Source organism: Passer domesticus, chromosome 4 (genome assembly GCF_036417665.1).
Source record: "Passer domesticus isolate bPasDom1 chromosome 4, bPasDom1.hap1, whole genome shotgun sequence".
Lineage (NCBI taxonomy): Eukaryota > Metazoa > Chordata > Aves > Passeriformes > Passeridae > Passer > Passer domesticus.
Genome location: NC_087477.1, coordinates 4,184,062 through 4,321,873, shown reverse-complemented (window position 1 = coordinate 4,321,873; position 137,812 = coordinate 4,184,062). Strand labels below are relative to the sequence as shown.

Below are 137,812 nucleotides of genomic sequence, written 5' to 3'. Positions count from 1 at the left end.
GGAACTTGGGACCCTTAACCCAGGACTCAGGTATGAATCAGATTTTTGTAAGGGAGCCAGGATCCCTTTCTCTCTGGGAGCGGCTTTTAATGAGTGTCAGAGAGAGGTTTGTCCACAGGGAGAGAATGCAGGAGCACCACCATAGAATGCGTTGGAAGACCCTGGAGGAAGGGATCCAACAGTTAAGGGAAGTGGCAGTATTAGAGGTACTCTTTGGGAGGGATGGACAACATAATAATGACCCCGACAAGGTCAGGTGCACAGGGCAAATGCTGTGGAGTCTGGCAAATCTGGGGCCATCTCAGTACACCACTTTCATTGCAACAATTGATGCTGACACTAACCGAGAGACAGTGGGCTCTGTTGCCAACAAACTTAGGAATTATGAGAGTATGATTAATGGCCCAATGCAGGCTCATATCTCAGCTGTGATTAAGGAGTTCAAAGAAGAGATGAGGGAGGAAATGAGGAAGGTTAATGCAGCACCCGTATGAGTCACAGGCCCCAAAGTCAGAGCCCAACATTCCCCAGCTAGAGAGAGAGGGTACACCCCAAGGGCTAATCTGTGGTTCTTCCTGCGTGACCACGGGGAAGACATGGGGAGGTGGGATGGGAAACCCACTTCTGTCCTGGCAGCACGGGTCTGTCAACTCAAGGAGGGAAACTCTAACCAGGGGAGTTCCACCAAGGTGAAGGTAGCCTCAACCTCCCATGACCAAGCTTTTGGGTACGATCTGTCAGATCCCCTTGAAGGGACCTCTAGTATGTATACCCAGGAGAGGAATAATAACCAGTGTTAGAGGGGCCCTGCCTCTAGCCAGGGAGAGGCACGGGAAAACCGGATCTTCTGGACAGTGTGGATCCGATGGCCTGGCACATCAGAGCCACAAAAATACGATGCCCTAGTTGATACTGGTGCGCAGTGTACCCTGATACCATCGGGACATGTGGGGGCAGAGCCTGTTTCTATTGCTGGTGTGACAGGGGGATCACAGCAATTGACCCTGGTGGAAGCCGAGGTGAGCCTGACTGGGAAGGAGTGGCAGAAACATCCTATAGTGACTGGCCCAGAGGCCCCGTGTATTCTGGGCATAGACTTCCTCCGGAACGGCTATTACAAAGACCCAAAGGGACTCAGGTGGGCTTTTGGCATAGCTGCTGTAGAGGCAGGGGACATTAAGCAATTGAACACCTTGCCTGGACTGTCAGAAAACCCGTCTGCAGTAGGACTCCTGAGGGTGGAAGAGCAACTCGTGCCAATTGCGACCTCGACAGTGCACCGCCGGCAGTATCGGACGGATCGAGATGCCGTGATCCCCATCCACAGAATGATTCGTGAGCTGGAGAGCCAAGGGGTGGTCAGCAAAACCCACTCACCATTCAACAGCCCCATCTGGCCTGTGCGCAAATCTGACGGAGAATGGAGATTGACTGTGGACTATCGTGCCTTGAATGAAGTGACTCCACCGCTGAGCGCCGCTGTACCGGATATGCTGGAACTCCAGTACGAGCTGGAGTCCAAGGCAGCGAAGTGGTATGCCACTATTGATATTGCTAATGCGTTTTTCTCCATTCCTCTGGCAGCAGAATGCAGGCCTCAGTTTGCTTTCACCTGGAGGGGCGTGCAGTACACCTGGAACCGACTGCCCCAGGGGTGGAAACACAGTCCCACTATCTGCCATGGACTGATCCAGACTGCACTAGAAAAGGGTGAGGCTCCAGAACACCTGCAGTACATCGATGACATCATTGTGTGGGGGAACACAGCGGCAGAAGTGTTTGAGAAAGGTAAGAGGATCATCCAGATACTGCTAGAATCTGGCTTTGCCATCAAGAAGAGCAAAGTCAAGGGACCTGCCCGAGAAATCCAGTTCCTGGGAGTGAAATGGCAAGACGGACGGCGCCAGATTCCCACTGAGGTCATCAACAAGATCACCGCTATGTCCCCACCAACCAGCAAGAAGGAAACACAAGCTTTCCTAGGTGCCATAGGTTTTTGGAGGATGCACATTCCCGAGTATAGCCAGATTGTGAGCCCTCTTTACCTGGTTACCCGCAAAAAGAACAATTTCCACTGGGGCCCTGAGCAGCAACAAGCCTTCACCCAGATCAAGCAGGAGATCGCTCATGCTGTAGCCCTTGGCCCAGTCAGAACGGGACCAGAAGTCAAAAATGTGCTCTACTCTGCAGCCGGGAACAATGGTTTGTTCCTGGAGCCTTTGGCAGAAGGTGCCTGGTGAGACTCAAGGTCGACCATTGGGATTCTGGAGCCGAAGTTTCAAAGGGTCCGAAGCCAACTACACCCCAACAGAGAAGGAAATCTTGGCTGCCTATGAAGGAGTTCAAGCCGCCTCAGAGGTGATTGGCACGGAAGCACAACTCCTCCTGGCAGCCCGACTACCAGTGCTGGGGTGGATGTTCAAAGGAAAGGTTCCTACTACCCACCACGCCACCGACGCCACATGGAGCAAATGGATTGCCCTCATCACCCAGCGCGCCCGTATTGGAAACCTGAATCGCCCTGGGATTTTAGAGATAATTACAAACTGGCCAGAAGGTGAAAACTTTAGTCTCACTGACAATGAGGAGCAGGTACAAGCGACAAGAGCTGAAGAAGCTCCACCCTATAACCAACTACCAGCAGAGGAAACACGTTACGCTCTTTTCACTGACGGTTCTTGTCGCATCGTAGGGATGAACCGGAAGTGGAAAGCAGCCGTATGGAGCCCCACACGACAGGTTGCACAAGCTACCGAAGGAGAAGGTGGATCGAGCCAACTTGCTGAACTCAAGGCCGTTCAGCTGGCCCTGGACATTGCTGAAAGGGAGAGGTGGCCAAAGCTCTACCTTTATACTGATTCATGGATGGTAGCCAATGCTCTGTGGGGCTGGCTGGGAAGGTGGAGAAAAGCCAACTGGCAACGTAAAGGAAAACCAATCTGGGCTGCTGATATATGGAAAGACATTGCCTCTCGGGTGGAGAAACTAACGGTGAAAGTCCGTCATGTAGATGCCCATGTCCCCAAAAGTCGGGCTAATGAGGAACACCGAAACAACGAGCAGGTAGATCAGGCAGCGAGAATAGAAGTGTCAAAGATAGACTTAGATTGGCACCATAAGGGGGAGTTGTTCCTGGCTCGATGGGCTCACGATGCCTCAGGTCATCAGGGCAGAGATGCCACCTACAAGTGGGCACGAGACCGAGGGGTGGATCTAACCATGGACAGTATTTCTCAGGTTATCCACGACTGTGAGACATGTGCTGCCATCAAACAGGCCAAGCGGGTGAAGCCCCTGTAGTATGGGGGGCGGTGGTCCAAGTACAAGTATGGGGAGGCCTGGCAGATTGACTACATCACACTGCCCCAGACATGCCAAGGCAAGCGCTACGTGCTGACCATGGTGGAAGCCACCACTGGATGGCTAGAGACCTACCCTGTACCTCATGCCACTGCCCGGAACACCATCTTAGGCCTGGAAAAGCAAGTGCTATGGAGACATGGCACACCTGAAAGGATTGAATCTGACAACGGCACCCATTTCAAGAACGGCCTTATCAACACCTGGGCCAGAGAACATGGTATCGAATGGATATATCATATCCCCTATCATGCTCCAGCTGCTGGCAAAGTTGAACGGTGCAACGGACTCCTTAAGACTACCCTGAAGGCACTTGGTGGGGGAACATTTAGAATCTGGGAAAATAACCTGGCAAAAGCAACCTGGATGGTCAACACCCGAGGGTCCATCAATCGAGCTGGCCCTGCCCAGTCTGAACCCTTGCACACAATAGATGGAGATAAAGTCCCTGTGGTACATATGAAGGGTATTTTAGGGAAAACTGTCTGGATTAATCCCACCTCAGGCAGAGACAAACCCATCCGTGGGATTGTTTTTGCTCAAGGACCTGGTTACACTTGGTGGGTAATGCAGAAAGATGGGGAAACCCGTTGTGTACCACAGGGAAACCTGGTCTTAAGTGAAAACTGAGTATAAGATTTCATTGTGACACAGATGGAAATAGAATAAGGGGTGGATAATGTCCTGGCTTGTAAAATAAGCATGTATTCTATTTTTGCCATCTGTTGGGGGTTAGGCAGTTTTTCTTATCTCTTTCAAGAACAATGACACTGCCTGGAAGATAATCTCCTGCTAATGGGCTATTGAATTACTCACTGTGGCTGGTAAGATTAGTTACATCATCCCATTGGGAGATGCTCCACCCAGAGGGAGGAGCCAAGCATCCCTGCCACCATAAAACAAGCATTTCTGAGACCACAGACAGCCTTCTTCGCTGGATTTCCCAGAGGAATCAGGAACCAAGGCCCAGCTGCTCCTTCGCCGCATTTTCAGAAAGGATCTACACCCTTCTGCAGATCGCCGCTCCAGGAGGAGCAGCCACCATCTGGCTGGACTACTATCAACACCCTGACTTCTCAGGGTGTCAGGTTTTTCTCACTCTGCCAGTGGTTTTTTGCTTGTGCTAAATTACATTGTTATTTAGGTTTTTTTCTTCCTAGTAAAAAACTGTTATTCCCATATCTTTGCCTGAGAGCCCTTTTAATTCTGAAATTGTGATAATTCGGAAGGAGGGGGTTTACCTTTTCCATTTCACAGAAGGCTTTTTGCCTTCCTTCACAGACTCCTGTCTTTTCAAACCAAGACATATGGTCAGTTTCCATGGCAACCATAACCAGCCCCCTGTTGCTATGGTCAGTTTCCATGGCAACCAACCCCAGCCCCCTGTTGCTATGGTCACTTTCCATGGCAACCATCCCTAGTCCACTGTTACTATGGTCAGATTCCAAGGCAACCATCATCAGCTACCGTTGCTATGGTCAGTTTCCATGGCAACCATCACCACCCCCCAGTTGCTATGGTCAGTTTCCATAGCAATCATCCCCACCCCCCTGTTGCTATGGTCAGTTTCCATGGCAACCATTCCCAGCACCCCGTTGCTATGGTCAGTTTCCATGGCAGCCATCCCCAGCCCACAGTTGCTATGGTCCGTTTCCATGGCAACCATCGCCACCCCCCGTTGCTATTGTCGGTTTCCATGGCTAGCATCACCAGCCCCTTCTTGCTATGGATAGTTTCCATACCAACCATCCCCAGCCTCGCGTTGCTATGGTCGGTTTCCATGACAACCATCCTCAGCCCACTGTTGCTGTGGTCAGTATCCATGGCAACCATCCCTAGCTCCCTGTTGCTATGGTCAGTTTCCAAGGAAAACGTCTCCAGCCCTCCCTTGCTATGGTCGGTTTCCATGGCAACAATCGTGAGCCCCCTGTTGCTATGGTCTATTTCCATGGCAGCCATCCCCAGCCCCCTGTTGCTATGGTCAGTTTCCATGGTAACCATCAACACCCCCCAGCTGCGATGGTCAGTTTCCATGGCAACAACCCCAGCCCCGTGTTGATATGGTCGGTTTCCACAGCAACCATCAATACCCCCCAGTTGCTGTGATCAATTTCCATGGCAACAACCCCAGCCCACTCTTACTATGGTCAGTTTCCACGGCAATTATCACCAGCCCCCAGTTGCTATGGCCAGTTTCCATGACAACCATCCCCAGCACCTTGTTACTATGCCAGGTTCCATGGCAACCATCACCAGCCCCCCGTTGCTATGGTCAGTTTCCATGGCAACCATCCCCAGCCCCCAGTTGCCATAGTCACTTTCCATGGCAACCATTCCCAGCCCCTTGTTCCTATGGTCAGTTTCCATGGCAACCAACCCCAGCCCCCTGTTGCTATGGTCAGTTTCCATGGCAAACATTACCAGCCCCCTGTTGCTATGGTCAGTTTCCATGGCAACCATCCCCAACCCATTGTTGCTATGTCAGGTTCCATGGCAACTATCACAGCCCCCGTTGCAAAGGTCAGTTTCCATGGCAACCATCAGCAGCACACTGTTGCTATGATCAGTTTCCGTGGCAACCATCCCCAGCCCCCGGTTGCCATGGTCACTTTCCATGGCAACCATCACCAGCCCCTTGTTGCTATGATCAGTTTCCATAGACACCATCCCCAGCCCCCCTTGCTATGGTCGGTTTCCATGGCAGCCATCCCCACCCCATGTTGCTATGGTCAGTTTCCATGACAACCATCCCCACCTCCGGTTGCTATGGTCAGTTTCCATAGCAACCATCCCCCCCCGTTGCTATGGTCAGTTTCCATCGCAACCATCACCAGCATGCCTGTTGCTATGCTCGGTTTCCATGGCAACCATACCCAGCACCCCGTTGCTATGGTCAGTTTCCATGGTAACCACCCGCAGCCCACTGTTGCTATGGTCACTTTCCATGGTAACCATCCCCCGCCCCTTGTTGCTATGATCAGTTTCCATGGCAGCCATCCCCAGCCCACTGTTGCTACGGTTAGTTTCCATGGCAGCCATCCCCAGCCCACTGTGGCTATGGTTAGTTTCCATGGCAACTATCACCATCCCCCTGTTTCTATGGTCGGTATCCATGGCAGCCATCCCCAACCCCCTGTTGCTATGGTCAGTTTCCATGGCAACCATCCCCAGCTCCCGTTTCTATGGTCCGTTTCCATGGAAACCATCCCCAGCCCCCTGTTGCTATGGTCCGTTTCCATGGCAACCATCGCCTCCCCCCGTTGCTATTGTCGGTTTCCATGGCTACCATCACCAGCCCCTTCTTGCTATGGGTAGTTTCCATACCAACCATCCCCAGCCTCTCGTTGCTATGGTCGGTTTCCATGACAACCATCCTCAGCCCACTGTTGCTATGGTCAGTATCCATGGCAACCATCCCTAGCTCCCTGTTGCTATGGTCAGTTTCCAAGGAAAACCTCTCCAGCCCTCCGTTGCTATGGTCGGTTTCCATGGCAACAATCGTGAGCCCCCTGTTGCTATGGTCAGTTTCCATGGCAACCATCAACAGCCCCCAGTTGCGATGGTCAGTTTCCATGGCAACCATCACCAGCCCCCTGTTGATATGGTCGGTTTCCACGGCAACCATCAACACCCCCCAGTTGCTGTGATCAATTTCCATGGCAACAACCCCAGCCCACTCTTGCTATGGTCAGTTTCCACGGCAATTATCACCAGACCCCAGTTGCTATGGCCAGTTTCCATGGCAACCCTCCCCAGCCCCTTGTTACTATGTCAGGATCCATGGCAACCATCCCCAGTCCCCCGTTGCTATGGTCACTTTCCATGGCAACCATCACCAGACCCCAGTTGCTATGGTCGGTTTGCAAGGAAAACATCACCAGCCCCCTGTTGCTATGGTCAGTTTCCGTGGCAACCATGCCCAGCCCCCGGTTGCCATGGTCACTTTCCATGGCTACCATCACCAGCCCCTTGTTGCTATGGTCAGTTTCCATGACAACCCTCCCCACCCACTGTTGCTATGGACAGTTTCCACAGCAATCATCACCAGACATATGTTGCTATGGTCAGTTTCCATAGCAACCATCCCCCCCCGTTGCTATGGTCAGTTTCCATCGCAACCATCACCAGCCCGCCTGTTGCTATGGTCAGTTTCCATGGCAAGCATCTCCAGACCCCTGTTGCTATGATGAGTTCCCATGGCAACCATCTCTCGACTCCTGTTGCTATGATTAGTTTCCATGGCAACCATCACCAGACCCCTGTTGATATGGTCAGTTTCCACGGCGAGCCTCACCAGCCGCCCGTTGCTATGGTCAGTTTTCATAGCAACCATCAACACCCCCCAGTTGCTATGATTAATTTCCATGGCAACCACCCCAGCCCCCTCTTTTTGTGATCACTTTCCATGGCAACCATCACCAGCCCACTGTTGCTATGGTCGGTTTCCATGGCAACCATCCCCAGCACCCTGTTGCTGTGGTCGCTTTCCATGGCTACCATCACCAGACCCCTGTTGCTATGGTCAGTTTCCATGGCAACCATCACCAGCCCCCTGTTGCTATGGTCAGTTCCCAAGGAAAACATCACTAGGCCCCTCTTGCTATGGTCAGTTTCCAAGGCAACTATCCCCAGCTGCCTGTTGCTATGATTAGTTTCCACGGCAACCATCACCAGCCCCCTGTTGGTATGGTCCGTTTCCATGGCAACCATCAACACACCCCAGTTGCTATGATCAATTTACATGGCAACAACCCCCAGCCCACTCTTGCTGTGGTCAGCTTCCACGGCAATTATTACCAGCCCCCTGTTGCTATGGCCAGTTTCCATGGCAACCATCCCCAGCCCCTTGTTACTATGCCAGGTTCCATGGCAACCATCACCAGCCCCCCGTTGCTATGGTCAGTTTCCATGGCAACCATCCCCAGCCCCCAGTTGCCATAGTCACTTTCCATGGCAACCATTCCCAGCCCCTTGTTCCTATGGTCCGTTTCCATGGTAACCATCCCCAGCCCCCTATTGCTATGGTCAGTTTCCAAGGAAAACATCACCAGCCCCCTGGTGCTATGCTCAGTTTCCATGGCAACCATCCCCAGCACCCTGTTGCTATGGTCAGTTTCCATGGTAACCACCCGCAGCCCACTGCTGCTATGGTCACTTTCCATGGCAACCATCCCCCGCCCCTTGTTGCTATGGTCAGTTTCCATGGCAGCCATCCCCAGCCCACTGTTGCTATGGTCAGTTTCCATGGCAACCATCCCCAGCTCCCGATTCTATGGTCGGTTTCCATGGCAACCATCCCCAGCCCCCTGTTGCTATGGTCCGTTTCCATGGCAACCATCCCCAGCCCCCTGTTGCTATGGTCAGTTTCCATGGCAGCCATCACCAGCCCCATGTTGATATGGTCAGTTTCCACGGCAATCATCACCTGACACCTGTTGCTATGGTCAGCTTCCATAGCAACCATCCCCCCGCCCGTTGCTCTGGTCAGTTTCCATCGCAACCATTCACCAGGCCGCCCGGTGCTATGGTCAGTTTCCATAGCAACCATCCCCCCGCCCGTTGCTCTGGTCAGTTTCCATCGCAACCATTCACCAGCCCGCCCGGTGCTATGGTCAGTTTCCACGGACACCATCCCTCCGCCCGTTGCTCTGGTCAGTTTCCATGGCAACCATCACCAGCTCCCCGTTGCTATGATCAGTTTCCATGGCAACCATCCCCAGCTCCCCGTTGATATGGTCGGTTTCCATAGCAACCATCCCCAGCCCCTATTGCTATGGTCAGTTTCCATGGCAACCATCACCAGCCTCCTGTTGCTATGGTCAGTATCCATGGCAGCGACCCCCAGCCCCCGGTTGCTATGGTCTATTTCCATGGCAACTATCACCAGCCCCCAGTTGCTATGGTCAGTTTCCATGGCAACCATCAAGGCCCCCCAGTTGGTATGATCAATTTCCATAGCAACCACCCCCAGCCCCCTCTTGTTGTGGTCAGTTTCCATGGCAACCAACCCCATACCCCTGTGGCTAAGGTCGGTTTCCATGGCAGCCATCACCAGCCCCCCGTTGCTATGGTAAATTTCCATGGAAACCATCCCTAGCCCCCTGTTGCAATGGTCGGTTTCCAGGGCAGCCATCACCAGCCCCCAGTTGCTATGGTCAGTTTCCGTGGCAACCATCCCCAACCCCCTCTTGCAATGGTCATTTTTCATAGCAACCATACCCAGCCCCCTATTGCTATGGTCGGTTTCTAAAGCTACCATCTCCAGCCCCCTGTTGCTATGGTCGGTTTCCCTGGCAACCATCAGCAGCTCCAATTACTATGGTCGTTTTCCATGGCGGCCATCACCAGCCACCTGTTGCTATGGTCGGTTTCCAAGGAAAACGTCACCAGACCCCTGTTGCTATGGTCAGATTTCATGGCAACCATCCCCAGCCTCTTGTTGCTATGTCAGGTTCCATGGCAACCATCCCCAGCCCCCCGTTGCTATGGTTAGTTTCCATTGCAGCCATCCCCAGCCCCTAGTTTCTATGGTCGGTTTCCAAGGCAACCATCCCCAGTCCCCTGTTGCTATGGTTGCTTTCCATGGCAACCATCCCCAGCCCCCCGTTGCTATGGTCGGTATACAAGGAAAACATCACCAGCCCCCTGTTGCTATGGTCAGTTTCCATGGCAACCATCCCCAGCTCCCCGTTGCTATGGTCAGTTTCCATCGCAGCCATACCCAGCCCATTGATTCTGTGGTCGGTTTCCATGGCAACCATCCCCAGCTCCCCATTCCTATGGTCCGTTTCCACGTCGACCACCATTAGTACCCCGTTGCCATGGTAAATCTCCATGGCAACCATCCCCAGCCCACTGATGCTATGGTCAGTTTCTATGGCAGACATCAAAAGCCCCTTGTTCCTATGGTCCGTTTCCTTGGCAGCGATCCATAGCCCCCCGTTGCTATGGTCAGTTTCCATGGCAATCATCCCCAGCCCCCTGTTGTTATGGTCTGTTTCCGTGGCTACCATCACCAGCCCCCTGTTGCTATGATCGGTTACCATGGTAACCATCCCTAGCTCCCTGTTGCTATGGTCAGTTTTCCAGGAAAACATCACCAGCTCCCTGTTCCTATGGTCAGTTTTCAGAGCAACCATCACCTGCCCCCTGTTGATATGGTCTGTTTCCACGGCAACCATCCCCAGCAGCCCGTTGCTATGGTCAGTTTTCATGGCACACATCACCAGCCCACAGTTGCTATGGTCAGTTTCCATAGCAACCATCACCAGCCCCGCGTTGCTATGGTCGGTTTCCATGGCAAGCATCCCAAGCTCCCCGTTGCTATGATCAGTTTCCATGGCAGCCATCCCTAGCCCCCTCTTGCTATGGTCAGTTTCCAAGGAAAACATCACCAGCCCCTTCTTGCTATGGTCAGTTTCCATGGCAACCATCCCCAGCACCCTGTTGCTATGGTCAGATCCCAAGGAAAACATCACTAGCCCCCTCTTGCAATGGTCAATTTCCATGGCAAACATCCCCAGCCCCCCGTTGCTGTGGTCAGTTTCCACGGCAACCATCACCAGCCCCCTCTTGCTATGGTCCGTTTCCATGGCAACCATCAACACCCCCCAGTTGCTATGATCAATTTACATGGCCACAACCCCCAGCCCCCTCTTGTGGTGGTCAGATTCCATGGCAATCATCCCCAGCCCCCTCTTGCTATGGTCAGTTTCCAAGGAAAACATCTCCAGCCCCCTGTTGCAATGGACAGTTTTCATATCAACCATCACCAGCCCCCCGTTGCTATGGTCAGTTTCCATGGCAACCATCCCCAGCCCCCCGTAGCTATGGTCAGTTTCCACGGCAGCCATCACCAGACCACTGATGCTCTGGTCAGCTTCCATGGCAACCATCCCCACCTCCCCGTTTCTATGGTCAGTTTCCACGTCGACCACCATTAGTACCCCGTTGCTATGGTAAACCTCCATGGTAACCATCCCCAGCCCACTGTTGCTATGGTCAGTTTGCATGGCAGCCATCAAAAGCCCCTTGTTCCTATGGTCAGTTTCCTTGGCAGCGATCCACAGCCCCCTGTTGCTATGGTCAGTTTCCATGGCAATCATCCCCAGCCCCCTGTTGTTATGGTCGGTTTCCGTGGCTACCATCACCAGCCCCCTGTTGCTATGGTCAGTTTCCAAGGAAAACGTCTCCAGCCCCCTGTTGCTATGGTCAGTTTTCATGGCAACCATCCCCAGCCTCTTGTTGCTATGGTCGGTTTCCATGACAACCATCCCCAGCCCGCCTTTGCTATTGTCAGCTTTCATGGCAGACATCACCGGCATACTGTTGCTATGGCAAGTATCCATGGCAACCATCCCTAGCTCCCTGTTCCTATGGTCAGTTTTCCAGGAAAACTTCACCAGCCCCCTGTTGCTATGGTCAGTTTTCATAGCAACCATCCCCAGCACCCCATTGCTATGGTCAGTTTCCATGGCAAACATCACCAGCCCTCTTTGCTATGGTCAGTTTCCATGGCAGCCATCCCCAGCCCCCTCTTGCTATGGTCAGTTTCCAAGGAAAACGTCACCAGCCCCCAGTTGCTATGGTCAATTTCCACGGCAACAATCAGCAGCCACCTGTTGCTGTGGTCACTTCCCAATGAAAACATCACTAGCCCCCTCTTGCTATGGTCAGTTTCCATGGCAACCATCCCCAGCCGCCTGTTGCTATGATTAATTTCCACGGCAACCATCACCAGCCCCCTGTTGATACGGTCCGTTTCCATGGCAAGCATCAACACCCCCCAGTTGCTATGATCAATTTACATGGCAACAATCCCCAGCCCACTCTTGCTATGGTCAGTTTCAAAGGAAAACATCTCCAGCCCCCTGTTGCAATGGTCAGTTTTCATAGCAACCATCACCAGCCCCCTGATGCTATGGCCAGTTTCCATGGCAACCATCCCCAGCCCCCAGTTGCCATAGTCACTTTCCATGGCAACCATTCCCAGCCCCTTGTTCCTATGGTCAGTTTCCATGGCAACCATCCCCACCTGCCTGTTGCTATGGTCCGTTTCCAAGGAAAACATCACCAGCTCCCTGCTGCTATGCTCGATTTCCATGGCAGCCATCACCAGCCCCATGTTGCTATGGTCAGTTTCCACGACAATCATCAGCAGACACCTGTTGCTATGGTCAGTTTCCATAGCAATCATCCCCACCCCCCAGATGCTATAGTCAGTTTCCATGGCAACCATCACCATTCCCCGTTGCTATGGTCAGTTTCCATGGTAACCATCCGCAGCCCACTGTTGCTATGGTCACTTTCCATGGCAACCATCCCCCGCCCCTTGTTGCTATGATCAGTTTCCATGGCAGCCATCCCCAGCCCACTGTTGCTATGGTCACTTTCCATGGCAACCATCGCCACCCCCCGTTTCTATGGTCGGTTTCCATGGAAACCATCCCCAGCCCCTGTTGCTATGGTCGGTTTTCATGGCAACCATCCCCAGCCCCCCGTTGCTATGGTCGGTTTTCACGTCAGTCATCACCAGACCACTGTTGCTATGGTCAGTTTCCATGGCAACCATCCCCAGCTCCCCATTGCTATGGTCGGTTTCCATGGCAGCCATCACCAGCCCCATGTTGCTACGGTCGGTTTCCATGGCAACCATTCCCAGCTCCCCGTTCCTATGGTCAGTTTCCACGGCGACCACCATTAGTACCCTGTTGCTATGGTAAATCTCCATGGCAGCCATCCCCAGCCCACTGTTGCTATGGTCAATTTCCATGGCAGCCATCCCCAGCCCACTGTTGCTATGGTCAATTTCCATGGCAACCATCACCCGCCCCCTCTTGCTATGGTCAGTTTCCAAGGAAAACATCTCCAGCCCCCTGTTGCAATGGACAGTTTTCATATCAAACATCACCAGCCCCCTGTTACTATTGTCTGTTTCCATGGCAACCATCCCCAGCCCCCAGTTGCTATGGTCAGTTTCCAAGGCAGCCATCACCAGACCACTGATGCTCTGGTCAGTTTCCATGGCAACCTTCCCCAGCTCCCCATTGCTATGGTCAGTTTCCACGTCGACCACCATTAGTACCCCGTTGCTATGGTAAATCTCCATGGCAACCATCCCCAGCCCACTGTTGCTATGGTCAGTTTCCATGGCAGCCATCAAAAGCCCCTTGTTCCTATGGTCAGTTTCCTTGGCAGCGATCCTCAGCCCCCCGTTGCTATGGTCAGTTTCTATGGCAACCATCCCCAGCCCCCAGTTGCTATGGTCAGTTTCCATGGCAATTATCACCAGCCCGCCAGTTGCTATGCTCAGTTTCCATGGCAACCATCCCCAGCACCCCGTTGCTATGGTCAGTTTCCATGGTAACCATCTGCAGCCCACTGTTGCTATGATCACTTTCCATGGCAACCATCCCCCGCCCCTTGTTGCTATGATCAGTTTCCATGGCAGCCATCCCCAGCCCCCTGTTGCTATCGCCAGTTTCCATGGCAACCATCCCCAGCTCCCGATTCTATGGTCGGTTTCCATGGCAACCATCCCCAGCCCCCTGTTGCTATGGTCCGTTTCCATGGCAACCATCCCCACCCCCCATTGCTATTCTCGGTTTCCATGTCTACCATCACCAGCCCCTCCTTGCTATGGATAGTTTCCATGGTAACCATCCCCAGCTTCTCGTTGCTATGGTCAATTTCTATGGCTACCATCACAAACCCCCTGTTGCAATGGTCAGTTTTCATAGCAACCATACCCAGCCCCCTGTTGCTATGGTCAGTTTCCATGGCAAGCATCACCAGGTCTCGTTACTATGGTCGGTTTCCAAGGAAAACGTCACCAGACCCCTGTTGCTATGGTCAGTTTCCATAGCAACCATCACCAGCCCCCGGTTGCCGTGGTCACTTTCCATGGACCCCACCCGCAGCCCCCTGTTGCTATGGTCAGTTTCCATGGCAACCATCCCCAGCCCACTGTTGCTATGGTCGGTTTTTATGGCAGCCATCACCAGCCCCATGTTGCTATGCTCAATTTCCATGGCAACCACGCCCAGCGCCCTCTTGCTATGGTCAGTTTCTATGGCAACCATCACAAATCCCCTATTGCTATGGTCAGTTTCCATGGAAACCATCACCAGCCTCCTGTTGCTATGCTCAGTTTCCATGGCCACCATCTCCAGCCCCCCGTTGCTATGGTCGGTTTCCATGGCAACCATCCCCAGACCTTTTTTGCTATGGTCAGTTTCCATAGCAACCATCCCCAGCCCCCAGTTACTATGGTCTGTTTCCATGGCAACCACCCCCAGCCCCCTCTGGTTGGGGTCAGATTCCATGGCAATCATCCCCAGCCCCCCGTTGCTATGGTCAGTTTCCATGGACACCATCCCCAGCCCCCCTTGCTATGGTCAGTTTCCATGGCAATCATCACCAGACACCTGTTGCTAGGTCAGTTTACATCGCAACCATCACCAGCTTGCCGGTTGCCATGGTCAGTTTCCATGGCAACCATCCCCAGCCCTTTGTTGCTATGGTCAGTTTCCATAGCAACCATACCAGCTCCTATTACTATGGTCAGTTTCCATGGCAACCATCCCCAGCCCCCTGTTGCTATGGTCAGTATCCATGGCAGCGACCCCCAGCCCCAAGTTGCTATGGTCTGTTTCCATGGCAACTATCACCCGCCCCCAGTTGCTATGGTCTGTTTCCATGGCAACCATCAACGCCCCCAAGTTGCTATGATCAATTTCCAAGGCAACCACCACCAGCCCCCTCTTGTTGTGGTCAGTTTCCATGGCAACAAACCCCATACCCCTGTTGCTATGGTCGGTTTCCATGGCAGCCATCCCCGGCCCCCCGTTGCTATGGTAAATTTCCATGGAAACCATCCCCAGCCCCCTGTTGCAATGGTCGGATTCCAGGGCAGCCATCACCAACCGCCAGTTGCTATGGTCAGTTTCCGTGGCAACCATCCCCAGCCCCCTGTTGCTGTGGTCAGTTTCTATGGCTACCATCTCCAGCCCCCTGTTACAATGGTCGGATTCCAGGGCAGCCATCACCAGCCCCCAGTTGCTATGGTCAGTTTCCATCGCAACTATCACGAGCCCGCCAGTTGCTATGGTCAGTTTCCATGGCAACCATCACCAGCTCCCTTTGCTATGGTCGGTTTCCATTGCAACCATCACCAGCCCCATGTTGCTATGGTCGGTTTCCATGGCGACCACAATTTGCCCACCGTTGCTATGGTCCGTTTAGATAGCAACCATCCCCAGACCCCCGTCGGTATGGTCGGTTTCCATGATAACCATCCTCAGACCCCCTGTTGCTATGGTCACTTTCCATGGCAACCACCAAAACCCCGCAGTTGCTACGGCCTGTTTCCATGGCAACCATCCCTAGCTCTCTGCTGCTATGATCGGTTTCCATGGCAACCATCCCCAGCCCCCTGTTGCTATGGTGTGTTTCCATGGCAGCCATCCCCAGCCCCTTGTTCCTATGGTCAGTTTCCATGGCAACCATCCCTAGCCCTGCGTTGGTATGGTCGGTTTCCATGGCAAGCATCCCAAGCTCCCCGTTGCTATGGTCAGTTTTCATGGCAACCATCCCCAGCTCCCCATTGCCATGGTCGGTTTCCATGGCAGCCATCACCAGCCCCATGTTGCTACGGTCGGTTTCCATGGCAACCATTCCCGGCCCCCTGTTTCTATGGTCAGTTTCCATGGCAACCATCAACACCCCCCAGTGGCTATGATCAATTTCCATAGCAACAACCCCCAGCCCCCTGTTGCGATGGTCGGTATCCATTGCAGCCATCCCCAGCCCCCGGTTGCCATGGTCGCTTTCCATGGCAACCATCCCCAGCACCTTGTTGCTATGGTCTGTTTCCATGGAAGCCGTCCCCAGACCATTATTGCTATGGTCAGCTTCCATGGCAACCATCACCTGCCCCCTCTTGCTGTTGTCAGTTTCCATGGCAACCATCCCCAGCTCCCGTTGCTATGGTCAGTTTCCATGGCAACCATCACCAGCCCCTTGTTGCTGTGGTCAGTTTCCGTGGCAACCATCCCCAGCCCCTTGTTGCTGTGGTCAGTTTCCATGGCAACCATCCCCAGCCTCCCGTTGCTATGTCAGGTTTCCATGGCAACCATCCCAAGCTCCCCGTTGCTATGATCAATTTCCATGGCAACCATCCCCAGCCCCCTCTTGCTATGGTCAGTTTCCAAGGAAAACATCTCCAGCCCCCTGTTGCTATTGTCAGTTTCCACGGCAGCCATCCCCAACCCCCTGTTGGCATGGTCAGTTTCCAAGGAAAACGTCTCCAGCCCCTTGTTGCTATGGTCAGTTTTCATGGCAACCATATCCAGCCTCTTGTTGCTATGGTCGGTTTCCATGACAACCATCCCCAGCCCCTCGTTGCTGTGGTCAGCTTTCATGGCAGACATCACCAGCATACTGTTGCTATGGTCAGTATCCATGGCAACCATCCCTAGCTCCCTGTTGCTATGGTCAGTTTCCAAGGAAAACATCACCGGCCCCCTGTTGCTATGTGTGAGAGTCTGTCCGAAACTTCCCTCATTTTTTGCCTCTCGATCGTCATGAAAGCCAAGACCACCGGAGAAAGGGAAAGATCCTGTTCTGAAAATCCAGGTCTGTCTGGTCCACCAAGCCAGATTATTGCCTACGGGTGTGTTTGCTCAACTCATGGAACACTGCACCCAAGAAGGGGCAGTGTGCTCTCCTTCGCCTGCATCACCTAGCAACGCTAGTGCTGGAATTTCTCCACCCTTCTGACTTGGCTGGACTTTCTCTCTGGAATGACCTTCCTGGAGGTCGCCACAAAAGGACCCTCCACTCACCGTACATCAACCACCGTGACAGATGGACTGAGATGGGAGAAGGTTCTCCCCTCAAGGACTGAGACGTGCGACCCCTACATGGAAAAGCTCCCCTCTTTTGCCAAAAGGACTAAGACTGAAATCCCCACCGTAGGGTGAAGGAAGGCGTGTGTGGGGACCGGAGCAAGTTTTGCAAGCGACCACTGGACCGAGAAGACAATGGTTCCTGCCTACGACATCTGCTGCTGACAACGCCTGCTCCTGATGGACTACTGATGGACTCCTTGTACCCTTTATCAATAGACTATTTTGAAATGGGTCCCCTTCCCCCTTTTCAAAAGGACTATAAAAAAGGTTAGACCTGACTGATACCTTTGAGATCTCCCCTGACGTGAAGACGACAGGCCTCTTCGTCGACCGGACTTCGAGGGACTTTGTCATCCGCACGTCTGGTAGCTATATACCTCCTTGCCCTCTCTCTCTCTTCTTTTTCTTTTCCTTATTCTTTTCCCTTTCTTCTTTCCCCCTTTCTCTAACACATCTTTGCTATGGCTATTTAATAAAAGTACATGTATTTTGATTTTACTGCAAATCCCCTTGTCGTGTCAGTTTTTGCACCCTGAGATCAGTGAAAAAAGAACCTCCACGAATCACGTCCTTAGGACGGATCGTGTCAGCAAGTCACGGGCTGTGCCAAGTTCTGCGTGGAGAACGATCACGTGTGACTCGTTTGCCTCTGGTACACTCTCCTTTTAGTGTTGTTATTACCGTTTGTGTTCTTTTTTCACTGCTCTTTCTAGTAAATTGTTCTTATCTCAACCCGTGATCTTTACCTATTTGTGCTCTTCTCTCCATCCTGCCACAGGGAAAGTGGTGGGGAAGTCAGTGAGGGGCACGTGCTCTGAGGGGTATCAGTGTGAGCACTCAACTAGGGAATACCATTCCTACACTGCAACAATGTGGAAAACTCAGTTTCCTAAGGTACTTTCCTTGGCTAGTCCTACAGGAAAATCAGCCTGCTGAAAAGCAACTGCTGTCATTGAACTGAAAGCCATTCTAGGTGACACCTGTTTTAAAGCACAGATTTAATAAAGTTACACAAGCAGCAAAAATTAAATATTGCCAAATCGTCTTTATAATAATATTTTAAATTATTTTAAAATCCAAGATGGGAGAAACTCCTGTGAATTTTTCCAATGCCACAGTGGCAAATAATACAAAGAATGTAAAGCAAATTACAACTGAATATTTTCAGCCCCTAAAAAAAAGTTAAGCAAAACAGCAGAAAGAGCTACATTTCAGCTGCATTTCCAAAGCAGATGGTTGATTTTAATGCTTAAGGCTACAGAAGGGGAAATGAGAGAATCTGTGTGTTGAAAAAAAAAAAAACAAACCATAATGGAACTGTGCACATGCATTCTGCTCCTCCTTGAAACGGGAATTGTCATATTCAAAATATCACTGAAAGTTGAGGCCAAAATTTCAAGCGACTTGATGTCAATCAGCTGTGTTGAATCTTTGAAGAGGGCATTGCTGGTCTGGCTTCACAGGCACCTGAATGAATTATGAACAGAAAATCTGTGTGTTCCAAATTATACTTTCTTGGATAAGTCAGATTTTCCAAAGATTCAACAAACAGGTTTGGGTTTGGTTTATTTTCTCCCTCTAAAAAGAGCTAAAAGAGTTCATGCACTCGCTTAGTCAGGTCAAGGTCCTGAAGGGTCACTCAGCCAGTATTGAGGTCACAGACAGCGGATTCCAGAAAGATGTCCTTGATTTTCAGACTTTTCACAGACAAAATACCAAGAAAGAAAAAATTGAAATCAATTGAATTCAGACTGCTTTGCTCTCCATGAAACCACAAACCCACACTCTACCCTTCTCATCAATACAAACACAGAAACACTGGCAGCCTTGGTTGGCAGAAGATGGAAAACTGTCATTTCCAGACACTCACTGAGAGCAGGCAATGTGAAAGCCCCGCCCTGGGTTTCACAGCCACTCCCCTCCTGTGCCCATCCCTTCAGGGCAGGCCCAGCATCAGGACGAGCTGTGGGAAGAGCTGGTGACAGTGGCAGGTCCCTCTGCCCAGGGCAGAAGGCACAGCACCTCTGCTCCTGGCTGGAACAGGGGCTGTTTGCCCAGCTAGACCTGGTGTCCCAAAAAGAGGAGGGGCCCTGGCCCCAGGGCTCTCCCCAGCCCTGCAAGAGGCCAAGCCACCAGCAGCTCTAGCAGGGCTCTTGCAACTCTTTACTCAAGGAAAAGGAAATCAATTGGTATTTCCCTCACACACTCCCTAGACACTGGTTTCTCTCCCTCCTAATGCCCTTCCCCTTCCCCTTGTGCCCCCCGTGGGTGACACTCCTGTGCTGGGGGCACAGCCAAGGGCCCCTGCAGTCGAGGGCCATGGCAGCAGTGCTGCCTCTTCCACAGGAAATCCTGCTGCAGCTGCCACACCTGCAGCATATCAGATGCCAAAGGCAGAGCAGGCAGCAGGAGCATCTGCTCTCTCACAGGACCATGCCCTCAATCTTCCTATCCAAACATCTGGATACACAGTGACTCCACAGCCCGAGGTAATCCAATCGGGGACACTCCCCTCTGATGTTCCAGCCCAGAAGGTAGAACTAATTTCAGTCACCCGAGCTTTGGAACTGAGTAGAGCAAAATGAGTTAACATTTGAACTGATTCATTATACACTTTTGGAGTGCTACGGGTACATGGGATTTCTGGAAAGAAAGGGACCTTTTGACCTCTCAAGGCACATCAATCAAAAATGGAAAAGAAATCTTGGACACACTTGAAAGTATCCAGAAACCAGAGGAAGTTGCCATCAGGCAGTGCAGAGCACACCAAGTGGATAGGACCAAATTTGAATTGGGGAAACATTTAGCCAACGAGGCTGCAGAAAAAGACATGTTAGAAAACAAAGCTTTATCTTTAATACCCTTGCCAGAGATACCTCTCCCAGTAGAAAAAACAGAGTATAATGCTAGGGACTGTCAATTAAGTGAAACTGTAGAAGCGTGATTTGATCCACAAGGCTAGGCACTTATCCCAGCTGGGCAAAGAGTAGTCCCAGAATCACTCCTCTGCGAAAAAATGGATTGCAAACACAAAGCTACTCATTGGAGTATTGAAAAACTCTTGAAACATTTGCAAAAATCTGTAATTGGGTCTGAAATGGCTCAGATTGTACAATCAAGACTCCAAAAGTGTATAGTTTGTAAAAGAGACAACTGTAGCACAGCTTGCAATGTAGTGCTAAGAGCCATAAAATCTGGAGATGTTCCAAGGGAATAATGCCTGATGGATTTCATTGAATTTCTCAGAAAATGGGGGTATCAATCCCTCCTACATCTGGTGGATACCTTTTCTGGGTGGCCAGAAGACTTCCCTTGTCATACCAACCAATCTAGGGAAGTGGCTAAAATACTGTTGAATCAAATAATACCTAGATTTGGGGTACCTTTGGGAATGTCATAGATAGAGGTTCCCACTTTCTTGCAGAAGGGGTACAAGAGGTTAGGAAAGCCTTGGGAATAGCTTGGGATCTTCATGCTCCTTACAGGCCCCAAGCTAGTGGCAAAGGAGAGAGAATGAATTACACAATCCAATTGAACTTGGGTAGAATACGTCAGGAAATCTCCTTGACATGGTTCCAAGCCTTACCCATGGCTCTGCTTTGAATCAGGATTCAGACATGGGGCACCAGCAAAATCTGGCCCTGTAAGCTGCTGTATGGTTGACCCTACCAAGTACCACACATTTCAGGAAACACACACATATAAGGAGAGGTTGATTTGAATAATTACCTCATTTCTCTCAGCAAAACTTTACAGGACTTACAGCGAGCAGTGGCGATCTCCAGACCAACAGGACTGGACATAGCAGTGAACAAGTTCCAACCAAGAGCTTGGGTGTACTTGAAAGGCTGGGGAAACTGCTCTGCTACAGCCAAAGCAGGACCTTCCCGAGTTCTGCAGACAATATTGCTGCATTGAAACAGACAGGGTAAAATTGGGGGTACACTGTGAGCAAGGGTGCTCACAGTGTACCGGAATCAAAAGAGCCAAAGCCTCTTAGCTCAAGAAAACATGTATTTGGGATTTGAAGAAATCCTTGTAAAAATCTTTGCACTTTGTAACATCAGCTGAGCCTGCCCCCAGCCTGGCTGATGGGACCCTGTCAGCAAAGGAAGTGCAGGAAGCCTGGAGAGGAGGCAGCGGTGCTTGAGGAGGCTCTGTGCCCTGCCAGCTCAGCACAGGACTGGGAATCCAACCACCTGACTCCTGCACTCCGTGGGAGCATTCCCTTCCTGGCCAGGCTGCGCTGAAGCCGTGCTGTGCCTGGCGCTGTCCCTGTCCCTGGCGCTGTGCGTGCCGCACGGACAGTCCCGTTTGTGGCTCCGCACTGCCCGAGGCTCTCCCCCCTCACACAGGGCCCCGCCCCGGGCGCCCCCTGGCGGCTGCCCGGCCCCGCCCGCCCCGCGCAGGCGCGCTCCCTGCCCATGGCGCCGCCCAGCGGCAGCCGCCCCTCCCTGCAGGCCCGGGCCGGGCTCGGGCCCTGCTGCTCGTCCTGGCCCTCGGCTCCCTTCTTTCCAGAGAGAGGAAGGCTCCAAAGGAAGCGTTTCCAGCTGTGGCCCTCTGCTTTACTCTGTGGGGCCGAACGTCTCCCCTGAAGGTGGCCCTGGTGCGTCCATGAGTGCTGGTGCGGGAAAAGGCCCCTTCCTTCTGCCGCCAGCCGTCATCAGTGGCTCAAAAGCAGCACCCAGCTCTGGAAGGAGAAACAGCCCGTGGCACAGTGGTGCCATCCCTGCCCAGACGGGGCTTTCTGCCACAGCAGCAGCAGCAGCAGCAGGGCTTGCCTTGGCTTCACCTGGAAAGCCAGAAGCCTCTGTAAGTCAGCAGGTTGCCAGGCTGCATCAGCTCCTGGTGGGGATGAATCCTGCTAGCTCTGACCATTTCCAAAAGGTTATAAAGGCAGCAGTACAGACATACATGCAGAGCAACCAGCATCCCATAAATGTGTAAAACTGTGTGGGTTTTGTGGCATTCTTAGGGCTGTCATGCTGACGGTGCCTCCTGCACAGCTTGTGTGCCATGCCATTGCTGGGCCAGCCTTGTCCCCAAGCTGTCACCCCCAGACTCGTTCTCTGGCTGCTGTTGCATCTCAAAGCACGATTGCCCAATTGCTGAGTTCCAGCTCTCAGGCTGGAGCACCAACCCGTGCTGTTGCATGTGAACGAATGGTCTGTGTCCACTTCATTGTGCTGGCAGAAGCCACTTTTGCTGAGACATAGGACATAGAAAGTAGAGGAAAAAATCAGTTGGGAGCTCTTGTATCAAAAATCAAGGTGACTGTGACATTGTGGAGAGGGAGAGAGAATGATGCATCTGACTCCACCTTATCAGAAAGCTAATTAATTACTTTGTTATAACATACTATATACATTGCATCTAAACTGAATCTGCCACACACTCACCCTTGCTCACAGCTGCACAGAACTGCATCCACTCTGATTCTCTCGTGACTGTCTCGTGACAGTCCCAACACACACATTCTCGTGGCCCTGATAGGCCAAGGGAACAAAACATCCTCACTTTGGGTAAACAATCTCCATATTGCATTCTACTTTGGCACAACACAGTCATAAGGATTGTCTTTTCTCTTTCTCTGATGTTCAGAAAATGTGAAACCCGGAAATATTCCTGGGAAGAATTGTGCCTTGCTTTTCTCTGTGAAGAGAATATGGCAACACTCTTGGGCTGGGCGCAGGCTGCTGGAGCTTTCTGTTGCTTTCCTTTGAGGAAACAGCAGTGTTTTGTGAATGGTGGGCAGAAAACGGTATGCCTGGCTCTGGGGAATGTTTTGTAAGCAGTGCATGTTTGAAACTATTCCCTGATCTCTAGCCTGGAGGAAATTAGGGTCACCCAGCAACATCTTAAAGCTTCAGGATTATGACACCAGTAAGGCACAAATGTGGGGTGTGCAGATCCACAGGCATTCTTCATCTAATCAGACATTTCTTGAGAATTGTCCTGACTTCCAGTGTGACATGGAGACGGAATTTGCATCAGGACAATATGCAGCCTCCCAGCTGTCACATGTGGTGTCTGACCAGCTGCTCTCTCCACTCCACTTGCTGGGCTCATGCCAGAGGTGGTCCTGGGGCTGGGAAACACCTGGACTTGTGTAGAGCCCTTCCAAAATGCTGCCATGGCTGCAAGAGCAGGCAAACAGCAAAAGCCCAGATCTTTCTCCGTTCTTTTTAGTTTTTAACTGAGACCTGGTGGTTTTTCCAGGCACTTTCTGTTTGTGCTCAGGAAGGTATTTTTAGGAGGGAGGAAAAAAAATTGGTTTCAAGGGCAGAGGAGAGGAGGGGGAAGGAAGCTTCTGAACTTTGGAAAGCTTGTGGTTGCTCTGTTTTCCTGAGCCTGCCTTGCTAAGGTGTGCCCACCAGCTGAGCTATTTGGTCTCTGCCTCATAACTCCTTTTTAGGTGGGACTTTCCCATTTTGGTGGTTTTCCTCCCCCCACCAGCTTCTACATTGTCCCACATTGGGATTTAAGGTTCTTTTCCTTCCTTCTGTGTGTCCATTGGAGTCAGATCCCTGTGACTGCCAGATGCATACTGCAGGGAAGCTGCCAGAAGTGAGGCACAGGCCCCAAAGGCTTCTTTGAGGTGCTGTAATTGTGCAGCAGCAGTGTGCTGTGTGTGCAGCAGGTTGGTTACTTGGCTTTTCCCCCCCACTTAGGTGTCATTCTTCCTTCAGCAAGCCCTACAGTTTGCTGGTTGATGTTAGCCATGCAGCAAATGGGTGGGAATGACAGGCATTCCAGCTGAGTGAACTCTCCAGGATATTAGCAAAGCACAATTTCATCCACAGCATATAAGCAAATGTTCTTGGTTTTAATCAGAAGCACTGCTGGGCAAAAGGGCACATTGCCTTTGGCTTCCTCACATGCTGGCTCTTTCTGAGTGTTCAGCTTGGCATACAGGGTGAATGGGCTTGGTGCCTGTTCTGTGTTACTCTGGGATCCTTTGAGCTGTGGGTATGGATTGCAAGGGGGTTTTGTGCTGCTTTGGGGCAGAGGAGAACTTTCTGGGCTTTTCTGTTGTGTTAGCTGTAGGGAAGGTTTGGTTGCCTTGCATGAACTCACAGAGCAAGCCAGAGCAGCTGCTATTGTGATGTCAGCAGAGGGCTGCCACGTCACAGCGTTGTCACCAGGAGGTTTTCCTGGTGCCCACAAGGCCTCAGCGTCCAGAGCAGCTCTTGGCGTGCTCCTTGCAGGAGGATCACCTCGTCTGAGCTGTTCTCAGATTACGGCCGGTGTTCCTTTTGTCTCTGTATTTTCTTGCACAGTCCTTGGACTGGTGCAAGTGTCCTGTTTTTACCCTTTTTACTTGCACAGTCTCAGGACTTGTGCAAGTGTCCTGTTTTACCCCTTTTTTACTTGCACAGTCTCAGGACTCGTGCAAGTGTCCTTTTTTTCCCCTTTTTACTTGCACAGTCTCAGGACTTGTGCAAGTGTCCTGTTTTTCCCCTTTTTACTTGCACAGTCCCAGGACTTGTGCAAGTGGGGTTTTTTTCCATTTTTGTTTCCTGGCCTACGGACTCGAGCAGCCCTGCTCAAAGGATGGAGCGAGTCCGTAGAGCAGTCAGCAGCGCCTTTTCATTGGCGGCTTCTCGGAAAGCTTTTCTTCGTTTGGCTGGTAAATAGAAGTTTTTTTTCCCTTTGGGGCAGCACGTTGGGACACAAATGGCATAAAGATGCCATATGTTTGGTAAAGCTCCTGTCAAGAGCTTCAGCTGGAGAAGGGGGTGTCTCTTGCCCAGCAGGGTGTAGGAACCTCCAAAATGCAGACTGGGAGAGCCTTGCATGCATCCTTCTAAAAACTGTGCAGGTCTCTGCAGAACTGAGGAAAAGCATCTTTGGATTGCATTCAGTACTTAAAGGATGTGCCAGTCTAACTGGACCCCCTCTGTGTGCTCCAAGAGCCATTGGCTCTGCGCTGCAGGGCAAACTGCCGAGCACTTTGTGTGTGCTCCTGAAGCCCAGAGCTGGGCCTGTGCTGTGTCCCAACAGAACTGCAAGTGCTGAGAGGGGTTTGGTGGAAGCTTTTGTAGGGAATTGTTTACAGCAACTGTGTGGGACATGCTTCATGCAATTTACAAAACAAAAAAACAAGTCCAGGAAAGAGAGGAGAAAAAAGCTGCTTTAGCTGTAGGCTGGACAATGAGCTCCAATGTAGGCACTGCCTGCTAAGGAACAATTTGCATCTTCACAGCCAAGTTTCTAGTTCCTTAGTGGCAAAGCTGAGCAAAAGGTAGACACAGCCTAGGGTATTGGCCTGCAGTCTTGCTTGCTGTGTTAAAGAAGTGCTGCTCCTGGAGGGATGTTGTGAAAGGAGAATGCTTTCTGCTTGGGGGGACTTGTTCTGTGGGATTCCTCAGCACAAAGAGTTTTCTAACAGCACCTGGTTCATTTTCCCTTGCCCCCGGCAGCTCGCCTCAGAGGTGGAAGGAGTCCAGCGCGCGCTTCAGTGAGTGGGACGGGCACCCTTGACATTCCTGGTGTCTGAGGAGTGTGGAGAAAGCTGTGGGCTTGGCCTGTTGCAGTAGAGTGCCAGCCTGGCAAGCTGAAAGAAAGGCCACATCAGCGCCTGTATGAACACTACCAGAAGGATTCCATCCCTTTCCTCCTTTTCCACTGAAGAGGTTTTAACTAATGGAAGTCAAGCTTTGCAGGCAGGAGGCTGCATGCTGATTGTAGCCAGCCTGAAATATCTCCTGCAGAAACATGCACAATCCTGTCTAAACATTAGCCTTATCAGCCCTTTTTAATTGAGTTTTAATGCCTGAGCATCTCACTTTTACCCAAATTCATGACTTGTGCTTAGGACAGCTGGGAATAGAGCTCAGGAGAAATCAGGCTCTAAATGACAGGTTACTCCCTGTCCCTCACACTGCTGCCTGTCTGCAGAGCACCACAGCAGCAGCAGAACCTCCTCTGGCTCGCTCTCTTCCTCCAGAGGCTAAAGGGGACACAAAGGACAACAAACCTCCAGGCGTTGTCAGTCCAGGGCCTGAGCATCCTACAGCAATCAGTGGCAGCTTTGGTTGGTTGAGTGCAAAGCTTTGGGGCAGTGCAGAGCTGCAAGTTTCTGAGCAGACAGCCCTTGCCCTTTGAGGCTGAGGATGCTGTGGGCTGGAGTCCTGCCATGAGCTCGCACTTCAGCCCAGCCACTGACCCATGAGAAATGGCATCTGAAAATTGACATGCAGGCATCATTTTCCTGGCATTCTCACAGGGACTGTGAACTTCCCTTGGTGTCAGAGAAGCGGTAGCATGATGTCCTTTAGTGCTACTGGTGTGGAAGTCAGCCCCTCTGTGCACAGAGTCTGTGCAGGCTCCCTGCTGTCAGCAGAGAGAGGTCCCCAGGTGCAGTTCACAGCCTTGTGGGGTGCCGAGGAGCCGCTGTTGCCTGCAGGGACCCACCCCTCTCCACGCCCTATCTAGGTAGCTACAGGCACTGCTTCCACTGCCTCCTTAACTTTGACATGACCCAAGTGTGTTGAAAAGACTCCTGAGCAGCTCTGCATGGCAGAGACAAAATGTCTGTGAAGCGCTGGAATGCAGTTCCTGTTGGCTGCTCTTGAAGGCCTGAAATCCTGAGGGGAAGCCAGTTGAGCAGAGCTGAGCAGAGAAATGTTCCCTGCTTCTATTCAGACACTTCCAGAGCAACTCCAGGGTTAGTTGGGACATAAACACCACATCAATACCACATAAACAGCCCCACACAACAGCTTTTGTCTTCAGGAGGGCTGCTGCTTGCTGCTTCTAGCAGCTCTCAGGAGCCAACTTCCCTGCTCCTGATTGCTTGTTTGTGCTTTTTCCCTGCCTATTCCTTGCAGGTCCCGCGAGGAGAGGATCTTGCCAGTCAGGACTCCTGGGCCCAGACAGGAAAGGCGGAGCGGCAGGAGAGCACGGACAGATTTCACGGTGCCCAGGAGTTCAGGTGTGTGTTGAGCTTTCTCGCTTTCTCTGAGCAGGGGTGGGCATTGCTGGGCTTTAGGAGGCCCAGTGTCAAAGAACAAATTTGGCTTTCTCATTGTTGACTTGCTCAGCACAGATGAGGGAAGGCAGCCCAGGGCAGGTCTGGCTGCTGAGCAACCTAGAGCACAGCTGCTTTCTGGGACTCACTCCTTAAACCCTGACAAAAAGCATTCCTAACTAGACCAGAGTAAAAGCAAGGGAGGGTCAGGCTGGGCTTAAGGAGAGCACAGCATTGACCTGCAAAGGCAGTCATGCAGCAGAACAAGTGTCTCAGAGAGCTTGGGCAGATTCCAGCCCTAGACATTCCAAAGCCCCAGCTGGATGGGGCCTTGAGCAGCCTGTCCAGATGCTGACCCCAAGTGCTTGGAACTGAAGACTGGGCTAGAGGCTTCCTGGGATCTCTGCCAGCCTAACCATCCTTTGATAATTGGATTGGAAAATCGTCCCCACCTCCTGCCCAAGCTATGGCTTGCAGGCTCTTTCCTTGTTTCACTAGTGAAAGCAAGAGTAATTGTGGCAGTACTCATCTAGACTTAGCAAGCATGTCTTAGCCAAAGAAGAACTTTTACAAGTCCAGTATCCACTGTAATCAGAAAGGAGTGTAAGAGCTAGCAGGCAGGAAGCTGTTACGCTGAGAGTACCTGAGCTTTCTGGAAGTGTTCTGTGGCTTCTGGAAGCTTGTTTGACTTCCTCAGCGGTGACTCCTTCACCTGCAGGAACAACAAAGAGAGATGCTGGTCTAGGGAGGGAATTGCAGCATTCTCTTGAGGTGGAAGTAGAGGGCTGTTGGAAGCCCCTGAGACTGCCTTGTGTGGGACATGGTATGCAGTCCTGGTCTTGCAAGGAGACTGTGTTGCAATTAAAGGCTTGTTTGTCTGTCTGCTTGCCGTAGGTGGAAGGAGTTGGCTGCATTTGAGAGAAAGCGCCACTCCTCACTAGAGAGGGTGTCTGAAGTGGCAGCACCGACAGCGGAGGAATGGCAGCCTCAGAGGGATCTGCTGAAGGAAGCGGTTCCTCTGGCAGTGCCAAAGGTACGCTCACCTTGTTCCTAGGCAGCACTTGTGGGAGAGGGATTTGTCCTAGCAAGACTCCCCCGAATGCTGCTTCTGGCAGTAAGCCAAGACCGAGCCTGTGTTGTTGTTGTTGTTGTTCCTCTTGAAAAATGGTGCCCCCCCACTGCCAGGTTTTCCGCCGGCAGCGGCCAGCCCACAGGGGCCTGGAGAAGCTGCTGCAGGAGTTCTCCCGCCAAGGGCACACCCTGTCCCAGGTGTGCAGAGAGAAGGCGGTGCTGGCGCAAGAGAACGCTGCCCTGGAAGCCCGACTGGCAGCCACGGAGCGGGACCTGCGAGGCCTTTCAGAGCAGCTGGCAGAGGCCAGGTAAAGGCAGGGAGGAGACCCTGGGTGGGACATTACTGAAGGTCTGTAGTTACAAAGGTGGTGAGCATTATGCCAGGATTTACTGCCTGCTGTGTGCTCTCCAGATGTTTCTTGGGCAGAGAAGCAAAGAGATACAAGCAAAAAGGGAAGGATACTGTGATGTGAATATTACTTTTCTGCCAGCTCAAGCTCTCAAAGCTTTTTTTGGGTGCCTGCTTGGGACCCCTTGCACATTCCTGTGACTAGTGCAAAGCAAGCCAACTTGGCACTCAGTTGAGGACCAGGGACACTGTGCAGATGTTTGCTGAATCCAGAAGTTTCCCTCTGGTTTTGCTTTCTCCTTCAGTGCATCTGACCATCAATCTTTTCTTGCCAAGTTGTTTGACACGGGGTTTTTGGAATTCAAGGCTCTTAGATGTGAATGATGTGAGTAGGACGCTGATACTTCAGGTGAAGCTGGAGGGTCATGCTGAAAATCTTGAGAGCCTGCAGAGCTGACTCTTGTGAAGGATGGTGCAGAACCTAGAACTACTTACAAACAGCAGCAGCAGCAGAAGGGAAAGGTCTTGTGACTTCTTGACTGTGTCTGGGGATTCTTGCTGAGCACTGATTCTTAACCACTTGTCCAGTCACCTCTGTAACCTGTCAAGGATCTTTTTGGCTGATCCTTCTTCCTTTTTAAAGAGTGCCCAGATATTTGGGCACTGCTGGCTTAGTTAGCCAAAAATAAAGGTAGCAAGTGGTCTTGTTCATCCAATTCCAGTAATTTAATTGGCCGGATATCTGTCCCTCCTCCTAGAGAGTTCTTGTGCAGATAGAAACCTACTTCTGGTTTCCTACTCATGCTGCTAGAAGCCAGAGGTTTTGCTATATGGTTTGGTGAATTCCTTTAGTCCCTTTTACTTAGAGAGTGCCTGGCCAACAAAGTACCTATACGTCCACTATGAATGGCATGAAGCATTGAGGAGTCAGCCAGGAGAGCCCTGTTCTGTCCTGCACCTGCGGAGTGACTTGGAAGTGCTGATGAGATCAGGGCTGTGAGCAGAGGCTGGGCTTTTGTCCCTTTGCAGATACTTGGTGGGCACACCCGTGTGTGATAGGTCAGGCAACAGCAATTTCAGCTTTGGTTGCTGAGACCAAACTGAGCTGGGCTAGGTCATGAGGAAAGGCTGCCCAGTCACCTGGAGGGGCCTGCTTTGCTATGTAAAGTGGCAAGATAGTCCTGCTGTATCTGAGTTTCCATGCAAGCCATTTTGTGTACTAAGGTGTAGGGATCTTAAAGCACATCTTACTGGAGAAGCTGCCCCTGTGTGCCAGGAGCAATTGCTCTTCATCTTCACGCCTTGTAGGTCAGAGAAGGAGAGCCTGCAAAGCAGCCTGCTGGAGGCTGAGCAGCACATATGGGAGCTGGAGATGGCCAGGAGCCCTGTGGAAGCCCAAGTGCACAGGGCCAGGCAGGCCAAGGAGGCGATACTGGGTGAGAGCCTGGTGCGCTTTGTTTCTGCTGGTGGCCCTGCCCCGTGCAGTGGCTGCGAAGGCAGCTCTGTGCCCAGGGCTTCTGAGCAGTGAAGCAGCTGAGGGCAGGTCCCTCCTTGCCTGAAACTGGAAGGGCTTAAGGCCAGCAGATTGCTCTGCTTGTGGAGTGTCTGACTGCTGCCGTGTGTCATGTTTGCAGAGGATGTGAGGGGCCTTCGTTGTGAGCTGCTGGCTGTAAGAGCTCTCAGCCAGCAGCAATGTGAAGACATGGCTGAACAGCTCCGCTGGGCACAAGAACAGTGCTGCAAGGCTCTGAGACTCTGGCAATCTGCCCAGGAAGAGGAAAAAAGGAACCTCATGCAAAAACTGGTAAGAAACAAGAGGCCTCTGAAGATTTCAGGCAGGTTTGGTGGGCTGGGTCAGCAGAAGAGCAGCCTGAGTATGTGACATGGCCACAAGCATCTGCTGTAGGCCAGACGTTGCTGGGCCAGGCAGCAGGGGCCTTCAAGGGCTCATACTTGAAGGCCTGTGAAGAGCCAGAGGACAATGCTGGGACAGTATATGCAGCCACAGGTTGAGGATGGGCATCAGCCAAGTTCCCCAGGAGGCTGGGTGGTCGCCACCCAAAGCATGGCAGCGAAGGGGCAGGATCTTCCCCACAGCCTTGTGCCATGCAGCAGGCGGCTGCTGACCTTGCTGCCAACTGCAGTCCCAGCAACTGGGTTCCTTGCTTTCTGTCCTCCCATGGTGGACAGATGTCTTTGGGCCTGAATCATACGCAAGAGGCCCCGTGCTGCTGGTATTTCAGCTGGTGGCCTGCCTTGTGACTGGATCATGGAGGCGCTGGCCTCATCCTCATCCTGCAGTCCATGTGCAGCTCTTCCTTGATCAAAGGGCAGGGGGAATGTGAGCACAGAGCCTCTGAGAACAGGCAGAAATGCTGAGGAGAGAGGGGCTAGAAAACAGGCAGCCATGAGAGCAGGGAAGGAAGGTGGCATCTCCTTCCTTCCACCTGCTGACACTCCCTCTACATTTTGGGTTAGAACAGCATTGCTGGAGGGCACAAAGTCATGACTCGTGCACTTTCCAGGTGGGGGGGTTGTTGGAGGGATGAAGCTTCCATTTCTCTCTATGGGGAGCATTGCTTGGACTTCATCAGGAATTGTCTGTTCCCCTGATCAGGAGAGACAACTGGAAGAGCAGCATGTGGAGGCACGGAAGCAGCTGGAGGAACGGGCAAACTTCCTGGCAGAGGTAGAGAGGGAGCAGGAGAAAAGGCTGCTTGAGATGAAGGGGGAAATTGGCATCATGCAAGCTGAAGAAGAAAAGCTACTAAGCAGAGGCAGTCAAGAGGCACAGAGTGTGGAAAGAGAGTTTGTGTGCTGTTTTGGACTCCTCTGGGCTCCCTATGGGCACTGCTTCCCTGGGCACTGTCTGTCTGGGTGGCATTGTCTCTTAGCTGGCCCCACAGAAATACGAGCATGAGAACAAAATGCTTTTGGAAAGCGAGAGCACATCAGTCTTGGTTGCCACACAAGTGGAGTGTGGGAAGTTTAAAGCCATCTTCTCTTCCTTTGTGGGCAGGTGCTGCAGGAAGAGCAGCGTCAGAAGGCTTGTGTCATCCACAAGGTGTACCAGCTGCAGAGAGAGCTGAAGCAAAGTGAGCAGCTGAGGCAGAAGCTGAATGAGCAGTGGCAGAATGAGCAGGTGAGCCTGAGTAGGCAGGCAGCAGAGGGAAGGGCAGTGATGGGGGCAGGAACTGGAGATCTGAGGAAAGGGGAGGCAAGGACTACTGCCCGCACTGGAAGCACAGAGCCTGGCAGGCTCCAGTGCTGAGCAGCAGGAAGAAGAGCTGGGATGGAAGGGTTAGAGCTGGGTAAAGAAGCAGAAAGAAGTGGCTGAATAGAAGTGCTTTTGAGACTGGAAAAGAGGAAACGTGAGTGTGATGGCAGGTGCCAGTAAGATTTCTCTTGATGGAATATCAAGGTCATGCTGCAGGCTGAGCTGCAGGAAGCTGAGAGAAAGATGAGGGCAATGGAGAAGAGGCACCAAGAGGAAATGGAAAGGATGCACAAGGTCCTGCTGCAGTACAGGCTGGCTGAAGAAAAGCAGGTGAGTGAAAGAGCAGGAGGCACTGCAGTCATGCAACAAGTGGTCTCTGCCCTTGCTGCCTTTCCCCTGCAGAGCAGCAGTGGATGGGGGCAATGTCTCTGACCGCTGTGCTCTGTGGGCTCCATGGCAGCTGGACAGAAGGACACTTCCTGGGCTGCTGAATCTCAGCTGCTGCCCTGGGCAGCAGGGCAAGTGCTTTGGCCAGTGGGCCAGCAATCCTGTGAATGTATTTCTGCTGGCCTCTTAGTGCTCCCTTTGTTTTTTGAGGGGTTTGTTCAGGTAAGCATGGTGACCCACACAGATTCTGAGCAAGTTGTCCCTGTCCATGGTGACTGCAGTCCTCAGAACGGGCTGAAGTGTAAAGTTGCTCTTTCCCTTTCACACTCTCCTCTACGGCTGGCTGTGACAAGCTGTAGTCTCTGACTGCTTGTGTGGGTTTGACTTGAGGAGGAAGAGTTGACAGCTCAGCTTGCAGCCTAACACCAGTGCTGTTCCTAAGGGCTTGCCTTTGAAATGCTCTGTCTGGGGCATCTCTGCCAAGCACCTTTCTGACACAAACAAATTTCTTGTCCCAGGTGGACGCAGGATCTGCCATCGAAGCTGCTGGTGCAGCAGCATCCTGCCAAGAAGCCTCCTCTCCACAGCCTGAAAACCAGAGCATGAGCAGCTCGGCCCGCTCAAGCCAGGAGAGAGAGAAGCAGTTCCTGAAGCTGCTGAGTACGTCCTGGGGATTTCTTGTGTGACCGAGCAGTGTTTTATGGGGTGTGTGTGCCTCAGCATGGGCTGGAGCACATGTTCCTCCTGCCTTTGGTGTCAGACAGACATTGTGGATCTCTACAGAAGCCAGTGTTGTGCTTGGGGGCAGCCAGACAGCACTTTGAGGCGTTCCTTTTGCCTTTGAGGGCAGCTGGGAGTGGGTGGGCTTTGCCTGAGCTTCCCTGTGCAGTGAAGACAAGAGCAGGGATTGTTTTGCAAGCAGCAGAAGGCTGCAACCCAGCCAATGACTCCGTGAAGGTGTGTGTGCTAGTCTGGCCAAACTGATGAGAACACTTGGCTTCCTGGATTCCCTTTAGACTCCTGACCTGTCATTGGAGACAAAATTTTGTCATTGGAGACAAAATACTTCCCAGAACTTGATTGTCTGTGGGGCTGGTTTAATGCTGGTGTTGTTTTTATAACTGTTAGTACTTCTACTGTTCCTTCTTCAGTTTGGGCTTGATAAGAATTCTACATTTTGGTTAGCCTGACCTTCTGGATGAGAACATCAGTTGATAGCACAAATAAGAGAGGAAGAGGTCTTTTCAATGTGCCCTAAAAGCTAAAATTCTTAGAACAATCCCGAGGTATCAGAGAAGAAGAGTTGTTTTCAAAGTGCCCCAAAAGATGAAAACCACCACACTTTTTTTGACAATCCCTGTTTGATATTTTAGTTGTATGCCTAGGAAGATGCATCAAAGAGACACATCCATGTGGCATTTCCAGATAGAACTGCCCTGCAGGCAATTCTCAGGAGGAAGCCTGCAGCCCCTCTGCTGCATGTTCCTCCAGTACCAGGCACTTTGTCACTGCTAATGCCCAGCTGATAAACACTCTTGGAATACTAAGCATTGGCCTCAATCCCTGCACAGATTCCTGCACTCGAGGAAAGCACACCAAGGCCTTGGTGACTCTGCAGTAGAGCTGAGTTGCTTCTTACAACTAGTAAGGGCTGCCAGTGCAGTGCTGTCAGAGACTAACGGGTCAGGCACAGAGCAGAGCCCAGTTTACTCAGTGTCTGCCATCAGCTGTTGGGACAAAAGGTGGATTGATTGACTCCTCCGTGGGTCTGAAGAGAAAGACAACCATGTTCTGTCTTGAGTGGGGTCAACAGCTTGTAACAGAGCTGGGTGTGCCTCTGGCTTCTTGACAGTGGCTGTCAGTGGCCGTTCGTGGGCTTTGCCAAGCTTTTTGTCATACCTGCCCTGCCACTGACAGCTGCTGTGCCTGCAGGGGCTGGAGACTTCCTCAGCTGTGGGGTTACAGCTGCCGCCCCGTTGCTGCAGCTTTGCCTGGGCTGGTGAGAGGATCAGCATCTCCTTTGTGCAGGTGTCTGTGTCACGGCAGCGCCTGAGGAGCGGCGCTGTCCTTGTGACCCGTCTGGGCTGTGCCCTTTGGGAAGATGGGGCACGTGGGTGCTGTTCAAGGGGCTGAGTCCAGTGCCAGTGGCTGCTGCAGCCCGGGCTGAAGACCAGCACTTGTAGTTCTTCACTGAATGAGGAACAGGCAAAGTGGTCTTCAGAACTTAGCCTGCTCCTAAATGAAAAGGGTTCTAATTCTTAGAGCCATTGTTCTTGGATGTAGCATGAGCTGCTGTTCTCTGAAAATGTCAAGGCATTCTTTAGGCAAACTGCTGAGAGGAAGGGAACATCCCCTCCTCTCCTGGAATTCACTTTGCAATATTCTTTCTGGTCTGCAAAAAGCAGATGTTGATAAAAATTCATCCCAGATCCCAGGGTGCATTGAATCTTTGGAAGTATGTAATCTTGTGCTGAATCTCCCAAGAGAGTGTTTCTTCCCAAGAAAATGAAGGCTGCTGATTTTTCAGCCCTCCTTCCCATTTGTAGATGACAGCCGCTTGCCTTGGTGCCTGTTCTCTTCTGGTCTCTGTCTGCTCTGATGGTTTTTCCATGGGCTTAGTTTCCCCTCAAGGCAACCCTGCAAAGGAGTGTGGGAGAATCAGACTCTGTGCAGAGCTGCCTGTCTTGCTGGGGCTGCTGTTGTTGTTGTTCTTGTTGATGTTATCGTTAGCCAAAAGACCACAAATTGCTCAGAGCCCCAGAGAGTGGAGCTGGGTTTCAGATCTCCTGCAAGCTCAATCTCTCTGTTTTGAACTTTGCTTCTTGCATTTTGTTTCTTTCAGGGTGTGTGGTGAGTGTGGAAGATCCAGAAAAGAAGTACACTGGATGGGAACATCTTGGCAGTGGGTGAGTGCAGCCACGGGCCACAGAACCACGGGCCAGGAATTTTGGTGGTGCAATAGCATGTGGGAAGTCAGGCAAGCTGCAAGCATCTTGAGAGCCTGGCTCCAGATTGTCCCTGTCTCACTACTGAGGCAGTACAAGGCATCATCAAAGATAACTGGATGCTGACAATGTCTTGGCTGCCTCAAGGAGCAGGACCTGGAAGCCCTCCTGTCCCTCCAAGATGGGGCACCAGTTTGCCTATTTTCCCAGGAGACATGGTTTTGTATGATTCAAAGTAATATGGCCACACTCATGAAGGAAGGAAAAGCTGAGAGAGCAGGTTTTGTGTGTTGTTTCCCACCAGACAGCTGTCAGATAACAGCTCTCAGTAGCATTCCTTAGTAGTATTTTTCTGGAAACAATATTCAGTGGTCAGGAAAATAAGAAAGGCTGTATGGCATTGCCTGAGTTTGGCAGGTAGGATGAAAAGAGAGCAGTGAGAAGGCCCAGCAGCACTGTGTGTTTCATTGCCTGGAAAGGCACGTCACAGGCACAGACACAAGAAGGAAAAGGCAAAGAAAACCCCCCAACATGCATAAGCTAGTGTGTCCATTGGAGATTTCTAGCAGCCCTTTTTCTTCCTGTGGGAGCCAGCTTTTCTCTTGGACACTCTGCATGGCAGAGGGCTGCTGGGCTGCTGTGCCTTGGCTGAAGAGTAGACAAAGCCCAGTGTTTTAGAGACACTGCAGGCAGCAGAGAGCTCCTGCCTGGGGTGCCTTTTGCTCCTCAGCACTGAACAACTTCTCTGCTCTTGCCACTGTTCTGATTCTAGGGGCTTTGGAGCTGTTTATAAGGCCTTCGACACTGCCACAGGACAAGCGGTGAGTGCCCATGCAGATCTTGCAGTTCTTGAGTGCTTTCCCCTGTGATGTGATCTGTGGCCAGAGCTTTGGCCTGCCTGTCTTTGCTGCAGAGGCTGTTCTGCAGAAGCAGTCTGTCTAGAGGCAGGCTGCAAAATGCATTTGGGACAGACTTTGTCCTTCCTACCTACCTGAATGAATGCAAGGATGGCCGTGGTGTCTTTCAGAGGACACGCTAGCTTGGACTTACTGGATAAATATGCATAGATTAGCTGATGGCAAGGGCCATCATTCCAGCCCAATTCCTCTTAAGCCCAGGATCAGACACAGATATTTTGTTTTCTATCACGTGATTCAGTTGGAAAATACAATGCAAGCCCTTCAGAAAGAGAGATCTTGTCTGGAGCACAGTTTTGCCTTTCAGTCCTAGGGAACCTAGTTCACATACACACACACCTACACACACACACACAGAGAGAGACACGTGCACAGATGAATGAGAAGAAGTTGATGAAGAGCCTTAAATAATACAACCTTGTGTTGATCCTGTGTTCCACTAGAGAGATGCTCTCTGTTCTGACCAGGCATGGTGGTGTCTTGGAGAGTCTTGCTGCTCTTTGGGGCTAGAAGTTCCAAGTCCTGAATTCTTCTTTTTGACTCTCAGGAAATACATTCCATCTTCCTTAATAGTAAGGAATTAAAGAAGGTAGTTCCTTATCCAGCTGCAGAGCTGTGCTCAGGAACTGCACTTGGAGGGAGGTTTCGGAGGCGTCCGAAAGCCCTGAGCCCTGTACTTAGAACCTGGGGCACATCCATAGTGTACCACAGAAAGGGGTATTCATTTTTAAACCCATTCAATAATTTCAAGTCTAAAGATTGTTCTTCAAAGTTGCAAAAGCCAAACTGAAGAAGTGAGGATGTGCTGGGATTGTAACTTTACCTTGAGTCGCTTTGCAGTTCTTTTTTGACAGCATTTTCCCCATCATGTTTGTATGTGTTTACTCTGGCACACAATTGAATTGGCAGCCATCTCTTCACAGGAGAAAAATTACTTTTGGCTTCCAAAGCGTGTGTAAATGATAATAGTAGTGCTAAACAAAGTCTGTTTGAGAAGCCTGCGAGTGCAGAGGGTGGTGTTAGCGCTTTGTGGTTGATGGTTTAGAGTCCCTTTTTTCCGAGGTGACAAGGCATCCAGGCCCATGAGTGCCAGAGAAAGAGGCTCTGGTCATGTCTGTCCCTAAGAGCTTTTGATGTCATTGTAGGTGGCTGTAAAGGAACTTTATCTCCAGCACCAGGGCTGTGAGGGAATATTAAAAGAAATCCTGCTCATGAGAGAAAATAAGAACGCCAATATTGTCAGCTACTTAGAAAGGTAAGTAGTTCTGGTGATTTTCTGGGAACGTTCATTTCCATACTTGCAAGGCAAAGATTTAAAAGCTCTTTAGCCACTGGCAGAAAATGGATCTTTCAATGAACATCAATCCACTCCTGCACCAGGCATGGGAGGAGTTTGCATTCTGTCCCCATGAATGCTTCCTGACATAAACAGCTTGAAGATTGATCTCAGAAACGTGGCTCTCTTACTAAGCCAGCAGCCTGTATGTTCACTTGCTGCATGTGGTTTTGCTGGTTTGGGGCGTGATTTTTTCTAAGTGTTGGAGGAGAAAACATGCCAGAGATTATGTACCTTGTGCTGTTCCCACTATTTTCCATAGCCTTGCATGCCAAAAGACTAGGCTAGGAGACACATAATTTGCCAGGTCTGAAATTGTTTTCCTGTTTGTGACTGTCCTTTCTGCAAGGTTTTCCAAAGGGTGTTGGCAGTGCTGCACACCCACTTGCCTTTAGTAAAAGCTGTGAAAACTGTGTCTCCTTGCTGCTGGAGGGAATGGTGCAATTTGTGTCTGAAGATGATGAAGCAGCTGCTGGGATGTGCCCACTTCCAGATTTATCTTTTTCCTCACTAAACCTCCTTTTTCCCCTGCTTGCCACCTAAGCCGTCTCCTTTTCCATGGATGTGCCTTCCTCCTTTAGGTGGCACAGATGGCAGGCACTGGCTAGCCTAGGTGGAGTGTGTCTTCATTTGATTCCATCTTCATTTACCAGTGACCTGGAAAGAAAACTCAGCTGTAGTCTTTTCTTCCCCACAGCAATTTAGCTGTGCACGTTCAGCTCCACGCTGTTGCTTTCCTCTTGCAGCTACCTTGTGGATGAGGCTGTCCTGCTGGTGTTGGAATATATGGATGGAGGCTCCTTAGCTGATGTGGTCACCGTGAGAAGGATGGCTGTAGGACACATAGCAACAGTGTGTCGGGAGGTAAGGGGTCCTGCTTGTGCTTGGGATGGCTTGGACAAGGCTAGTCCTTTGAAAGCACTGCAAAGTGAGTGATTCCATGTTCAGAGCTTTCTTTCTGTGTTGCTCTTCTGCTTCAGAGAAGAAAGAGCATCTGGACTGAAGTGCCTGCCAGTGTCCCTGCCCTTCCTGTACTCTGTTCTTCACTCTTATCCACCATCATTGAACTCTCTGTCTCTTTTTCCTTTTTATTTTCTGTTCTGCACTTTGCCTCCCCAAGCCTTTGCCCAGAGCCTTTCTGCACTGCCTTCTTTGCCTGTAAGTGCAAAGGTGCTGCTGTGAGAGATTTAAACCAGAGGCCAAGCCAAAGAGAGACTCATCTGTCACAGGTCTCCACTCCAAAGGATGGCACGGCACCCAGCATGGTGCTTGCTGCTGCAAACTGACAAAAGAGCTACTTCCAAGTCTGCTGTCGAGGCAGCCGTAGAACCCTTGTCCTCCAGTCTCCCACCCGACAGTGATCCCCTTGGTATCCAAGGCAGGGACGTTTTCCTCTTTTGGCAAACCATTGTTTGTCGTCCGGACGGGGAGAGCGCATCCGCTGCAGCAGCGCTCATTCTGACTGGCTTTGCAGGGGACAGTCTGGAGCAACGACTGACTGATGCTTCCCCCTCCAAAGCTAATATGCCTTCCCTTGGAAAGATCCTGCTCTCCTAGTGCTGCAGCAGCAAGCTCTTCCTCCTGCCAGCACTCACTGCTCCTTGGAGATCTGTGAATCTTCAGGAGCAGCCTCCTTTTGCATGTGATGAAATCAGATCAGGCTAACTCTTGGCCTCCTCTTTCTTTTTCCCCTGGCAGTGCCTGCAAGGCCTGGCTTTCCTTCATGCCAAGCAGGTGATCCACAGAGACATCAAAAGCGACAACATCCTTCTGGGCCGGGATGGCTCCGTCAAGCTGGGTGGGTATTCCTGCTCAGGCGCAGCGCTGCGGGGAGGCGGTGTGGGGCTGCTTTGGAGAGGTGCCGGGTGCCAGCAGTGGCTGCTGAGAGTGCAGGGAGCGCTGCGCAAGCCCAGGCCGCAGCTGGAAGGTGCTGAGTGGTCTAGAGAGCAACCAGGTATCCAGAGTAACTTTGGTTTGTGTGTGTTCCTTCCAAAGGGAGAGAGTTACAGTGTAAACGTTCAGGGCAATGAGGAAAAGCCAAGGTTTTGTGGGAATCCTGGGCGGGTTGTTACCTGTACAATTGCCCATGTCCTTGGCTGCAGCCCTGAGGAAGGAGAGCCCAGCTGCTTTTCTAGGTCCATTAAGCACTGCGTTCTGGGACTGAGAGTGAGAAGCCCTTTTCCTTTGTTTCCTACTTGAAGCAGTGTTTGTTTTCCTCCTCAGCTGATTTTGGCCTCTGTGCTGTGCTCAGCCCTGGGCACAGGAAATGGAGGTCGATGGTCGGGACCACTTACTGGATGGCACCCGAGGTGGTGAGAAGAGAGCCTTACGGCCCCAAAGTGGACACCTGGTCCCTTGGCATTGTGGGGATAGAAATGGCCACAGGAGAGGCTCCTTATATGCAGGAGACCAGTGTCAAGGTAAGGTGCAAATGTGCTCAGATAGCCGTGTCCTTCTGCTCTCAGTCCATTAGAGAAAATCCCATTCCCACAGCTTGAAGTGCTTCCAGCAAGGGCCACTTCAAAAAAGGTCTCTGGGGCTCACATCAGCCGTCAAGGCAAGACCTGGTGCTGGAATAGCTGGGTCTGCACTGGGGCCTTTTTTCCTTTGGGAGACAAGGCTCATCTCTAAGCATCTGCTGGGCAAGAAATTGCCACTGCAGACTGGAGTTTTAAAGATGGGGTCTAGGTGAGCCCTGAAGGATATGGAAGAATCACGTAGAGTCTCATGTTTCCTTTTGCTTCAGGCCAGCTACCTGATAGGCAAGCAAGGGGTTCCAAATCTGCAGCAGCTCAGGCTACCCCCTGGCTTGTGTGAATTTCTGGGCTGCTGCCTGCAGATGGATGTGGACAGGCGAGGCTCTGCCAAGGAACTTCTGCAGGTACAAGGCAAAGCGGCTGCAGGCCAAACAGCTGTTCCCTGCCAGGGTTTGCTCCTTGGCCAAACTCCAGGGAATCAGATGGGCCCCCCACAGAGTAATCTCCACTCTGGGTGCTTTTCAAATGAAAACCAAGTAGGATCTTGACTGCTTGAGGTTAGAAGGGACCAGTGAAAGTCATCTAGCCCAGAACTCCAGCCACTGGCAAGGACATCTTCAAGTAGATCAGGTTGTTCAGAGGCCCATCCAAGCGGAGCTTGAATGTTGCTGGTTTGGGGCTCCTCCCAGCTCTCTGGGCAGCCTGTGCCAGTGTTCCAGCACTCTCCTCACAAACAGTTTCTTCCTCAGAGCCAATCTGAATTGAGTGTCTTTTAGCTTAAAGCCGTTCCCCCTTGTCCTCTTGCAATTGGCCCTGCTAAAAGAAATGTCCCCAACTTTCCTAGAAGCCCCTGAAACTATTGAAAAGTCTCCTTGGGGCTTGCTCTTCTCCAGGATAAAGAGGCACAAGGCTCCCAGCCCTTCCTCAGAGGAGAGCTCCCACCTTCTGGTCATTTCTGTGTCCCTCTTTTGCTCTCAGGTGCTGTATTCAGGTTTGCCTGGTAGCAAAGGAACTGAAGTATTGCAATGCTGGGGATGGGGGCTTGAGGAACACAATGAAAGCAGTCCCTGCCAAACGGTTTTAGATTGGTCTGTGGGAATGGGGGAGCTGGGTTGGAGCTCACTGTGAGCATCCGAGGGCACCCAGCTTGTCCCGCCTGGCCCACCCTTGGAGGTTTCTGCCAGCCAAACAGGCACAGCTGTGCAGGATTTGTGCCAGCCCCATGTGCTGCCTGGCCCCATCAAGTAGATGAGAATGGCTGTGGCTTTGCTGCCAGGTTTGGTGGCAGACAAGGAGCTGGTGACCAGGCCACTTCCTTGGCTGTGCCTGCTGTGAAGGAAGATGCCAGCCAGCACAGGAGGGAGTGGGGCGTGCTGAGGCAGACACTGCTCTTCCTGCAAGTCAGAGCTGAGCACATCTGCACCCTGCTGCTTGTGTCCTTGCTCCTGGCTTGCTGCTGAAAACCTGAATGTCCAGCTTAGCTGAGATCAACACGTGGGATCAACATTTTTCAGAGCTTTTGGGAGTCTCTTGAGGAATGCCTTATACCCCACATCTCTCTTGGACACTCAAAGAGCCCATGTCTGTAGAAAAGAGGAGCTTGAATAAATCTGTTGACTTTCCTGAAAGGAATAAATCCTTAGGACAGCAAGCAGCAATCCCACAGTGATAGCAGGACAAAAATCCCAGCAAGTGACGACACCATGAGGAATGGACTAGTGCAGTTCTGGGCCGTGTTTGCCTGTGACAGCAGCATGCTGGACATGAAGGCAGACATGCTGCTGGTGCCCTCAGTCCCATGTCTGTGTATTTCTGGGTGCTGGAGGAATCCAGCTCAACCCTGTTAGGAACTCAGTTTGGAAAAGAATGGTTCCTTTTTCCTTTGTCTCTTTTAATTTGGTTTGTTTTGTTTCTTTTTCCCTTTGGGCAGCATCCATTTCTGCAATCAGCGGAGCCTCTCTTTAGCCTCTTCTGACAGCCTGATTGCTGCCATCCCTGCAGCAAGGGAATGCAAGAAGCAAAGGAGATGACAAGGTGTGAGAGTCTGTCCAAAACTTCCCTCATTTTTTGCCTCTCGATCGTCATGAAAGCCAAGACCACCGGGGAAAGGGAAAGATCCTGTTCTGAAAATCCAGGTCTGTCTGGTCCACCAAGCCAGATTATTGCCTACGGGTGTGTTTGCTCAACTCATGGAACACTGCACCCAAGAAGGGGCAGTGTGCTCTCCTTCGCCTGCATCACCTAGCAACGCTAGTGCTGGAATTTCTCCACCCTTCTGACTTGGCTGGACTTTCTCTCTGGAATGACCTTTCTGGAGGTTACCACAAAAGGACCCTCCATTCACCGTACATCAACCACCGTGACAGATGGACTGAGATGGGAGAAGGTTCTCCCCTCAAGGACTGAGACGTGTGACCCCTACATGGAAAAGCTCGTCTCTTTTCCCAAAAGGACTGAGACTGAAATCCCCACCGTAGGGTGAGGGAAGGTATGCGTGGGGACCGGAGCAAGTTTTGCAAGCGACCACTGGACCGAGAAGACAATGGTTCCTGCCTACGACATCTGCTGCTGACGACGCCTGTTCCTGATGGACTACTGATGGACTCCTTGTACCCTTTATCAATAGACTATTTTGAAATGGGTCCCCTTCCCCCATTTCAAAAGGACTATAAAAAAGGTTAGACCTGACTGATACCTTTGAGATCTCCCCTGACGTGAAGACGACAGGCCTCTTCGTCGACCGGACTTCGAGGGACTTTGTCATCTGCACGTCTGGTAGCTATATACCTCCTTGCCCTCCCTCTCTTCTTTTTCTTTTCCTTACTCTTTTCCCTTTCTTCATTCCCCTTCTCTCTAACACATCTTTGCTATGGCTATTTAATAAAAGTACATGTATTTTGATTTTACTGCAAATCCCCTTGTCATGTCATTTTTTGCACCCTGAGATCAGTGAAAAAGAACCTACACGAATCATGTCCTTAGGACGGATCGTGTCATAAATTGGATCTTGGGTCACGGATCTTGGGTTCTGGGGACGGAGGTGTCTGCAGGTTACGTGTAGTTTGTAACAGGGGAAGGACGTTTCACAGCAGCCGCACCTAAACCGTCAAGTTTCCCGAAAGGGGTTGAACGGATTTAGAAAGCAAGGGCTGTGATTCGAATTTCCCGCATACTGCACAAACCAAGGCGGAAAAAGCATCCTCCAAACTCTTTTTGAGGGTTCTGTCTCCAGAATATCACAAAAGATCTCTTGGTGCAAAAGGGGGAAAAAAAACCAAAAAAACAACTGTTTCTGTTGTAAGAGTGTGTTTAACTGTCTGGAAAGGAAGAGACACCTCGAAGAAACTAAGCAGGGCCTCCCAGATTGATACTGCCTCTTCAACTGTGTGTGAGTGTTTAACTGTCTGGGAAGGAAGAGACACCTTGAAGAAACTAAGCAGGGCCTCCCAGATTGACTCTGTCTCTTCAGCCACCCAGGGAAAAAGTTGAGTGAAGGGAAAACACAGTGTGTGATTGTGTAACCGAAAACACCTCCCTGTTGTGGTCCCTAGTCCCTTCACAAGATGAATGAAGATTTTGGTGCCAAGGCAAAAACTGATTTTTACACACTACTTGCTAAACACAATGCAAAACCTTCACCAGGCGGAGAGGCCTGGGCAAAGAACAATTGGTTTAATTTAGAAAATGTTGTTGGTAGAATATGTTCTCTGCAGCATGAAACAAAATTTAAACTTGGTAAAGATAAAACCATCCTCTGCTCAGTTTTGGGAGCCTGCCTCACAGCAGCCATAGAAACTCGCTCTAAGTGAAGAAGTGAGGAAAATGCTATAATAGACTCCCTTCAAAACTTAGTTGGAGTTTTGCAAAAACAATTAGATGAAGAAAGAAATGAAAATAATTTATTACGGGCTGCCTTGAGAGAGGTACATGTTAAAAATTCACAGAACTTTGATTCCTCAAAAGAAACAGAGGAGAAGGAAACTTCTCACCTTAATCAAAATTACCTCCAAAAAGAATTAGTTCTGATGAAAAATTTTGGGGAACACTGTTGTTGCAATAGCATGAAACCTCAAATTAAAACAGAATGCAACTATATTAGTGATGAGGACTTTGACCCACATATAATCACTAAAGAAACCCTATACACTGCTACTGAATTAACAAAACTTGCAAAGCAGTATGGGCTTCTTTCCTACAAAACTGAAACAAAATCTCTCACTGGGAAAGTTCAAACACATTTGTCAGAACAAGAAGCCGGTGGGTACTGGGGACATGGAGTGTTCTTACCAACGGGAGACAGACGCATCCCATGGTCCCTAATTCAGCATATAGCTTATTGGACAGAGGGGCTTAACCCCTCGGAAAGGGGAAACCTTTTAACCATAGCTGGTACCCCTGACCAACTCCTGGAAAACATTCACAAAGCTGCCTGCTTGCAAATAATGCATGAAAGAAAACCAACTACAAGCTATGAGTCACCAATGCAATCACCTGTAAAGTCTAAAATTATGACCTCTTTAATGCAAAGGTTTTCAGAAACACTTAAACCTATAGCAATTTTCCCTCAAAAACCCATAGCAGCTATGTCCCCTATAGAAACACCAGATAAACTTCTTAGTAACCAGAATAACCCATTTGTTCCCTCTTATGACTTGCCGAGAAAAGGGATAAAATGGGATTGGAGTCTTTCTCAGGAGAAAGCACTGCAATTGCTGATTTTTGAAGCAACAGCTCACCAAGCACTGGACCCTATCCATCCTACAGATCCCTTTCAGGTAGAGTGGGGATTTGCCTCCTCAGGGCTATCAGTACACATTGGGCAGCGGGGTCCTGAGGGTCCAACAAGGCCCGTTGGTTTTTATTCCCATAGTTTCAAAGATGCTGACAGAAGATACTCTACCTGGGAAAGAGGTTTGTCTGTGGTTATCTTAATTCTCATAGAAGCAGAAAAAAACTTAGCAATACAAGAAACTGAGAGCTTGGGTAGCAGCCAAAACAAGCTTGCCTCTGTGATTAAAGCAACCCCTCCTTTCTTCCCCGCTTCTGCTAACAGAGAGGGAGAAGGCAGTGCTCAGGTAGAGGAACTGTTAACCATTTGTAGTATTTTCCAGTGTAAGGGACAGAATTATTTTCTTGTCTGTATTAACATCAAGTCCTATGCCACACTTGTATTTGTGTTGTTTCAGGCCGATGCTTTTAAAAGAGCTACAGGAAATAATACTGTTAAAGCAATACAGGGATGGTTTGGAATTTGAAAAGTGCGCAGGATTGGGCAAAAGGTGAAGGGATTGAATGGACTTCTCACACCCCTTACGATAGATGGGGGGCAAATGGGTGTCCTAAAATCACTGCTTTTTGCCTGACAGCTCCAAGCATAACTCCTTCACTACACGGACCAGATGATTTCAAGAACCCAGCACATTACCCTGGACAACCTGTTTTTGGTGGACCACCCCCTATTGTAGGGGAAGTACCACTGGTGTTAAAAACCTCTCTGACAATCCCATTGTTCTAACTCTTTCTGCCTCTTCGTGGCAGATTCTGTTGTGCTTATTTTTTACAGAAGAACTCCGTGGGACATGAAGACCTGAGAAACCATGATAACACTAGCATTGTACAACAAATATAATGTTTTCCTTTCCCTTTATGGTAACACAAAGTGATAATATTACACTTAACATGTAAATTAAGTAAACTTGAACAAATTGGCCGCTATGAGTGAAAATCTGACCAAATTACAGCAACCACTGCAATCATCCTTAACACATCAGTGGCTGCTATCAAACATACTACCAAATTGGGAAAAGGTAAATGTAAACGACCACAAATTGGTGATTGATGCACTCAATGCCACACAAAATAATGTTTCTTTGGCTCTCAGCTGTATTCAGGCTCAATTGTGAATGCAGTCAGTTGCTGCCTCAATTAAAAAGGAAGGTGAAGAAGGCACTTTTCCCACTGAAATTTGAAAAATAATCTGGGACAGTGCTACTGACTTTGAAAGAGAATTCCAATCCTGGTGGAATTTGGTGAATTTCACTTATAACCCCATTTCAAACACGGCCACAGCTTTTGTGTTAACCATACGTAGTGCTTCAGTACATTTGGTTTTTCCTATTACAGCATTAGGGATAAATCATGACGGAGCTATTCTCTATCCTTCGGAGCATAGGGAATGGGCCCGCCAGATTAACAACAAATGGCAAACTGTCAATCTGGAATCTTGTATTGTCCGTGAACAACAAGGGTTCATCTGTGAAAGCAATGCAATCATAGCCCAGGATATCTGTCTGGACACAGAGCAGAATATCTGTCACTTTGAAATACATCCTAACGAGACTTCTGAAAGGGTTCTCATATACATAGGCAATGGATGTGCATGCTTTAGAACTGCCTGTGATCTTGTATTTGTAGAAAATGTAGTAGTGGATACTAAGAATCATTCAAATTTCTGTGCTTGTAATTTTACCAGAATTGTAGGATGTGATTTCTCTTATGTAGCTCCAGTTACCTCTCACCAACTTTTGCAATCTAATTACACCCTGATTCACAAATTGATACCTACTCCAATTGGGATGAACCTCACTTTGGTAAAGCAGTTGCTGCTCCACCAAGACTTGGCTGAGATTCTGGGAAAGATCAAGAAAGATGGGCAGAAGACCCTAGTAACTGTTCATCACAATGTAAAACAAATACACCGTGTCATGGGAAAGAGTAAAGAGAGATGCCGAGCACAAGTGGTGGGATACTCTTTTTGGGTGGTCACCAACTGCCACAAGTGTCCTGAACACCATGTGTCATCCTATTGTTGTCCTTTTGATCCTGGTTTCGATTGGTTTTGTTTTGTCAGCAATCTTGTTTGTCATGAATTGGAGAATGATGAAACAGTTAACAAGACTGACGTCCATAATTAATGCACACAATTTGGCTGATGTCCTTTTTACTATGGACGTCCCCAAGACAATTGACACAAGACGATTATTAATCAGTAGATGTGTTTTGAAATAACTTTTTATCTTCCATTTTGTAACTTTGTTAAATTTATATTCATTTTATTATTGCTTTTACTTTTGACCATTTGTGATTTTATTTTGATTATTTGATTACCATTTGTGATTTTTCAATTATTTAAGATAATAATCTGTGATTTTGTTCCAATTATTATTTTGATCATTTTCAATTATTATTTAATTATTTGCTAAAAAAGTTGTTTTGATTTTGTTTTGCTAATTGATTCTCTTTTTCGCCCTTCTTTTATTTCTTCTTATCTTTTTTTAATCTCTTTTCCTCTCTCTCTCTGTCATACTGTCCCTATTTTCTGAGGTATGCTACCAGCGTGAAGGAGACTTGAAGACCTGCTGATGAAGATCCTTTCAAGACAATCGTGAGTCGTGTGAGAGTCTGTCCGAAACTTCCCTCATTTTTTGCCTCTCGATCGTCATGAAAGCCAAGACCACCGGGGAAAGGGAAAGATCCTGTTCTGAAAATCCAGGTCTGTCTGGTCCACCAAGCCAGATTATTGCCTACGGGTGTGTTTGCTCAACTCATGGAACACTGCACCCAAGAAGGGGCAGTGTGCTCTCCTTCGCCTGCATCACCTAGCAACGCTAGTGCTGGAATTTCTCCACCCTTCTGACTTGGCTGGACTTTCTCTCTGGAATGACCTTTCTGGAGGTCACCACAAAAGGACCCTCCATTCACCGTACATCAACCACCGTGACAGATGGACTGAGATGGGAGAAGGTTCTCCCTCAAGGACTGAGATGTGCAACCCCTACATGGAAAAGCTCCCCTCTTTTCCCAAAAGGACTGAGACTGAAATCCCCACCGTAGGGTGAGGGAAGGTATGCGTGGGGACCGGAGCAAGTTTTGCAAGCGACCACTGGACCGAGAAGACAATGGTTCCTGCCTACGACATCTGCTGCTGACGATGCCTGTTCCTGATGGACTACTGATGGACTCCTTGTACCCTTTATCAATAGACTATTTTGAAATGGGTCCCCTTCCCCCATTTCAAAAGGACTATAAAAAAGGTTAGACCTGACTGATACCTTTGAGATCTCCCCTGACGTGAAGACGACAGGCCTCTTCGTTGACCGGACTTCGAGGGACTTTGTCATCTGCACGTCTGGTAGCTATATACCTCCTTGCCCTCCCTCTCTTCTTTTTCTTTTCCTTACTCTTTTCCCTTTCTTCATTCCCCTCTCTCTAACGCATCTTCTCTATGGCTATTTAATAAAAGTACACGTATTTTGATTTTACTGCAAATCCCCTTGTCGTGTCAGTTTTTGCACCCTGACATCAGTGAAAAAAAGCCTCCATGAATCACGTCCTTAGGACGGATCGTGTCACCTCCTGAACCCCCATTCTAAAAACCCCAAAATTCTACCCTTTCACCCTGAGACAAATTATTATTCTGCTTAAACTCTCATGACTTGTAGCTCTTCACGTAACATTGGTAATTTACTCCATGGGTCAAAATCAAAGACACCTCAAAGGCACAGGTGTCTTTGCCTTCATGCCAGGGTCTCTGAGCCCCCTGCCAGGGGTTCGAGCCACCCAGAGCTGCCAGAAGGATGTCCTGGGTTCCGACAAGGGGGGACTTTCCATCTTTAAGAACGAATGGCCAATTCAGAAGAGAACATAGAGCCTTATTCCCTGACTGGCAAGGAAGGGAATTATCGCCCGCCAGGGGCTGTGTACAAATCAGGAACAGGACAGGACTGCTGAGGAACGCTCCATCCTTTTAATGACCTAATTTTTGGCAAAAGATCTTCCCATATATATCAATTTAAAAACTTTGGTTTTGATTTTAATTAAAATTTCACCTTTGAAAGTCCAATAGAGGGGATCTGTAACATAAGAAAACAAAACCCATGCCTTTGCCAAAAAAGCTCTACGAAACCAACAACTGGCACATTTATAAATAGCATAAAATCAGAGTTTGCAGGTTCCACTGATGAACAAGGAACGTCAGGCGTGACCTGTGATCCTTGTGTTTGGCTCACGTTTGCGTACTTGAATGAATTGTCATAATTGCTTTTAATCAAGGAGAGTACATTGGCTATTTTAGGCTTGGAAATTTTCCTTTGGTTTGAAGAGGAAAGTAATAAAGTCTCTTTGGCCACCATTGATTTCACTGCCACTAGCACAGAGTTATTATTATCGTGGTGGGCGTTTTTATCAAGACTCCAAGGCCCCTTGCCATTATGATTGTGGTCTATTTTAGATGGATTCTGCACGCTGAGGTTTGAGTAGTTCCAAGTCTGTGTCTTATGTTTCTAACTGACATCTTTCAAAAGCAGAATGAGCTCTCTCCCTCTGGCTTGTCAGCGTTAGAGCTTGGTTCCGCATGAACCACATTGGATAATGTTCATCTGATGTCTGGCCAAATTCCACTGTAATTCCTTGGCCTGAGGAATATCAGGAAGACCTGCTGAGCTCCATGAACACTGTCAGCTGCATGGAAGAGAAGGTCCTTGACTTTACTGAAGAAACTGGAGCTCAGCTTAGGTTAGATGTTCTTGAGCAGGAGAAAGGCTGGAATCGTTTTCCCGAGGCCTGTGTGCCCAGACGGACTGAGATCTGGGGAGCAGCTGGGTGTTTCTGCACATGGATGTAAGGGGACTGCCAGGCAGCTGAAGCCTTAACACAGGCAAACACTCCCCAACTCTTCTCAGTCAACACTTCGCTTTGCGTTTCAAATTGTTCCCACTTGTCTGTCTGTGAAGATGCCCCTAAAACCACAAGGCAAGCCTCTCAGAACTGGTGTTACATTTCCAGCAATGAAGAAAAGAAACCCAAAGCCAACAAAGTTTCTAAAACAATGATTTTTAGAGAAGAACTTAATTCCCTGTGCAGTGTCTTCTCACTGGGAAACATGCTGGAAGCCTGGGAATGAGGGTGTAAATGGCTCAGAGTCTCTTCTGCTTCTTTTCCAGTGCTGCTGAAACACCTAGTGACCGTGTTTTTTCTCATAGCCCAAGCCACGTTCTCCTCATCACCAAGCCAGAGCCTGGTGATGTGGAGAGCCTGCCAAAACCCCCTGTTTGTTTCCTGGCACTTTCTGGGATGGGCCTACCATTAATGCATTGACTTGAGTAGCCAAATGAGCAGAGAGTGACCATAGGGATGGCACCTCTCCTTCTTCTGACCATGGAAAGTTTTCTTTTGCTGCATAAGGGAAGCTGAAATTTTCCGACTGCTGAGAGGTGAGCTGCAGGTGTTTCCTGTGTGCCCAAGCAGGCATTTTCATCCCAACACATTTCTGCAGGCATCTTAATGTGTCTGTGTGGAATTTGAGATTTAAATGTTTGTTTCCTTACCTGAGGAATACCTGGTGGATTTCCTTTCTTTCCTTCCAATTACCATTGTTTTCAAGAACAAAGGAGAGAACTTGATGAGTTTTGTTTTATGGCAGCTCTGCTTAAGGGACCAACAAGCACTGCAGAGATGCCTTTCTTGTACTAATCCTTGGAAATAGCAGAGTTAGTATAGCAAAGTCCCTCTTCCAAAAAGCCTATCAAGCTGGTGTGAATTCTCAGAGAATCAAACATGCTTTGCTGATGTAGTTCCCACTTGTTAGGTCAGTCAATGAAATCAGCTGCCAAGGCAAGATCTGCAGGATGTTGGAAAAGATGTGGGGTTTGGGTTTTTTGTTGGTGAAGGAAAGTCATCTCTGGGTCTCTGCCAGGGCAGAAACTGCCACTGCAGAGTGGAGCTTAAACAATGGGCTCAGGGAGAGCAGTTACAGATGGGGAAAGCAGCAGGTGGAACCTCCCTGTTTCCTTTTTCCCCAGCCTCAAATCCTGATAGGCACAGGAGGGAAACTAAAGCTGCAGGAGCCCAAGATGTTTGAACCTTGCCTGTGTGACTTCCTGAGCTGCTGCCTGCAGGCAGACGAGGAGCGGCGCTGGTCTGCCAAGGAGCTCCTGCAGGTAAAATGAAAAGGGGCTGCAGGTGAAAGAGGGTGCGAGGGATGGGCTCCTCCTCCATGGAAGTCCAAGGCATCAGATGAGCCCCCTTCCTCCTCACCTGCACTCTTGGTGCTCTTGAAATGAAAACGGTGAGGAGTCCTAGACTGGGCTGGGCTGGCAGGGCCCTGTAAAGGTCATCAGGTGCAAGTGTCCTGCAATGAGCAGGGACATCTTTAAAGAGATCAGATTGCTCAGAGCCATTTTCCACCTGACCTGGAATGGTTCCAGGGATGAGGCACCTACAAGCTCTTGGGGACCCGTGTGCCAGTGTTGCAGAATGCTCTTAGTAAACAAGTTCTACCTAAGATCTACTCTGATTGCATCCCCTTTGTGTTTAGAAATATTTTCCCACATTCTGTTGTAACTGGCACTGTTCAAAAAAGGTGTCCCCCACTTTCTTCAAAGCCACACTGAATTTTGGAAAATGGCTGTAAAATCTCCTTGGGCCTGTTCTTCACACAAGTAAATAACTCCACCTCTCTCTGTTTTTCCTGAGAGGAGAGGTGCCCTGTCCTCTGACTGTTTTCTGTTGCCCTGTTTTGTAATTTGGTGGAGTGCCCCATTTTATCTAATGGCAAAAGAATTGAAGTAGAGCAATGCAGGGTACAGAGACATGCAAAGGTGGTGCAGGAACCCAAGGAAGCCAGGCTGGCTGAGTGGTCAGAGATTTGGCTGTGGGCAGGAGGGGCTGTGGGGGGCTCACTGTCAGCCTCTGAGGGGCCCTGGTTTGTGCCCCCAGCCCACCCTTCGAGGTTTCTGGCACGCAAACAGGGAGAGCTGAGAGGGACTTGTCCCAGCCCCATCTGCTGCCTGGCACGCTCAAGCAGACAGGAACTGCCCCAGGGTTACTGCCAGGTTGTGTGGCAGAGAGGGAAGTGCAGCAGCCAGTGCCACTGGGCTGTCCCTGCTGGGAAGGAAGGTGCCATCCAGCACAGGAGGGGCAGGGCATGGAAAGGCAGACACTGCTCTGTCTCCCTGTGGAAATCAGCCCAGTGCCTGTTGGTCAAAGACAAGGACCAATATGAGGCTTTGGAGTTTCCTGAAAGGAAGAAGCCTCAGGGCAGAAACACCATTTCTAGTGCACTGGCAGGGCAAAAATCCCAGCAAGATGAAGACATCACTATAAACAGATGAGTGGGAGTCTGGGCCAGGTTTGCCTGTGATGGCAAGGTCCTGCACATAAAGATGGAGGTTCAGATGGTTCCATTGTTCTACTTTGTGGGTTTTTGTAGGAACTAGAGGAATCCTCATGGAGCCAGTGAAGCACTGAGCTTGGAAAAGTCATGGTTCACCACTCTTCTTTGTTGTTGTTTTTTTTTTTTTTCTTTTTCCTGTGGACAGAATCCATTTGTAACATCATCCAAGCCAGCCTCCATCCTGGCACCACTCATCATTTAATTGCAGAAGAAGAAAAAAAGTATTAGGAGATGAGAATTTAACAATAATTTCAAGATGTTATCTTCATAAGAAATTTAGATTAGAAATGTAGAGTAGGATTGTAGAGTAGGATTGTTGAAGAGTTGAAGAGTTCTGTAGAATAGATTATACATTAGGATTGGATTTAAATAAACTTTCTGGAACATCAACTCATTTAGAAGACTTAGATTTAGGCTTAGGCTTAGGCTTAGGTTTAGGCTTAGGCTTAGGTTTAGGCTTAGGCTTAGGCTTAGTACTAGGTTTAGGAGTAGGTTTAGGACTAGGGTTACAGTTAGAGTTAGTATTATGACTAGGTTTGGGTTTGGGTTAGGGTTAGGGTTAGGGTTACAACTAGTCTTAGGGGGTTAGCATTAGGGTATGATTGTCTAATAGGTCTGCTGAGTAGGATTTGAAATTAATAAAATTTTTAAAACCACAACTCTCCTTGTAATTTCCTTCCTTCTTACTCTGTGAATAAGCTCATGATTTCCTTGTAAATTGTATGTTGTTTCTTAAAGGTGGAAGTTACCCCTACAGTGTCTTTGGCATGTTGTGAAATTGGGGAATGCTCATCTTCATTTATCCTCTCCAGACCATGCTGCTTTTGGAATATGACCCACTTGTCTGGTTTTGGTCAGCTGTAGTACCTCTATTTGAGGTAGAAAGGGCAATAGCATTTTCATGAAAAAACAAAGGAGAAATGGGACAGCCCAAATACTCTATGTGGATACAGGCTCTCTGCTGTGACTCAGGAGCATTCAAGATCCTGCCACTTGGGTTTGTATCCCCAAGTGCAATCTCTTTGGCAGAAGGAGAGCCTTGCTCAAGTGAGAAAGCAGAAGGATCAGAGAGGGGGCTCTGAAAGGTCTCCTCTGGTGCAGAGCTGGCAGCGCCTGTGAGGTGAGAGCGGGCCCGGCCTTGGCCGGGGTGCAGCCCCAGCAGAGGCCTGGCAGAGCCCGGAGCAGCCTGAGCCTGGGCAGAGGCAGGCTGGAAGGAGGCCCTTGGAGCTGCAGGAGGCAGCAGCCGGGCCCTGGGTGCCTCTTCCTGGCAGCGGGCGAATCCTCCGCTCTCAGAGCCCAGGTGGCAGCTGGCTGCTCCCGAGGGGAAGCGTAGCCGTGCTGGGCACATCCCAGACTGGAGGCACTGGCCGTCTGGAGTCCGCCCAGGAGCAGAGAAAGGCCAGGGGCAGCCGAGGGCCGGTGGCCTGGCTGAGGATTCCTACTCTTCTGCCGGCTGCCCTGTGACTCCTGGCAAAGGGCAGCAGTGTGTGCAGCACTCTGGGCAGCGGCGCAGGGAGCCGGGCTGCCGGGCAGGCTGGAGCACAGGGCAGCGTCCTTCAGGCACGGCACTTCTGCCAGGGCAACCCAGGCCAGCCTGAGGCACTGACAGCTTGGCAGCTCACATCTGCAGGAGCCAGTGCCTCCCACAGCTCTGCCAGGAAGCGCCTGCAGGCCTGCAGTTCTGCCCTGAGCCACAGCAAAGGTGTGAAATGCAGAGTGTTCTGCAGAAATATTCAGGGCAACCCAGGCCAGCCTGCTTTGTGCTCTCTGGAGCAGAGCAAGCACTGTGCAATGCTGCTCTGAGCTGCTGGGAGAGAGGGAATCAGGGTTGTGCCTGAGGGTTGCATTTGAGTAGTGAACTGATTTGGAAAAGAGCAGAATAATTTCAGCAGGCAATCTGTGTTTTCCTGATTAATTTCTGAAAGAAAGTCACCATGTGTTGCACACAGGTAGGGGTATTAGAAAAGAAAGGCCTTATAAAATCAGGCCTTGCTCTGCTCAATTACCAGCTGGCCTGTTATGTCTTCTATGTGCAGCTAGCTAACTTCCCATGTGAAAAATCATAAGAATGAGTGCAGTTAACACAGCAAGCTGTTGTGGTTAGAAAACAGTTTGCATCTGTAATAAACAGGAAATCTGACCCACGAGAGTCCACAGAGGAAAAATGTAAACACCTGAGTAACAGAGAAAGTCTTAGCACATACACACAAAAACACCTTCTTAAGCAATGAATGGTGTGGCAAGGAAACTACCAGGCAGTTGGAGTTGAACATGAGGGCTGTGAAAACCGCATAAAAATGTGTTATATTAATAAAGAATTGGCTTTCCCTGCATGAAGAAACTGAGTCCCAGTTGCTTTATTGACACAGCAATGTGGCAATGTGGCTCTTCACTCAGCAAGAGCATTTATAGGGTGTATTGATGAAACGCTTGTGTTTGATTCCCAGAAAAGGAAGGAGAGGCGTTAAGTGTAACAAATAGGGCTTAGTCTTGTGAATTTCTTTAGTTTTAACAGACAGTGATGAACCCTGTATTCCCCCATTGCAGTGATCAATGTGTGCAAGTGGCTATCTTAGCCTTGAGAATAAAGAGAGAGGTCCTGCTAAGAAGGCAGCCGGAATGCATTGAGAGGGAAGATAGTGTTTTAGGAGTCTCTTGACTAGCAGAGGCGAATTTGAAGATTGAAATATTTCCTAAATGACTATGTAAGGAACAGGAGTCGTGTTGGAGTGTCAGAACCCAGGACATCCTTCTGGGAGCCCTGGATGGCTCGAGCCCTGGCAGGGGGCTCGGAGATCCTGTCAGGAAGCCAAAGACACTTGGGATTTTGATCTTAAGCCATGGAGCAAATTAACAACCTTGTATGAAGAATCACAAGTCACAGGAGTTGAAGTAGCATAATAGTAGTTGTTACAGGGTGAAAAGTAGAATTTTGGGATTTTTAGAACAGGGGTTTGGAGTCCCAAGATGGAGGAATTTGGGCGTTCCCTGTCCTTCTTCTTTCTCCTTCCTAACATCCATGCTCTGGGTGATGCTGGCACTTTTGGATTGGTTTAGAGTAGAAGTAGACAGTCTAACATAGGTGATAGGTATTGGAAAATAACTATAAATAAAGTACATGTAGATTTTAGTATCAAGAGATAGCACCGCCTCAGGGCAGGGCAGCGTGCCCTTGACAGACCTGCAGATCAGACCTCTGTGAGTCTGAGAGAAAATATTTTAGATACTAGATAATGAACAATCTTGTGAATCAGAGCCAAAGAATTCCGACTCTTCCTTCAACCATCGGGCTGGGAAAAAGGGACACTTGGGTCATCCTGACAGCAGGAAACCCGAGATCCGAGGCCCTGCCATATTTGATCCATGTTTGAGCAGGTTGACAAGACAATGAAGAAAAGTGTGTTGTTTAAAGGGGGAACTTGACCCTTGAAAGAGAAAGAATGTATTGGTCAGTGGGTGGGCAGCTCATCTTTGAAAGGGGAACAATGCATCATGGAGCCCTTGTTGGCAGGGAGTCATGGAGTATGGTGAGCCATGGTGGCCTCATCTCACACGCCGGCCGTGTGTGAGCTGATGCTGTAACTGGGAAAATCCCAGTCCTGAGCAGGAGACAGAAGGCCTGGTTCTGGGGTGGAGGGGTGAGAAGGATGAGATGCACACCGTTTTGATCCAGGGGATGTCCTGGAAGTGCACTGCCTACCTGTGCCTCCTACTGAGCACCACGCTCCAGCTCCTTCTCCTGCTCAACGGATGTTTGGGAATCCAGGGGTTGGTATGTATTATTTGCTACTGCAACTAATGGAATAAATTTGCTTTGCAAGCCCAGTTGTCTTTTAGTTATTTTGTGCATGGGTCTCCTCCTGAACCTGTAGCAATGACCACCAGGGACCTACAGGACACTCCTACTCTGATGTCAATAAATTCTGAGAAGAGGTTTAAATATGTCAAATAATTTGGAGTAATGTTTAGCCTGTGAGTTTCAGCAAAGTATTGACTATTTCTTAGTTCCATGGATACAAACTACTAAGTCAGATTGCTGGGCGTGCATGTGTTAGGGAACTGATTCCCTACACACCCAGCACTGAAACAAAGTATTGCTTTCTTTCTAACCCTGAGCTGGCAGCAGGGATCAGGCCCTACTTGGTAACCTTTCATTTTGGGAACTTCTGTTAGCAGGTAAGAAAGGTCCAAATGAAACTTTTTCCAGCTGTTTCCCTCTGGTTTCTCTTTTTAGGCTCCAGAGCTCTTTGCTGCAGGTGTCCTGAGTGTGTGCAGAGCAGAGGAGCCCCACAGAGCCCTTGGTTTCCCACAAGTTGTCCTGCCTTGTTCCCAGGTGTGCCCAGCTGTGGCAGGAGGAAGAGCCCGCAGCACAGAGGGCACCGTGCCCTGCCCAGCCGGGGCTCCCTGGCACAGAGCAGCAGCAGCGCCAGCGCCGTTCAACCCGCTCCTGCCTTGCCTTCCCCTGGCACACAGAAGCCTCTGGAAATCAGCACCTCCAGTCATGTTCCCAGCTGGGAGCAGCTGCTGCTGCTGGGCAGGTGCTGCCAGTGTGACTGCTTCCAAACGGGACTAAAGGCAGAGATGTACATGCACAGGAGCCCTGGGCATGTCCGATAAACGTGCAAATATATGGGGAGATTTGTTAGCAATTATTTCAGCTGTTATGCCAACAGTGGCTTCTCTCCTGGCTCTGTGTGTTACAGATGAGTAATGTAATGGTTGGCTCTCACAATTAAGAGATAGATATGATGTGGATGTAAAAATGTAAAATGATGTTATCGTAATATATCCTCCCATTGTCCTCTTTCCCCTCCCCTTGTAATAACCTTGGTAGTCAGGGCATTAGGGAAGGGCTGGCTTGTGACCAGGAGGTGGGGTCTAAAACATCTGACCTCCAATCAAGATGTAAGAAAGTAATCTCCAGCAATGGATAGCAGAGAAAGAGTTGACTGACCAAACTTTTGGAGGGGCTAAAGCTATCAAAGGCAGAGTACCTCTTTTGTAGATGAGGATGTGGCTGCAAGTCACAGAGACTGCCAGTGCTGAACATTTTTCCTTGTTCAGTCCTTTGTTAAGGTTTAATAAACCTTTAAAATTTTCAAAGTGAGAGTAGTTTCTCACATGTGCAATGCTGTGGGCCATTTTCTTGATCTGGATTCCTTTGCTTGGGTCCCATCTGAGTGCTCACTTGGGCTACAGGCTGTAGGTGCTAGGGGCACTCTTGGAGTTACTCTTGGATCCCTTGAACAACAGGGTTTGGCCCAGGAGGGCAATTTGTGCTGCTTTGTGGCAGAGGAGAACTTCCCAGGCTATTTTGTGTTTGCTGTGGGGAAGGTTGGTTATTGCTTTGCATAAAGTCACAGACCAGCATGGAGCGTTTGCTTTGTGATGTCAGGGCATGGTTGCCACGTCACAGTGGTGACATGAGAAGGTTGCCTTGGTGCACGGAAGGCCTCAGTGTCAGAGCAGTCCTAGGGCTTGCTCAGAGCAGGAGTACCCTGCGCCTTGAGGCATTTGTCAGTGGGCAGCTGCACACTGACAGGAGCCTTGTTTGTTCTAGTGTTGGAGCACAGTGTGCAAACTTGCACAGCAGTGCTGCAATGATTCAGCAGCTTGCTGCTGCAGTGGTTACTGTTTGTGGCGTTACTTATTCCGGCTATTTTCTGACTCACCTGGCACGTAAGTAGAGATTTCCCCTCTACTTAGGTTAGGGTGTAACATAACCGGCTTTTGTATGTCTTCCTGCTCCTTCTTAGTGGCTGAGTTGATTGAGAAACAGAAAGAGCATTAGGATGCCACTGGTTTAATAAAGGTCCTGTCAAGAGGTTCAGCTAAAAAGGGGGTGTCTGTAGCCACAGGGGCAGCATTGCCAGGGAACCTGCAGGGATTCCCTTCCCTCCATGGGAGAGTCTGTGGCAACAGGGTCTGTCATTTCCTCAATTTGCTGGGACAAGCAAGATAGCTTTGAAACTGTAGACTGGGAGAACTTCTCGGAAGGCCTTCTAAAAATTCAGTTCTTCCCTGTTGCAGTTGTTCCCAGGATTCAGGGAAAGCTTCTTTCTTTCTAAATTTGGTCATGAAAGAATTTGATTGTCTAACTTGACCCTTTACCTAGTGCTAAAAGAGCGATTCCCTTTGCAATGAAGTGCAAACTCAAACCAGTGAGTGTCTCCTCCTGAACCCTGCAGCTGCTGCTGTGCTGTTTCACAATAGAACTGCCAAAGCTCAGAGGAATTTTGGGGAAGCTTTACTGGGCAATTGTTTACAGCAAGTTAATGAGAATTAGTGCATGCAACTGATTTTTTTTTTTTTAAACCACCTGAAGGAGAGGATTTTAGAAGCTATTTTATGTGTTTACTAGAACATGAGTATTGAGTGTTAATGAAGACTTTGTATTTTCTTGATCATGTTTGTATTCTTTTGCTGGCTAAAGAGGTTGAAGTGTAGGAACAAGCAAGAACATTGTCCTGATCTCTTGGTGGCTGTGTGAATGAAATGTGTCTCCTGGAGGGATGTTGTGAAAGGGAAAATAATCTCTGTTTGGCTTGACCTCTTCTATGGGATTCACCAGGTCAGGAACTTTTCTCACAGCATCTGATTCATTTTCCCTGCCCACTACAGGTCACATAAAACATGTATTCAGCGGAGCTGATCCTGAGGTGAGTGAGAAAGGGAGATTTCATGTTCCTCCTATTTAAAATTCGGGAGCGAGCTGTCACCTTGGTTAGTCACAGAAGAGTATAGAGGGCCAGAAAGGACGTGTTGCCCTGCCAAACCTGCCCTCAGTGCATCCAAGTGCTTTAGACACTGGAATGGCTCACTTGCATCCTGGGGCTTGCAGGTGTTTTTGGTATGCCAGGATGAGAAGCCCTGTTCGTTTTCTCTTTCTCCAGCCAGCAATGGGGCTTCTGCACAACATTTCCTGCCCTTTTCCAGCACTGGATGGGATTCTGATCCAGTTGTAGTTTTCCCTGTCTGCTGCAGCAATAGCAACAACGTTGCTGGCTCTTTCCTACTCCTCCATTTCCGAGATTGCAAGAAATATAAGCTCTGTTTTGCAGAGACAACGTTGCTTGCTGATAGCAGCCAGGAAGGAATATCAAATTCATAGCCATACAGTGTTGAATTGGCCGATTTTAATGGGGATGGAGTGACTGAGAATGCCATTGCTAACACAGTTGACGAGTTCTCCTTAGAAGCTGTGGTTGTAGATGCCAGGAGAAATGAGGTTAGAAATGGTAGGTAACTGGCTGTCCCTCATGCTTCTCTCTTGCCACAGGTGACAAATGCAACAGCCGTCTCTCCCCTGGCTCCCTCTGCTCCTGGAGAAGAAGCCAAAGAGGAGCAAAGGGAGCAAGATGACCACGAGACTCCAGCTGTGGTCACAGCCCAGCCTGATCATCCCAAGAGAGTAAGTGCCAGTTGTGGGTGCTGCTGTCTTTAGTGCAAGGCAGAGGTGCAAGTTTCTGAGCAGCCAGCACTTGCTGTTGCTGGCCGAGGAGGCAGAGTGCTGGAGTCCTGCAGGACGTAGCCAATTCCTGCAGGCAGTGCCAGCTGGAAATTGGCCTTTGCCCTGTCATGTCGAGGCACCGAAGAGCTGGGGGCTCTGGGTGGGCTTTTGGCCACCTGGGTCAGTGAAGCTCTATGTCTGGGCTTCTGCAGTGCATTGGCCAAGGGCACAGGTGGTTGAGCCGCTGGTCCCAGGGATTTGTTTCTTTGTTTTTCCCTCATGGAAAGGTGTGTTTGGCTTGTGGAAGAGTTCTGCAGTTTTCTTGAGGAGTTATTCACTCATACAGACTCTTTTGGTCCAGCTTTTTGCCTTCTGATAAGCTGCAAGGAGATGAGTGTGCTGCCCGTGTAGCAGTGGGGGGCCATTCCTGTCCCCTGTGGCCAAGGAAAGGAGGCGCGTAGTTGTGAAGCCTTCTCATGAGGCAAAAGGCAGAAGCGGTGAGTTTCTGGGCATCACTTTTGCAGTGAAGTCTGCAGCTTTGGAAAGTGCCTTGGAGCCTGGAGTGGGGGTGAAGGTGCAAGTCCTTGAGAGCTGTCTTGTGTTGCTCAGAGCAGGAAGGACATGTAGAAATGGAGGATGTTGTATTTGAAGTCAGATGGGCAAGAGTGTGTCTGGCGAGCTGCGTGGGCCAAAAGGAGCCAGGGCTGCTGCCGGTCCAGAGCAGCTGAGCAAGAGCCAGCCTGTGGCCAAGGTGGCCAAGAAGGCCAAGGGCATGGTGGGCTGTGTGAGCAGCAGAGGGGCAGCAGGAGCAGGGCAGTGAGCGCCAGCCTGTGCTGGGCAGCGCTGCGGCCGCAGCTGCAGTGACTGCTGTGTGCAGTTGTGGGCCCTGTGAAGCAGCAAGTCCTTGAGGGGCTGGAGCGTGTGCACAGAAGGAGACGGGAGGTGGGCAAGGGTGTGGAGCAGCAGCCCAGGGAGGAGGTGCTGAGCGAGCTTTAGCCTGGACAAAGGGAGGCTGGTGAGGGACATTCAGATTTTCCTCACTCAATCAAAATATTGTAGCCACTTTTGGAATTTACTTTTTTTCCCCTTTTTAAAAATTGTTAATTTTTCTTTTCTTGGAGGATGAGGCTTGTTCATTTTCTTTTTATCCCTACCATGCTACTTTTCCTCATTATTTTCTGCCCTTTTACAGTACTTGTAGTGGGTCGGCTAGAATTTTAATTTCCAATGTGTCACTTCTGGAGAATTAAGTCGTTTTTCATGAGCTTGGTGCCAATGGATCTGTTGTGGTTCCAGGCCGGCCAGTATGGCATTAGAGATCACTTTTAGGTAATCAATGTCTGTTCCTTTTTGCAGCCCAGGGAATCAGAGTGTGTTTTGTTTGGGAATTGAGCAGGATATCAATGGCCTTTCATTCCAACTGGTCCTCAGAGATCAGAGGAGCAGGGAGGGGCTGTGCTTTATTTCTGATTACAGCCAATTTGGCAGTGTCATTGTGGTAGAGACCAAGAGAAGAACTTTCTCCAGCACAGATGCACACAGTGCAGTTCCCAGTGCAATCTCTGGGTCAGACCAATTTCCATAAGGACCTACACACTCCAGGTTCCCCAGGAATGGGGTTTCTTGAAGCAATTGAACAGCAATATCAGGATTGTTGCTGACTGGGGGCACTGGCTACCAAGTGTTGATGTGTGTAACAACAGAGAGGACAGTAATAACAGATTATAGTAGTGAGATCTCTCTCTCTCTCTCTCTCTCTCTCTCTATCTCTATCTCTGTCTATGTAACATTTAATAACTAAATCTTCCCATCTCTGGTCCAAGGATGTCGGAGGTGCAAAGCTCACCTAAAGCATCCCTTTCAGGAGAGGATTAGTGACATATTCTGTCGACCGATTCTGAGCAGGCAGAGATGTTTCCCCCTCCAGACATGGTGGTTTTTCCCCTCAGAGCTGTTTTCCTCCTCTGGTCTTTTCTGCCCTGAAGTCCCCACTTAATTCTTCAAATTTCTGTCTGTCCTAGAGAGGTGGAACAATTCCATGGTTCAGTGGTGTTTGGTGACTCTGCTCATACATGCATTACATGACACACGGTTTCCTTCACTGGCATCCCCAGGGGTGTGTAAGTGCATTTGTTAATGGGGCCTTATGAGAGTCTCTCTTTCTGCTGGTCAGAATTCTCAACTGACAAAAGAGGGAGAAGAAACACCTTGGTCCTCTTCCATATACTGTGGTGGCCATAGAGGCTCTGTGACCTCCATCAGAGGATCTTTGCACGCATCCCTATCTCCTGAATGACCAGGATTTCTAACAAGAGTGTAGATGTCAGAAAGGCAGGAATGCTGGTGCAGGCCCGAGGAGAACGTGAACTGCAGAAGTGTCTCTCCCAAGGGCTGAGCTCAGCCAGGAAGCCACCTGCAGAGCCAGGATGGAGCTGTGGGACAGGGCTGGGTGTCAGTCACTACTGAAAGACAAAGAGGACATGGCAGGAGCAGAGGGAGGCCCTCACCAGAGCCTTGAGGAATGCCACACCTTCCCTGTCAGCTGCCTGACAGGCTGTTGGAGCTTCAGTGCCAGATGGCCCCTGATTGTAGTGCCAGGCTCACTTTGGAATCTGTGCCTCCCCTCGGGTAGGGAATGACCCAGGAGAGCATCAGCACAGAGCTTTGGGAATGTGTGAGCCCATCAGCCTTTGAGTCTTGTCCCACAAATATCGTATGGCAAGTCAAAACCCATCTTCTCTTGCTTTCTCTGCAGGTCCTTGTAGAGAAAAAGCAGGAGCAGACTGCTTTATCAGAGATGCCATGCCAGGCTCAGGGAGAGCTGTTCCCAGCCCGAGAGCAGGAAGAGCAGCTCAGGCAGCAGGTGGAAGAGCCACAGCAGAATGGCCAGGTAAGCCTGACTGGCCAGGTGACAGAGGGAAGGGCAGGAAGAGGGGCATAAAACAGAGCTCTTGGGCGTGAGGAGGCCAGGAGTCCCACAGGCACTGAAAGCACAGAGCCTTGGAATCTGCAGAGATCAGCACTGGGACAGGAGGGTTGCAATGGAAGCAGAGTTGGGTAGGGAAGCAGAATGAAGTGGCTGAATAGATGTGCTTTTGAGGCTGCAAGAGGAAAAAGCTGAGCCTGATGGCAGCTGCCAGTCACTTGCTGTGCATTTGTGTGTACAGAACATCAAGTCAGAGCCCCAGGCAGAGCTGCCCGAAGCTCAGAGTGCCATCATGGCAGTGAAGAGGAGGAACAAAGATGAGATGAGAAGAATTCAAGAGGAGATGAATCGCCATCAGCACAGGAGCGATCAACAAAACCAGGTAAGTGGAAGAGTGGCAGCCACTCCACTCATGAAACTTCCCATGCATTGTTGTTTACAGACCATCAAGGAAGATGTGGAGGCAGAGCTGCAGCAATCTGAGGACAGGAACAAGGCAAGGGAGAAGAGGCTGGAGGAAGAAATTAAAATCATCAGAGAGAAACTTAACTGCCTCCCTCAGGCTCTACAAAATGAAGTGAGTGAGGGAGGGACATCCACTGCAGTCACCAAACTGGTGCTTTCTGCCCTTCTTGCCTTTCCACTGCAGAGCAGCAGGGAGTGGGGCCGTGCCTCTGAGTGCCATCCTGGTCTAGTGTGGATCACAGTCACTCTGAAGGACATTTCCTGCTGTGCTGAATCTCAGCTGCTGCCCTGGACAGTGGGACTTGTCCTTTGGCCTTTTGGCCAGCAGTCATCCAAATTGATTCCTGATGGCCTGTTGCTGCTCTCCCTGTTTCTTTGCAGTGGAACATGGTGACCCAGATGGAGGACTGAATCCCTGTCTGTGTCCCTTGTAAATCAGTTCTTTCCCTTTCCTCACAGTCAATGACTCTTGGCTGACAGGGACAAGCTGTAGTCTCTGACTGCTTTGTTCTCTTTGACTTGAGGTGCAAGTGTCGACATCTCACCTGGCAGCCTGCAAAGACTTCCAGCAAACAATGGGCAATGAAGGGCCCCAAGGTTGGTGTGAGGCACAGGAACTGTCCCCACCAGAAGTGCGACAGGTTCAGCACACCATGGGCTCTGGCGTTAAACCTGCTGCTGCAGCAGCATTACCTGGAGGAAGATATACTGTTGAATCTTGGAAGTCAAGCTCAGACAGTTCGTTCATCACCAGTTCTGACAGCAACATGGCTGCTCCAAAATGGAAGATTGAGGAGAAATATCTGGAGATACTGGGTATGTCTGGTGTATTTCTCATATGAGGGACAGTGTACTCTGTGCACTTTTTCATACCTGATTCCCACTCTTTCCCATGACTCTTAGAATCCTACTCATTGGCCCAAGCCCTGCTCAGATCAGTCCCTAGGAAAACACATCAAGTCCTTTGTGATTCTGCAGCACAACCCCATCAATCTGCTTCTTGCCCACAACAGCTGCCAGTGCTGTGCTCTCAGATAAGACCTGGTGGGGCTGAGAGCAGAGCCCAGTGGATTCTGGGTCTGCCATCACCTGTTGGGACAAGAAGGGCATTGATCTGCACCTCGCTGTGTCTGATCTCAAAGCCCATCCTTTGTGTCCTGGATGGGGGCAACAGCTTGTACGGGGCTCAGGCTGCCTGTGGCTTCTTCCCACTTCTTGTCAGTGTTCCCTGCTTGGGCTTTGCCAGCCTTGTTGTGGTAGCTACCCTGTCCCTGAGGGCTGGTGGGACTGCAGAGGCTGGAGCCTTCCTTAGCTGGGAGAGGGGCATCTTTGAGCTCAGACTGCTCATAAAGGGTGAGGGTCCTGATGCTGAAAGCCCTGTCAGGATTGGTTATAGCTTGAGCTGCTGTGGTTTACAAACAGAAAGACATTCTTTTGGCAAACTGCTGAAAGATGGAGAAGATGTCCTCCTCTCCTGGGAATGCATCTCCCTGTGCTTTGTTTCCTGTCAAGAGAACTCTTCAAAGGACTGGACAAAATCAGTCTCTGTGCCAGCCATCTGCACTGCAGGGCTGCATGTCCTGCTGCTGTTGTGGTTGTTGTTGTTACCCAGCTGACCACAAAGGACTCAGAGCCCCAGACAGTGGGGCTGCCTTTTGTATCTCCTGGAAGCTGGCATCTCTGCTTTAAAGTGAGTATCTTGCACTTTGTTTCCCTCAGGGAGAATGGTGACCATGGAAAATCCCACAATGAAATACACGGAACTGGAACACATTGGCAGCGGGTGAGTCCAACTGCAGTTACTTCTGCACAGCCATGGGCCAGGAGTTCTTCTGGTGGAATGTCTATCCAGCATGAAGTCAGGCCAGATGGAAATATGTTCACAACCTGGGGATAGATTGTCCCATCTCTTAGCGCTGCTCAGAATTTGTAAGTGTGCTCAGAAGGCTTTGTCAGAGACATCCCCATGCTGCCGAGGTCTTGCCTGCATCAAGGGACAGAACCTGGAATATCTCCTCTCTCTCAAGTGGAGGACAGCTCTGTGTTAATTTCTTTAGCGTTTTTGTATGTCTCAAAATCATACTGACACACTAATGAACAAAGAAGAATCTTGCTTGCCTGAAAGAGCAACCTACTCCCTATCAAAGCTGTCAGGTTACAGTTCTCAGGAACATTTCTTTCCTATGGTTTGCGGAAAGAAATACTCTGTGGTTAGGAGAGGAACCACACAGTTTAGAAACTGAAACCCAAGATGAAAGAACAAACTCCCTTTAGGAGCTGAGGCAGTGAACCCCAATGCTTCAGGAACAGATCCAGTGCCCATGCACTTGAGAGAAAAATGCATCATCTGCCTTCTGGCAGAGCCCTCCTGTATCCTGCAGGTTTTGGGCATTTACAGGAGACATCTCCTGTGTGGGCTGGCTTTCACTCCAAGAGCTAAACAGCTTCTCCTTTCTCTGCTTCTGTTTTGTTTCTAGGTCTTTTGGAGATGTGGTTAGAGCGCTCGACAATGACACATGGGGAGAGGTAAATGTCAACAGCCCCCAGAGATTCTGCTGTACTCGAGGGCTTTCCCCTCTGCTGTGAGCTGTGGCTGGAGCTTTGGGTAGAGCTGTGCTGAAAAGGCACAAGAAGCACAGACTGGTGCCAGCCTGCAAAATACATTTGGGGCTTTGTCCTTCTCAGCTGCCAGAAGGAAGGCACGGAGGGCAGAGGTTCCTTTCAGAGAAGGACGCGCTCACTCGCTCTCCATGGCTAAAACAAAGGTGGTGCCTTAGAGCACCTCACTGCCCTTTGGGGCTACAGCTTCAGAGTCCTGAATTCTCATTTCTGGCTGCCAGCAAATACATCTGAAAGTTCCTGGTAGTTCCTTAGCCACCTGCAGTGCTGCACTTGGGAGCTGCACGTAGGGAGAGATCTGCAAGGCGTCCCTAAAAGCCCTAAGCTCTGCCCATAGCCCAAGATGTATCCACAGAGTATCAAGGCCTGGATTACTTCTTCTGAATCCCATCCAAAGCAGCAGAGAGTGTGGTCAGAGGTTTGTGGCTGATAGTTGACACACCACTGATACCAAGTTGTCAAGGCAACATCAGTGGCCCCACATGTCCTGTAACTGCCCCCCAAGGGAGCAGAGAAATGGGCTGTTGGAATGTCAGTTCCTAATTACTGCAGTGCTAATCACAAGGCAGTTTGGCACAGCTCAGCTGTGTCATTGCAAAATCCCTCGCTCCATGTCTGTTGTGGTCTCGTGCCACCAACTTCTCAAGTTATTGATTTTCAATGTCTCTTTAGGTGGCTATAAAGAAAATAAAGCTTCAAGGACTGAAAAGGAAGCAGCTAACCCTTAATGAAATCATGATCATGAAGAGGCATAGGAGTCCCAGTGTTGTGAATTATTTAGACAGGTGAGAGGTCATGGTCTTATCCCGTGAATGTGCATTTACATACAGGAAACATGAGAGGTTAAAAACTCACTTTGGTCAGTGTCAGAAAGTAGAGCTGTTAATTATTTCTTAATATTTCTCTTCTCATCTCCAATAGATGAGAAGAGAGTGCATCTTGTCTGCCTGAGTCTTCCCAGGCACACAGAGTTTGACAATTATTCAAAAATATTCAAAACCTGGATCAGCTGTATCTTACTAAGTTAATACCCTCGAAGATCACTGCCTCCACAGTTTTTCAGGATTGATTTTTTAAAGTTTCTTAAGTGCTGATGAACCTTCCTAAAGTGGATTTCCCTTAGATCTTTGCCTCTCATTGCCATTGCTATGCATGCCAGGAAGACTAGGTGCTTATTTCCAGAAGCACCATGCCTGACAGGCTTTTTGTCTGGGCTGTTACTAAACTGAACTTTTTGCTTGCAGGCTATCTAAGCCATCTCCTTTTTCACCGCTGTGCCTTTCTCCTTGAGACTGCACAGACTGCAAACAATGCCCAGCCTAGAGGGAATGTCTATTCCTTTGATTCTGTCCTCATCACAAAGGGACTTGGAAACATGAAACCCGGAAGGAAATATAAATGTAGCCATGCATGTTTATCTCCACGCCCTTGTTTCCTTCTTTCAGCTACCTTCTGGGTGAGGAACTCTGGCTGGTTATGGAGTACATGGACGGAGGCACCCTGAGCGATGTCATCAGCAAGAGCTACCTGTCTGAAGAGGAGATGGCAGCCATCAGTCGGGAGGTCAGCAATGCCATCTGTGCTGCCGAGGGCTTGGGCAGGATTGTCTGGGAAACAGGGGCTCAGAACAGGAGAGGTTTTATGTGCCAAGCTTTGTTTCTGTGTTGCTGCTACGCTGTGGGCAAGTAGAAGAATCTCAAGTGAAATGGCTGCCAGTGCCCCTGCACTCACTGAACTCAGTTCTTGTACTCTTATCTCCTGCTGTTGTGTTCTCGCTCTGCCTCTTGTATTTGCTCTTCTCCATCTTGCCTCTCTAAACTTTTGCCTGTCTTCACTGCATTCCTTGCCTGTAAAAGCAAAGGTGCTGGTGGCAGGATTTGAAAGGAACAGCAAAGGAAAAGAGAGAGACTCGTTTCTCTCAGTCCTCAGCTAAAAAGGATAGGAGTGCAGCCAAAGCACTGTTTGCTTCTGAGCACATCCCCTGCAGCAGCAGTCATCCTGGCTGGTGTGCAGGGGACAGTCTACAACAGCAGGTGCTGTTGCTCTTTCAAAGGCTGGCACGCCTTTCCTTAGAAAGGTCCTGCTCTGCAAGTGTTGCAGCAGCAAGCTCTTCCTCTCAGTGGCACTGTGTTCTCCATTCCTCCCCATTCCCCCGAAGAGGGAATCCTTTTGATTCTTTGTGCCCTTTCTTATGTGATGAAATCACATCACTTAGTTTTGCCCTCTTGTTTCTGTTTCCTCTCTCAGTGCCTGCAAGGACTGGATTTTCTTCACTCCAACCACGTGATCCACCGAGATGTGAAGAGCAGCAACATCCTCCTCAGAACCGACGGATCTGTCAAGCTGGGTCAGTGTATTCTTGGTCAGGTGCAACATTCCAGGGATGTGGGTGTGGGGCTGCTTGGAGTGACTGCCAGCTCCCCAGAAATGGTGCTGGTGACAGTGCAGGGACATCTGCTGTGAGCTGGTGACACGGCTGCAATGTGCTCAGAGGCATGACAAGGAACAAGCAGCCAAGAGTGGTGTTGCTCTGTGTGTCCCTTCCACAGGGAGGGAGCTACAGGTCTAAAGCTTCCAAAGAACAAAAGCCACTGCTGGAGGTAGTGTAAAAAAATGTGAGGATTTTTTAAGTCGCCAATGCCATATTTCCTTGGCTAAAGACCTGAGAAAACAGAGCAGGGACAGTTGTCCAGGACATTGAACAGCACATTCTCAAACTTCTACAGAGAAATTATTTTGCTTGGTTTCCTAATTGCACAGAATAAAATAACAACAGTTGTTTTGCTTTCTCCTCAGCCGATTTTGGCCTCTCTACTCAACTCACTCCTGAGAAGAATATACGGAGCTCGTTAGCAGGGACTGCTTGGTGGATGGCACCTGAAGTGGTGACGTGTCAACCATATGGCCCCAAAGTGGACATATGGTCTTTTGGAATTGTGGGAATTGAAATGGTGGAACAAGAACCTCCTTACTGGAACCAGAGTCCTGCCTCGGTAAGGAGCAAATCCTCACTGATCCCGCTGTCTTTCTCACCTGTCCCATGTTCTGTGTGCCATTGGACAAAATCCCATTGCCATCTGCTGGAAGTACTTCCAGCACAGTGCCCTCCTAAAAATGTCCCTGCAACACATCAGTGTCTGCTGTAGTTTTGGTTGCATCAGTGGGGGAACTCAAGCCTTACCACATGCAAAAAAACTCCATTCTCAGGCAACACTTGCCTTTGGGTTATAAGTGGTTCCAGTTATTTGTCTGCGTAGATGGCTCCAATAATATGAAACAAGAATCTTAGAACTACTCTTATGCTTTCAGAAATGAAGGAAGGAAACCCAAACCAAACAGAGTTTCTAAAACTGTGGTTTTCAGAGGGGGACTGCATCCCCTGTGCAGTTTCTTCTTTCTGGGAAGCTTGCCTGAAATCTGGGCAGGAGGGTGTAGAGACCACAGAGTCTCTTCTGCTTCTTGTGCAGTGCTGCTGAAACACTCAGTGACCATGTTTCTCTCACAGTTGAAGCCACGTTCTCCACGTCACCAAGCCAGCACCTGGTGATGTGGTGAGCCTGACAAAACCTCCCAGTGTATCCTGGCACTTTCTGGGATGGGCCTACCATTAATGCATTGACTTGAGTATCCAAAAGAGCAGAGAGTGACCATAGTGATGGCACCTCTCCTGACCATGAAAAGCTTTTCTTTTCCACATAAGAGAAGCTGAAATTTTCAGACAGTTGAGAGACAGAGCTGCAGGTGTTTCCTGTGTGCCCAAGCAGGCATTTTCATCCCAACACATTTCTGCAGGCATCTTAATGTGTCTGTGTGGAATATGAGATTGTAGGTGTTAGTTGCCTTACCTGGGGAATAACTGATGGATTTCCTTTCTTTCCTTCCAATTACCATTGTTTTCAAGAACAGGAGAAAAAGCTTGATTAGTTTTGTTCTATGGCAGCTGTGCTTAAGGGACCAACAAGCACTGCAGTGATGCCGTTCATGTACTAATCCTTGGAATTAGTATAGTAAAGTCCCTCTTCCAAAAAGCCTGTCAAGCTGGTGTGAATCCTCAGAGAAGCAAACATGTTTTTGTTGATGTAGTTCCCACTGAGTAGGTCAATGAAATCAGCAGCCATGGCAAGATCTGAGGGATGTTGGAAAAGCTGTGGCTGCATCGGGGTTTGGGTTTTTTGTAGGTGAAGGAAAGTCATCTCTGGGTCTCTGCCAGGGCAGAAACTGCCACTGAAGAACAGGATTTAAACAGTGGGATGTGGGAGAGCAGTTACAGATGGGGAAAGCAGCAGGTGTTTCCTTTTTCTCCAGGCTAAATTCATGATAGCCTCAATAGGGACCCCACAGCTGCTGCATCCCAAGCTCCTCTCGGCTTGGCTGCGTGACTTCCTGAGCTGCTGCCTGCAGGCAGACGAGGAGCGGCGCTGGTCTGCCAAGGAGCTCCTGCAGGTAAAATGCAAAGGGGCTGCAGGTGAAACAGGGTGTGAGGGATGGGCTCCTCCTCTACTGAAGTCCAAGGCATCAGATGAGCCCCCTTCCTCCTCACCTCCACTCTTGGTGCTCTTCAAATGAAAATGGTGAGGAGTCCTAGACTGGGCTGGGCTGGCAGGGCCCTGTAAAGGTCATCTGGTGCAAGTGTCCTGCAATGAGCAGGGACATCTTTAAAGAGATCAGATTGCTCAGAGCCATTTTCCACCTGACCTGGAATGGTTCCAGGGACAGGGCAACTACAAGCTCTTGGGGCAACCCATGCCAGGGTGGCACCATGCCATGAGGAAACAATTTCTTCCTTCGACCTACTCTGACTTGATCCCCTGTGTGTTTAAAATTTTTCACCCACATCCTGTTGTAACTTGTCCCGTTCAAAAAGGTGTCCCCCACTTTCTTCAAAGCCAATCTGAAGTTTTGGAAAGTGGCAATAAGTGGCTCTCTGGGGCCTGTTTTTCACACAACTGAATAACTCCACCTCTCTCCACATTTCCTGAGAGGATAGGTACTCTGTCCTCTGACTGTTTCTGCTGCCCTGTTTTGTAATTTGATGGTGTGCTCCATTTTATCCAATGGCAAAAGAATTGAAGTAGAGCAATGCAGGGTACAGAGACATGCAAAGGTGCTGCAGGAACCCAAGGAAGCCAGGCTGGCTGACTGGTCAGAGATTTGGCTGTGGGCAGGAGGGGCTGTGGGGGGCTCACTGTCAGCCTCTGAGGGGCCCTGGTTTGTGCCCCCAGCCCACCCTTCGAGGTTTCTGGCACGCAAACAGGGAGAGCTGAGAGGGACTTGTCCCAGCCCCATCTGCTGCCTGGCACGCTCAAGCAGACAGGAACTGCCCCAGGGTTACTGCCAGGTTGTGTGGCAGAGAGGGAAGTGCAGCAGCCAGTGCCACTGGGCTGTCCCTGCTGGGAAGGAAGGTGCCATCCAGCACAGGAGGGGCAGGGCATGGAAAGGTAGACACTGCTCTGTCTCCCTGTGGGAATCAGCCCAGTGCCTATTGTTCAAAGACAAGGACCAATGTGAGGCTTTGGAGTTTCCTGAAAAGAAGAAACTCCAAGGACAGAAAGCACCATTTCTAGAGCACTGTCAGTGCAAAAATCCCGGCAAGATGAAAACACCTTCATAAAAGGATGAGTGGGATTCTGGGCCAGGTTTGCCTGTGATGGCAAGGTCTTGCACATGATGATTGAGGTGCAGATGGTCCATCTTTCTGGATCTTTCTAGGAGCCCTGTGAATCCTGTGAAGCACTGAGTTTGGAAAGTCATGGTTCATTTGACTTCTCTTGATTTTCTTTTTTCCTTTGTGCAGCATCCATTTATAACATCTGCTGAGCCTGCATCCAGCCTGGTGCCACTGCTTGTTGCAGTGAGGAAGAGGAAGGAGACAAGACAGCACCACTTAGTTATCAACCACCTTAGAGCAGGATTGTAGGTTAGGATAAGGGTAAAGTTTAGGGTTAGGCTTAGGCTTAGGCTTAGGCTTAGACTTAGGTTTAGGCTTAGATTTAGGCTTAGTTTAGGCTTAGGTTTAGGCTTAGATTTAGGCTTAGTTTAGGCTTAGGTTTAGGCTTAGTTAGGCTTAGGTTTAGGCTTAGGCTTAGGTTTAGGCTTAGATTTAGGCTTAGATTTAGGTGTAAGTTTAGGCTTAGGTTTAGGTTTAGGCTTAGGCTTAGGGTTAGGCTTAGGACTAGGTTTAGTCCTGCGGTTACGGTTAGAGTTACTGTTATGATTAGGTTTAGGTTTAGGTTTAGTGTTAGGGTTACAACTAGTCTTAAGGGGTTAGGGTTAGGGTATGATTTTGTAACAGGTGTGTGGAGTAGGATTTGAAGTTAATAAAATATTTCAAACCAAAACTCTCCTTGTAATTTCCTTCCTTCTTCTTCTTCTTCTGTGAATAAGCTCATGATTTCCTTGTAAAATGTCTGTTGTTTGTTAAAGGAGGAAGTCACACCTACAGTGTCTTTAGCATGGTGTCAAATTGGGGAATGCTCATCTTCATTTATCCCCTCCAGACCATGCTGCTTTTGGAATATGACCCACTTGTCTGGTTTTGGTCTGCTGTGGTACCTCTATTTGAGGTAGAAAGGGCAATGGCGTTTGCATGAAAAAACAAAGGAGAAATGGGACAGCCCAAATACTCTATGTGGATACAGGCTCTCTGCTGTGACACAGGAGCATTCAAGTTCCTGCCACTTGGATTTGTATCCCCAAGTGCAATCTCTTTGGCAGAAGGAGAGCCTTGCTCAAGTGAGAAAGCAGAAGAATCAGAGAGGGGGCTCTGAAAGGTCTCCTCTGGTGCAGAGCTGGCAGCGCCTGTGAGGTGAGAGCGGGCCCGGCCTTGGCCGGGGTGCAGCCCCAGCAGAGGCCTGGCAGAGCCCGGAGCAGCCTGAGCCTGGGCAGAGGCAGGCTGGAAGGAGGCCCTTGGAGCTGCACGAGGCAGCAGCCGGGCCCTGGGTGCCTCTTCCTGGCAGTGGGCGAATCCTCCGCTCTCAGAGCCCAGGTGGCAGCTGGCTGCTCCCGAGGGGAAGCGTAGCCGTGCTGGGCACAGCCCAGACTGGAGGCATTGGCCGTCTGGAGTCCGCCCAGGAGCAGAGAAAGGCCAGGGGCAGCCGAGGGCTGGTGGCCTGGCTGAGGATTCCTACTCTTCTGCCGGCTGCCCTGTGACTCCTGGCAAAGGGCAGCAGTGTGTGCAGCACTCTGGGCAGCGGCGCAGGGAGCCGGGCTGCTGGGCAGGCTGGAGCACAGGGCAGCGTCCTTCAGGCACGGCACTTCTTCCAGGGCAACCCAGGCCAGCCTGAGGCACTGTCAGCTTGGCAGCTCACATCTGCAGGAGCCAGTGCCTCCCACAGCTCTGCCAGGAAGCGCCTGCAGGCCTGCAGTTCTGCCCTGAGCCACAGCAAAGGTGTGAAATGCAGAGTGTTTTGCAGAAATATTCAGGGCCACCAGGCCAGCCTGCTTTGTGCTCTCTGGAGCACAACAAGTGCTGTGCAATGCCCCTCTAAGCTGCTGGGAGAGAGGTGTTAGAAATAAACAAATTCTTAATTACCATTAAGTGGAGACAAAGTCATTAAAGCAAAAGAGAACCTTCTTCTTAGTAAGGATTCAACTGAGCCGGCTGTGTCTCCTAAGAGCTGAACATGCACACACACCAACACAATGCTGCTTTTGATTGCTTTTCCCAGCCTCGGGTGATCCCTGTCTCCTTCCCCTTTGGCTGGGTGCTAGGCAACTTCTATTCTCTCCTGACAGCCTACTTTTCTGTCCCCTCTCCTCTTCTCCTACCTCTCTTTTATTCTGGTGTTCAAGCCTGCCCCTTTTCCAGCTCACAGCAACACCCAAGAAATCAACTGGAACAAATGCAAACCAGAACTAACACCACCTAGCACCAACAGCTTTCATTCTTTTTTCTAATAACCTTTTGGCTGCAGCAAAATATTACCTCCTAGCTCTCTGAGGGAATCATGAGCCTAATTTCAACATATTTTTGGGATGATGATGCATCTTCAGTGATTAGGTTTTCTTTTGGGAAGGGTATAAGGACATGAGTTCAAGGCTGCAGGACAAACCAGTTTTTGTTAGTTAGAAATTTTCATTATGACCATCCCATGCCTAGTTTTTAACCTTTCTGTAATATCAAATGACCTCAGTTCTGTGATTATTATATCTGCATACTGGCTGCAAAAACCCAACATTAAAAGCCATGGTCATATTTTGGTTGAAAATTAAGAAAACATGCCAATTAATATTTCAGTGATAGCAGTGGCAGACCTTTTAGGTTTAATCCTATTCCTGCTATTTTCAGAAACCTGCTCTTGACTTCAACAGGAGCTGGCATGAGTGCTTAACCATGAATAAATATGGAAGGTAGTTGTTAATGATTTTCAGCATGAAAATTATTTTATATACACTGTAAACAGAAGTGACAGGTGGCAAATAGTCAGAAAACTCTGCAACTTAAAACCTGCTGATGAAGCACTTCTGTGTATACAGACCTAGCCTTCAAACACCTCTCAAAGATCTGTGGAGTTCATGGGAACCTCTAGTGCCTTTATTTATAGTACCTTTAGTTATAAAGGTGTAAATTTTAATTTCAAGTTGTGAACAGAAAGGGAATATTTAACCACGTGCAATGTCTTTAGACACTGCAATCAAGGTTTTCTTTTGCTCTACCATACTCCAGTGTATTTGGGAAAATAATCTTTATGCAAACCTGTGTGTCAGTGTAGTTAATCACAGTGGTATTGTGTGGATGGATGTACATACAAAGTCTTGAGACAGAAAATATAAGTTCAGACCTTGTTAATACTTAGTAATAGATTAGGAGTGCTTTGGTTGATCTGATTTGGTGGGGTTCCAGTATCTCTTATTTTAAGGCAGTCTGTAAGATATAACTCTCTACCTCACACATAAAGTAGGTGTTCTGTCAAACAAACAAAACAAAACAAAACGGCTTGAGACAATTTGAAGTTTTTTGAGAATTATAGCCCATGCCTTGTTTGTGTATAGTGACTGTTTAGTGAATTAGCACTCCCAAAAGGCAGATTTGGATGCAGCAGTGGGGAACAAAGTGACACAGATCCCCTCATGCATCTAAAGGAGATCCCTTTATTGTAAACATGGCACCCTTTTTGTGCCTTTAGTCCCAACCTGACATAACTGAAACCAAACCGAGACCTAACAGACCTGAACAGAAAGAAGGCACCCATTGGCTGGTGCTCCCAAATGTCAGAGATGAGCTTGCTGCCAAGCCCCAGGATTGACTGCCAGGGGCTTCTCCCAGTCAGATCTCTTAGGAAGCTGCAAGCATTTCACTGGCCAGATGCCGAGGGGGTGTGCAGTTCAGACCAATGAGAATATGCAGACCGGGTCTTTCAAATGCTCTGTGTGAGGGGTAGGCTGGGAAATAAACCCTCTCTGTGCTACACAAACCTTGGGGCTGAGCGATCTCTGTCTCCTGCACCCACAACCCCCAGACGTGACCTAACACGTGGTGAACCCTAAAGTGATAAGAACTCAGAAGCACAGAGCAAAGGAGACACATGGTGTTAGAGCTGGAAATCGGTGTACAACCGGATTACAAGCAGCGTAAGAGCTGGGAAACGGTGTGGGAACCAGATTACAAGAGCAACAGGCCCAAATTGGTGTTTGGAACTGGAGAAATACAGCCTGGGAGCTGGGAATGGTGACAGAGCTGATATGGTGAAAACCTGGGACTTTGCTAAGTAGCATAAAGTGCTGCGAGGTTTCTAGCCCTGTATTTGTGGACTGGAATCACTTAGGAGACCATGGGAGCTTGGATGTCAGGACCAGAAAACTCTGTAACGAAGGTACTGATTTTCGTCCTCCAAAGAAGAGAAATAAACCATGATGAGTGAGCTCTACAAGCTTTATTCACATGGTGCGAAAACCATGAGCTGCACGTATCAAAAGGGGATGCTTTAGATTTGCCCTTTTGGGAGAGGGATGGACAAAATATATTTGAGGCAGTCTCATTTGGCGATGATGCAGCCATCGGTATTATAAAACCATGGACACTTGTTCTGGACTTATTAAAGAACTGGATTATGAAAGGCAAAGGGGGAAGGGCAGCAGCGCAGCCGCCCCTTCGTTCCACCCTGTGTGTGAGCTGGCATTGCCGCGAGACACGGCAGGCCCCGGCCGCTGTGAAAACGTGCTCTGCTACTGGGACTGTGGCTGACCAATGTGGAGCGGCTGTGGGAACCAGCACAGCCCCAGGGAGTGGGGGAATCCCGGAAAACAGAGACCATTCGGGGGCTGCCGGAGCCAAGGACACCGGTGTCGTCCAGAGGGCCGGTGGCGCCGATTGCACAATCCAGACACGTGGAGAGATGGCGGCCGCCACAGTCCCGGCAGCCGACCCGGGCGGGCACACCACGCCGCCCTGCCCTGGGGGAGCAGACCATGTGGGGAACGCTTCTGCTCCCCACCGGGGACACCATGCCATGCAGCCGCTCCGAGCCCTCCCGGGTTACAGGGGAATTCCGCAGCCATTACACCGTGCCACGTGGCCGCTGAGATCGCCCCCCACCATTCGCACCGGGGCCGCCGCAATTCCCATCACCATGGAAACCGAGTGGACTGGCTCCAAAGTCACCCCTCCCTGGAGCCCAGCGTGTCTGCATCGGGAGTGGCCCTGCCCCCGAGCCCCGAGCCTGCCTCCAAGGTCGGATCTGAGAAGAGCTGCAGACACCAAAGCCAGAAGCAGAGTGTAGGAAAAGCCCCTGCGGGGGCCCAACCAACAAAATATAGTGGAAAGAAGCGTGCGAGGGTGTGGGACCGTGTCAGCAATAGCAAGCAAGCCGTCCTGAAAAGATGCTGCTGGCCACATGCCACGGCCATTTCACAGCAGCTGAGAGAGGGCCACTTTCTCACCAAGTCCAACAGAAAGCCAACATTGCCCTACAAAGCTTTTCAAATCAAGGCTATCATGTTCCAAAAACTCTAACAAACACACTGAAGGGTTATCACACAAAAGTTAGAAAAATGTACAACCGTTTGTAAAATATGCCTTAGAGTTCATAGAACAATACTCATTATGACTGTTTGCAATTGTTAGGACCAAAATCAATAGGCCTATAATTGGGAAAATGTGCTATTTCTTCTTCAGGCAATAACTGCTGTGCATCAAGGAAGCCTTAGTATGTCTATTAATATGTGTTTTCCTAGTACTCCTACTAATTATTATTGCCTTGTTTCAAGAAGGATGGTTAAGATCCAAGGGATATCCACTAAGATACTAATTTTTTAAAAAAATATCAATTTGTCATAACCAAATTACTGCTGCAAAGTTCTTTCACTGAAGTTCTACCACTTGTCATCATTTTGTCCTAGATTGCAAGGTAATGTGTGTATTCTATTTGCCATCTGTTAGAGGTGTGGCTCTGTTATCTTCTCTTAATTGGGCAGTTTTCTTTATCTCTTCCATGACCAATCCTCCCTCTGGGGACACATCTGCTGTTAATGGGCCATTGAGTGCCACAGCATGACTGATAAAACTACATCATCCCACATTGTGAGAAGCTCTGCCCAGAGGGAGGAGCCAAGCATTCCTAACTGGATATCATCTGAGATTTTGGACACCAGGACAGCCTTTTCCACTGGATTCCCAGAAGAGCAGCTGCCTTTTCCACTGGATTCCCAGAGGAAGACCAGGCCCATCTACACCACCACTGGATCTTGAGAGGATGACTACACCTTTCTACAGGATCACTGCTTCAACAGAACCACACCTGACACTCCAGGAGGACGGCAGCCATCATTCCAATTGGACTGCTACCAACCCCCTGACCAACAGGTGTCTCTTGGAGTGTTGGAGGACACAAGGCAGATGATGGACTTTGGACCTGGTTAACATAAGAGATTTGATAACAGGATGCCTTGGCAAAAGCAAATGGAACTTTGAAAGTTAGACTTAGATTGCAAGAAGATTAAATCAAAGAGGTTTACCAGAAAAAGAAAATCCCATTAAACTCTGCAAGCAGGAGATGTTGTTATATGCATAAGTTTGTGTATGTGATTTTAACCTAATCATTGTAGTACACATTACTAGTCTCCCTGAAGTAGTATATAATATAAAAGTGTTTGTATCCCACAATAAAATTGGATTCTATCACTGAGTCAGTCTTCCATCTCTCTCCATCGCTGACAGGTGTCAGGTTGTATTCTGACTCTGGCAGTGTTGTTTTGTATTACTGCATTGTTTATTTGACTTTTATTTTCTTCCCTAATAAAGAACTGTTATTCCTGCTCCCGCATCTTTGCCTGAGAGGCCCCCTTAATTTCAAAACTACAACAATTTGTAAGGAGGGGTTTCACATTTTCCATTTCAGTGGAGGTTTCTGCCTTCCTCAGCAGACATCTGTCATTTCAAACCAAGACACATTTTAAAAGTTAAAAGTCATCTATTAAATCACTAACAAAATGTATAACTTTTAACAAGGGGAGAAGGGTGGATTACTTGCACTGTTATTCATGTCTAAAGTTTTCGTGCACTAGATATTAGTAAAAGTTTGTTTTTAAAGTATAAATACAAAAAACCTCCCCCAACCAAGCTCATGATCCTGATCAAGCCATGAACTTGGCTGGTAAAGAAAAATATATTATTAAACCTAGATTCTCTTTTTCCGTTGAGAGAAATGAAAAAAGCCTCATCCAGAAGAGGTTTTTCTCAGGTTCTCATAGTGAAAAAGAGACTCAGGCAGAGCTCAAAACCCATGTTTTGTCCTTATTTTTATTTATTATACAAAGAAAAAAGGGGAAAAAGGGGTTGTTGTGAAGGTGCATCTTTGACTCTTAAGTAAATAATACAACAGTATAATAACCCTATGATATTCAGCTGCCTAAAATACACTTCAGTGGAAACCACAGACAAGCATCCTGAAGTCTACCTACCTCATGGACAGTTCATATAAGAACTTGATTTGTTTACAATCTATTCCTTAAAATATTAGACCACATCCTATTGTAACTGGTCCTGTTAAAAAAGCTGTCTCCCACTTTCTTCAAAGCCACCCTGAAGTTTTGGGAAGTGGAGCTAAAGTCTTCCTGGGGCCTGTTCTTCACAAAGCTGAATAACTCCATGTCCCTCCACATTTCCTGAGAGGAGAGCATTGCTGGCCAGGGGTCTGTGTCAATCCATGAACGGGACGGGAATGCTGAGGAACGCACCTTGAGCTGTTTGGTTTCCACTCTCATTACATGGTTATGACAATGGGAAGATGCCAACAGCTCACGTCCCCGGCAGCACACAAAGAACTTAATGTTACCTTACCTTAAAAAAGTAAACTTTTTTGACCAATCCCACAAAGCAAAAGCATATTGACAATAGTTCTATCCAACCCCTAGAAGCACAGGTACCTTTTGTTCAAACAATGCTTGCTTATTTGGAATGAAATACCCATTGTAAGCCTTAAAGTACAATGCACAGAGCTCCATTATTAAGCTCAGAAGTTCCTAATATCTCACTAGATATACTTTTCTGTAGCTTAGGGAGTTATTCTAGCCAAGCGTTACTACAAAGACCATTGTTCCATTTGTCCTTACTTTTTTACGTCTTATGTAATTTTGCTGCTGACTTATGGCTGCTGATTAGCTCTAATTGCAGTTCTTATGTCTTTGAGCCCTGCCTTTTGCAGCTTTCCCAAAACCTTCTGATTTTAAGGATTCCCACAATTCTCCCTCTCGGTTTGACTAAAAAAACCCTTCATAACCGTGTCATTTATTAACTGCCTTGCGTTTCATAGTTTTACTATAGGATATCGGCTTTTTACTTGCTTAAAGCATCCTTTTTGCTCACATTAAGCCTTGCTATTTTACAACACAGCAATTTTAATGTTGTGAAAGTCCAGTCAGTTCAAAGGGCATAAGTCATGTCTGATAGCAATTACAAGTCATTGTCAGAAGAAGTCTCACCTGTTCCAAGGTCTTAATTCAAAACCTTCTTCTATGTCAATACCTTCATCCACCATCTCTGTGAGATTTTGAGAACTCTCTGTGAATCCATTTCCTACCTATGTCTCTTATATGCTAAATACTTCTTTGATAGTTTTGTCCGTCATTTGTGGCACACACTGAGGTATGCAAGGTATTACTACAGTATCACTGCCAAAACACCCAACACATATAGACCTATTTTACAAAGTTCCCTTTGTCAAGGTGCAAAGCTCCATCCTAGGAACAAATCATCTAACCAGGAACCACCATCTTCTTTAATTGGAGCTGTCAAATCTTTCAGCTTTTGTATACTTTTGTGGATGGATTCAGAATGATCAGACAGGTTCATGCAACACAATCCACAAATTCCTCACAACCATGTCCATGTGCCAGGAAAAAGAAAAAATCAACAGCTGTTCTATTTCAAAGGGTAGCATGCCCAACAATCTTAACATCTGTTTAACAGTGATATTAAACAGATGTTAACATCTGTTTAATATCACTGTGTTATTGCAGTGATATTGGCATTAGTTTGTTAAATTGTTAAACAATTAAAAACAACCAACATCAGTGTATCATTCAATTTTGCTCCATTCTTTTCGTGAGCTAATTTTTGGCAAAAGAACCTCCCATATCTTCCTCAATTTAAAAACTTTGCTTTTGACCTTTAATAAAAACTTCACTTTTGAAAACCCAATAGAGGGGATCTATAATGTCACAAAACAAAAACCACACTTTTGCCAAAAAAGCTCTACAAAACCAACAACTGACACATTTATAAACAGCATAAAATCAGAGTTTGCAGGTCCCAGCAATGAACAAGGAACGTCAGGTGTGACCCGTGATCCCTCTGTTCAGCTGACGTCTGTGTACTTGCTTCTACAGTCTTGGACTCATCAACACCTTCTGGGGTGTGATATGGTTTGATGTTTTTCACTGGGACCCACTTAATTCCTGCACCTGTAGAGACAGAAGCATACCCTTTGCCCCAAGTGGTTAATCAGAAAGGACCTTCAATTTGTCCTGTCCCAGGGTTTCTAATTAAAACAGGGGGATTTTCTTTTCATTTTGCGTGTGTGTTATTTGAAAAATGCCTAAAAATTGGTGGATCAGGTTCTGCAACAGAGCAGTTCAAGAAATGAAAAATATATAAAGCTTTGTTCAATCTCATCTGTGGTGTGATCTCTACTCCCCCCCTCATTCTTGATCAAGAATGTGTTCTAATGTCTGATGTGTCCTCTAACAATTGCTTGACTTGTGGGAGAATGGTGATGAGCAATCTAATCCTTTAAAAATGTGGCCAATTTTTGAGATATATATGTGGGACCATTGCAGACTTTTACTTTTTGGGGCACACCCAATGAAGCAAAAGCTTGCAAAAAATGTTGACAAGCATGATTACCTGTTTCACCTGTGTGAAGAGAAGCAAAAACTGCACCAGAGAATGTGTCTACTGAAAAATGAGTATTTTTAAATTTACCAAAGGAAAGGTATTTAGTGATATCCATTTGCCACAACTGCAGGCTCTGCAAACACCGCGGGTTGACCGCTCCTGTAGAAACAGGAGGCTGCACAAGCTGGCAGTCAGGGCAAGTACTGATGACAGCTTTAGCCTGACTTTTAGAAATTTGAAACATTCGCACAAGTGCTTGCACATTTCAGTGAAAAAGGACATTACTCAGTTTTGCTTGTTCAAAAATGTTTTGCAAAGTGTTTGAAATAACCATTCCCAGTTTGTCTGCTCTCGCATTTTCTTCCACTAGAAATCCAGGAAGTGAAGAATGAGCCCTGATGTGAGAAACAAAATATGGATTAGTTCTATATTGCAATGATGTATAAAGACAGGGAAGACAACAATATAAAGTGTCATTACTAACATCCTTTAGAACTGATCCTTCTAATCTTTTAACCACATTAGCAACAGAATCTCTGATTAAATTAAAAGGTTGTGGGAAGAGCTGAAAAGCCTGAACCACAGCAGCAAGCTCAACAATCTGAGGAGATCCTTCTATTATTAGAAAATCTGATTCCCAGGTTTTAGATGTTTGGTTCAACCAAATTACAACTGATTTATGACTTTTCCCAGATCCCTCAGGGAAGAGAGTTATTGCATTTAAAGGTTCCTCACTTAGCATAGGTTCCTCTCTAAAATTCAATTTTGCTTGCAATAATTTGTGAGCCACGTAAGGAACAGAACAAATACCTGTAAAATTTAATAATGCATATTGTAAATCATCAGAATTTTGCATTGCCCAATCAAGAGAATCTTTTTTTCAGTGGTAAATAGATAACTGCAAATTCTTGACTTGCTAAACTGAACAATCTTGTTCTGGCCTCAATGACAATTTGTGCTATCATCCCTAACACTGTAAAACTAGTCTTTGGAAACCTGTAGGGAAGACAAACCCATTCTATTCTCAACAAAGGATATCTCTCAGAAAGGTCCCATTGAAAAATGAGACCATAAAGTCACATTTTTAATGTGACATTTTTAAAGAAAGAAGTCCAGGCTGAAGAGGTCCCATGTCTTCAGTCATTCCATTCATCTTCCTCAGGTCATGAAGCAACCTCCAGGAACCCGATGTCTTCTTGTGGATGAGGAATATTGGTGAATTCCCGGGACTATTCATGGGTGTGATGTGATCTTGGACCTCTAATTGCTCCTTTACCAATCTCTTAAGGATATTTAATTTTTTCTCTGTTAAAGGCCATTGATCAATCCTTATAGGATTATTGTGTGGCAGAGGGCCCTCGAATGGGGGGAATAATGTGCATTGACTCCATGATTGCAGAAGGCTGAGCAATTGCTTTATCGAGCTATACTATATTATAGTATAGTATAGTATAGGCTGAAGAATTGCTTTATTAAGCTATGCTATATTATATTACACTACTACACTATACTACTAGGAAAAACCCATCTCCATTCCCAGCCAGTCCAACACACTGGATCCAATTGGTCAAGGAATCCAACACCAGCACTAGAGTCCAATTAGGAAACTACCTTTTGGTAAACAACCTCCAGAACACATTCCACATGTGCACAACAACAGGTGCAGAGATTAAGAGAAGAATTAGTTTTCTCTGAGCTTTCTCACAGCTTCTCAGGAAAATCCTGACAGAGAATGAAGTCTCTTTCTGTCCACAGAATATGTGAATACCACAAGAGGATGATTGGATTTCCAGTTCAGGTTTAAAGTGGTAGGTTTTGATGTGGTTTGCTCCCTTCCCTGACGGTGAGAAGCTTCTGAACAACAAAAGGACACACTGTGGCTGTCCCTTCTTCAGGAGCTCTGCTTTACACTGTGTTTTCTTTTTTTCTCTCATCACTCCTGTATCTGATACAGAAGAACAGGTAGTGTTGGCACAGTAACCAGCTGCCCCAGGAGCCCTGCCAAGAAAGGCGCAGGAGCAGAGCTCCAAGTTCTTGGCAGTAGGGTTATAAATAAGTTAGCTTTTGTAGGCGGGGACATGAATTATTACTTAATGCAATCAATTGTTATACTTAATTTAGGTAATAAGTTATAGAGTAATAAGTTACGGAATTAAATGTGCTGAAATAGGAATGCATGCCCAGTAGAGGGAGGGTGGTGAGATCTGGGTAAGGGAATTTGCTAGAAAACTGCCTCAGGAGATGATGACATTAATATGAAACATGATTGCAAGAGCAGGCAGCCAATGAAGCCTCAGAACTCTGGAATGATTGGCCAGAGATGCACCATTTTATGGAGCAACCAACAACCAAGAAAAGGAGCAAGCAACAGGTGGATTGAGAGTGCACCACTCCTGTGGCTTTAAGAGACTTTAAAAGCCGCGGGTGCTGAGCACCTGGGTCCTTCTGCCCAGCCCGTGCCCAAGGAAACACCCTGTACAGCACGCAGCATTGTTAGCTTGGAACTCGGACTTGCCGCCCAGGTCCCAGGCTCACCCTGGGCTCTCCTCTGAGCTTGTCTTGACTTTCAATAAACAGGCCCGAGCCTTTGGAAAGATCTTGGCTTCATTTTGCCAATTTCACTCAGGAGTGAGGCTCTTAAGACAGGGTGGCCAAACAAACTTTCTGCTTGTGTTGGGTTTTCACCAGCTATCAGTCACGCGAGTTTTTCAACTAGAAAATATTTTCTGCTGAATCATGACTCCTGTCACAAAATGTTAACTATCCAAATCTAGCACACAAATTCCACACTGAGAGGAGCTAGAAATAAATTTATACTTCTTGTACTAGAGGAATTACTTTCATCTATACTACAACACTTATCTTTCAGCCAAATGAGGCTGCCACATAAAGGAAGGAGGTCAAGGGCTTCTCTTTTCTTCGCTACTTTTTTCCTATTCTTTTTGCTTTGTTTTGTGCTGTGGCCTCATCACAAACCAATATAGAATGAGATTGGTTTGCCAGACAGCAAGCTGGCACCTGATGAAAATAAATTGAATAAATGTGGAAAGCAGAAAATGGAGTGAAATTTCTTACATGGATAAATAATTCAACTGTGTTAACTGTGCTATTAGACCTCTTAAAAAAACAAACAAACAAACAAACAAACAAAAACAAACAAACAAAAAAAAACAACAAAAAAATCAACAACAAAAACCCAGCAGATGAAAAAGTCACTATGGCTTTCAGAATCCATTAAGATACAGAGTTGGATATATAGAAACAAATAATGTAAAGAAAAAACCCTTTTCTTTGATTGCATTAAACAAATGTTAGTGGTGGAACATCAGTTACTGCATTCACCTACTACACGAAGAGAGCTGTCACATGCATGTGATATAGAAAACACCCACCCACTCAGCCTGAAATACCCACAGGCCCACTTTTGAGCAACTAGTGACATGTGCTCTGTATGCATCACCACTCTGCAGTCAGGTTTCTTGTGTGCCATCAGGATGCCTATTAAAGATGGATATCATAAAAGGATTAAGGAGTCTGTCACATGCATTGTTTTCTGCTCTATTTCCTAGCCTGAGGGATTAGTCGGTGTAAACAGCTCAAGATCTCCACATTTTCCAGATGAGTCTGTGAACAGAAAACAGTCATGAGAGCATCCAATATGAAACTTGGAAAGAAATGTGATTGAAGGCTGTCCTGACTTGCAAAATGATTGGTGCTGGTTTGCACTGTTGGAAACTCCTTGCTCTATGCAACCTCTTGTTTTCCTGACAATGAAGTCTGTCATTCCTGAGTAACAACAGCTCACACTTCCATAGCAAAAAGGTACCATCACAGCACCTAGGTGTATTTCCAGTCAATCACAGTCCACTTATATCTCACTAAGCCATTCTGAAAGCTTCCTTATACATTTTACATCTTATTAAAAACCTATAGTATTTGTTTAAATAATTTAACTTTGGAGACAGGAAGTTTTAGAAGTGACTCTCACAGCTGATGTTCTTTAAGTTGCTTGCAGCTGGTTACTGCATAAAGCAAGCTGCTGAGATGGATGTCAGGTCCCAATATCCCTAAAGATTAGTAGATGATATTGGTCCCAAGTGCAAAATCAGCATTCAAATGTCATGTATTATTCAAAGCATCAGATATTTCAAGTATGAAGAGACATGGGTTAGCTTCTTCTCTAACAAAAAGAGTTTCCTATCTTATAGGCTGGAGATGATTTAAACAATTTAGAAGTGATTTAGAAATCACTTGGGGTGATTTAAACAGAACTCTCCACAGCTCTCCCACAGCTTTTTGAAATATAGAAATAGTATTTAATTTATGCAGCCATTTGTAAAGAAGAAAAGAATTTCTTATGTTCAATAAACAGAAATTCTTTTATTCATAAAAGTCATCCTAATTTTACAGAACAATGAAAGTAAAATCAGAAAAATACATTTCTATTTACAATGCAATTTTCAGAAATCCTTTCTCTGCTAATTCATATTTGATGGGATTTTTTAACTCTTTCACCTGCACTTTCAGAATGCAGTCTGTTCAGAATAGTGAGCAAGTTTCTCCTAATTCAAGAAGCTGCTCAACTGCAGAGCATTGACAACTGCCTTTGTGAAATCCAGTATGAATTCACTTGTGAAAGTCAATTAGAATTTGGTATTTGGTTAGAGATTCTTATGCACACAACATCCAGACACCTCGCCAGTCAGAGTGTCTCAACACAGATGTGCACAGATTTATTTTACTTGCAGTTTGTTTCTTTACCTTATCACAGAATGAGATCCCTACCAACATAGGAACAAATTAAATCCCTTGCCCTTCAGCACTAGGGGTATTCAGCCCTCTGCTGTAATTCTTTCAGCAGCCTGCTGATTTCCTGCTTGTAGATAATTGTATTACAATATGCCAGAAATCCATCACAGAAGTAGTGTAAAGCCATCTCAGTACTTCTGTTTCCCTTCTTTCTAAGGAATGCAAATTGATTCCTCCACCCCTCCTTGCACTCTTTTGACATCCACTACAGCTGCTCCTTGTCACATCTTACGGGCACACAAAGAGCATGACACAACTGACACAGGTTCCAGCAGTGCAAACACAAAGTGCATAAAGTTTTTGTTGTCTGGTAAGTAACTTACCATGGCAGTCATGATGTAGATTACAAACAAACAAACAAAACAAAACAAAAAAAAAAAGAAAAAAAAAAAGCTGAGATAATATTATAGATTTCCATAGACCAGAAAACAAATAACCGAAACAAAGAAATGTAAAAAATAGATAGACTGAAACTCTTAAGCTATCAAGAGACCAGAAAATTTTAAAAAGCAAACAACAAACAAATCAATGCTAGTCAAGACTTTTTTATTCTCTGCTCCTCCCTTTTCGAGCCCTTCAAGCCCTGAGCGAATACGAGTGCCCCTCCTTCATAAACCAGTTTGTCAAGCTGACCTTCGACGCAAGATCTGCCGAACTTCATCTGCAGGCTCAGAAGATCCAGTGTCCTTTGGCCACTCCCACTTCCCACTGAAGATGGGAGCACCTGCAGAGCAGAGGGGACCAGCTGCAGCTCCAGGCCCAGCTCTTGCTGGTCACAGCTGAGCCTGTGGCAAGCTCCAGGAGCTCCAGCCTTCTTGCTCCCTGTTTGCAGCTCCCTCCCTCCAGCCCCCTGGCCCTGCCCATCCACGTTTTTCCCTCCCAGTTCACCCCTTTGCTTGGCCTTCCCTTAATAAACACTTTGGCTTTTTCACTTGACCCGTGGCTCCCTCTGTGGAGCTGAAGCAGCACAAATCCTGAGCCCGGGGACACACAGGGCCCTGCTGCCGTTCTCTTCCACGCCGTCGTCTGTGCATGGGCAGAGAGGAACAAGGGCAGCTCAGGCTGCAAAGGTCCCTGTCCTGCTGCTCCAGTTGCACAGCACCATGGAGTTAAAGGTTGTGCTGAGCACACTGAAGGGAACAAGGACCCTGGGTTTTAGAAGAGCCAGCTTGAGTATGCTCTTCTATGGCAAACATCCACCAAGGGCAGAGGAGCTTGCCATGCTGGAAGTTCTCCCCGAGAGCTTGCTGAAAGCACAGCAATGCTCCATGCATACACAGGGACAGGAAGAGGGCAGAACCAGACACCATGATGGCCTAACAGTGAGCTCTGGGTGTGCCTCAAAGCAAATGAAGCAGCAGCAGCAGTGCAGTGGCTGTGACTCAGAGGCGCGAGCGTCCCAGTGGCTGCAGCGCTGTCAGGCAGTGCCTGCAGGCAGGGTGTGCTTCTGGCAGCTCTGCTTTCCCCACAAGTGAGGAATCGCAGCCTCTGCCTCAGGCCCAGTCAGAAAGACAACCAAGTGAGACCAGAGGCAGGGGACCCTTCCCAGCTGTCTTGGGCATGGCTGCAAAACAGCGGCTGAGTCTTCCTGTGCCTGGGTTTGGGGTGTGCTGAGCCCAGAGCCGGCCAGCTTGTGCTCTGCTGTGCCAGGAGTGCTCTGGGCGGGCAGCAGAAGTGCTGCATGCACAGCGGAGCATCCTGCAAGGGGCTGAGCAGAGCCTCCTGCGGGAACAGGGCTCTGCTCCCTGGCTGGGAACAGCCTGGTTTTGCTGCCGTGAGCGCAGGCAGGAGTTCAGGCACGTGCAGAGGCAGCGGCAGCTCGTGTTTGTAGGGACCCGGGGCTGCACGCCCAAAGCGACACGTGGGCGTGGGGAAGGAAGTGACACAGAGCTGGGGGAAGGAAGATGAGCTCGAGCTGGAGTGCCTGTGCTGCAAGGAGCAGAAGGAATTCAGCCTTGCCAGGGTTTCTGATGTGTGTGTTGGTGTTCTCTGGGAAATGCAGACATTTGGGGAAGTGTCTTTGGAGGAGAGGAGCTTGATTCTCAAGGAAACTGCTTCCCCAGGTCCCAGGGTCAGAATCCCACCTGCTCTACCCTGGCTAGATGTTTCTTTTCACCAGATGGAAAGAGGGAAGCTCGAGTCCTGGATAATTTCAACTGAGTTATTGCAAGGTGCAAAAGTGATAGGAAAAGATGGAGGATAAACTGAGGAACGGACGGTGAGTCAGAGGGACAGCAGGATCGGGTAACAACCAGTTAGAAGGACACCAGGGGAGTGCAATGTCCTTGGGGAAAGTTACTGTTTTTAAGCACAGCAGCAAGTAAGAGGGGTTAGGTACAAAATGACCCAACTCGTGGGTCATTGGAAAGTTCATGGGGAGGGCAAAAGGTGGCGTGATACATGTTGAGGGGGATGGGGAGGGGAAAAGTTTTTACAGGAATAACTAATGAAAGATACAAAGGGTACAGGTGTGAAAGGGAGTACAGCATTTGAATCAGCATTTTAATCATGGGAAAGGAATGAATTTTCCCTAATGTAGACAATGGTGCTTTCCCATGTTATTCCTGAAAATCTGGCTTTCTCACCCCCAATGCCCATGCCCAGGAGCCCCCAGTGAGGTAGGTGCAGCTGTCTCCCTTTGGCTCCCTGCGCTCCTTTCAGTCCTTGAGGCCCCTTGCACTTGGCAGAGGAGCAGGGAAGGGGGAAGGATGTGAAGAGCAGCTTTGACATCTGCCGGGCTTGTGGAGACCAAGCCAAGCACCTGTGGTAGGGTGTGTTCCCCCGCTTTGAGCACAGGTCTGAGATGGATCGTCTCTGTCCACGTGAGAGCCCCAAAGCTTTCATGGAGAGCTGTGAATTCAAAGGCCTTTATGCACACACTAATGCCACGTCCCTGTCTGCTGTGTTTTAACTCTTGGCAAGATGCATTCGCATCTTGCTTGCTGGAAGCTGCTCTGCTCCAGGGCCAGCACTGAGCTGGGCTGTGCGAGCCAGGCACTGTGGAGAGTCCTTCCCTGAGCACTTGGTTGATTTTGGTGTGTCCCGGGCCGCCTTAGACACTTGGGGCAACACATTCCTTCCAATTGGAGGCACTTTGGGTGGGGTGGGGGAGGCCCCAGGGCACATGGCAGCGCGTCCGAGGGCCCTTTGTGACACGCTGCAGCATGGTCACTGTGGAACGGAGTTGGACAGGGTGTGCCAGCAGCCCTTTGTGACACACGCTGACATAGGTGCTGGTGGCGACGCGGGCAGGCCCCAGTGCTCGGTGCACACGATGGGACAGGACAGGAGAGAGTGGTGCTGTGAGGAGACCCCGCACAGCTGGCTCACCCCTTGCTGACCCGGAGCTTTTCTGAGACGTTACTCCTGTGGCTGGCCCTGCGGCCAGACTGCAGGACTTGGTGACTCAGCGCTTTCCTGAGGCATCTCCCATCCCTGCGGCCGGTGCCCTCGTGGCCTGGCCGTGGGACTTGGTGACCTCCATCCCTCACAAGGAGTCTCCTGTCATTGCGACAGGAGCCCTTGAGACCAGAGTGCAGGACTTGCTGTCCTGTGGCCTTCCTGAGACTTCTCTGTCGCAGGCACCTGGAAGGCGCGACTGCTGCACCTGCTGACTTGGACCTTTGCCGAGGCATCTGTCTCCAACGTGCCCTCGAGGTCAGACAGCGGGATGGCAGGCAGAGTTCTCAGCCTGTTCAGGATGCTTCGGGGGAAGAAAAAGAATGGCGCTGCAGCTGCCCCAGCGCAGCAGCCTGCAGAGCCAGAGCAGTTGCAACCACTGCAGGACGGTGAGTGGCAGGGCTGGGCCGCAGGGCTGGTGCCTGCAGCCAACCTGGCCCCATCCCAACCCTGCCCCTCTGGACATGCCCATGGACAGGATGGAAGAGGGGCCAGGGCTGCCCTCTCGGTGGCCGTGCTCTGTCTCTTGGGCATCCCAGGGCTGTCCTTGCCTGGGGATCACAGGGCTGGGCTGTGTTCTCCAGCCTTTCCTGCAGCCCCTCAGCTCTGGCTGCACTTGCTCTTTGCCAGATGCAGGAAAGGATGGGACACGAGAACAGGATCCCACCAGCGGACGCTTCCACAGAGCAGCACAGGTACCTGCGGCCATCCCGGCCTGGGCTGGGCCTGCTGGCACGGCTCGGCACAGCCCCGCGCTTGGAGCAGACCCTGGAATGTCCCTCTCTTCCCGCCCTTCCTTCTGCTGCAGGCATTGCGGAGGTTCCTGCGTGTTCGGCGCAGAAAGACCAGTGCCACCGCCACCGAGGGCACGGCCGAGCGCGGCTCCAGGCCCAGCGAGCTGCGGGCACGGCCTGGTGCCAGCGCGGCGTCCTCTGAGCATGCGGCAACCTCGGACAGGGCAACAGCTGCGGGCCGGGCGAAGGCTGTCATGGCTCCGACTGAGGGCACGGCCAGCACAAACAGCTGGAAGCGAAGGACACCAAGGACTCGGGCCATCTCAAAGATGAACAGCACGGCCACTTGGACTGGGATTCCTGCTCCCATTCCGGATATTTTTTCATCTCAGCAGCAGGTAAGCAGCCTGGGGCCAGGGCTGCAGGCCTCCCAGGATCGTGTGGCCCCTTAGGCCACGTCCCCTGGGTCCCCTTAGCCATTGAGGCCAGCACAGTGGGGTGGGAAGGCAAGCACTTCCTGGGGGAAGGTGGGCAAGTTGCTCCCTTAGACAGCACTCCAAGCTATCCCTGCCTCCTCCAGGTGGCAGCCAGGGTGGGGGACATTCACCAGAGACTCGTGTCCCGTGTCACTGCGGACACGGGGCTGGAAACAGACTTTCTGAGCCTGGCTGAAGAACACCCTGCTAATGTGGTGATGAGCCTCCTGCGCTGTGCCCCATCCTGTGACAGGTACGGGGCACAAGGGCCTCAAGAGCTCGGTGCTCACCGGCCCATAGGACCCCTCACCCTGCACAGCCTGTCCAGAGGGGTCTGCCAGAGAGACAGGCAGAGAGCTCCAGGACCCTCGGGCCCCTCTGTTTCCTGAGCTGCTGCCATGCTCCCCCCCTGCCCCTCAGGGCACCAGGGCTCTGTCACCCGGCCCCACGCGGCTGCACAGGGCACGGTACTGACGTGCAGCTCTGCTCCCACAGAGCTGCTGTACTGATGTGGAGAAGCATCGGCACGTCAAGACCCGCAGTGCAGAAGGTGCTTCCAGCACTGTTCTCTGTGATAGAGGACAGGCCACTGTACAGTATGTTTTTCTACAGTGGGGATAACGAGGCCGTCTTTGCCCTGGCTGTGAGTTTCTGCAACTGGCCTTTGCTCACCCTCCGGGTTGCCTCTCCATGCTCTCCCTGCCCTGCAGCTCCCTGCCTCAGCTGCTGGGCTGAAAGCTGGGCTAGGGGCAGGCTCAGGGCCAGCAGGCTGGGTGCTCGCCCTGCGTTTCCCCTTGGGCCCTGCCACATGCACAGCTGGGCACTGAGCGCTGCTTCGGGCTGCTCTCTCCTTGCAGGCAACTGTGGTGCTGTGGAAGATTGCCCACATGCCCGAGTGGCACGACGCAGTAGTCCTTCATTCGGCCCAGCTGTTTGTGGCTCTGCTCTTCCAAGTTTTCTCCACCACAGAGCAGATACCAGAAGAGGTTGAGGACTTCTGGAGAGCGTGCCAGGAGGAACACCGCCTTCCCACCAAGCCTAACAGGTGCCAGTCGCCCTGTCCTTCCCATGGCCCTGTGGCCAGGGCCAGTGCTCCCAGTGTGACCTGGCCTTTGCTCGGCACACAGGTTTGCAGTGCAGGCCGTGAAGGCTCTGCTCTGCCAACTGGGCTTTGAGAACAAGCTGGTGGCTCTGGAGTGCAAGCAGGTCTGGGACACCTGCTCTGTGCCGACACCCAGCATTATGCAGTAGGTCTGCTGGCCAGGTGAGAGCCCCTTCTCCCCGCCACCACCACCAGCATTTGTGCCCTGTGCCCGGAGTGCCCCACACAGTCCCTGTGGTTTTGGGCCAGAGTGCCTTGCCACATAGGGGCACCCAAGCAGACTGGAAAAGGCTGGCAGAGGAGGGTGCCCGGGAGCAGGTGCCTCCCAAAGCACCCACGTCCCCTGGCAGTGCTAGGGACAGATCAGACCTCTGTGAGTCAGTCCTGGGAGAGGTTTTCCTGCCTGGCTTAGGGCTTTGGTGCCTTTTTCCCCCTGCCAGGGAGATGCGCCGTGGCTTGGCCCCCTTGTGTTCCCGCATCGCCTTGCACCTGCTCAGCCTGCTCATCAGGAAGCAGCCACGCTGGCATCTGCCTGCCCTGGCGTTCTTGGTGGAGGTGAGCCTAATGGCCAGCGCTGCCTGGCTGAGCTGCCTCCCAGCTCTCTGGCCTCTGGTAGCTGCAGCCCCTGGGACGCTGCCTGTGCCCGCTGCTGCTGCCTGGGCCCGGCCCTGTGCAGCTCCGGGCTCCTGCTGGCCGGGTGCCCTGTCACTGCCCTGTGCATTTCAGCTCCTGGAGTGTCTGGACTTGAGCAAACACGGTCACAGTGCCCTGTCGGTCGTATCCAGGCACCTGCCCAGCGAGTGCAGGGACAGGCTGCGCCTGGAGCTCAGAGGCCTCGTGGTGCTCAGCAAGGAGCCCTTGCTGGTGAGAAGGGGGCAGTGGCTGAAGCCACACTGGCAGCGTGGGGCTGGGGAACACAGACCTTTGGGCTCAGCTGGCCTTTGGCACCAGAGGCAGCTGCTCCCAGCTCTCCTGCCTCCCGCTTCAGCTGCCCGAGTGCCCCAAGCAGCTGCTGCTGCTGCAGCTGTCCTCAGCTTCACAGCACAGCTTCGTCTTGCACACAGAGTGGAGGAATACGTGGCCTGTATCAACACCTGCTGGAGCAGCTGGCTGATCCTGATGCAGAGATGGTCGGGATGATCCTCTCCGTGCTTACATATATGCTCCAGGAGAAAGACCTCAAGATACCCGGCATCACCGCCCTGAAGCTGGCTGAACCACTCCTGCCACACTTTGAGAATGTAAGGCTCTGTGCCCCCAGCCAGGAGCACTCGAGGCTGCCTAGAAATTTTGTATCTTGTGCAGTTTTAGGCCTCTGCCCTGCTGGGCCTGGAGTAGTTGGTGCTGAGGTCTTTTTCTTTGTTCCAGGAGAGCAGCCATGTGCAGCTGCTCTCCATTCAGCTCTTCAGCAAGGTGATGGAGCTGGTAGTGGAAGAGGGCAAAAAGCCTTTGACAAGAATTGTGAGCCGCAGCCTGCTCCCTCTCTTCTTCTGCTGGCACAATGAGAACCGGCGTGTGGCCAAGGTGAGGCTTTGTGTGATGCTGCCACATCCCTGGTAAGGGGTTCGGCTGCCTCCAGCCCTGGCAGCTGGCAGGCTGCAGCCTTGCATGGCCTTGGCACAGGGACACAGGTCCTGTGCCCTGGGCTCTGGTTCCACCTCTGGCTGTGTGCTGCTCTCCAGGCCTCTTTGGAAACACTGCTTTGTGCGGCCCGGTTCCTGAGGAGGAGGGACATGGAGGAGCTGCTGAGGAAGGAGCAGCGGATGAAGTTTGCCGAGCACCTGGTAAGGAGAGCCTGGAAGCGCCAGCCGCGGGCTGGAGAAGCCCCCTGGCCCCGGTGCTCAGTGTGCGGGGCTGGCAGCTGTGTCCCTGCCCAACGCTGCCCCCGGGGCCGCCAGCCCGCGCCCCGCACGCCGCTCCCTGCCCTGGGCCGTGTGGGCCGGCTCGGCCGGTGCTGGGCGCAGGGAGCGCCCGGCCGAGGGGCAGAGCCCGCGCCGAGCCTTTGCTCCCCGCAGCTGCTGCAGGACGCGAGCCGAGCGGCCGAGCACCTGCGCTGGGCCCTGCCGCGCCTGCAGAGCCCGCAGCGGCCCCTGCGAGAGGCGGCCGTCAGGATCATCGGTGAGCCACGAGCCCGGCGTCCCTCCCCGCCTCCCGGCCCGGCCGCTGCCCCGGCAGCGGGAGCCGCGCCCAGGCTGCCGCCGCCCTCCCGCAGCCGTGCCCTCCCTCGGGCGGCAGCGTGTGGCAGGGCCCGGGCTGAGCCCTGCCCGGGGAGGAGGGCGTGCGGCCCCGGGGCTGGCAGCGCCCGTGTCGGGCAGCTGTGCCGCCTGGGGCCCCACAGCCTCTGTGTTGCCAGGGGTGGCCGGAGTGCTCCTGATGGGACAGAAGGAGGAGCTCCAGGTCCTCAGTGAGGGTGAGTGAGGGCAGCCGTGTGCCAGCAGGGACCGCCGGGGGCAGCTGCACATCCTGGCCCCGGAGCTACAATCCCTGCCCGGGCTGCCCAGGGCTCTGCTCCCTGTGCGGACCAGGGGCAGCGGGAGCAGAGCCCGGAGAGCTTTCAGAGACACGTGCGGGATGCGAGGCCAGCGCCTTCTGGCCAAAGCCCTTGTCAGCCGCTCACTCCTGGCCATGGCAAAAGCTGGGTGGGAAGGCCCTGGCAGGAGGCTTTGCTTGGATGCCAGCAATCAGGCCTGTGACCGTGGCACTGTTCCTTTCTTTTCCAGCCCTTCAAGCCCTGAGCGAATATGAGTGCCCCTCCTTTATAAAGCAATTTGTCCAGCTGACATTCGACGCAAGATCTGCCGAACTGCGCCTGCAGGATGGGAAGAACCAGTGTCCTTTGGCCACCCCCACTTCCCACTGAAGATGGGACTAACTGCAGAGCAGAGGGGACCAGCTGAAGCTGCAGGCCCAGCAGCTCTTGCTGGTCACAGCTGAGCCTGTGGCAACCTTCAGGAGCTCCTCCCTTCCTGTTGGTAGTTCCCTCCCTCTAGCCCCCAAGCCCTGCCCATCCACGTTTTTCCCTCCCAGTTCACCCCTTCACTTTGCCTTCCCTTAATAAACACTTTGGCTTTTTCACATGACTCGTGGCTCCCTCTGTGGAGCTGAAGCAGCACAAATCCTGAGCCCAGGGACATGCAGGGCCCTGTTGCCGTTCTCTTCCACGCCGTCATCTGTGCACGGGCAGAGAGGAACAAGGGCAGCTCAAGCTGCAGAGGTCCCTGTCCTGCTGCTCCAGTTGCACAGCATCATGGAGTTGAAGGTCGTGCTAAGCACACTGAAGGGAACAAGGACCCTGGGTTTTAGAAGAGCCAGCTTGAGTATGCTCTTCCATGGCAAACATCCACCGAGGGCAAAGGAGCTTGCGGTGCTTTTCACTACACCCGTCCTGTACTGAAGTGGCTGTTGTGAAAAATACAGCCAGCCCCATGAAACTTACCAGTGTGAAGAAACTGCTGCACAGCAACAGCTGAACTTCAGTGTGTCTGAGCCAGTGCTGCAGGCTCAAATGCTGCCAGCATTATCTCTGCACCCTGGGACACTTCCCGGTTCCTGTGCCTTGACACTGCTTTCCCATGGGGCTGGGGAAGGAGTTTGGCTCTATGAACTGCCTGGTGCTGTGAAACAGGTTCATTTTTGTCAGATGAGGTGATGGTGTGCACGTGTCCACATGTCTCCCTGCCTTAGTGCCCTTTGTGAGCTGCTTACTTCTGCTAGAATTTGTGGAGTGTTTAAAGCTTGCTGCCTTTTATTTCTTTGCTCCTATTCAGAGAAATGAGTTGTTGAAGTCTTTGAAATGTTCCATTTTCATCCTTATGCAAGATAGTGAGGAATGCCTTCTTTTCATCCCTTAGGTAATTCTTTGCTTTATTATTGCATGCAGTGAGATAGGATTAGTGTGGGTTACAAGTAGTAAGAGAATATGGAATAAGAGAACAATAAGCACAAGAGCAAAAGATAAAAATAGTCTCAGGAATTAACCTAGTAGTTTGATATTTCTATGAATATATAAAACACTTGCAACAATGCTTAAATCTCTTTTTCTTTCTGATAAAAAATGTGTTTTCAAGTATTTTGCATACAGGATTCCCCTGGGATGTAAGAACTTGAAGCATTTCAAGTCTGCAGCTTCAGGAATGAAATAAACTTTTGACTCAAGTTGTCAACCTGAATAAACTCTTAACTACCCCACAGCAATTGCAAGTTATAGCTAATAAGGATGGAATAGAAACACAATTGCTCTTTTTCCTCTTAGCATTTTCTCCCTGGCCCTATAAAATTTGGTTTTTTGCCTTGTTCCTTAGTTTGCTTTCCAAACCATTCCATGTCCTCAGTAGATCTGGAGAACTGTCTCATGCGTAGATCTGAAGAATCAGTTTTGAATCTAGGAAATTAAAGGAAGAATCACACTTCATAAGCTTGGGCTTGGATTGAAAGCTTGAGATCATTCAAGTAGACATTGCTGAATGTTCAACCTGGTCTGGCAGGCTCCTCTCTCTGAAAGGTGGGCAACTGAAACCTCTGTGTTCGCAGAGAAAGGCAAGTTTTGGGGTAGCTGGGAAATGGCTCTGGCCAGCTGGTGTCCCAGGTGTCATCTTTAATAGTTGTTTTCTTATGTTATTAGTAACCAGGCTATTAGGCCAAGCACCTGTAGTGTTTGGGTTTTTGGTTGTGCTTGTTTTAGTTTTGGCCAGCTGCATTGGCAGGTGGCTGTGAGTGCACTGTAGTACCCCCTGCTGCTGCCCAGTTCTGCTCTATTATGTTTCTTTTTCTTAGCCAGGTCTCATAAGCCCTCAAAAGAAATATAATACACCCAAGGACAGCTTATCTATTACTCTGGGGGCATAAAATTAGCAGGATGACTTCTGCTGCAGTGTTAGAAACAAAAAGGTTTAATAAAAGGTATAATAACAAAGAGAAAAACTCGAGCCAGGTGCAGCAGTCTGCTCCTGGTAAAAACACTTCACAAAAGCACTTAGCTCTTTTCTTCTCTTCTTTTTCTCCCTGATGGATCAAGCGGGACTTTTTGGCTTCTATCCAATTAGATGTCCTCAAGTATTTGGTGAAGTCCCTGAGGTCCCATGAGGTGGCTTTTCACCTAATCCTTGAGAGAAACTTCTGGCCTTCTTTTCTTTTCTGGGGGACAAAGGCTAGTTTTGCCACTCTGCCATTAGGGTGCACACTCCTACAGACATGGCTCTCTTTTCTTTCTTGGTCTCTTACCCCTCTGGCACTCAAAGCCATACTTGCTATTGTAGTCATTAGGTACACGGTCCTGCTAGGATGGTTGACTAATTCAGGAACAAACAGCCTTGCTGCCATACCAGGGACACTGCTCTGGAAATGGGCAAAAAGAGAAAACATTTAATGTTTTTTCACTTTAGAAATGTCCACTGCAGCTTTATTTGCAGCAGAGTTACATTTACTGGACTGTCCAATACAATTCCATGTGTCCAGAGCTAACTTTAATCACATAATTTAGGAGTGTCCAGCTGTAAATCTCACAGCCATGGGATCAAAAGTCCTTTCCACTTCTGGTTAAGTGGCTCTCCTTTCCGGGTCTGGATGTACACCCAGTCTCCTGACTAGTGAGGACATTCTTGAACATTCAGGCTTATTAGTGAGACCAAAACAACAAACTTGCACGATGATAAAAGCATTTTCTCCTAAGGGTTATGCTCTAGCAGCAGCATTTCGGCTTCCAGCCTTTGGTGGCAGACAAGGCTCAATAGCCAGGGCTGCCAGAAGGAGGCAGGGCAGGAGCAGTTTGCAAAGTTTCATTAAGAATCTGGGGAAACTGAGTCCCCATTTAATCCCCATTTTCTTTCCAGAGAGCCTCTAGGGATATTTCAATCCACCACCTTCTATCAACAACCATAACTTTTTGGAGGTGGTGCCAAGATTTTGTTTTCTCAGTTTTGTTCCTTGAATGTTGAAATAACTTACAATAACACAGAAGAAGGTCAACAGGCATTAGCTGTTTCTCATGCATTGTATGGGGTTCCCCCCTCTGCAAGGGGTCCAAACTTTTCATACCACAAGTTGTTCCCTGAGCAAAAGACCAGCGCTTTTCACCATGTGCTTCCTTCTCCAAAAGTTCTATTTCATTCCCCCAAATCCAAATTCACAAAACATTCTCCATTTCCCTTTCTTTGCGATCATTGCTTATTTTCCCGTGTAGTTCAACCACTTCTGTTGCAGAATGAGGTATCACTGCAGACACTGCATCCTGGTAAGTGAATTCCTTCTTTATCAGTGAGCAGGGCTTGGGATGAGGAGGGAAGAAGATTAGCTTTGCAGAGCCGAACCTCTCCTCCAGGGAGCAGAGGAAGGTGACATCATTTTCGGGGCATCCTGCCTCTGTATTTTATACGGGTGGGGAGAGTTTAGGGTGAGGGGCAGGGTTGGACTTTGAGGCACTAAAGGCCTCCCAAGGGCTGTGGGGCTGACCTTGCAGTCAGGAAGGCCTGGCTGTTCCTGGACTACGGAAAACACTGCTTCCGGGCCTTCCCCAGCAGTGTTGAATTGCAACTCTAAAGCTCTTTGGCTTTGGAAGAGCGTGTTTCACTGGTTTCTCATGGTTTGGGGGCTGGCTTCATCCTGGCATTCAATTCCTGCTCTGGCCTGAGGCTGGCTATTGTTTCAGGCTCAGCAATTTGCAGCTGATGCAGCTCCTTTTCCAGCTGATGGGCACCATACAGCTCTGAGTCAAACCTCCATGCATATGCATACCAGGCATGGTCCTTTACTGGGAATTTTTAATTTTCTTCTACCAAATTTCATGTTTCTCCACAAGTAACTGTGGATGGTGCTAGTTTCTCTCCATCCCCATCTCTCTTTAGGGCTGGACAAGCTTTCTATATAAGCTTTTAGCAAGTGCGTCAGTGGAGAGCAGTTCAGATCAGTTTCTGCGTGGGATTCTATTACTTTTCTGCCAGAAAAGAGCAGCTTTGACTGACAATTTATTTCTCCTTTATTATGTCATGAACAGTTAATGCTGTATAAAAGGCCCATCTCACCTCAAGAGTACCCTGCTTGCTGTGCCAATTAAAATGCAAGCCTCCAAAAACATTGCTCTATGAGATACTTTAAAAGAATTTAAACTTGTTCATGTACTCTAAGTTAGAAAAGCAGGAGAAATACTGACGAGATGTTCTCAAGAGTTCGGAACAACATCAAAACCCTTCACTGGCAACATTTGAAAATAAGAGAACTTTAAAGCCAAAAATAATTTAGAGCAGGATTCAATCAATATAAAACATTCTATGAAGCATTAATTTAGCCCATTCAACTTATAATCTTAGTAAGTTAATTTACATTTAGATTACTAAACCTGTTACATTTTAAGTTATTTTCAAAAATCTGAGAGGAGGGAAAAGGGAGAAGAAAGAGAAAAAGAGAATGACAGAAAAGAACCAACACAGCTATCACTCCAGGTTCCAGTGGTGTTCAGCTGATAGAAATTCCAAGAAGAGGTAGGGTCAAGACATGTGGTGGCCACATATCCCAAGGTAAATAGCCTTTGGCTCTCCTGGGGCCTTCCCCCACATGGGGCTCCCACTCACCTGGCCATTTAGGAGCTGGGTTAGGGGCCCCAGACACAGGTGTGGAGCATTGCCTCTGGTGTGCCAGGGATCAGTGGCCACTGCTGGGCTGGGATACAGGCCTGGGGGTGTGGGGCGTGCCGAGTGGGGCATGGCCTCACCAGAGCAAGGCTTGATCTGCCCCTTCCCCACATACAAGCCCCTGAAAAGTGTTGAGCCAGCAATCTCCTCTAGTCTCTCACAACAAGGTGTCCAGGTTCCTGTGCTTCTTGGCTGTCAAGACTCCACAGATTTGTGGCTGGATATTAAGAAACTTGGATATTTATTCCTTGCAAAAGCAGCAGCATGAGGGTTGTTTATTCTTTCTAAGGCCTTCCCTCCATTCTATGTCCTCTTCTTGAGGTAGTCCTTGTAAAGCCTCTCCTCTCTCTCCTTCTCCATGACAATGGAAAGGGTCAATGGAGAAAACAATAAATGAGAGGTTAAAACTATTAGAGTTATAATGTAGTGAGGAAATAAAAAGCAGTGCACAACAATAAGAAGAAAATAGTGCAAAAGGAGTAATGGCTTAAGCAACAAAGGTGAAGTGTCACATGGGGCCCCTGGAACAAAGACAGGATGGCGACGGCTTACAGAATGGTTCTGATGGTAGATGGGGGCTGCTGGTGCTGCCTGGAGGAGCTGTGCACCTGCAGTGGCAGTTTTCTGCTCCCTCTCTGCAGCAGGGATGGTGGCAGTGGCGATGGTGATGGGTGTCTCTCTGTCCCTGCAGAGCTCTGTTTGGCACTGCCGCTGCCATCAGTCTGCCACGCTGGGCATGTGTGTGGGAATGGGATCTGCCACTTAGCTGCCTCTTCCTACCACCCTGCTGGGCTCCACTTGGCTTGGCTGGACTCACTTGGGATCAGTGTCACCACTCTGGCTTGCCTGGTTCTGCTGCAGTGGAAAAACAGTCCCACATGCCACACTGGCCCTGATGGTTTCAGCTGTGTGTCAAAGCTGTCACTTCCGTGCCCCCCATCTCAGCCCCGCCTCCTGACTAATACTGTGGAAGGAGAAAAATGGGGGAAAAAATGGTGGTGGTGCTTTGGTCCCAAGGCCTCCCTGCTAGAGTGAGTCATACAGAACGATCCTCCTTGCATTTTCTGTCATGGCATTTCCCTGCTGTGGGAATGCCATTTCCCATGGCTATGATGTAAAATGTTTTGAATATATAGTATTCAATAATATAATACACATACATATATATAGATATATATATATATGTATATATAAATAAAATATATATATACAGAAAGATCCATGACCATGTCTCTGTACCTAGGAAAAACCTCTAAATGTAATTAAAGCAGTGCTTCTCCTTGTTTTCTGATTTCTAGAACAAAGGAATAAGCTTTCTGGTTTTTGCTCAGCAGAAATAGTGGTCAAAGACCACTGCTGCGGCTCCTCACATCCTGGTCCCTTCTCAGTGCTCAGCTTCTCAGTGTGGGCTCTAGGGGCTAAGTGTGTTTCTACTCTTACATGCCTTGAGCAACAGGTGATGGACTAGGAGGGCTTTTTGTGTTGCTTTGTAGCAGAGGAAAACTTTGCAGGATTTTTTTGGCATTAGGTGTAGAGCAGGTCTGGTTCTATGCATGAATTCACAATCCAGCCTAGGGTGCTGCTATTGTGATGTCAGCGGCCGCATCCCGGCGTTGTCAAGGCAAAGTTGCTGTGCCCGGAAGGGCTCAGTGTGCAGAGCAGCTCTGTGGCACGCTCACTGCAGGCGGAACCTGCTGATCGACGAGGTCTCTGCCAGCAGGACTCGGAATATTTTTGGTTTTTCCCACAGGCGTTGTCTGGTACAGACTTGAGCAGCGCTGCTCAAGCCATGGAGGGAGTGTGTGCTGCAGTTTGCGCAGCTTTTTCCGTGGCTTATTCTGGGTACTTTCTCACCCACCTGGCACGTAAGTAGATGTTGCAGCATATGGAAACCAAAATGCCACAAAGAGGCCTTTGGTTGGGTAAAGCCGCTGTCAACAGCTCCAGCCAAGAAGGGGGTGTCTCTAGCCAGTGGGGAGTGGGCAGCATTTGTAATGTGGCCTGCAGGGGCTTCACTCCTCCTGTGGCACAGCCTGTGGCTATGGAGTTTAGTCTCCTCAGTTTACTGGCTCAAGGAAGACAACTTCCAAGATAGGAAGAGTGGGAAAGCTTGTCAGGAGTCCTTGTAAAAGCTGTGCACTGCTCTCCAGGACTGAGGGAATGTCCCTCAGTTCAAGTCTTCTTGTCTGCATTCCCTCATCCCAGCATGTGCCTGTGGACCTTGACATTTCCTGCACACTAAAAGAGCCATTTGTTCTGTGATGAAGTCACAGAATCAGCTTGGAAAAGGCCTCTGAGATAGACATTTCAGAGGAGTTCTTGTATGCTCCCGAACCCTGGAGCTGTTCCCGTGCTGTGTCACGATAGAATTGCCACCCTGGCTAAGGGGCACTTGGGTGAAGCTTTTCCGGGGAAAGGTTTTCAGTGAGCTCATGGCAATTGCTGCATGCAATCTCTTGAGAAAACTGAAGCACAGGAAAGGGAGGAGCTGTAGCTCCTGCTGGGTGGGGTGGGGCAGAAGCAGTGATTGTTACAGAACCACTGGGCCTTTCTGAGTCTCAAGTTTCTGTGGGTTGAGTGGCCACAGAGGACAGAAGGTAGACACCAGGCAATACTTTGTGCTGTTGACTTGCTTGCTGTGTGACACAGGGGTTGCAGCTGGAGTGATGTAGTGAAAGCAGAATGCTCTGTCTTTGGATTGACTTTTTGTGGGCTTGCCCAGCACAGGCAGTTTTCTTACAGCATCTGGTTGTTTTTCCCTTGTGTGTTGCAGGTCACATCACCCGTGCCTGGAGAGAATCCGGTCTTTGGGTGAGTGGGAAAGAAGTCTCTGGCCTTGGTAGCATTTGACAATTGTGGAGCAAGCTGTGAGCTGGGTGTGTTGCAGTCCAGTGCCAGCCTGGTTGGATGAATGAAACTACAGTCCAGACCCTTTGCAGCAAGAGCAGCAGCAGCAGGAGGAGCCCAGGCTGTTTTCTCCAATTCCTTTTCAGAGCTTTTAAGCAGCTGGAAGTGGGGTTGCTTGGTGCTTTAAGCCATGACGGAATTTCCCCTGCACAAGAGAGTGCAGTCCCCTCTAATTGTCCCATTTTACTTCAGTGGGAACAACTTAGAAACCCATTTCTCTGCAGATGATTTCTCCTTAGTGCATCTGGGTCTAGAGCTGAACATAGAAAAGGTCACTTGTCCCTCACGCTGCTGTCTGTCTGCAGAGCCCAACACCAACCTCGGAGGATCCTCTGGCTGCGTGTCTTCCTGCAGAAGAGGCCAGAGGGGAGGAAGATGCTCCCCAAACTGCGCCTGCTGCCACTGCAGGGCCTGAGCATCCAGCATCAGTAAGTAGCAGCTCTGGGTCGTGCTGTGGCTGGAGCAAAGCATAGCTGCAAGTTTCTGATCAGACAGCACCTCCTGTGCCTGGCTGAAGATGCTGGAGGCTGGAATCTTTCCGGCCCTTCCCCCAGTCAGTGGAGCTTGGAAAAGCAGAGTGGAACTTGGATTGTTTATGCAGCAGCTTCCTACTGTTCTGAAAGGGGCTGTGAATTTGTCTTAGTAAGAGACAAGAGGTAGCATTAGGATGTCTTTGGATGCTCCTGGGGTACAGGTGAGGCCCTTGGTGGCCAGTGGCTGTGCAGGCTCCCTGTCCCCTGTGAGGAGAGCAGTGCAAAGATGCAGTTCACAAGCTTGCAGGATACGAGGAGGCACTGTCCCCAGCAGGGACCTGGCCCTCCCCACAGAGCAGCTAAAGTCAGTAGCTAAAGGAAGAGCTGAGCTGCAGCAGGGCCTGTAGCTGAATATAGGTAAGGTGGTGAATGACAGGTTCTTTCCTATCCCTCATGCTGCTGTCTGTCCACAGAGCACAAGGGCAGCGTCAGCACCTGCTCTAGCTGCCTCTGTACCTGAGGAAGAGGCTGAAGAGGAGGAAGGTGCCGATGAACCTGGCCCTGCGGTCAGCCCATGGCCGGAGCAAACAACACCAGTAAGTGCCCGCTTTGGGTAGCAGCGTCTTTGGTGTCATTTTGTCCGTCATGTAAAAGCAGCCTTTGGATTTTGTGCCTTGAGCTGTTGAAGCGGGCTGCACAAGCTGAGAGGTGAAGAGCCCTGGGTGTGGCCAGCAGCATCTTCCTAGGGGCTTGCATTTGAAATGGAATGGGGGCATCTCTGCCAGGCTCATTTGTGACCCAAATTCATTTCTTGTCCCAGAGCTCCATCTCCTCTGTCCTGGCACCTGCACGAACTGCAGCTGAAGGCTCGGGAGAAGGCTCCAGTGCCCAGGCTGGAAGCTCAAGCACGAGCAGCTCGTGCACCTGGAGCACGACCAGCTCGTCTGGCAGCAGAGAGCAGCAGCGAGAGAGGACAGAGGACAAGTGCCTGGCCATGCTGAGTAGGTCCTTTGTGATCCTTGTGTGCCGGAGCAGTGCCTTGTGTGCGCGTGTGCCGGCATGAGCTGTCCCACCTCCTGCTCAGCTGAGTGCCAGGTCCTGAGGCCTCCTCCACACAGGATCTGTTGTTGTGCTCTGAGGTGGTGAGGGATCAGCGGGGTGTTGCTCCTGCCTCTGAGAGCAGCTCGGCCTGGTTTGGCTTTGCCTGAGCTTCCCTGTAGGCAAAAGGCCAAGCAGAGATTGTTTCTGGCTGAGCAGGAGGCCGTGACCTCGCGAATGAGTAGGCCTCAAGGAGCTCCTGCGGGGCCCAGCTGCTGTGGGCACAGCCAAGGTCATCTTCAGCACTCAGCCTGTCCTAAAGGCTGAGGGACCTCATTCCTAAGGCCATCACAGTAGCTTATAACATGAGCTGCTGCTCCTGAAAGGCTGAAGGGCATTGTTTAGGCAAAGTCCTGCTTAAAGCTGGAGATCTGGGCTCTGCTGGAAGCACTTTGCAATATTCTTCCTGTTCTGGAGAGGGCAGCTGATGACAAAAATTGATTCCAGAACCCAAGATGCCTTTGATGTTTGCAAGGATGAAAGCTTGTGTTGAATGTCGCAGAGTGTTCATTGCCAAGAACAGGAAGGTTTTGTTTTTCCTGCTGCCCTTAATGTTTATAGACAACAATCACTTCTCTTGGTTAGAGTTTTCTGATCCCTGTCTCCTCTGACTGTTTCTCTGTGTGCTTAGATTTTACTTTAGGCTTTTAGTTTAGTGCTGGCCATCTGTGCTGCAGGGCTGCTTGTCTTGCTGCTGCTGTTTTTGAGGTGGTGCTGGTGCAGTGGTGTTGTTGTTTCCCGACTGACTGAGTTGAGAGGGCCCAGTGTCCCGAAGAGTGGGGCTGCCTTTGTGATCTGATGAAGGGTGGGATCTCTTTTGAAGTGAGCATCTGTCCTTGGGATTTTTACAGAGATGCTGGTGAGCGAGGGAGATCCTGAGGCTAAATACACAGAACTGGAAACTCTTGGCAAAGGGTGAGTGCAGCCACAGTTCCTTCTTCAAAGAGAGGGGCAGTGTGTTTTGCTCGTGTCCCATCTCCCCAGAGTGACATCAGGCAAGTTCCAAAGCTGTTCAGACACTGCGTTAAGATGATGCCAGGTGATCTCTCAATGCTGGCCAGCATTTATAGCTGTGTTGTGAAGGCACAGCCAAGACACCTGGATGCTGGCAATGTCTTGTCTGCGGCAAAGAGCAGCACCTGGCAGCTCTCCTGTCCCTCAAGTGTGTTTGCACCTGTTTGCCGCTTTTCATAGGAGAAATAATTTTTGAGTGTCTCAAAAGAATACAGAATACGTGGGAATGAAAGGAGGAGAAACTTCATTGTCTCAAAGGTCAAGCTAGCAGCTGACAGCTGTCAGGGAACAGCTCTCAGTAACATTTCTTTCCAATATTTTGCTGCAAATAAAATTCAGTAGTCAGGATGACCACCACCTAGTCTAGAAGCCAAAAGCAGAAATGAAAGAAGCAGCTCTCTTTTGTGGCTGCGGTGGCAAAAGGCAAAGTTTCAGGGGCATGCCCAGTGGCAATGCACTCTAGAGGAAAAGGCATCATCTGCCTGATGGCAGACTCCTCGTGGATCCTGTGGGGTTTAGGCGTTTGCTGCAAAGAATCCACCAAGCTATTCCCTTTGAAAGCCAGCTCTGCTGACTGTAGATGGGATTGATTTGCAACATTTTCTCTGTACCAGGTGTTCTGGTTTAGGGCGAATTTTGGAGGAAACCTCCAGAAAGGGCCCCTCCTAAAAGCAAACCCACATGGCCACTGCCCCCAGCCAGTTTGGGAATAATTTCCTCGGACAGAAGTGGAAAGAAATTGTTTATTTAACAGGGAAATCACTCCCCAGCACACAAAATGAACAATACCGGATGACAAAACTCATTTGCTGCTCTGAAGAGATGGCAAGTTCAGAAAGTCTCTCCTGGGGGTTGTCATTCTCCAGTGCTGGGAAAGGCTGCAGAGTAGGCCCTGGTGGGCTACAAAGTGTGAGCTCTCGGTGTTTTGCTGGGTCCCAGTCTGGAGCAGGTTCGAATGGCTCCAAGAAAAGGGAAAGAAAAACACTAAAGGCGAAACTCAGACTACCTTAGCTAGCTAAACTAACTAAAAAGCAAAAAGAGTGTGGTGTGTGGCCCCATCTGTGCCCAGACCACAACACTGGAGTTCTGTGTTCCAGCAGACTGCGGGGGAGAGTGCAGCTGATAACAAAACTCTGTGCTCCCTCTTCTCCCGGCCCCTACTGTCTGATCCCGTCTTGGAGGCACAGAATATAACATCCAGCATAAACAGAACAAGTGACTGGGGAAACAAGCATCATAACGTCACCCCAGAACAGAAGCCAAATGTACAAGAAGTCGCCAGAAAAGTGGAGTCCTTCCAGTGTCTGTTGCATCGAAGAGAAGCAGCTGCCAATGGCTCTGGACCCAGAACATAGCTGCCTAAGGACCCTGTGTTTTGAGGATTTCTCCATTTGTGTGCAGCAATGGAAGCCTTTGCCTGCTATGGCTGTGGCTGGACACTACTTTCCTTGCAAGCTGGAGAAGGGATCTGTGTCTAGAGGCTTTCCTCCAATGGCTGTTACATGGCTTCAGGCTTCTCAGAAAAGCCTGAGTGGTAGTGCTTGAGTTTGGCAGACAGACTCCAAGGAGAGGTGTAAGAAGACCCAACGGGCATATTCCTGGAAAAATCTGACACATGCACAGCTAGAGAAAGAGAAAAGGGAGAAAAGACCCAGAGAAGAATCTGTCATGTTCCATTTACTCTTTGCTCCAGGACTTTGTTCCTGTTGGACTGCAGTGTTTTGCACTAGCAGGGACTAAAGGACTTGTTCTTTCTCTGCTGCTGTTTTGTTTCTAGGGGTTTCGGCACTGTGTGCATGGCAGTGGAGACTGCCACAGGAGAAGAGGTAAGCCTCAAGCAGCGCCGCAGCTTCTGCAGCTCTCGAGTGCCCTCCCCTCTGCTGTGAGCTGTGGCTGAGCTTTGGCTCGCCAGTGGAGCTTTGCTGCAAAGGCAAATGGAGTGCAGAGCAGTGTCTGCCTGCCAGATACAGTGGGGACAGATTTTGTCCTTCTCAGCTGCCCTAGGGGATGCAAGGAGGCCAAGCGGTATCGTTCAGAGGAGGACACAGGGCTGGGTCTACGTGCCCAGGTGGTGTCTCAGAGCATGGCACTGCTCTTTGGGGCTGCAGCGTTCCTGAATTCTCATTTCTGGCTGTTAGCCAATACATGGAAATCATGCTGGCAGTTCTGCAGCCACCTGCAGTGCTGCCCTTGGGATCTGTGCTTAGAGAGAACAAGGTCTGCAAGGAGTGTCTCAAGGGCCTGAGTCCTGCTCAGAGCCTGGTGTGCATCCCTAGAGGATCAAGGCATGGGTTATTTCTTTTTACAGTCAGGCAGTAATTGCAAATATCAGTGGTGTGAATTAAAGTATTTTAGTGGAACGAAATGCAAATTCCTGAAGTGAGGAAGTGCTTGGATTGTCTTTTTTGGAGGTGTCCTTAATGATGTTTTCATCATCACAGCATTTTTTCCGTGAAATATGTAGGGTTGTGTTTCTTATGGGGAATAACCCTGAGGATGATTTTAGGACAAACAGCATTTTATCAGTCATGTCTGTAAGAGTTTGCTTTGTAGTTGTGCAATGGAGAATGCTAGTGGTTGCTGGAGTAATGATCAAGCCCCCTAGAAGTGCCCAAGGTTTCCCAGCAGTTTTGTTCCATTTCTACTGGCACAGAATCGATTCCTGCTTGCAAGAGGTGTGTCAATGACAATGGGGATGATAAAGGAAGGTCCTGGGGAAGACAGTGGGCACAGTGAGTGTTGTTAGAGCTTTGAGGTGGAGAGCTTAGACCATGTTTCTCCCAGGTTTACAAGGCAAAGGATATCTGTCTCTCTGTCCTGGGAGGTGCCCAAGCATGGGGTCTGATGTCCAGTCACAAGGCAGTTTGTCCCAGCCCAGCTGGGGCTACTGTCATCCCATAATCACTGTCTTCATGTTCCCTTTGTGCTCCTGTGCCACAGACTTCTTTGGTTCATGGCTTTCCATGTTGTTTTAGGTGGCCATCAAGAAAATTAGTCTCCTGCAAGAGAGCAGCAGCGAGCTGTGCCTGAATGAAATCCAGGTCATGCGTGGCAGTAAGAATGCCAACCTTGTGAACTATGTAGACAGGTGAGTGGTTCTGCTGTCCTGCCATGAAAGGTCATTCTCATCCTGCAAGCCAGAGGTGCAACCACTCCTTTGGTCGCTGGCAAAAGAGGATGGAGCTGTTAATTCCTGTTCTTGGGCTGATCTACAGCGTCTTGGGAGGAGATTGCATTGGGCCTGCATTCATCTTTCCTGGCATACCTAGTGTGAAGGGCACTTTCAAAGACAGGACTGGGCCCTGTCTTACTGAGCCAACAGCCTCCAAGTTCCTGTCCTCTCTCCACATTTTTTTTGTTGGGTTTGGGATTTGATTTTTTCCCTGTGTCTGAAGTGCTGACAAAGCACTGTCTATTGTATTTCCCTTGGCCAGTGTATTGTATTGGACAATACACTGTCTTGGTGTATTTCCCTTTCACCTTGCATTGGTGTGGATACCGAGCTGTCTTTTAGACTGCTCAGAGTTCAAGCCCTGCAGAGCGTCGGGAATGACTACTCACTTCCTCCTGTGTTCCTCTGAGAGAGACACAGAAACAAGAATCCATCAGGTTGTGTAAGTGCGTGCGTTCATCTCCAGGCTGTTTGCTCCTTTCAGCTACCTGGTGGATGAGGAACTCTGGCTGGTGATGGAATACATGGACGGAGGTTCTTTACATGATGTCATCAGGGAGACTCGCATGGCAGAAGGAGAGATAGCAGCTGTCTCTCGGGAGGTAAGGGATGGCACTTGTGCTTCCCATGGCTTGGTTGGGATGGTCCTTCCAAATGGGTGATAAGGAGAGGAGAGATTTCATCTTCCAAGCCTTTCTCTTATGTCCTTGGCAGTAGCAAGAGCATCTGAAGTGCCTGCCAGTGTCCCTGCCCTTCTTCTGGTGTGTTTGTCTTTGCCTCTCTAAACACTTGCCTGGAGCCTGTGTGTGCTGCATTCCTTCCCTGTAAGGGCAAAGGTGCTGGTGGTGCAAAGTGAAGCAAGGGGCAAAGACGAAGAGATACTCACAGGACTTTCCCAGAGCTCAGCCTCAAAGGAGAGCCTTGCACCCAAAGCGGTGTTTGCAAAAGCATCCACTGCTGTCTGGCTGCAGAGAGCACAGCCACTGCAGCAGGGCTCCTTCAGCCTGTGTTTGCAGGGCACTGGCCAGAGGAACAATTGCCCTTTCTCTTTCAGAAGCAAACATACCCTCACTTAGAAAGGCACTGCTGTTCTCGTGGTGGAGCAGCAGGCTCCTGCCCTTGCCAGCAGCCTGTCCTGCCATGGCTCACCATCCCCCAGGAAGTCAGTGTTGCAGATGTGCCACTTTTCTGCCTGTGGGATGAAGTCCACTTAGGCTCGTGTTTCTTTTTCCTCTCTCAGTGCCTGCAAGGCCTGGATTTCCTGCACTCCAAGCAAGTGATCCACCGAGATATCAAAAGCCACAACATTCTCCTGGGCTTGGATGGATCAGTCAAGTTGGGTGGGTGTTGCTGGCCAGGCTCAGCCGTGGCAGGCTGCGGTGTGGGGCTGCCTTTGGGTGGCTGCCAGTTCCCTGCAGTGGTGCCTGTGGCCAGGCTCACCCGTGGCGGGCTGCGGTGTGGGGTTGCCTTTGGGTGGCTCCAGTTCCCTGCAGTGGTGCCTGTGGCAGTGCAGGCTGCCCTGCTGCAAGCACAGAGCACAGCCACAAGGTGCAGGGAAGTGTTGCTGGGAAGAAGGGCTCAGGGGTGGCTTTGGGTTGTGTGTGTCCCTTCCCAAGCAAGGCAGTTACAGTCTAATAGCTTCAGGGGACTAAAATCCACTGCCTGAAACTGGGGGGTTTTGCTAAGTGGCCAATTCCGTATTTCCTTGGCTGCAGGCCTGAGGTATGGCCTCTTTACAGCTGGGTTCCACACTGCCTTCTTGGACATTGGTACAATGGGGATTTCTTTTGTTTGCTTTCCTAATTCACGCTGGCTTGATCAGAGTGGTTTTTCCTCCTCAGCTGATTTTGGCCTTGCTGCTCAGCTCACCACCGAGCAGAACAAACGGAGATCAGCTGTTGGAACAACTTACTGGATGGCGCCAGAAATTTTCACCAGGAAGCCCTATGGCCCCAAAGTGGACATCTGGTCCTTTGGCATCGTGGGGATCGAGATGGTGGACGGAGCGCCTCCGTACCTGATGAAAACCTTCCGCACGGTACGCTGCAGCTGCTCTCAGACACTGCTGTCACCCCAACAAAATCTGCTCCCATTCTTCTGCCTGGGAAGCTTGCCAACACCTGAAAATGATAGGTTCCAGGCTGCACAGTCTCTCGTGCTTCTTGGCCAGATCATCCCCTTGCCATTTTTGTGCATGAACAGGACCTAAAAATCAGGATGCCTTTTGCTTGGCAGAAGCTTTGCCTAAGGGAGCAGTGAGCAGTGCTGAGCTGCATTTTATGGAATAATCCTTGGAAATAGAAGAGTAAGATGAAAGTCACTCTTCCATGTCACTTGTAGAGGCTGTGTCAGTGCTCAGAGAAGCAAAGTGTGCTTTAGCTGATGGAGCTGCTGCTGATTCCATCATCCAGTGAAATGAGTGGTCAAGGCAAGAGCCTTTGCCTACTGGACTGGCTATGGCTGCCTCTGGCTTTGGGTTGTTTTAGTAGGGGTAGGAAAGGTATCTGCCACCCTGTGGCAGGGAGTAAAGTGCCACTGCAGAGTGGAGCTTGTCCAATGGGCTCTGTGTGAGCAGTTCGGGGTGCGAAGGAGACAGGTAGAGTGTGGCATTTCCTTCTTCTCTAGGTTCAACAGCTGATAAGCACCGGGGCCCCCCCGAAGCTGCAGAAGCCCAGGCAGCAGTCGGCGTGGCTGCGAGACTTTCTGCACTGCTGCCTGGAGAGGGACGAGGACAGGCGCTGGTCTGCCCAGGAACTTCTGCAGGTAACAGGCAAAGCGGCTGCAGGTCCTGGATGTGGAGAGAGAGGTGCACAGAATGCCCTCCTTTCTGTATCTTTCTGCTAGCCAGAGAAAGCCTGCTTCAGGCTGTGGGGAAAGTAGAAGCTCATTGCTTCTTTTTCTCTTTGGGCAGCATCCATTTGTAACATCAGCCAAGCCAGCCTCCTCCCTGACGCCTCTGATCATGGCCACGCAGGAGTTCATGGCCGACAGGAGATACTAGCCCTGGAGGAGGCCTTTGTTGTTGTTTGTTGTTTGAAGTTTGTAGTTTGTAGTTTATAGCTCGTAGTTTGTAGTTTGTTATGAGTGATAGTCAGAATAAATACTATAATAAATAAATAAACCCTTTGTGTTGGAAGCTTCCTTTTGTTCTCACCCTGTGAATAAGCTCTAAATTTGCTTCTGAATGGTCAGGTGTTTCTGCTATGTGGGAAGACCCATGGATGGGGTTTGTGGCACGGTTTGTTTGTGAGCAAAGATCTTTTTCTTTCCTCGCCTCCAGGCCACAGCCTCTTGTGGAGATACAGGCTTGCAGCTGTGACTAGAGGAGCAGAGCAGGGCAGAATGGAGCAGAGCAGTGGTGTCACTGCTGGGGATGCTGCTGTGCCTGTGGTTGTGTTGCAGCTCTTGGGAAAGGTTGGGAGTGTCTGTGTTGCTGTGGGCAGAGGGGGAGGGAGCCGGGCTTCTCCACAGGCTCAGGTGCAGGTGAGTGTCCAGTGGGAAGGCATGTTCTGCCACGGGAACTGATGCCAACACAAGAGAGTACTACACATACTTGCCTTGGTGGAGTAATCTTCATGCTTTGCTCCGAGGAGCTGGCATGAAGTCTGAAAATTTACTGAATGTGGTAAAAAGATACAGCTTTGGCGATTTGAACAAAAATAGGGTGTTTATTTAAAGGGGAAAAACAAAAAGGGAGGTAAGGAAAAAGAAGAAAGGAAAGAAAGAAAAAAGGATAAAGTCCCAGGCCCAAGGATTGAGGAAACCTCTAGCTGAACTGGCGTCTGGCCCCAAGGCAAGAACCCGAGGGCATTGCAGTGAATGCACTTAGTCTGCCCTCAAATCTGGAATAAGGTCTCTAAAAAGAGATATTGACTGAAATCTGCAGTGTGGGGTCCCCTGCTGTAGCTAAGTCACAGTCCCAGGAACAGTAAAAGACAGCAAAGACAGCTCTTCAGGCCAGGCTGCCCCTTTGATGTTCTCGGTCCCCTCAGTCTGTACTTGCAGTCCTGCCCCCATAGTCTCAGGTGATTGGTGCTAGTAGATGATGGGCTAAGATCTTCTTTCCCAGAGTGTGCTGTCACTGGGGTGGGATGATATCTCTGAGGTTTTTGATGGGAAGCTCTCTCATTAGTATGCACCATTGCTGTGGCATCAAGTTACCAGTTCAACCTGGAGTGGGCTAGAAATTGTCTGTAAAATGCTGCATGCTGTTGGTGAGAGGAAACTGCACTGGGAACTTTGAAAGTATAAGGCTACTAAAAAGAGATAATTAAATTTACAAATAATGTAATTAGGTTAAGAACAAAGGATTATAAAAATAATATAGTTCTTATTTTGCTACCTATTTTAACAGGACTGTTAAACATTCAGTTGGGATCTACTGAATAGCTAGTATAACTTGATAATGATTTTATATTATTTACTTCATTAATTTGAACACTTTTATTTGATCAAACTAGTAACTTTAAACAGTTATAAATGCAAAAGCTAATTAACAGTTACAAATATAAACCAGTCACAAATGCAAAAGCCATGTAAGGGATTTTATAAATGACAGTTCCTCCCTCTTTCTCTTATGTTAGTCATTGGCATTTGCATTTACATAAATGTAAAAGTTCTTTGTTGATAGTGTTTAATTGTTTAAAATTAATCTAAACTTGCTGGGCCTTTTTACCCGTTTTCCTATCTCTTTTGATTGGATTGAGATTTATGATTTTCTTGACAGTAGGCATAGAATGTTGGCTCGTTTGAAGATTTTGACTAGCGAACATGCTTTGTACTACTGAGGTAATTAGATGAATGAAACATGGGATTAAGCACGGGAGAAAGAGAAGGCTAACTAAGGAAACTCGAAAAATAATTAAGGCTTTCTTCTACCACTCCCTAGAGAACATATTTTTCCACTAATCAGGTGAAAACTGGACTGGAACATGTGTAAGCTTTCTGATGTTTTGGGTAATTTTAGTAATAGTTTCACCATGGTCATCAATATGCAGACAATAGTCTGATGTGTTGAAATTGCCGCATATTCCACCCTCTTTGGCTAATAAATAATCTAGGGCTAAAGAGTTTTGATATACAGCTGTTTTCATTTGCTTCTGTTGGGCGTTGAAAAAATCAATTGCACTCTTGGCCTGATTAGATATGACGTGAATCAGGGCTTGTAGTCCAGTAATGTGATTTAGCATGTGAATGGGAGTTTGATAGCCCCAGCTCCCCTCCTGAGCCCAAGTGGCAGGTCCGTAAGTTTCTAAAATTCTCTCTGGTGGCCACTCTTCCTTACCCCATTGTTACATTCCCCCTATTTCACATCTTTTTTGTCTCTTTAATTTATCATCTAGGGGAACTCCGAGCTGGTTTCCAGCTGCTTCTGATAGTAGAAAGGGGCTAGGTCGTATTGCTCCTAAGGTACAATTGCCACACGAGTAAGAAGGGAGTTTAGAATATGCTCTTTGCCCACAATTCCAGTATAAACCTTGGGGGGCCTCCCAAAAATGTGAAAGCGTGATAAAAGTGGAGGTCCAATACTTAGAAACTTGGGGTAATACTGAATAAAGGCTGACTTTTAGGGTCCCAGCACTGATAAAGTTGTTCATTGGGATGTAATATGCAGTTCTTGTTTCTGATTTTCTTCTTTGACCAAAAGGTATCTGGTTCGTTCAGTATCCACCACTGATACATCCATGTGATCCTCAGTTAGTAAATATCTTTTACAGGTAGTTTCTACAACTTCCTCAGTGTATCTTTTTCCTTTTCTCCAGATGCATTCTTCTCCAAGAACTGTGTCCCTCAATAGCCAATTGTCTTGATCTCTTGGAGTTTGGGAGGGGAAATAATTTAGTTTAAGTCATTTGAGGGGTCCAATACTGACTCCTTGCTGAGGCCAGGCTTCTGATTTGAAGGTGCCTCCACAAACCCAACAATTGGTTATATTTTGATTTTTACTAATTTGTTCTGCTAAAACAATAAATAAGTTTTTATCGGTAGCTAATGGATTGTCCCCCTTTTGTTTCCCCCTTTCAGTTATTACAATTTCTCGAATCAAATCAACATCATAAGTTTTCCTTTTTAACAAATCCTTCTTTTTCGTTATATAATTAAATTTGACATATAGCCAAATCTCTTCATCAGGACACTCTCCATTCCTTTTCTGGTTTGCATTTCCAATATTTCTACCAATCCATTGGTTTTTGTCTGATTGTCAGTATCTACTCAGTGTCATCATATTATAACAAAAGGGATTTACATAAGAATGTGCCTGGAATGAGTGTTTTATGAGGTAGGAGTTTCCTTTGGTCAGGTACACTGTATGTTAGCATTGGTGGCAGCAGACGCAGGCTCTGACAAGGGGGATCTACAGGATCCAGAGGGAGAGTATGAGGAGTAGGGCGCACCTTCCCTTCCCTCGCTCAGGGGTCAATGGGAAGATTGAAGTGCTGTGGTACTCTTTGATAGGTGGTGCAGACCATTCAACCTCTCTGGTTTTCCTACTGGGTTCAGACCCCTTGGTTTTCATGGGAGTGTACCTGGATGCAGGAAGGGACCTAAATGCAGGAAAGTCCTACCTGGAACTGGCCTTGGTTCTATTCATGTTGTTTCTCCTAAGGAAATTTAAAAAAAAAAAAAAAAAAAAAAAAGACATAGTTATTGGAGAGGAAGGGTCATTTCTCAGGGAAATGATACTCTTCACTGGTGGAGAAATGGAATTGAAAATTCATAATAACTTGTTAAATAGTAAGTACAATAACCATTAGATTCTCTACTGTAAAACAGTGAGAGAATAACAATTGATATAATAATTTCAGGAATAACACCGGGGAGGACTGTTGTAGAGAGTAGTTCATGGAGGTTTCTCGTTATCTTGCGGTGGTGTTACTGGACCTTTTACTCGGCTGACGGAAGTGCACCCTTTTTCCTGTGCTCGGATGGCTGTCTCTGTGGTCAGTTGAACTTGCAAAGGACCTTCCCCTGATGGAGTCAGGGATTGTTCCTTCCAGCATTTAATAAGTACCTACTCTCTGGGGCATATCTTATGTAAATAGAAGTCTAAAGGAATGTTCTGGGGTACAAGACCTCTCTGCTTTAAGTCTTTTAGATTCTGGGCAATCATTTGAATATCCCTTTGCACATTTATATTTCCTCACTCTTTGGCAGTTACTTGATGCGGGGTGGCTAAATAGGGAAGCCTGTATAACATTTCATATGGGGAACAACCTAAGTCAGCTCTGGGTTAGCTCTGGATTCTGAGAAGGGCAAGGGGTAGGCACTTTATCCAAGTCCACTTCATTTCTAACATCAGTTTGGTCCAGGCTGTTCTAATAGTCTGATTCATGCGTTCTACCCCTCCCGAACTTTGAGGGTGCCAGGGGTATGTAATTTCCAAGTTATTCCTAATTGTTGAGCCAACTGTTGCAATACTAATGATGTAAAATGTGTACCTTGGTCTGAATCAATGTTATTTATAATTCCATATCTTGCGACTATCTCTTCTAGGATTACCTTTCTTACTGTTTGAGCAGTGGCATTAACAGTGGAAATGCTTCAACCCCATTGGTAAGGTGATCTACAATCAGTAAGAAATACTTCCATCTTTGGGCATGGGGCATTTCTGTGAAATCAATTTGAATACTTTGGAAGGGTCTAATTGCAATTTCAATTCTTCCAGGTCTCATTCTCCTCGTTAATTTTCTATTGACTTTTTGGCAAATTATACAACCTGTGGTAATTTGATTAGCTAATTCATCAATTCCCCGACATCCAAAATTCTGAAGAAAGTGATCTGCTAAAGCTTTAGATCCCCAGTGCGTGGATTGGTGGAGGTTCTGTAAAATTTCTCGAGTGAGCTCTTTATTTAACATTTGATGGCCATCAGGAAGATGCCACCGTCCCTCAGAATCTTCCTTTCCAGCTAGTGATATGAGTTTCTGTTTTTCATTGTCTTTAAAAATAGGGATAGGAAGGGTGTTGTCTGGTGTACTCTCGGGTGTGTCTCTTGGATAAAATCTGTATACCTTTAATTCCCCCTCAAAAGCAGCCTCCTTTGCAGCATGGTCTGCTAGGATGTTTCCTCTGGTTTCTCCAGAGTTCCCTTTTGATGACCTGGAACACGTACCATTGCAATTTCTTTCGGTAACTTAAGTGCCTCTAAAATTTTTAATATAAGTTCTTTGTGTAAAATGTCTTTGGCCTTAGATGTGGGAAACCCTCTTTCAGCCCAGCTTTTCCCAAACGTGTGGACTACTCCATATGCATATTTAGAGTCCGTATAAATGGTTCCAATAGCTCTGTCTAGTCTGTGCAATGCTTTTTCCAAAGCATCTAATTCACATACCTGGGTAGACCAGGAAGGTGGTAGTTTTCTTTTTCTAACCTGTACAGTTCTATTCCATCTCTGATGGAGTATCCAGAGCACCTCTTTCCATTTACTACTCTAGATGATCCGTCGATGAACAGGATTTCTCCTTCATCTAATGGGCTCTCTAGGAGGTCTTCTTGAATTTTTGTTTGCAGGTTTATAAAAACTATGCAGTTGTGCACGAGATCTTGTTTTTGGGGAATTCCACATAGGAACTGTGCAGGATTGGTGTGGGTGGTTGTTTTCAGGGTTACAGTTGTGGAATGGATGAGGGTGCTCCCATATTGTATAATATGAGAGTCTGTTAGCCATTCGGCTGCTCGTTGTTTAAGAATGGTTTGGGTGGAGTGTGGTATGTATTCTGTCAGATTTCTCTCAAATGTAAGTTTTTGGCTGGCTGTTACTAGGATGGCTGCTGCAGTGATTGGTTGGATGCATGTTTGCCATCCTTGGGACACAGGGACCAACAATATGGACAAGTAGGCTACAGGTTTATGGATTCCTGACCACTCTTGGGCCAAGACCTCATAAGGAATTCCTTTGTCTATGTTAATATAGCGGTGAAAATCTTCTTCTAGTGAAAGAAGAAAGAGAACTGGGGTCTGAATCATCTTTTGCTTTAAATTTTCTAAGTTTTTATTATCCTCTTGGGTCCAATTAATAGGTTCTGATGTAGTTAATTTTTCATATAAAATTGTGACACTTTGTGTGTATTCATCAATCCATATTCTACAGTACCTCATTAAGCCTAATAATTGTCTAACCTCGCTCTTTGTTTGGGGAGGTTGTAAATTTAAAATCCCTTCTATCCTTTCAGTACTCAATTTTCTGGTACCATGACCAATTACATGTCCGAAATATTTTACTTTGGTTTAACAAATTGTAATTTGGATTTAGATACTATTAGTCCATTCTCTCCTAGAAGGTTCAGTAACTGAATGGTGCCTAATTTTACAGTGGATTCTTGCTCTCTGGAGAGTAGTATGTCATCTACATACTGTGTTACTTGTATTCCTGAGGGTGGAGAAAAGGGAATGAACAGGCTCTCCAAGGCTTGACCGAAGAGTGTGGGAGACTCCATGTACCCTTGCAGTCACCAGGTCCAGGTGAGCTGCTGTTTCCTTCCAGTGTCTGGATCTTCCCAGGTGGAAGCAAACAGGTGTCTAGAAGGAGAATCTACAGGGCATGACCAAAATGCATCCTTCAGGTCGGTTACTGAGAACCAAGAGTGTGTAGGTGGTAACTTAACAAGGTGTAAGGGTTTTGTACTAATGAGCACACAGCTTGCACTCTTTTATGTACTTCACGTAGGTCTTGAACTAGCCTGTAGCTATTGTCAGGCTTTTTAATAGCAAGAATGGGGTGTTGTATGGGGAAGTACATGGCTCTAGTATATTATAATGTCACAGTTCAGTTATTATGGGTTTTAGCCAATACCTTTTGGTCTTTGTAAGGGGGTGCCAGGGTACTTTTGCTGGTTTAATATCTGGAAGGAGATTAATTACAATGGGTGTAATGTTCATTTTATCCCAGTTACCTGGTTGGGCTTACACTGTAGGATTAATCAGTTTTCATCTTGTGTGGATAAAGTAAACAAAATGACCTTCATCCTTCCTTCTTGTGGAACTACTCCAACTTTCAAAGGTATCTGGAGATCCTGGCCAAGTAAGTTGTTACCTGCTGGAGGTAGAAAAACAAATCTCCCTTTCTGGTTAGTCCATTACCCTTTATAGTGACATTCTTAATGATGGGAATGGGGAAGGATTCCCCTTTAGCAGCACAAATATTGAAAGTGTCTTTGCTTATGGCACATGCATTTGGTTTTTCAGTTAAACAAGTTGTCTCTGCTCCTGTGTCTACTAAAAATTCCATTAATTGTTCTAGGGGTCCTATCCTTGATTTTATCAAGGGCTCTTGAAGATGGTTTTTGTGCCCCAAGAAGAAGAGCCCCTGACCCCCTCAGTTCTCTGAGGGTTGATTCTCCACTTGGAGAATCTCTTAAGTCCCTCAATGTCTTAAAACAGCAGGATTGCATATGGTCTTCTTTCTTACAATAAAAGCAAATAGGTTTCTTCAATTGAATATTCTCCCCATCCTGCCTAATTGGTTTAGGAATTTGGACAGCAGCCATCATCTTAGCTTTAGTCTTCATTTTCTCTTCATTTCACCTGGCATAAACTTACTGTGCTTCAGCTAATAACTCATCTAAACTTCTTTCTGGCCATCCATCTAATTTCTCTAATTTCTGTTTTATGTCAGGCCAAGAATGTAACCCAAAGTGGACCTAGAACATTGTCTTCCCTCCTTCACTACCTAAATCTCTTTCTAAATATAATTGGATGTTATTATTTAAGCGAGTTATACAGTCAGTTGGGCTCTCATGTTTTTATTGTTTGCTACCAAAGGCTTTCTTCATGTTATTAACTCTGGGGACTGCCTCTTTTATTCCCCTTACAATTCGGGTTCTGTATTCTGCTAAACTTTTTCTTCCCTCATCTGAGTTAGGGTTCCATTCTGGATCTGTTAATGGTAATTTCTTCTCTCCAGTTGTTCCTAAATTATGTTCTCTGTCCAATATATTGATCCCTGCAGTCTAAATAACTTTTCTCTTCTCTGGAGAGAAAAGGGTTTGCATTATTGAATTTCATTTTCCCCTAGGGTAAATCCTAGGGCCTAAGAACTGGTAAACTTTTTCTGACATACCTACTGGGTCACTGAATAATATCTCCATTTCTTTTTTAAAATGCCTCACTTCTGAAGAGGTGAGGGGTGCATTTACATATCCTATTCCACCTTGTGCACCCTCCATTGGGACCTCTCTGAGGGATGCCACCTTTGTTTTATCTTTACTGCTGGAGCAGGAGGAACATTTTTGTACTACCAGGGTTCTCCTTCAAGTGAAGAAGGCTGGACCTTCTTGATTGGATGGAACTTCCTGCATGGCTGAATTTGTAATTTGCCTGGAGGAGAATGATAGAATATACGTTTCTTCTGATGTCCCACTGCTACTTTCAATTTCTTCAGCCCTCTCAGTTACATGACTCATTGAAGCCTCCAATGACTCAGCTGCAGTTGCAGCTGGTTCGTTGGGAGGTGCAGTAGGGGGGAGGAAATTTAATGAGTCCCACCTTGGTTGATTGGTTTTCCTTGTTGTGTCTTTATCATTGATCATTACAGAGAGAATTTGGTTTATCTGTTTCTACTTCCTTTTCGCTGTTCCAATATTTAAACCAGACCTCCACATACTGCAATTCCAGTCTGCATTTAATTTATTTTGGGCGTAATTGTAAAGTACTTCGCAAATCCACATCCTGGTAGACCCATGCTTCAGCCAGCGAAGACCTTGTTTTAATTTCTTCTTTGGCCATTCTAACATGCAATGCACAATCTTGAGCTGTGGGTCTTTATCTTTAGTAAGTTGATGTTCTTCCCATTGTTTTAACATGGTTTCCAAGGGATTTTCAGGGAAGATACTGTATTTCTGTAATTGCTTGTTGTTCTTCCTATGCTTTTGTCCTATGCTTTTGTCTGATATTATGGGGGCAAAATAAATTAATAAATATTTAATTAACCAAGGTGAGTATAATGATTTGAATAGAGATGCTGTATTACAATGTTGAAAAAAATGAAACTTTGGGAATTAAAAAGAAATGAAAACTAAACCACTCAATATGGCTGTTGTCCATCTGTGGGAAAAGGTATGATCCCTCCCTGTGGGTATGATCCTGTGTGGGTGGATCATTGGGCCTTCCAAATGACAAATTAGAAGTGCTCCATGCCCCAGTACAGGAACAATTATTAAAAGGACACATTGTACCATCAACTAGCTCCTGACCCATGTCTTTTTATAAAAAACCTGGCAAAGACAGATGGAGGTTATTACAAGACTTTTGGAAAGTAAATGATGTTTTAGAAGACATGGGCTCCTTGCAACCAGGGCTCCCCTCACCTTCTGTACTTCCCAGGGACTGGCAGCTCACAATCCTTGATATCAAAGACTGTTTATTCAACATCCCTCTCTGTCCCGCACTCCCAAATTCGCATTTTCGATACCAATCAACTGTCAAGAACCCTTTAAAAGATATCATTAGGTCACATTGCCACAGGGAATGAAAACTTCCCCTGTTTTATGTCAAATGTTTGTGGCTGGGATTCTATCTCCAATCAGGAAAGCCTTCCCTGAAGCTATATTTCGGCATTATATGGACGACATTTTAATTTGCTCCCAAGAAAAGACTTACCTTAACCCAGTGATCAGAAAGACTATGACAGCAGTTGAAGATGCAGGTTTTGATATTGCTCCTGAAAAACCCAGTAGACCTCCCTGTGGAAGTACCTTGGATTCCTTATCAGCGGGTGAGCCATTATTCCCCAAAATATCTCCATCAAAGATAAGGCTCAAATGCTAAGGGACATACAACAGTTGTGTGGCTCCATCACCTGGATCCGACCACTGCTTGGACTCACGAGAGAAGAGCTGTGCCCTTTGTTCAGCCTACTGAAGGGGAGCCATGACCTGATTTCCCAGCTCATCTTAACTCCAGATGCCCACGACGCGCTGCAAAAGGTAGCACCTGCTATCTCATCTCGAAAAGCACACCGCGCTGACTGCTCTCTAACCTCCCAGTTTGCTAGTCTTGGTAAATCCCCACATTTCCAGGCACTGCTTTTTCAGTGGGACCCGTCTTCTACAGAAAAATTGTTAATTGTAGAATGGGTATTTTTGCCACACCAAAAAAACTATTACAATCCCTCAAGAGCTTTTAGCTCAGTTAATCATTAAAGACAGGAACCACCTCCGAACCCCTGCAGCGTGTGACCCAACATACATTTATCCAGCATTTCAACTACACAAATTAGAATCGCTATTACAGACAAATGGATACCTTCAGTTTGATTTAGACAGCTATCCCGGACAAGTCTCTATTCATTATCCAAAACACAAGCTACTAAAAGAAACATTCCATCTAGTCCCAAATTCTCTAAAAGGTAAGGTTCCTCTTAAAGCCCTCACAGTTTTTACAGATGGCTCTGGAAAATCACACAAATCGGTTATCACTTGGAAGGATCCAAACACTCAGAAGTGGGAGTAGGATGTTCAAGTCATTGAAGGAACCCCCCAAATTCCTGAGTTGGCTGCTGATGTCAGAGCATTTAAAAAATTCCAACAACCTTTTAATCTAGTAACTGATTTGGCCTATATTACCAGGACAGCTAAAAGGGCAGAACACTCCATGCTAAAAGAAGTGTCTAATCAACAATTATTTGGCTTGCTCTGCAAGTTGGTTTGGCTTGTCTCCCACTGGGGAATCAGAAGGCAGATCTTCTGGCTGTGACTGGTAACACCAATCACAGTCCCATGTACTGGGAAAGGTGCAGCAGATGCTGCCCAAGGCTTCGTTATGCTGCTAGCCTAAAATACGGAATTCTGGAGCAGAACGTTGACCCAACAAAGCAGCACCACCACCAAAATGGGCTTTGACTCTTTACAAATCAGTATCTCAAGGGCTGGCACCCTCAGATTCCAATCAGACCTTTCATTCCCCACTGCTTGCTAACATCAGCCATCCAGGCTGCCTTCATGGAGATGCTGCCGAATTTTAGAGATCTTTTGCAGCACCACAGCGTACCCCAAGAAGGAGCTGCCGGTGCCATGGCACCTTTAATACTTTCCTTAGCAGCAAAGAGCAATTTTCTTCACAGAGAGAGACAGAGAGAGGGAGAGAGAGAGATTATTTTGGGTAGCAGAAAATGGGTAATCATGTGTCTTCACTAGTTTGACTGAATGTCAAAGCCATGCCCTAGACATGTGGGGAGGAAAACCAGAGATAAATAGATGTTAGGCAGAGAGGTAGAAATAAGACATGAGGAACTAGAGATAGCCACGTATTTATCCCACCCCCTTAGAGCTGTGGTAAAGGGGAGTATTTTCCTCCAACCTCCATCGTTGGCAGCCTGCCGCAGCCCCCTGCCATATCCAGCCCTTTTCTCAGCTCTTCGGGGTTTGGAAGAATTTGCTTAGGCTGATAGATTTTTGGGGTGGACGCTGCGAATTCCAGCTTTCTGAGAGGAAGGAAGCACTGATAAGGATTCTTTGATTCCCAGACTGCGGGCAAACGGAAGAGGAGGAAAAGCCCTCCCAGGAAGGAGACTGGGGAGACAGGGAAGAGAAGCTGCAAGCGGGCTGGCAGCCCGGAGTGTCCCTGCTGCCAACCGCGCCAGCCGCCCCAGGCGGCGGGAGGCCCCTTTCCGTGCGGGCAGTGCCAACGGTGCGCAAGCTCCTCCTCCTTCTGCTCCCAGCTGGCCCTTTGGCCTAGAGCACGCTGACCCTTTCCAAAGGCACCACAGGGCAAGCTGAGGCCACTTGCAGGATCGCCCCTGGCAGCTCAAGCTTACAGCCCACTTGAAACCCAAACAGCTTCGTTCAAACCCAGCATTCCCAGTGAAACCTTGCCATGCCCCAACAAGACACAGTTCATAGAAGCAGGAACACATGCATCAAAGCTTGCTTTGGTGCTGCTGATCCAATTAAACCTAGGATGAAGCAAAAGGAGGAAGACATTTTAAGCAATTGCAACCAGAAAGATCAGACTCACAGTGCTGATCACTTTACAAAGATGTCACAGCCTGAAAAGATGGAAATTCATCCAAAAAGGGAGATCTCGGCGCCTGGCTTCATGGTGTGTATGAAGTTAACAATGGATGGTTTGTTTCCTGTCTTCCAGGGAGTTTGAAACCATCAAGGAGAGGAACAAGCATCCTTGCGTGGGAGAAGACATCACCCACGCAAGGATGCACAGCCTCTCCCCAAGAAGAAAAGGCCAAATTAGCCCTGCACTTGTCCAGGACTAGCAAGAGTTAGGCCTCAAGAGGATTAGAAAGAAATAAGATAGCTTTTTAAGATTTTAGGATTCTTTATTCGTCCATTAAATTTACGTGGTAGGAATTTCTCAATTAATTAGTTCAGATACATTAATAATATAAAAGATGTATTAGTACTATTAGATGATAAGTTGTGTTAAATTACTAGTAGATTAATAGTATGTTATTTATCATTACATGTAAGAGGTTACATGTTCACTATGCTCCATCCTTTCTCATTTTGTCTTTATCATTAAACCAAAGTTTGTTCCATTTTGCCTTTTTGTCTGTATGAAATCCCCAAGGCAGTGCTCGTTACATTTCCTTGGCATTGGAAACACGACATTTGCCCTGAGAGGGCAATGGGGGCACAGGAGTCCCCCCCAGGCCCAGCCCCTGGCTCAGCTGGCAGCACTTCCAGAGGCGTGTCCCCATTACTGCCAATGAAATCATGGTGGAGCTTCCTCCTTTGATTCCTGAACATCTCAGCTGGTAGTGGCTGGGGAGGCTTTGCTGAATTCAATGCACTGGATCTAAAGGAGTGCTCTTGTCTCACTGTACTTGCTGGGATAAAAGTAGTGGGTTGAGGCCTTTTTGTTGCCCAGCAACATAACTTTGTTTCGTTTTGGGGGACAGATGGACTTGAGCACCTTGGAGGACTTTTCTAACCTCTCTGATTCTAGAAAAGAAACATCCACATGCACCACAAAGACACCAGGAGTTCAGATTCAGTTTCTATTTAAAGGACCAGGCGCTGAGCCTCCAGTAATGTCCTCAGCTAAAGCAGAGCGGCTGTGAACCTGATCCTCTCACTTCTCACAGCTTTGGTATTTGCGCCAAAGAAGAATCCAAGTCACTCTTTTACCGAGCCCAGCAAATGGCTCTGCCTAGCAAGGCTTTGGCAGCAGGGGCTGTGGAGGATGGCAGGGGGCGAGGCAGGGGGGAATGGCCAGGCTGCTTCTGGGAAGCGACCAAAGCTTGCCCTTGCCTGCTGGAGCCAGTGCAGGTGGGATCTGGAGCCTACAAAGTATCTGCCTTGCAGTGGGCCTTGTTCCAGGTGTTTTCCCAGCTGGTGGCTGGCGTAGGTGTAACATGCAGGCTGGGAAGGAAGCAAGATTTGCTTTTGCTTAAACCTTAGGCAGGGAAGCAGTACAAATGGCTGGGTTTTGCCATATCTGGCACCTAAGTAGTCAAACAAAGCTGAAGGTCATTAGTGTGGAAAAGAAATTCTCTTGGTGTTCCTTCCTTAGAGGAATGCCAGAGTAGTAGAGATGAACATTCTCCCTTCTTCAAGGGAGCTGGAAGAGAGACCTAGAAATTCTGCATGACCTGTTGACTACAGCAATGCTGGTGCACTGCCCCAGTGTGTGTGTCCGCATCAGCTGCCCTGAGAAACATCCCGATTCTCCAAGTTTCCGGGATGGGGTGTTGAGGTGAGAGACCAGCTCAGCAGGCCAAAGGAGGGAAAACATCAAGTGACATTATTGGGCACCAGACAATTGAGAAAGGGGGCAGGATGAATGCCGCCACTTGGAGAGAAAGCTCTGCACTTGGTTCTGCATGGAACGATTTGCAAGCTCTAGCTCCTCTCAGAGCCAGAGGAGAGGCAGCGGCAGGAGTCCTTGTGGTTCTGCAGTGCAGGAAATGTGGAATGGGCCCTTGGACAGAGCCAGCCTCCTCTGCCTGTTCAGCTGCAGGCACCTTACAGAGAAGCACAGAGGAGAGCCAGAGCTGTCCCTGCTCTGCTTTTCCCCGTCCAGAGGACTGAGGAGAAAAGCCTCAATGGGAGCTCCTCAGAGCAAACTCTCAGCAGAAGAAGTAGAAGGGGCAAAGGTGGCCTATCCCTGTTTCTGTCCCATGGTTCCCCTGGGGTTCTGCCTGGAATGTTGGGCTGTGCCCGTAGCAACTGCCCTTGTCTGCTGCTCCTGCGGCCGTTGGTGGAACACTGGTGGAGCAGCTGGAGCAGCAGCTGCAGCATCTGCTCCTGGCTGTCCCTCAGCAGCCACCTTCTGCACTCAGCACCACAGCTGGCCTCTGCAGCGACATCCTCATCTCCTCGTCTGCCGCCAGGCATCCCCACAGCACTTTGGCACTGTGCAAGGTAAGAAAATACCCGTGGGCCCCAAAGCACTCACAGAACAGCAGGAGGCTCAAGCTGGCTCTGCCACCAACCACCAGAGATATGGTGTGTGGTCACTTTCCCCAGACGAGGTTGCACATGAAAGCAGGGTGCAACTTCTCCAGGAATAATGCTGCCTCCAGGGGAAATACAGACCTTTCCATAGAGGATGTAGGGAGCTGTCACGGTGCACTTGTAGATTCTCGTCCACTGATCACCTGATTAGAAGTTCTTAGCACCCATTTACGTTGTGGTAACCCCAAAACCACTTGGTCATTCCGGGGGAGGTCAGGGGTTCAGTGTCCACTAATCCTGTTACACCCTCACTCTGGTCACACCTCCTGCAAAGCTTCAAAAACCAGAAGGATGGGACTTCTCCTCTGGGATGCCTGCCCATCAGAGCATGGAAGCAGTTTGCTGGGCTTGTCCTGCAGTACTGGCTTTCATCCTCAGAAATGATCTGGTTGCAGCAATTCTTATGTACTCACATACTTACATCACTTACAGACACTGGAACAATATTCTATTTTCATAGCTTTTTTGATTTTTTTCCACCTGCCTTGCATCTCTTTTCCAGAGAGATATTGCTATAGATTTGTCTGTGTTGTTCAATGTGTGTAGGGCTGGCTCTGCCTCACGGTCAGAGGCAGCTGTGAAATGCCCTCTTGAGTGGTGCTTCTCAGGAACACAATCACAGTATCACAGCATTTTCTGGGCTGGAAGGGACTCCCAAAGATCATGGAGCCCAGCACCTGGGTCTGCTCAGGACAGCCTTAAGAATCCCAGCCTGTGCCCAAGAGCAGTGTCCAAAGACTTTTGGAGCTCTCTCAGCCTTGGTGCTGGGAGCCCTTCCCTGGGGAGGCAGTTCCAGTGCCCAAGCCCCCTCTGGCTGAAGAACCTTTTCCTTCCATCCAACCCAAGCCTGCAGTAGTGCATCTTCCATGCATCCTCTTGGCTCTTCTCACTGGCCCCAAGACTCACGGCACTCTAGTGCCTGCCCTTCAGCTTTCCTTCTTCAGGAAGCTGCAGAATGCTAGAGGGACCTGCCTCAGAAATTCCAAGTGAAAAACACAGCAATGACACCTAATGGAGGGGAGATGGGACAGAGGAGCTTGGGGTTTTCAGTGGTGAGGATGAGAAGCAGGCTACCGACACATCTTGGCAGAATGAGTTTTATCTGGAGCGTTGTTTTGATCTCTTTCAGGTGGAAAGGAGAGGCACAATGAAAAGGAAAGCGAGAGCCCACACTGAGCCGTGAGTTTTGGCCTAGGGTTAAAGGACAGCAAACTTGAGGAATGGCGAGAAGGACAACTGCTCTTTCAGAGTCAGGGTGGGATTGGTCCAAGGCCGTGGCTGCACACCAGGTGTCTCTTGACCACTTGCCTTTCTTACGTCCTACTCCTTCTTCCTCTAGACACATCAATGTTGGCAGTGACTTTCAGGCCGAGCTCCCCGAGCTGCAGACCGGGCTGCCAAGTGAGGATGAAGAGCCTGCAACCCTGGTCTGGAAGCCCTTGGAGGAAGACGACCCTGACCTGGATAAACCGGACAGTGGTAGCTGTCTAGCTTTCCTTCCACTCCTGAGATAGTCGGGCATGTAAAATGCTGGTTTTTGGGTAAAATGGCAGCTTTTGGCAGGCTCTGCTTCTCTCCTTTGTCATGCCCATCTTCCCTTGTGGAAGTGGTAGGGGCAAGGAGAATGCTCTGCTTTTGCAGCAGAGCAGGAAAAAGAGCAACTGTGCTGCTCTCCAAATGGGTCAGGGGCATCTGCCACTGGAAGAGGGGAGATTGGCCCCCACTCCTTATGCCAAAAGCTGCTTGGAAGGGAGAGGCAGCACTAGGTGGGCCCTTGCTTCAGCTGCCCCTTGCTTTGCTCTCCTTTTCGTGCTCTCCAAGCTTCAGGCTTTAGCTCTTGTGCTTTCCTCCTGCCTTGTATGGCAAGCATTCCCCTTTGTTGGCTCAAGGCTGACTTTGGGTGGGTTTTTGTTGTGCTTGCAGTCAGAGAACTGTTGGACATGGCCAGCTCCCGTGGCCTTCCCGGGGCAGCATCTCAGCTGGAGCTCGCCCTGCACTGCCTGCACCAGGCTCGCGGCAGCGTTCCGGTAGGAAGCGGCTGTTTGGGCGCGGGCAAGAGTGGGCAGGGAATTGATAAGGCTCGGGCAGCGGGACAGCCTTTCCTGGCTGCTCCTTGAAGAAGGGAGTTCACAAGCAGCAGAGCACTCGCTGCCTGCTGTGTCTCGTCCAGCTGCGGCAGGGCTGAGCCCAAATGGCTCCAGCAGGGACAAGATCTCTCCTGGAGGCAGCGCCGCAGGGTCCTGCAGCCTGCTGCCTTGAAAACCTCCTGGAGATCTGTGTTCTCGAAGACATTTTGAGGGGCAATTCCCAGAAGCCGCAGTCAGCTGAGGCAATTCAGGGTGCAGGAGGAGCAAAATCATGGAGTTGGAGAGGAAAATGCTACCCTTGGGAGCAGGAGCCAAGGGCTGGGCAGCAAAAATGAGGGACTGGGAGCAAAGCACAATCTTTGACCCATATGAGATCCAGTGGCCTGAATCCTCAGCTGAAGACGCAAAGCGGCTGCAGGGCAGCATGGGTGGGGTTTGGCTCCTTTTTTGTGTTGTGGGGCAGCTCAAGCCTTTTTCCTTTGCATCTTGCAGGAGGCTCTGGAGATGTTGCTCTCAGGGGGTCCTCCAACAGCTCAAGGCCATCCCTTGGCTGATTATCATTACGCAGGTAACCTAAGCCCAGCTTCTTCCTTCACTGACACATGCTGCCGTGCCCTTAATGGCTGTGTCAAGCATTTCTGCTTCAATTAGTTGTGCTTAAAACCAGCACACGATCTCGCCTTCTCTGGGGGCAGGGAAAGCACCAGCATCTACTCCTTCAGCTTGACTCGTTTTCCATGCTTTTTTCCCTGGGGAATGCCTGCTCTCGTCTTCATCACCTTCTGAGGGAGCAGACATGCACACACGTGAATGACGGCTGGCACCAGCTTGCTTTCGCCAGCCAGTGGGATCTGCTTCAAGTGGCTAGAGGGATCAATTCAGCTGCTGCTTTTTCTTGCCAGGCTCTGATAGATGGACACCTGAGGAGAAGGAGGCCTTCCAAAAGGCTTTCCACACCTACGGCAAGGATTTCCATCTCATCCAGAAGCAGGTAAAGCCACAGGACATTCCACACCTTGGCAGATCATCAGAAGGACAAGTTGACTATTGTGGTACCAAATACTGCACCTATGTCCCTCTCTTCTCAAGTACCAGAACTGTTAAAGTAGTCACAGAACAGGACATGGAAGGCCTGTGTGAAAATGATGATCCTTCCTCTGCAGCCCTTCTCTCCAGGCTGTTTTGGAAGACAAAGCTCTGTTCTGTTAAACCTGTCTCCCAGGTGTGCTGCTGCTTCCACAACACCTTGTGCTGGGATAACTGCAGTGAACGGGGCAAAGAAGAACTCTGCTAGAGGGACTTGGTGTTGATCTGTGCATTACATGCGTTACCACGTAGCACAATACTCGGTTTATTACATTGCATAATGCCTCTCTGACTCCTGCATATTGATTTCATTTTACACCCTCCTCAATTTTCTCCGTGACTTTAATTCCTACTTTACTCTGTAATCTCATTGTTCTCCAATGCACCCTACAGGATGGCCATTCAGATTCCTTCTTTTGCTTTTCACAACAGATCCCAAGTAAGACCGTGGCACAGTGTGTGGAGTATTACTACTGCTGGAAAAAAGAGCAGAAACTTGCCAGCAGCACTCTTGCTCAGGTGAGTGGGAAGAAAATCCAGACATGCCAGCAGGGTCAAGAAACGGGCAGAAGGGCACAAGCCCTGCTGGCAAGCCATGCCAGACGCCGCTTTGCCAAGCTCCCTTGGTCCCACGCACTGGGAGAGGCGCAGCAGGTGCTGCCCGGGGCTTTCTTGGGCTGCTACCCTAAAATACGGAATTCCGGAGCACAACTTTGACCCAACAAAGCAGCACCACCACCAAAATGGGCTTTGACTCTCTACATATCAGTTTCTCAAGGGCTGGCACCCTCAGATTCCAATCAGACCTTTCATTCCCCACTGCTTGCTAACATCAGCCATCTGGGCTGCCTTCATGGAGATGCTGCCGAATTTTAGAGATCTTTTGTAGCACCCCAGCGTATCCCCAAGAAGGAGCTGCCGGTGCCATGGCACCTTTAATACTTTCCTTACCAGCAAAGAACAATTTTCTTCACAGAGAGAGACAGAGAGAGGGAGAGAGAGAGATCATTTTGGGTAGCTGAATATAGGTAATCATGTGTCTTCACTAGTGTGATTGAATGTAAAAGCCATGCCCTAGACATGTGGGGAGGAAAACCAGAGATAAATAGATGTTAGGCAGAGAGGTAGAAATAAGACATGAGGAACTAGAGATAGCCACGTGTTTATCCCACCCCCTTAGAGCTGTAGTGAAGGGGAGTATTTTCCTCCAACCTCCATGGCTGGCAGCCTGCCGCAGCCCACTGCCATATCCAGCCCTTTTCTCAGCTCTTCGGGGTTTGGAAGAATTTGCTTAGGCTGATAGATTTTTGGGGTGGATGCTGTGAATTCCAGCTTTCTGAGAGGAAGGAAGCACTGATAAGGATTCTTTGATTCCAAGACTGCGGGCAAACGGAAGAGGAGGAAAAGCCCTCCCAGGAAGGAGACTGGGGAGACCGGGAAGAGAAGCCGCAAGCGGGCTGGCAGCGCGGAGTGTCCCTGCTGCCAACCGCGCCAGCCGCTCCAGCCGGCGGGAGGCCCCTTTCCGTGCGGGCAGTGCCAACGGTGCGCAAGCTCCTCCTCCTTCTGCTCCCAGCTGCCCCTTTGGCCTAGAGCACGCTGACCCTTTCCAAAGGCTCCACAGGGCAAGCTGAGGCCACTTGCAGGATCGCCCCTGGCAGCCCTGCTCAAGCTTACAGCCCACTTGAAACTCAAACAGCTTCGTTCAAACCCAGCATTCCCAGTGAAACCTTGCCATGCCCCAACAAGACACAGTTCATAGAAGCAGGAACACATGCATCAAAGCTTGCTTTGATGCTGCTGATCCAATTAAACCTATGATGAAGCAAAAGGAGGAAGACATTTCAAAGAGTTGAAACCAGAAAGATGAGACTCATGGTGCTGATCACTTTACAAAGGTGTCACAGCCTGAAAAGATGGAAATTCATCCAAAAAGGGAGATCTCGGCGCTTGGCTTAATGGTGTGTATGAAGTTAACAATGGATGGTTTGTTTCCTGTCTTCCAGGGAGTTTGAAACCATTGAGGAGAGGAACAAGCACAGAAGAAGACATCGCCCACGCAAGGATGCACAGCCTCTCCCGAAGAAGAAAAGGCCAAATTAGCCCTGCATTTGTCCCAGGCTAGCAAGAGTTAGGCGTCTGCAGGACTAGATAGAAATAAGATTGTTTTTCAAGTTTTTAGGATTGTTTATTCTTCTATTAGTTTACATGATAGTAATCTCTCTGTTTATTAGCTAAGATATATAAGTATTATTCAAGATGTATCAGTAGTGTTAGATTTAGCAATAAATGTAACAGGTTTGGTGTTTCTATGCTTCAACTTTTCACATTTTGTCTTTGTTGAGACACAATCTGTTTTTATCATTAAACCAAAGTTTGCTCCATTTTGCCTTTCTGTCTCTATGAAATCCCCAAGGCAGTGTTCATTACATTTCCTTGGTGTTGCACACACGGCATTTGGCTGAGAGGGCAATGGGGGCACATGAGTCCCCCCCAGGCCCAGCCCCTGGCTCAGCTGGCAGCACTTTCAGAGGCGTGTCCCCATTACTGCCAATGAAATCATGGTGGAGCTTCCTCCTTTGATTCCTGAACATCTCAGCTGGTAGTGGCTGGGGAGGTTTTGCTGAATTCAATGCACTGGATCTAAAGGAGTGCTCTTGTCTCACTGTACTTGCTGGGATAAAAGTAGTGGGTTGAGGCCTGTGGTAATCGGTGGAAGAAATGCGGCACTCAGTATGAGTGATCAGCAAATCTCAAAACTTTATTGATAGGCACATACATTTATATTGGTGCTAATGAGGCCAATACATATTGCAAAAGGCGAGCTCATTATTGGTTAGTTACTTATCAGCTAACTACGCCTACCTTAGCATTCTTGTGGCTACTATGTTGCAGCTGTCCACATATTTTCTTCATATTTCTAACTAACCATCCTCTCCCCCATCCTGATGTTGCACCAAGGGCACAGTGCCCTTGCCAGGTTTGGACACTGACTGCTGACTCCTATCCTCGTCTCCTTCTTGCTTAATTAAGGGTATTATATCAGTGTGACCTTTGTCAACTGGCTAGCTGTTCACAAAATCCTCCACACTTCCCCTGTTTTTCTGTTGCACAAGCATAGTCTGATTAGATGCAGTAAGTATCATTCTTTGAACCATGTTGTGTAAGCACATGCAAAAAACAAGGCAAAACTAACACTACTAACAAAGCTATAATGCCTACTATAATGATGACTCTAAGAATAGAGTGCAACCATGATCCCAAGCCTAAAGATTTGAGCCATTCATCAATACCGGAGCCCGATTCTACCTATAAGTTACCAGTTAACCTTCACAACTCAGAGAGCTGGGAGTGGATGGACTGGGAATGATCAGAGAGGTTCATGCAATGCATGCCCTCAAATTCTTCACAACCATGGCCTTGTGCCAGTAAAAGGAAGTCAATTGCAGCTCTATTCTGAAGCGTTGCATGGCGAATAGAATCAACATCAAGCAAAAGGCTAGAAAGTGCCAAAGAAGTGGCATTAGTTTGTTTAGCAAGCCAGCATCGCAGCTTGTTTAAAATGGCATGGGCACCTGCTGCTGATACCCCTGGAGCCAAAAAGGATGCTGCCACTATGGCCCCTGGGGACCAAAATTTTACATCATCTTTGCAGTCAGCAGTAAACGCATGGGCCATTCTTTTAATTCTATGATAGCGGTGGCTCATATTTAAGATCATGGACGTATTGGGTGTGAGTAGAGACAACCGTCCAATTGTACATGGCCTCCCGCTCAGCATCGATGGGACACCAAGCCAAGCACGGTCCCCACATATTAAAAAGTAACCTGCTGGTAATTGAATAGGGTCATTTGATGAGATTGACACCCTCTTTGTGGTATAATTGCACCAGGTTGTTGCATTACGGTAAATGGCCATGCTAGAAGTTACAATAGTAGAATAGTTCTTGGCTGGCAGCTGACTTTTATGCTTAAACCTAAAGCATGCATCCGCCATCACTGAGCCTAATAGTTCCAATTCTTGGGGTTCCTGCAGTGCTATAGGAAAATGAGAAATCCATTGGTCCCAGTTATCTACACTGACCCTGGCGTCATTGGTTTTGCAGGTGGGTATTTTTGATGGGCATGGCCAGGGATCTGCCGGTAGTCCAACCAAACAGGTGGTAAATGGATTGCTGGGAGAAGATAATGACAAGCAAATAGCCTCCTAGTTAGTTAAATTTGCCATGGTGATCCAAATATTAGTCTTGGGCTGAGGTGGAGCCCATGCTTGATGGGTTCCCACTCCTTTGGCAATGTCTGGGCTGTCTATTAAGAGGGTAAAAATGAGTAAAACAGCAGCATAAGTCTGCCACATCACCCTGATTTTCCCGGGCGCTGTTTTGAACCATCCAGACATTTGGGAAATTAACAGGTTGCTCACAAACTGTTAAGAAAGTCTCTTCTCTCCTTTCCCCTTTTTCTTTCTCGAGCTGCCCAGACTTAATCTTTTTAGAGCCCTTAAACAATCATCCTACGCTTGGTTGGGATCTTGATCCCCCAGAATCGGACCTACTATATCTAACTGGGAGAGGAGAATACCCCGACCACACTTACACAGTAAGATACACAATTGAGATTGCTGTAAAGCGTGTTTGGCAAAGTGCTGTTTCCCACCTAAACCATGCGAGAATTTTCTGTTCTGGGGACTCATACAACTGTAACCCTTGGCAGCCAGGTAACCCTGTAAAGGCCTGGAGTTCTACTTGCCAGGAATCCCACTGCCAATAAAATGCACAGCTTCTGCACCACAGCTCAGGTAACTGGGACTGAAGCACCCACTTAGTTTGCTGACAAGCCCCGCAAAAAGGCAATATCCATGCAGCACACTGAGTATTTTGACACTTAATGCAAGCTAATCTCTTATGCCTTCTATGATAAAATGTATGAAGTGTCGGAATCAGGCTTAGTATACTGTCCAGAGATTGACACCGATCAATCGCTCGGTCAATGGCAAAGCTACAGTGTCCTTTCAGCTTGAGAAGTATCAGTCGAATGGTGATCAGCAGCTTTGCCTCCACTCGCCGACCGTCCTCTTCGCTCAGTTGTCTGGGGTCTGGTTCCATCTAACACGGCTGCTGGGGTCCATTTAGCAGCTACCCACAAGGATCCTGTAGGGGTAGAAACACAAAGATACCCGCGGCCCCAGTATAATACCTTAGCAGGACCTTGCCATTGTCCTGTCTTGGGATCTCTGTATTTTACCCATACGTCCTGCCTCACACTATCTTTCTCTGTTACATAATGATGAATTACAGCAGGAACTTTGCTTTCCCCAAAAACACACAGGTGTTTTAAGACAAATAGACACTTTAGCAATCTTTCTTGCGGCTCTCTAATATCTTTGTATTTACCTAGATATCTTTTCATGGTACCATTAGCTCTTTCTACGATCACTTGTCCTGTCGGGGAATTAGGGATGCCTGTCACGTGTTCTATCCCCCACATTTGCACAAATTGCTTTATTCTTTTGCTGCAGTAGGCAGGCCCATTGTCTGTCTTAATATGCCGTGGCACTCCCATTACTGCAAAGCAGCTACTGAGATGCCTCTCTACATGCTCTGCTTTCTCACCAGTCTGTGCTGCGGCCCATATAAAATGACTATAGGTGTCTATAGTAACATGCACAAACTTTATCCTTCCAAATTCAGCAACATGTGTGACATCCATTTGCCAGGTCTCATTTGTATTCAGTCCTCTGGGGTTAACTCCTAGACCTAACCCGCAGCCTCCATTATGATGACTACATATGGGACAGGCTTTGACTATTGCCCGTGCCTCTTCCATAGATATCTGAAATTCTCTATGGAGGCCTTTTGCATTTTGGTGAAACATGGAGTGTGCCCCTCTGGCCATAGTCTGCCTGGGAATTGGAGTCACATGTGTGATTGAGACTAGCTTATCTGCTCAGGAATTACCCTTTCCTAGACCAATATCCCACTTATGACTTCTGATATGAATGACAGAGAAAGGATACTTCCTCAGCTTAATTGCCCTCTGTAACTGTATAAACAGCTCATGTAACCTCCTGTTTTGAACCTCTTTTATAGAGGCATCTTCTATTCGCTCGCATACTCCAGCAACATACAAAGAATCTGTCACTATATTGAGGGGCCCAGAAAAATGCATCATGGCCCAAACAACAGCCAATAACTCCATGGTTTGTAAAGTATCCAATTCGGAGGCCTGGAGAATCTGATGGTGCCATTGTCCCTTTTCCTGCCAGGTCACTGCAGCAATTCTGGATTTTCTTCCTGCATCTGTGTAGGCTGTTATGGCATCCGCCAGGGGTTTCTGTGACCTTTTTGGGCATTGAGTCCAACCCCATTGCCCTACCCAATTCAACGGTATATTGGGGATATCATCAGTGGCAATCACACTTCCGGCTCCTAACAGTGCCTCTTGTAATTCCATACTGTTTATCAGGTACCAGGTCAATGTATCTTTCTTCATTGGTACCCGTGTCTGAGCAGGCTCCTTTCCCATGATCTGTGGTGTCCATTCACGACCCTTCTTGATGAAATCAGCCAAAATTTCAATTTTTTGAAGGAGGGTTTTATGCTGTTGAAGTGGAGGAGATATCCATTCCAAGGCCCACGCCTCCCCCGTTTTTCTGTTTTGCTGAGTAAGTGCACCTAGTAAGTATTTAGTTCCACACCAAACTGTCAGCTGTATAGGGAGGTTAAGGTCTCGTCTCCGGACACTGCCCTGTGTCACACAGTCCAATATCTGTCTGTCTTCTTTGCTTGTTGAATGGTCAACGTTTCTCTTGCTCTTGATAGAGTTTCACATTCTTCATTGAAATCCATCTGGACTTTGCACCTGTTAAAACACAAACAAATCCCACGTCCCCGCAGGACTGAAGAATTTTCACAAAATCCTAGAGGTGAAGAATGGGTCCTGGTTTCATTTTGCAATGTTACATAGAGAAATGTTAAGATAAGAGTAATTAGGAATAAATTCAGATAATACACACCATCAACAACACATACAAGATCAGAAAATTACCAAACACTACAACACTGAACTCTTATCCCAGAGTCTGCGACAGCTGATAAACCTTAAAATGACAGAGAATTGGAGAAATCATGTCCGGATTCATGGTTCTCCAAATCACCTCTGAAAATGGCTCAGCCATCATAGATGGTCAAATCGCCAAGTCAAAAGGACTTGAATACTATTTGATGCAGAAAACATCTGGGTCGATTGTCAGTCACTCTATCCAAATAGAGTTAGAACTTGGCCAGAGCCCGAACTCTAATTGGTGAGTATCACTTAACACATTTTTTAAACAGGACTTTTAAAAACAGCTGTTATAAGCAAGAAACCTTAGGGTTACAAACCAATCAAACCAGCAAATAATTGAATCCTTCTGAAGTTTCTGTCAAGACAGAGATTTTCTAAACACAGCACACTTCTTGAATTCTCTGCTGGAGTATTTCTGTAATAATAATAAAAGAACCACAAAACTGGCAATTTGGATAAAAACCCTCAGAAACATCTAAATAGTTAGGAAATAAAAAGACAGGATCTTGAAGAGACAAGTGTCTTGCAGGTGATCACACAAAAAAAAAAAAGAAAAACACATGAAAGCCGGCTGCAAACACCACAACAACACACCAACAACAACTCTCATCACAAAAATCTGAAAACTCCCTAACAAGAAGTGCTTGAAGGGGTTAAGACAACCTTCCCAAAGTATTCATCTAGTATTAACAACAATCACTATCTATCAGCATTACTTACAAAACCCAAAAATAACAAAGGTTATAAACTTAATATAAATAATTCTTAAAACTTTGAATCATTGGGGAATCGACTGATGACCCCACAACAGGATCTGATTCACCTTTCCCAAATGCTTTGTCTTCCAAGACACCTTGAGTAATTAAATCTTTACTAATACTTTCATCTTTACACGACATTTTGTTTCCCAGGGAATAATTTTTTATAATAAAAGCAGTTCCCCTTTTTTTTTTTTTAAATTTTGTTTTGTTGTTTTTTTGTTGTTTTTTTTTGGTTTTTTGATGAATCCAGGTGGCATTTTGTTACACTGAGATTTCTTACTGATGGACAACAATCATTAACTGAAGGATAACAGGCTGGTAAAGCTGGACAGTTTGCATAGATATTTTAAAACAAAACTGAGAAAGATGACAGATAATTTCAAACACAAATAATTTCACTTAAAATAAGGACAGTACAAAAACAATTCGCACATTTACATCCATTTATCTAATGCCATCTCTTAATGAATAGAAGAGAGCAAAGACCATAAAGACCATAGTATACAGAAATATTACAGTTTAAATCTTCTCACATGTAGTCCAAACAGAAACTAGGAAGTTTATTTAGATTCTGTTCCCTTAAAAGGTTGTTCCTGCCTCAGGTAAGGGAAAGGCAATGAAGTCATCAAACTTTAAGCCATCAAACCCAAATACTCTACCACTTTTAAAAAAGCAAACACATTTGCAAAAAAAAACCAAAACGGTAAACTAACTGTAAAGCCTGTGGAACAGTTGGGTGAAGTGCCCCGTATAACATCTGCTGCATTTTCTGTGGAGTTGCCCTTTTTTTTTTTTTTTTATAAAAAGCTGGATAAAGCACTGTGTGAATTTTCGGAAGTTTTCCATCCCGATCTTGAAGAAAATTCCTGACCTGTTTTTTCTCAGACACTTGTTTGAATTGCTGCGATGGGCTGGCTGCTGTGGTTGCCAAGCAGCTGTGACAGGGCGGTGCCTTGAGGAATGTCTGCCCGTGCCCGTCTCCGCCTGCTTGGGCACAGCTTCAGCCTGCGCCACCTCGGGGGTGCGGAAAGGAACGCCCTCTCCCGGACCCGCGCAGCCCCGGTCTCCTTTGGGCTCCGCTCTGCCTGTATCTCCGCTCGGGCTGGTTCCCCCTGGCTCTGCGCCAACACCCACAGCCAGCGGGAGCATGTCCCACACCGCTGGTGCTTTTGTGCGCTTGCAAAAAGTGAAAAAGCCCTCCCAGCTCCAGCTTTCGGGTTTCGCGTTACTGGTGCGCGTCCGCCGCCGCTATCACTGGCACTGTGCTTGTCGCTGCCGCGTATTCGGCCCCCGCGTCTCGCCTTGGCTGGCCCGGCCCTGGCTGGCACTTCCCTCGCGATCTGTGCGCTTTCTCCACGGACAGCTGCCGTGCGAGTTTTTGTCACCGTGCGTGTCACTGGACCCGCGGTGCGCGTGCCCGCCGCCGGCACCGAGCATGCCACCACTGCCACACGCGTTCTCGCCACCGCGTCTGCCCCGGGCTCTCCCGCGGCCCCTGTCGCACTCCTGGTCCCGAACTTATGCCACTCTGTTAATTCATGTACGGTATAAGGATTTTGAGAAATTCCTTGTGCGTACCCGTAAGCTAACAACTGTGGGAGCTCTTTCTGCAAGTCTATGTCCTTAACCTGATGCATTTTAAAAAGCAAGTAAATAAATCATATGCTGCTTGCATTTCCATTTCCATTTCCATTT

The 137,812-nt window shown here is 48.7% G+C and overlaps 5 protein-coding genes and 4 long non-coding RNA genes across 18 annotated transcripts; 7 read left to right on the top strand and 2 right to left on the bottom strand.

The window, feature by feature from the left end:
• Positions 1 to 24,344: 24,344 nt before the first annotated feature.
• On the top strand, positions 24,345 to 27,208 carry LOC135298451 (uncharacterized). Of its 2 annotated transcripts, none has more exons than XR_010360428.1 (3): positions 24,345 to 24,900; positions 25,694 to 25,853; positions 27,104 to 27,181. It is a non-coding gene; the product is annotated as an uncharacterized LOC135298451 (long non-coding RNA). The 2 variants fall into 2 exon arrangements; XR_010360427.1 differs by having other exon boundaries at positions 24,360 to 24,900; positions 25,694 to 25,731; positions 27,104 to 27,208.
• A 2,771-nt stretch (positions 27,209 to 29,979) lies between these two features.
• LOC135298430 (serine/threonine-protein kinase PAK 3-like) lies at positions 29,980 to 42,855 on the top strand. 2 transcript variants are annotated; one of them, XM_064415988.1, is made up of 14 exons: positions 29,980 to 30,099; positions 30,298 to 30,467; positions 31,281 to 31,352; positions 31,683 to 31,805; positions 32,085 to 32,210; positions 32,786 to 32,927; positions 35,110 to 35,173; positions 35,985 to 36,033; positions 37,275 to 37,384; positions 38,212 to 38,329; positions 39,164 to 39,263; positions 39,689 to 39,885; positions 40,212 to 40,346; positions 41,873 to 42,855. In XM_064415988.1, exons 1-14 carry the CDS (start codon positions 30,036 to 30,038, stop codon positions 41,915 to 41,917), a joined length of 1,515 nt encoding a protein of 504 aa, XP_064272058.1. In that variant the 5' UTR covers positions 29,980 to 30,035; the 3' UTR covers positions 41,918 to 42,855. The 2 variants fall into 2 exon arrangements, with proteins under 2 accessions (XP_064272058.1, XP_064272059.1); XM_064415989.1 differs by lacking the exons at positions 35,985 to 36,033; positions 37,275 to 37,384.
• Positions 42,856 to 57,319: 14,464 nt separating this feature from the next.
• LOC135298427 (serine/threonine-protein kinase PAK 3-like) lies at positions 57,320 to 71,912 on the top strand. Of its 4 annotated transcripts, XM_064415985.1 has the most exons (15): positions 57,326 to 57,793; positions 58,736 to 58,773; positions 59,394 to 59,525; positions 59,926 to 60,061; positions 62,320 to 62,454; positions 62,732 to 63,067; positions 63,480 to 63,771; positions 64,675 to 64,738; positions 65,433 to 65,481; positions 66,247 to 66,359; positions 67,020 to 67,137; positions 67,822 to 67,921; positions 68,371 to 68,567; positions 69,880 to 70,017; positions 71,369 to 71,912. In XM_064415985.1, exons 4-15 carry the CDS (start codon positions 60,041 to 60,043, stop codon positions 71,489 to 71,491), a joined length of 1,686 nt encoding a protein of 561 aa, XP_064272055.1. In that variant the 5' UTR covers positions 57,326 to 57,793; positions 58,736 to 58,773; positions 59,394 to 59,525; positions 59,926 to 60,040; the 3' UTR covers positions 71,492 to 71,912. The 4 variants fall into 4 exon arrangements, with proteins under 4 accessions (XP_064272053.1, XP_064272055.1, XP_064272052.1 ...); XM_064415982.1 differs by lacking the exon at positions 59,926 to 60,061 and having other exon boundaries at positions 57,328 to 57,793; XM_064415983.1 differs by lacking the exons at positions 59,926 to 60,061; positions 62,320 to 62,454 and having other exon boundaries at positions 57,320 to 57,793.
• An 18,154-nt stretch (positions 71,913 to 90,066) lies between these two features.
• On the top strand, positions 90,067 to 93,682 carry LOC135299819 (uncharacterized). Its single transcript, XM_064419244.1, has 11 exons — positions 90,067 to 90,245; positions 90,428 to 90,576; positions 90,819 to 90,966; positions 91,181 to 91,368; positions 91,451 to 91,587; positions 91,866 to 91,980; positions 92,152 to 92,289; positions 92,490 to 92,666; positions 92,794 to 92,949; positions 93,108 to 93,271; positions 93,601 to 93,682. Exons 6-11 carry the CDS (start codon positions 91,870 to 91,872, stop codon positions 93,680 to 93,682), a joined length of 828 nt encoding a protein of 275 aa, XP_064275314.1. The 5' UTR covers positions 90,067 to 90,245; positions 90,428 to 90,576; positions 90,819 to 90,966; positions 91,181 to 91,368; positions 91,451 to 91,587; positions 91,866 to 91,869.
• A 46-nt stretch (positions 93,683 to 93,728) lies between these two features.
• LOC135298453 (uncharacterized) lies at positions 93,729 to 95,450 on the top strand. Its single transcript, XR_010360430.1, has 2 exons — positions 93,729 to 93,835; positions 94,146 to 95,450. It is a non-coding gene; the product is annotated as an uncharacterized LOC135298453 (long non-coding RNA).
• A 3,821-nt stretch (positions 95,451 to 99,271) lies between these two features.
• LOC135298441 (uncharacterized) lies at positions 99,272 to 100,628 on the bottom strand. Its single transcript, XR_010360414.1, has 2 exons — positions 99,600 to 100,628; positions 99,272 to 99,398 (listed from the first exon to the last, which is right to left on the bottom strand). It is a non-coding gene; the product is annotated as an uncharacterized LOC135298441 (long non-coding RNA).
• A 2,676-nt stretch (positions 100,629 to 103,304) lies between these two features.
• Positions 103,305 to 110,826, top strand: LOC135298437 (serine/threonine-protein kinase PAK 3-like). The gene is made up of 9 exons (XM_064416000.1): positions 103,305 to 103,428; positions 104,377 to 104,440; positions 106,317 to 106,365; positions 107,515 to 107,627; positions 108,196 to 108,313; positions 108,952 to 109,051; positions 109,553 to 109,749; positions 110,337 to 110,474; positions 110,623 to 110,826. Exons 1-9 carry the CDS (start codon positions 103,422 to 103,424, stop codon positions 110,710 to 110,712), a joined length of 876 nt encoding a protein of 291 aa, XP_064272070.1. The 5' UTR covers positions 103,305 to 103,421; the 3' UTR covers positions 110,713 to 110,826.
• Positions 110,827 to 111,351: 525 nt separating this feature from the next.
• Positions 111,352 to 122,196, bottom strand: LOC135298440 (uncharacterized). Of its 5 annotated transcripts, none has more exons than XR_010360413.1 (4): positions 117,605 to 122,196; positions 115,724 to 117,243; positions 114,278 to 114,313; positions 111,352 to 111,881 (listed from the first exon to the last, which is right to left on the bottom strand). It is a non-coding gene; the product is annotated as an uncharacterized LOC135298440 (long non-coding RNA). The 5 variants fall into 5 exon arrangements; XR_010360411.1 differs by having other exon boundaries at positions 111,352 to 114,313; positions 115,724 to 115,811; positions 117,066 to 117,243; positions 117,605 to 122,194; XR_010360412.1 differs by having other exon boundaries at positions 111,352 to 114,313; positions 117,066 to 117,243; positions 117,605 to 119,027; positions 119,196 to 122,189.
• Positions 122,197 to 127,359: 5,163 nt separating this feature from the next.
• On the top strand, positions 127,360 to 130,676 carry LOC135298438 (zinc finger protein 541-like). Its single transcript, XM_064416002.1, has 4 exons — positions 127,360 to 127,777; positions 128,112 to 128,200; positions 128,728 to 128,814; positions 130,299 to 130,676. Exons 1-4 carry the CDS (start codon positions 127,714 to 127,716, stop codon positions 130,305 to 130,307), a joined length of 249 nt encoding a protein of 82 aa, XP_064272072.1. The 5' UTR covers positions 127,360 to 127,713; the 3' UTR covers positions 130,308 to 130,676.
• Positions 130,677 to 137,812: the final 7,136 nt, after the last annotated feature.

Excerpts from the sequence above, each read along its gene's own strand:
- LOC135298438 (XM_064416002.1), top strand. The coding sequence starts at position 127,714 with ATGTTGCTCTCAGGGGGTCCTCCAACAGCTCAAGGCCATCCCTTGGCT. Across the intron at positions 127,778-128,111 it reads GGCTGATTATCATTACGCAG|GCTCTGATAGATGGACACCT; the intron begins GTAACCTAAGCC and ends TTTTCTTGCCAG. Across the intron at positions 128,201-128,727 it reads TCCATCTCATCCAGAAGCAG|ATCCCAAGTAAGACCGTGGC; the intron begins GTAAAGCCACAG and ends TTTTCACAACAG.
- LOC135298427 (XM_064415982.1), top strand. The coding sequence starts at position 57,484 with ATGGAGCGTTTGCTTTGTGATGTCAGGGCATGGTTGCCACGTCACAGT. Across the intron at positions 58,774-59,393 it reads TCAGCGGAGCTGATCCTGAG|GTGACAAATGCAACAGCCGT; the intron begins GTGAGTGAGAAA and ends CTCTTGCCACAG. Across the intron at positions 62,455-62,731 it reads AGCCACAGCAGAATGGCCAG|AACATCAAGTCAGAGCCCCA; the intron begins GTAAGCCTGACT and ends TTGTGTGTACAG.
- LOC135298437 (XM_064416000.1), top strand. Across the intron at positions 106,366-107,514 it reads AGACTGCCACAGGAGAAGAG|GTGGCCATCAAGAAAATTAG; the intron begins GTAAGCCTCAAG and ends ATGTTGTTTTAG. Across the intron at positions 108,314-108,951 it reads TAGCAGCTGTCTCTCGGGAG|TGCCTGCAAGGCCTGGATTT; the intron begins GTAAGGGATGGC and ends TTCCTCTCTCAG.
- LOC135299819 (XM_064419244.1), top strand. The coding sequence starts at position 91,870 with ATGCGCCGTGGCTTGGCCCCCTTGTGTTCCCGCATCGCCTTGCACCTG. Across the intron at positions 91,981-92,151 it reads CCCTGGCGTTCTTGGTGGAG|CTCCTGGAGTGTCTGGACTT; the intron begins GTGAGCCTAATG and ends TGTGCATTTCAG. Across the intron at positions 92,667-92,793 it reads TCCTGCCACACTTTGAGAAT|GAGAGCAGCCATGTGCAGCT; the intron begins GTAAGGCTCTGT and ends TCTTTGTTCCAG.
- LOC135298430 (XM_064415988.1), top strand. The coding sequence starts at position 30,036 with ATGGCCAGGAGCCCTGTGGAAGCCCAAGTGCACAGGGCCAGGCAGGCC. Across the intron at positions 30,468-31,280 it reads GGAACCTCATGCAAAAACTG|GAGAGACAACTGGAAGAGCA; the intron begins GTAAGAAACAAG and ends TCCCCTGATCAG. Across the intron at positions 35,174-35,984 it reads TGGGAACATCTTGGCAGTGG|GGGCTTTGGAGCTGTTTATA; the intron begins GTGAGTGCAGCC and ends TTCTGATTCTAG.